The sequence below is a fragment of the Pelodiscus sinensis genome, chromosome 6 (genome assembly GCF_049634645.1).
Source record: "Pelodiscus sinensis isolate JC-2024 chromosome 6, ASM4963464v1, whole genome shotgun sequence".
In the NCBI taxonomy this organism is placed as follows: Eukaryota; Metazoa; Chordata; order Testudines; family Trionychidae; genus Pelodiscus; species Pelodiscus sinensis.
In genome coordinates, this window is record NC_134716.1 from 68,746,408 (window position 1) to 68,890,586 (window position 144,179).

At 41.0% G+C, this 144,179-nt stretch overlaps 1 long non-coding RNA gene across 1 annotated transcript; it reads right to left on the reverse strand.

Annotated features, from left to right (window-relative positions):
• Positions 1–10,709: 10,709 nt before the first annotated feature.
• Positions 10,710–89,636, reverse strand: LOC142829742 (uncharacterized). The gene is made up of 3 exons (XR_012904484.1): positions 89,326–89,636; positions 30,256–30,463; positions 10,710–10,935 (listed from the first exon to the last, which is right to left on the reverse strand). It is a non-coding gene; the product is annotated as an uncharacterized LOC142829742 (long non-coding RNA).
• Between the last annotated feature and the right edge of the window lie 54,543 nt (positions 89,637–144,179).

Sequence of the window (144,179 nt, forward strand, 5' to 3'; positions counted from 1 at the left end):
GACTTCCGATAATCCGGAACCTATGGGACCTAGGTGGTGCCGGATTATCAGATATGCTGGACTATTAGGAGGTACTGTAAGCTGATTATATATATATACTGTATACATTATATACTGTATATAAAGTGTTCTTAACCCTTTTTATTGTACATAGTGTATACAGTATACTGTAGTTTTAGGTTTAAGCCTTTTTTACCCTTTTTGCTCAGTTCAGCTGCTGCCGCTGTTACCTTGTAACTCATTTTTTGCCGAAGCTCACTCACTAGGCTCTTGCCATTTTGATGCCATACTATCAGGAGTACCGGATTATTAGATGCTGGACTATTGGAGTTTTACTGTACATAGAAATGCTACTAAGAAGCATTTTTGAAAAAAATAGAACAAAGCTATTGTATTGGCAATACTAGCTGAATAAGTGCTTCTATGAACAGTAAAAACAGCTCTTTGCTAGACACTTGGATTTTGTTTATCACTTTGCCAACAGCTGGAGAAACAGTGGTCTAATCTACAAGCAAACACAAAAAAATACACACTTTAATAATACAGAGCAGAGCGCCAATTCCAGTATAGTTAAGGACAAATTTTAGAGGAGCTTTCCATCTAAACCAGGGGTTCCCAAACTTTTTGACACGGGGACCAGTAAATCCATTCATGAACTTTTGGAGGACCGGTAATGTTCATTTGCATATTTGCATATTCATTAATCAAATGATGAATATTCAAATAAGTTGTTTCTGGTCCTCCCAAAATCCCCAGTGCCAGCTTTAGCAAAGCTTTTGATATGGTCACCCACAATATTCTTGCCAGCAAGTTAAGGAATATGGATTGGATAAATGGACTGTAAGACAAAAAGGGTTTCCCAAACTTTTTACTTTAGTTGGAACCCTTTTTTTTCCCCATACTGCTTTTTGCAGCACAAAAATATAAACACATAAAAAACAAACTGAGAAAATACCAGACATACAGGCAGTCCCCGGGTTACGTACAAGATAGGGACTGTAGGTTTGTTCTTAAGTTGAATCTGTATGTAAGTCGGAACTGGCATCCAGATTCAGCCGCTGCTGAAACTGACCGCCAGTTCTGACTTACATACAGATTCAACTTAAGAACCCCAAGTTAGCTGCTGATGAAACTGATCAGCCGCTGATTCCAGGAAGCCCAGGGCAGAGCAACTGTGCCTCAGGCTTCCTGTAGTCAGCGCTGGTCAGTTTCAGCAACGGCTGACTTGGGGACGCCTGGGGCAGAGCAGCTGGGGTGCTGCTGGGTTGCTCCAGTAGCGCCGCTCCTCGGCACTACTGGACCAACCCAGCAGCACCCCAGCTGCTCTGCCCCAGGGTCCACAACAAAAGCCTGGTCTGCTGGGGGGGGTCACACTAGCTGCGCCCCCCCCAGCAGACACGGGGAGCAAAGCCGCAGCGGCGGGGTGCCTCGCCTCTGAGGCTTTGCTTTGGCGTGGGACCCGCTTTGCTCCCGGTGCCCCTGGTCTGCTGGAGACGGTCCCCAGCAGACCAGGGGCACCGGGAGCAAATCCGCAGCCGCAGCGGGGTCCCGCGCTTCTGAGGCTTTGCCAGAGCAAAGCCTCAGAAGCACGGGACCCCGCCACGGCTGTGGGTTTGCTCGCGGTGCCCCTGGTCTGCTGGAGACCTTCTCCAGCAGACCAGGGGCACCGCGAGCAAACCCACCGGGGCTGCAGCTTTGCTCCCAATGCTCCTGGTCTGCTGGAGACGGTCCCCAGCAGACCAGGGGCACTGGGAGCAGCTTTTCTCGCCCCGGAGTTCCAGGTGGCTGACCGCTGCCTGTGAGCTCCGGGGCGAGAAAGCCCCGTTTGTAAGTGCGGATCCGACGTAAGTCAGATCCGCATAAGTCGGGGACTGCCTGTATAACTTGTCTGGTATTTTCTCATTAGGTAAGTTGTATTATTACTAGATGTATCAGTTTGTAGTTTCGAACTGCCTGGCTGGTAAATGTGCTCAGGCTGCATGAGTGTGTCTACCAGCCAGACAGTTCACAACTACTCAAGGGGTGTGTGTGTGTGTGGGAGGACAATAGAATCCCCGGGCTGGACTAACTCATGCTTTGTGCTTTGCGGGGCGGAGGGGGGAATGGGTGCAGCACCCCAAGATCTACATATGGCCAGGTCAGTCCCACTCCCCGCAAGCTGATTCATTCCTTCCTCCTGCTCCCCCCGCTGCGCCTCTGGCCAGCCCCACTTACCCCAACCCCCTCCCAGGCAGCCAGTTCTCCCCCACTTCTCCTCCCAATCTCCCTTGGCCAGCCCCGCTGCCCGCGTCTAGCCCTCCTTCTGACAGCCGCTTCTCCCCCCGCCCCATCTTCCCCGGCCAACTCCCTGCCCCCAATCTCGCACCCCCCAGCAGCCCTGCTTCCACCGGCCCCCCAAACTCCCTGCTCTGATTCCCCCCATCCAGTGCTGCTACTGGTGGCCAGCTCTCCCCTCCTCCTCACCCCAGAATCCCTTGGCACCTGCACCTTCCCTTAGCCCGGCACCCTCCTGGTACCTCCCCCTTACCTTATTGCCCCTGCCCCCTTTTTCCCTGATACCCATCCCCTCACCACTCTCTGCCCCATTCCCCTCCTGCCCCTCTGTGCCCTCACACATGACTTGCTCCATCTTGACCTTCCTCATGCCCACCCCTTCTTTCAATCCTTCTCCCAGCATCTCCTCTCCCAGCCCCCAATGCCCTTCCCCTCCTATCCTCTCCCAGCATCATCCTGCCCCCCCTCCCACTGACACTCCCCTCCTGCCCTTTCCCTCGTTGTCTGCACTTGGCCCCCTGGCATTTGTCTCTCTCTCCTGCACCCTGTCCCTTGGTGCCTTCCCCTCCCCCTCCCCAAACCCTTTCTCCTTCCCCACCTGCCGCCTCCTCACTTCAACCCAAGCCTGCCGCCGCAGCTGCCCAAGCCCGTTCCCTACCTTTTGCCTTCCATATTGCGGGGCCAGAAGCCGCGCTTAGGGCCCAGAGGCTGAACCCAGAGCCAGCGTGGCCCTGCCACGTGCCTCTGAAGAGTTTTAAAATCCCGGGCCGTGATGTCACTTCATGCCAAGGCATCCTCCATGCCCACGTGCAATGCCACGCATGGGCAGCAGCAGGCGGTGAGGAGGAGCCACGCACGGCGGGGATGTTCTGGGGCGGGGTAGGAGGACGCGCGGGGGGGAGGGGGAGAGCCGGGCTCACGCCCGCTCCCACTCCAGGCAGAGCTGGGGGAGAGACCCAGCTCCACATATTGGTGGAGCAGGGCCCCTGGCTTTGTAACCCACCTGCACTTCTGGGTTCAGGGGCACGGGGCCCGAATCGGCCTAAGGCCGGCCTTGCCGGCAGCCACCAGGCATACTGAGGCCCATAGTTTGGGAAATGCTGATCTAAACAAAGTAAGACACGAAAAGTGTGTGGTGGCTGGTGATGCACATTTGAGGCTTCTCCTTTTGCCTCATTGTGGCTTAATCCTGCATTCTGTAGGTACCCACAGCTCCACTGGTCTAATGACTGTTCAATGCCTCTGACTCTTGTCTGTTAGAAAATTTAGCACGTCAATCAGAACTCAGCTTGTCTAAATTACAAAACTGACTTCAATGGAAACGTGCTACTTTACACCAGTGGAAGATCTGACCCTCTGTCTGAAGTAGAGTATCTCAGCCACATATTAAACAAGTTGCTTAAGACCATGCTGAAATCCATACTTTACATTTTTTGTGTCATTAAAGATTTATCACTTGGACTTCTTTGCAGTCCTTTATGTTATATTGTTTCCGGTCTTTATAAAAGTTAATTAATTAGATTACAAAGTCAGATACAAGAGAAGACAAAAAATGTCTTACCCAAAGACAACCCCTAAACTAGTTTGATTATGCTACAGTACATTGTTTGATACAGACATGGAAGTATGGGAAATTTAACATTATAGAAGTAACCAATGTAAAATATTACAAAAAATGCCTCAGTGCTGATGAAAGATAAGATAATGAAAATGAAACACTCCAATTTCCATGGGAAAGGAACTTCAATCATTAGTAGCAAATTATTATTCATAAATAAAGAGATAATGACTAGTGGAATGCATAGTAATAATAACTGAAAGACACTTTAAATCTTTATGAAATTTGCAGAGTAAAATTTCATCTGTAATTAATAATCTCATTTAATTGAACTAATTACTTTGGAATGCTCATAAATTTAATCAGAAAATAGGCAACCCCTTTAAACCTCACTGGAGTAATACAAGAAAGAAAAATGTCTCATAGACAAAGAGAAATCTTCATGTTTCAGGTGACAAATATTACATTTATTATATAATGAAATGAAAAATCAAAGCAATCTCTTTCCCTTTTAAGACTGTTTTAAGACTGGATTACCTATGTCTGAAGAATATAAGCATAAGAATCTAACCTAATGACAGCATTTGTGAAAGTGAGAAGTTTACTGGATAATTAAATATAATTCATCACCAGTTGAAGGCTAATTAAATGTCATAGTGTAAAAACCCATTTCTAAATAAGTGACTGAAATGTGTAATAAAGAACATTTGCATTATTAATAATTATGTTTGATATTGATAATAAGACTGATTCATGCAAGCAATTTTAACCTAAGCAATTCAAACATCAGTTTTACCATCTCTGGCAGCTTTGTTACAGCAGTGCTCTGAGCAATGTTTTTTAAATCAAGATTTAAAACATTCAAAACACATTAAATTAAGTTCTTCAGTGTATGTGGATGTGTGTGGCGCAGATATTTAGAATAATTAAATCTGACAATTCCTTAATTTTCTTGATAATTCGTATTCTGACTTTTGAGAAAGCAATGAAAATTTAAAATATTCCTTGAAATATTTACATATATAATACATACATCTCTGAAATCTCACGAGGAAATTTAATGCTATATTTCCTCTCCATATGTGTAAAGCACCTCTACACACACACACATAATCCAATGTTTTAAAATTCTCTTGTAACTAACGTATTTTGCTGCCTAATCTACATATTTTCTAAGTGCAAAAATCATAAAGGAAAAGTTCACACAAGTCAGGAAATGCAGAATTGAGGTTGAAAGTTCCACCTCAACTCTGCCATTTCATTTCTTACATTAAAGTCCCAACTCTCCTCACTCAAATATGGACCTAATTTTAAGCACATGAACCTTTTACTTGACTTCAGTGGCACTACTCACACTGAAAGGGCTCGTCTACACTGGCCCCTTTTCCGAAAGGGGCATGTTAATTTCACAGGTCGTAATAGGGAAATCCGCGGGGGATTTAAATATCCCCCGCGGCATTTAAATAAAAATGTCCGCCGCTTTTTTCCGGCTTTTAGAAAAGCCAGAAAAGAGCGTCTACACTGGCCCCGATCCTCCGGAAAAAAAGCCCTTTTCCGGAGGATCTTATTCCTACTTCAAAGTACGTATTCACTGGCAAATGTATTCACTGGCAAAGTAGGAATAAGATCCTCCGGAAAAGGGCTTTTTTTCCGGAGGATCGGGGCCAGTGTAGACGCTCTTTTCCGGCTTTTCTAAAAGCCGGAAAAAAGCGGCGGACATTTTTATTTAAATGCCGCGGGGGTTATTTAAATCCCCCGCGGATTTCCCTATTACGACTTGTGAAATTAACATGCCCCTTTTGGAAAAGGGGCCAGTGTAGACGTATCCAAAAGGTCTGCTCATTGTGGCCTAAAATATCATTTCTATCATTATAAATTATTTGCCAGTGAATACATTCTAATGGAAAATATTCTGGAAACTTGAATAGCATGTGAATGCATTACATTAAAATAAAGAGAAGGTCATCTTCATATTTTACTTGATGTTTAAGTTTAAATGAAACCTATAATAGGAAGCAAATTGGATCAATACAATTTCAGAGAACAAAAGGAAGATGTACTTCCACTAAGGAAAAAGATCCCATCAACAAACATCAGTCTTAGAATTTAGAGGGTTGAAACCCGGTTTGTGATCTGTGTCCCCATCCTAGCAAAAAATAGGACTATGTAGCACTTTAAAGACTAACAAGATGGTTTATTAGGTCATTCATGCTTAAATTTGACACTTTTCACCTAGGTCTTAACAAGGACGCCAATTATCTTACCCATTACAAAGATAGCTTCCCCAATTATCACCTCTAATATCATTAGCTCACAGACATTTACCTCCCTCCTCCCATCCCCCTTTTGTTCTGAAATTTGATTTGTCCCTTTAATATGTGTTCAATCTTTTTATTATATCCTTTGGTAATTATGGTCATGCCAATTTTCTTCCACTATTTGATCTGAGGAAGTGGATCTGGCCCATGAAAGCTCATCACCTAATAAACCATCTTGTTAGTCTTTAAAGTGCTACACAGTCCTGTTTTTTGTTTCATCTAGGCCAGACTAACACGGCTACATTTCTATTCCCATCCTAGCAGTATGAGATTAGAAATCCATTAAGCAGAAAAAAGAGAAAGGAATTTCCTACATCTCCATTCATGGTGTTCCCAACTGACTGTTAAAAAAAAAAGAAAAAAAGAACAAAGCTATTGTCAGGAAATGCAGTAGATTGAAAAAGTGCACTCAGAAGTGGTGCTGATATTCTGAGAGTGTAAAGTGTGTTTCCACATTGCTAGTTTCAAACCATCAGCTGTGGTGGAAAAGAATATAACTACACCCATAACTTGTTTCATAGTCTTGTTAAGTTATTTAATGGTATTGGTGGCACTACATCTTCCTCACACAATAACTAGTAAGTTGGATGCTGTCTGAACCATTTCATTGTACGTTGTACACCTGCTTATAAAGAGCCAACATCTGGTCCTGAACAAAGAGTAAATTTCACATTCTATTGCATTTTTGCTATTGTTCAGCTGTGGAGGGTTTTCAGCAAAACCTACTCAATAGATACCAGAATGATGGCTTACATTGTGGACAGCAGATGCCTCTTTGTCATAGGTTAATACCGAAGTTTCCCATTGGAAAAGTGATTTCTTTCACACTGCTGATTTTCTTCTGTTACTGATAAGACAGTTCTTTGGAGGATTATACTGTGTGCATTTCAAAGAGGGATTTTCAATATCTCTCATGCAAATTAAGCCAACAGCAATCCTAGAGCCTATGGTCCATCAATCTAGGCATAAAGCAACTATAGTGAAGTCAAAAAGAGTGTAGTGACTCATTAAGTCATACTAAAAACTTGGCAGAGGTTTAGTAAAGTAGGTATGCTCAAGAGTGATTTTTCAATTACAGGTAACTTTTTTCATTTTTTTCTCTTTCTCTCTAAATTAAGCAAATCACTACTCTATAAGAAGACTCTGGGAAAAATATAGCCCTGCTGTAACTGAATGCTTTTTCCATTGAATTGTGGTTAGAAAACTGATGTGATTGGTAAAATAGTGTAACTTACATTCATTTTGCATCCAGTTCACCACTGTTACACAGACTGAATGCCAGATCAAGGCAAATCATTCTATTGTATTGCTTATTCCATCTGATCAATTAGACTGCCATTTAAGTCTCTGCAGAACTTCCTCCATGCCCAGCCAAGTTCCTACCTGGAGCAACGCCTGGAAAAATGTGGCTAGATTTATTTAAAATGATGGAAAAAGTGTAGAACATATTTTGGCAAGTAACACACAAGGAATGTCCAACCCTGAAGGATAAATGGTCTGAGAACCACAAAACTTTTAGTGCATGATATCAGGGACCACATAACTAGACAGTGCATTCCAGGTTAGCACATTGGCTATTTACAACTCCAGCTTTCTGTGCACTAACTGTCCAGACAGGCAAGCCCATATAGATAAGCCCCTCTTATTTCATGAGGGTGGGTGAAAATAGGACATTTGGATGGAAAATGTTTTAGAACCTTCACTATGAGAGGTACTAGGAGTTCCACTCATTAATATATATAATATTATACAGGCAAGTAATGCCATTGCTGAGTTGTCATCTCTAATCAAATTTCCCTAGGAATTGCCAAGGTGGATATGAGTCAGAATGAACAGAGCACAGTCACAGGAGAGAAAGTCCCTTTCACAGCCCACTTCAGAAAGAAATTACTTTAATATTATAATAGAAGATCTATCTGGCATTGCTCAGGTCCTTAAATAAGTTTTGTTTTTCTTCATTTAAATCATTGTTCTGGGTGGTGCTGGGGGTGAGGGGTTCAGTACGCAGGTTACCCTCTTTGTTGAAAAGCCGCATAAACCTCCTTTTTTGACGAAGAGAGGCTTTTTGACAAAGTGGCCGGTTCACCAAAAAAGCCGCTTTCGAAAGTGCGATCAGAAGATATGCAAATTCCCACAGAATTTGCATATCTTCTTTTGACCATTCCCTATAGTCTAGAGGAACCCTATATGAGCCCAGAGAGAGGAATACCCGAGCCCTCTCTCACTGCAGCAGCGTGGGGCCAGGTGAAAGTTGAAAGTACTTCGCCACTGCTGCTCCAGCTCTAGCAGGCACAGCCATGGAAGAGATGCATGTCCTCTGAAAGGAGAAAGTACAGATTCAACTGCCACCTCTGCTCCCAGCCAGACTGAGAAATGGAGCAGACAGTGCGCTTTCCACTCGCTCCTTAATGAAGGGGAACAGCAAGTAATGCTCCCATATGAATGGGGAGCACGGAAGCTGTGTCCCCCCCCTCCCAGCCCGCCCCAAACGGTAGAGTAGGAGGCTCAGGACTGAGGCAGTCCCGACAAGGATTCAGTCTCTTTTCTGTATGGTTTTATGCATCTCAGTATGCACTGGAGGAATGGGAGCTCCCAACAAAACCCTTACCTTGCTTTAAATTATGATAAAAAGGAGCTGCATACCAATTTGCTGGTCCTAGTTCTTACCATTTAGGAGTTCTTGAACAAACAGATGGACAGACTCGCTTGCTAGTTCAGAAGCTCACTCTCTCATTTTTATATATATTATATATTCTCTCTCTCACACACACACACACACACACACACGTCATGGTTTACTTTATCTCAATTATATAGTGATTTCTCTAACAACAGCTGCTCACGGCACTATTGTTATAATTTAAAGAGAAGGGGTGAAAACCAATTTCAGATCTTCCAAAGTGGAGATTTCGGTGCCTTTGTTCTTCAGTTTATTACTCTTTTTCTTAGGCTCATGTCTGATTTCTGCTGTCAGCCCTGCTTGCTGTTTTCTGACGTAACCTGGCTCATCATGATAGAATATAGAGTTTTAATCTGTTGCTGTTATTTCCTCCTCTCATACTGAAACAAAGTTTCAATGAAAGTTCAAGGCAAAATTGTCTAGGAGAGCACAAGCCTTAGAGACAGAAAGAATGGACAAAGTAGAAATTAAAAGAAAAAACTTCAGGTGGAAAAAATAATTCCAAAAGTGAGATGATATACCAAAATAAACTTTGACAAAATGTGGATGAAAATGGAATTTATTACATTCAACTGTCTGTGTCCCATAGGCCTTTGAATGCAATGGGCATGAATTCCATTTATGAGGATAAACTCTTTTTTCACTTATGCTGAAGTCAATAGAGTTACTCTGGACAAACTGTGATGTAATTAAGGGCAGAATTTGACCCATGATGTCAATAGGTAATGTTAGATAATACTGAATTTGTTACAGAATATGAAGGTCTTCTGAACTGTAAACTTCAAACTGACCTTAGGGCTAAGCAATTTTCTGACAATTATTTGAATTGACTAGACCTTTTTCCAAAGTAATATACACTCACAGCTGAAGCACGATGCCCTATTTTCTGTTTCCCCTATCTATACTCTCCATATCACTGTCATTTTAGTGCAAACTGCATTCTTTGGCCAGAAAACCATGTTGGGAGCAAAAGAGGAGAGGCGAAGTAGAACTCCGAGGTTCTTCTTCCAAAAAAATCTCTGAAATATTCTATTTGGCAGATGGGGTTTGGGGCATGGTTTTTCCCCAGACTTCAAGAAACCCCCCTCGTTTACCTCCCCAACAACAGAGTTGCTACCACAGCACTGTATTCACTTGCATGAGTACTCCTTGTGAGAATGGAAAGCACACAGTACCCCACCATAAGCTTGGCTACCTCTTTGCAGATGCAGATCCTGGATTCCATAAAGAAATGCCAAGAAGGGAGCTTGTGTAACCCCATGACACCGCCCCCACAGATTCCATGAGGACAGAGGGCCAACAGTTTATGAACAGGTTCCCTGTTAGTTTGATCTGGAGGTAGGGAAGTTTGAATTGTACCATTTATGACTATTTTATCTTTGATTCCAATCAGTACCTCTATATCTCTTTAGGGCTATGTCTAGACTGCAGGTTTCTTTTGGAAGAAGCTTTTCCAAAAGAGATCTTGCAGAAAAACTTCTTCTGAAAGAGTATCCACACACCAAAAGTGCATCAAAAAAGCTAACTGCCTTTTTGAAATATAGCGTCCACTTTGATTGGATGCTATTTTGCACAATTGCTGTGTGGATGTAAGTGTAGTTTTTCTGGAAAAATGACCAGTTTTCCGGAAAAACTGCAATATAGACATACTCTAGAACCTAGTACCAATAAGTTATCCAAAACTTCTGAAGTCTTCTTTTTTCTCTCATATCTGAGTCATCCTTCTGACATATTTCTAATCCCTGCCTCTGCCACTTCTGAGTTTCAGAATCCTCCCCTCCCCCACCAGCTGTCTATGGTTTCTCTGAGGGAGAGTCCCTCCCCTCTCATCAGATTTTGTTGCCTTCATCAGAAAGATATGTGCATTTCCATGGAAGACAAAAAGATTATTTTATTCATATATTAGTACAATTCATACTTTAAATGAATAAAGTGCTAAACAATTTATAGAAATGACATTTACATAAAGAACATAAAAACGGCTATACTGGGTCAGACCAAAGGTCCATCTAGCCCAGTATCTTGTCTTCTACAGTGTCCCAGAGGAAATAAAAAGAACAGGTAATCATCAAGGTGACCCATCCCCTGTCGCTTATTCCCAGCACCTGAAAAACAGAGGTTAGGGACACCATTACTACCCATTCTGGCTAACAGCCATTGATGGACCTATTCTCCATGAATTTATCTAGCTCTTTTTGAACCCTGTTATAGTCTTGGACTTCACAACATTCTCTGGCAAGGAATTCCACAAGATGACTATGTGTTCTGCAAGGGAGTACTTCCTTTTGGGTATGTCTACACTACAGCGTTATTTCAAAATATCTTATTTTGAAATAGTTAATTTGAAATAAGTTATTTTGAAATAACGCGTCTACACACAAAATGCATTTTGAAATAGCTTTTTGCTATTTTGAAATAGTGCGTCTACACTGAGTGGATGCTGAATCGCATTTAAGGCCAGCCGGAACCAGGTCCGGAAGGGCATCAGGTCAGGAGTTACTTTATGTGGAAGCTGCCTGCTGCTATCTGAGGCCTATGCTTAAAGGAACCCCCCGGACAGCCGGTTCTCAGCTTTTCCTGCTTGCTTGCGTACCTCAATGAGGGACAGCAAAGCATTTTGTCTCTGTATGCTCTGGTTGCCCTCACTCGGGACACCACAGCACTCTGCAACATGGAGCCAGAGCTGCCCCTGGGCACTCTGGTGCTTCTCGTGGACACGTTACTGTGAGCCTGGCTGCACTTTCTGCAGCCTGCCATCCAGGAGGTCCCATCAGGGAGTTGTCAGTATCCAGGAGGCCCTGCAGGAGAGCTTCCACCCAAGGAGCACTAAGAGCCTCCTTGGTCTGCCCCACTGGGGGCTTGTGCCTCATTCCTCCCTCACGTCCTTCCACTCACCCCTCCCTAACCACCCTTCCTGATTTCAAATGAAATACATGTATTTTCATGAATACAAACTCTCTTTATTTAACAAAACTGGGGGGGGGAATGAAACTTTGGTGAGACTGGGGAAAGGAGGCGGAAGAGGAGAGAAGAGAGGGTGGGAGAGGGGAGGGGGAAACCTGGAGGAGTGAGCTGGAAGGGGAAAGCAAGAGGAAGAAGGGGGAGAGGAAGATAAGGGCTCAGGGTTGGGGGTCTCGCTGGACCAACTTGATTTACATGCAAACCTGCTCCTGGGTTTGCATGTGGCCGTTGGTTGCCAGGCTTGGAGCTCTCCTGCCATAGACAGCCCCGTTCTTTCGTCTAGTGTGGAGATCATGGATGTTGGGGGCATCCTGCCCAAACCTGAATAAGGTCCATGATCTCCACCCTGGACCGGGAAGGGTGCCTGCCATCTCCGGACCCAGGCAGGCTCCTGGGAGCTGGCAGACTGCTTCTGGGGAGCAGTGGAGGGCTGGCTGCCAGTGACTTGCTGGCTCATGTTTTGGGGCCACTGGGTCAGAGGCAGTGACTGCTGACTCTGGGCTGGCAGGCTTGGAGCTGGCACCAGGGAGTGTCGCCAGAGTCAACCCCTTTAAGGGCTCCAAGGAGGGGAAAGGGAGAGGAATGTTCTTGGTTGAGGCCTGAGTGACCACCAGGGCACCCTGGGAAGGCTGGAGGCCCCATATTTCAAAATAAGTTTCTACACAACACTTATTTCAAAATAGCTATTTCAAATTTGGCATTATTCCTCATGTAAAGAGGTTTACCAAATTTGAAATAAGCGCTTCACTATTTTGAATTAATTTCAAAATAGCGGTGTGGCTATGTAGACACTAGTAAAGTTATCTTGAAATAGCGGCTGTTATTTCAAAATAACTTTGCTGTGTAGACATACCCTTTCTTTATTTTAAACCTGCTACCTATTTATTTTGATGGTTCCTAGTGATCATGTTATGGGAAGGACTAAACAACTCTTTTTCACTTTTTTCCATACCACAATTTTCTCTCTATAATATCTCCCCTTGGTTGTCTCTTTTCCAAGCTGAAAAGTCCCAGTTTTATTAATTTCTCCTTGTATGGAAGCTGTTCCATACCCCTAATTGTTTTTGTTGCCCTTTCTGAACTTTTTCCAATGCCAAGATATCTTTTTTGAGATGAGGCAACCACATCTGCATTCAGTATTCATTATGTGGACATACCATCGATTTATATAGAGCAGTGGTTTCCAACCTTTTTAACCACAAGATCACTTCTTCAATTTAAGTGCAATGTAAGAGCTACATCAAACCCAAATGCTTCCTTTCCACCCCTTCTTTGAGGTCTTTCCTCTGATCCACCCTGCTCACTCCGTTCCTCTTTCTCCCCCATCCTCACTCACTTTCACCAGGCTGGGGTAAGGGGTTGGGGCGCTGTCTCTGGTCTTGGGTGTTCAGAGGGTGGGAGGGACTCCGGGCTTAGCCCAAGGTTGGGGATTGAGATCCAGGAGGGGTGTCAGGGTGCAAGCTCTGGGAAGAGGTTTGGATGCAGGGGGACTCACATCCGGGGCAGGAGGTTGAGTGCAGGAGGAAGTTCAGGGCTGGAACAGGGGTTCAGGAAGCAAGCTTTGGATGGGCACCACTTAACTAAGATGGCTTCCATTGGTGGGGTTAAGGTAGGCTTACTCCTGCCCTGGCCCTGTACCATTCCTGAAAGCAGATGGCATGTACAGCAATGTCTCCATGGTGCCATGTGCTGCCCCTCATCCACAGGCACCCACCCCTCAGCTTCTACTGGACATGGTTCCCTATTACTGATCAATGGGAGCTGCAGGGGTGGTGTCTGCAGGCAAGGATGGCATGTGGAGACCCCCTGCTCTGCCTTCCTTAGGGTCTGCAGTGATATGCCAGTGACTTCCAGGAGCAATAATTACCATAGGAATAATTACTCCAGCCATTACAAGTTAGGCATTTTAAAACTCACTACTTAAAGAATTAAATTTAAATGTAAAAGAGAAATGAAAATTATGATGTGCACAGACCAGACAAAAACCAAAAATAACCTACTTTGCAAGCAGTAACAGAAGTAACCAGTACCCCCCACATACATGTTGAGTTGGGAGCTGAGAGGGAAGGACAGTATGTGTTTGTAAGAATGAAAGACACACACAGTGTGTGAGAGTGACAGAGATTTGCATTGCCAAGCTCCCTCCATCCCCTTCTCTCTATGTGGAGATGGGGTACGGGAGTCAGGTAAGGAGGTACACCCTGACATCAGCCCCCTTCTTCTCCCTCCCACACGTTGTGCAGCAACCAGGAGGCTCCAAAGGGAACAGCTCCAAGGCAGGGAGCAGGAGCAGCATGACAGCGGGTGGAGGGGTCAGTGCTTGATAGCCTCCTGGCTAAACCAGTCAGGGTCACCTGTCAGAGGCTCCAAAATCTACTGGTAGATCCTGATCTACTGTTTAGTGACCACTGATATAGAGGCATTAAGATAGTCTCTGTCTTATTCTCTATCCCTTTCTTAATGATTCCTAACATTCTGTTTGCTTTTTTGACTGCTGCTGCACATTGAGTCGATGTTTTCAGAAAGCTACCCACAATGATGTCAAGAGCTCTCTAATGTTGCTGATCTAGTACTCATTTTATTACATATTTAGTTGGAATTATGTTTTCCAATATACATTACTTTGCATTTATCAACATTAAAATTCATCTCCCAATTTTGTTGTCCTTTCATTTACTTTTGTGAGATCCTTTTTAAAGCTTTTCACAGTATGCTTTGGAGTAGTTTAGTATCATCTGCAAATTTTGCCACCTCACTGTTTACCCCTTTCTCCAGATCATTTATTTATATATTGAATAGGACTGGTCCCAGTATGGATTTTTGGGGGACACCACTAATTACCTTTCTCTATTCTTAAATCTGATCATTTATTCCTACCTTTTGTTTCCTATCTTTTTAACCAGTTATCAATCCATAAGAGAACCTTTCCTCTGACCCCATGACATTCTTTTTCTCAAATGAACTGCACTCATATTTTTACTCTACAATCTGCTAAAAATTCCGATGAACAGTCTTTTTGTCACAAAAATAAACAGAGTACCATTTATCCAAAGTTCTCTGTGATCCACGATAATTTTTTAAGTGATTGGTGGTAGTGATATATACACAATAAATTTATGAATCATTCCCTTCTTTTAACAAATAACAAGAAAAAAATATTGAAGTAATTTGGAAATGCTACAAAACTGTTAATTGTAAAGGTGAAAAAAAATCTGAATTTTGAACATATTCAACACAATAATAATGAACATTGATTGTTCTCAAGTCTCATCTAGAGGTGCTTTAGCCTGCTTTTTAGAGCCTGATACAAAATAATAAAAAGAAAAATGTGATTGCATCCTCTGGGATGAGAAAATTTCTTGATAACATATTCAGGAACTTCAAAATGCAAGGTAAAAAAATCTCTCCTTTTTGATATCCACTTTGTCTAGGTATGTAATGTCTAAATCAGGGGCGGGCAAGAGGCCGCTGATGGACTGGGTCTGGCCCACCACGGCACCAGATCTGTCTCGCGGCCCCCTCACCAACATCCTTACTAAATAGAAGCTGCAGCCATTTTAAACAGCAGACTGCTAATTGCTATGCACTCTGAGTAAGGAGGAGAAAGCTTCACATGCTTAGCCCGGCCCTTAACAAAATTCTCCAGTTCCCATTGGTCAGTTTCCAGCCAATGGGAAATTTTGTGGAAGGTGAGACATTTTGCTGAAGGCAGGGACAATGAATGAAGCCTCCTCACTTCCTCACCCCCTCTCCCTTCCTTTGCTGGAGCAGAGCTATGTGGAGCATCTGTCCAGCACATAGGCAAGGAGTCTGCAGAGCTGCTGGCTTGGAACCGCCTAGATAAGTGGCTCCCAGACAATGCCTGCCACTAGCACCACCCCCTCTCTCCTCCAGGTCACAACTCCCTCCCAGAACCTGAACCCTTCCACACCCCTCCTCCCTGCCAGAATCCTCTTCTGAACCCATACCCCCCCCTGACTCTGCACCCCATTCCCTGCCCCGTGTCACCACCCAAACAAAAACCCTATGTTCGCATGACCAGATGAACTGGTTATAATGCACAGCTGTGCTGGTAGAGTGAATGAACCTTTAATGATGAATCTCAGATGAAAAGCCTTGAAGATTCATAACCTACAGCTTTCTCATCTGATAGGATAGATACTGTCAGGTCTAAGTATGCCCTCAATTGCACATATGAAATCAATAGGATTTATGTGTATTTTAAACTCATTACAGTCTAGTCATTCTTCATAAATACAATAAAAAAGAAGTTACTGTGAAAGGTGTACTAGTAGCATATTTCATGTAGTGACTCTTAGAATCCACTCTAAGGACTTCATCTAGCTCCACTGATATTGTTCAAAAATTACATTTGTGCAAATACAGCCTGACTCAGTTCACACTTAAGCCTGTTCATCAAGTTCTCATTTAATTTATTATAGTTCAGCACTTTATAGCTAGGTGAAAAATGGTTTTTCATAGCCATGGACATTTTTGAATATTTTTTCATATTCTTCATTAGGAAGAAGAGCTACGGTGATGCAAATATAACAGTTACATGGTCTAACAATTCACCAGTGTTAGAATCAGTTACCTAGGTGCCTTTGTTCAGGGAGATTAGTATTTCATCTGTAATAGAATATTTTCCCAGAAGACAAAAGGTCCTTGGAAAAAGGTCTTGATGTTCAAGCTTATCTTGTATTAAAACTAGAAAACTTCAATAAGAGGTAAAGATCCCAGTCATTCCAAAATATCCTATATTGCTGCAGAATGTGAAAGTTTTAAATCCTGAAACTCAAATTTTGAAAAACTAGAAAATCTGTATCAAAGTCCTGTTACATCCCCCTTTGTAAGAATGCTATTGTTACAAGACAAAACAATACCATAAGTATTGGCAAGCTAGGAAAATGAGGAGTTCATATGGCACTTCCCACACAAGATAACCATAAGATCAGACCCTACGTCTTGTGCAGATATGATGAATGCACCTAGCTGACACACAAGTCACAATATCCCCAATCTAAGTTTCAGGGAAAGGTCAACTCTTCAATTCTCTAAAGCCACATCAAAGTGCACTACAGCTTCTTTATATCTCTCATTTCCCTTTATTGCTTTAATCTGTTTCTTTATAGAATCTTCCACCTCTCAGCACTCCAGCATCACATAGAGAAGGAGCCAACTGTCACTGAATTCAATGGGAGTTGATCTAGTAACTTTAATAGAAGTTGATTGGACCATAATGTCAAGATCTCTGATAAGAAAATATCTTGAACATAGTTGGGTGATTTTTGTTTTTCTAGCAAATTTTAAAAGTCAATGAAATTGTTTGTGGTAAGACAGAAAATGAAAAAAATCAGCAAATTGAAAAGTAAAAAAAAAATTGTCTGAGTGAAATATTTTGTTCAAGTTCAAACAAAATATATTGTTTCAATTTTAAGCATTTTAAATGTTTTATTTTGAAAACATTGAAACAAATATTATTATATTTTAAAATGTGGTATTCTAAAATGAACAATTCAGCCTCACAGACATTCATTTGTGATGTTTCAATATCCCTGAAAAACAGTTTTGGATAAAAAGTTTCACCCAGATCTAATCTTGAGCTGGTTTAACCACTGCAGATATGATCTGCATGCAGTCTGTTTAGGATGCTTCTCTAGAATTCAGAGGTGTAATCACTCCCTGCCCTCCTTAAACCCTGGAATATCCAAGACCTACCTACGGGAGCAGCTACACTGCACCCTTAGCTTGAAATAAGCTAAGTAATTTGAGCTGCACAAATTGCATAGCTTATTTCAAGTTAATTTAGAAATAAGCAACTATTCAGAAAAATCCCTTAATCCTCGTGGAAAAAGGTTTACAGGAACGTTGGAATAGCACACCTGTTATTTCAAAAGATATTTCAAAATAACAGAAGTGCTGTCAAGACACAGAAAATGCTATTTCGGGATACTTGAAGTATCCTGCTGTCTAGATGCATCCTTAGAGAAAAAAATGTAGCAGATGGATATGAATGAATTATGCTGTGTGTGTGTGTGTGTGTTAATGAAATATGTTGTAAGGCTGTGCACAGCCACAATCAGCCTTTCAAGTGCAAGAATGGAGGAGCCATGAGCATTGATGGCTCTTAAAGGAATCCATGTCCCCAAGCACTATTCCAAGAACAATATACAATGGAGAGTTTTCAGAGAAGCATACAGTCCAGTGACTCAACTTTTTTTTTTTTGAGCACCACTTAAAATTGCTGATGGTCTCGGCAGAAAAGTGGTCTTTCCAAATATTGACTGTAATATTTGCTAACTATTTTAAAGTGCTATATAAAAAACCCCTTAATACTAATTAACTTTTGTGTTGTATAAATTGAAGCATGCAACTCAGATTTTAATATCAGTAGTCTCTCTCCCCCACTGTGGCAACCACTGACCTGAGTTGTGAAGGAGCAGGAGGGGGTTCTCCTTCTCTCTCCTGCCACAGCAGCTATGGAGCTCAGGCTGGAAAAGAGGGCTGACTCTCCTTAGTAGCCATAGTCCTGGAACTGGAGAAAGTAGCCTCTTTCTCTGGCTGATGTAGCCCGTATACCCCAAATTACCCCCATTCCCTCCTTTCACCCCACTGCCCCCCAGTTATCTCCTATTTCCCCCACCTCATTATACTGCCCCCTTCAACCATTCCCCTCAGGACCGCCAATTCACCTTACACGTGCATCTTCTCCATGGTCCAGGTACCTAATTGGTGAAGCCACACCTCTTGGCTTCACTGATTAAGTGGGCTGCCCTACATTCTCTTGTGTCCTAAGACCCAGGCATGCAACTTAGAGAGAACTATCCATGGAGCACCTACATGAGCTTGGGCCATAGTTTGTGAACTTTTGATGTAGACAACAGAGACTTTTTCACTCCTATTATAGCAAAGGATCTTTCCAGGAAGCTGAAACTATAAAAAGAAGGGAAGTGACACCATAACCTGATGTCCCCCCAGCAACTCAAAGCCTTGAAACACATCTTGCAGTGGCAGTCCCAGGTTGAAGGAGAGTTCTAGCCCAAGTATTGAAGTCTATGATCTGTTTGTTTTATCTAACTGGATGAAACACTCCTTGATTCAAATCCTTTTTATATAATCTATACTGTGCACTTATTTGTATTTTCTTTGGTAACCCTCTCTATCCTTTGTGTTCACAACTTATAATAACTTAAAACTTATCTTTTGGTAATTAATAAAGTGAAGTGCTTGCAAAATATGCTCAGGAACAAAAACTGGTGCATGCCCTCTCCACTTTGAGGGAAAGGTAGATTGTATAATAAACTTATACTGGTCAAGCATCTGGCCAGGGCTAAAGGGTACAGCTCTAGGTATCTGAGAGGAGGGGAATGGCTGGACTTGATGACGTCTGGAGATCCCATCCTTTTCTACTATTCTATGATTCTACGATTGTTGGTTCATGAATGGCTAGCAAAAGCATTCACGTAACCCAGTTAGGTTCGTCCCTTACCGTAGATGTCTGTATAAATGCAGTACAGTCCAATGGTTTGAGGTTTGTCACAGAACCTTATGAAAAGGTGCCCAGGCTGTACCCACTTCCAGATTCCACCTCAGGAAATCCCATCACGTACACCTATAAAAGTCTAATTTACATTCAGTATTGTTACTGAACTTTAATAAAACCAATTGTCCTAAGAATGTGATAAGAACATAAGAAAGGCCATACTGGGTCAGACCAAAGGTCCATCTAGCCCAGTATCCTGACTGCCGACAGTGGCCAATGTCAGATGCCCCAGAAGGAGTAAACAATAGGTAATCATCCCATGATCCCTCTCCTGTCATCCATTTCCAGACGGAGGGTATGTCTACAGTGCAGAGTTTTTTCGGAAAAACGGCCATTTTTCTGAAAAAACTTCACTTATGTCCACACTGCAATCTCAGTCTTTCAGGGAAAAAAATCAAAAGAACAGAGGAATTTTTCCGACATTGGTAAAACTCTTTCAATGAGAAAGAAGCCTTTTTCCGAAAGAACTCTTCCAGAAAAAGGGGTGTGTGGACGGGGAAGAGGGAGTTGTTTTGAAAAAAGAGGGAAGAGGAAAAAGGACATGTACCTGGTGGCTACTTCGTCCATAGTAATCAGAGTTTAGATGTGAGAGAGTGTCCACACTGAATGGATGCTATCTTTCGAAAAAGCAGATCACTTTTTCAGTGTGCTTTTGCTACGTAGACACTCTTTCGGAAGAAGGTTTTTCAGAAGATCTCTTTCGGAAAAGCTTCTTCCGAAAGACGCCTGCAGTCTAGACATAGCCAAACAGAGGCTAGGGACACCATTCGTATCCATCCTGGCTAATAGCCATTGATGGACCTAACCTCAATGAATTTATCTAGCTCTTTTTTGCACTCCGTTTAAGTTCAGCACAACATCATCTGACAAGGAGCGATAATAATTAATCATTAATAGTGACTATCACAGAACATACCAATTTATTATCAACAAATAGTTATTAGTATTAACTTAGTATTTTTCTATAAGCAATGTGAACCTTAGAAAATAGCACTCTCCACAGAGCTTTGCAAAAGCATATCTATTTAATGTGTTTTCATGTGCCACATATTTCTCCTAACTTTATCTCTTTTAATCCTCCTTTCTGTGTTTTCTGAACTAGTACTGGATCAAATCATATAGACACTGAACAAAGGAAGCTTGTCATATGCTAGATGTCAAGTAAATTATTTTTGACAGAAAAATTAGGGCTTTTAGTTAGTCTCATGGATCTTGCAACACCTTTGTTTAAAGATTCCCCAGCCCTTTCTTCTTGATTGCAGAGCTTGGGGTTAGCAGTGCAAGGAAACAGCATTATACTTAGCTGTCCTGCTCATCAGACAGGTTCTTTTGAATATTCTCTGACTGTAAGTAATCTGATCCCAGACATTAAAATAAAATTTGAATTCTTCATCAAATCTAACTGAAATATTCTTTTAAAACAGTAGCTGTCCAGTCCCAAACAGGAATTATGAATGTTTAACAGGAAATATTTACAGGTTTACGCACACCCCATTACAAGCCTATATTTCTGAAATTCAATGTTTTATGAAACAAATAACTAATTTAATGAGATGTAGGCAACCTTCATATCCTCTGCCAAATTACCATATCAAGAGAAGGGCATTTCCCCCTTCCCCAAGTTTTTTGCTCTGTATATTTGCCCCACACTGTCTCTATTATCAAGGTATCATAGTTTGTGTAATGCCATCCTACCTTAATGCCTGAACTGCATCTACTATGGGGTTCTCCCGATGAAGCCATATGTCACATAGCATGAAAATGTTGCTAAATCACATTTTTTCAATTAATGTTTTCATCACTATGTTCTCTTCATTATTTCAGCCTCTCTAGCCACTGCTGGCTACAACAATTAAAGCTGCTTCTCCCATAATTAAACTTCTGTAATAGTAGTTGGTGCAACCTGGTATGTTAGACCTTTAATAGGATACTTAAACTGCTCTTCCAAAATGTCTCTAACTGTCTGGGGAACTATTACTGATAATGGCCCCTTGCTTGCTATTCAATGTATTTGCTACATCAAGAGCAAGCAAGAAATGAGTCACAGAGCTCCAGGGCAATATGCTGCATATACTGTAATGAATTTTAGTGTGTTGGTTTAGTTTGTTGAATTAAACTAGGACAAATTTGTATTCAAGAATTATATTTCATTCTCCTTTTAAATCACAGTAATCTGAAGCATGTCAGATTGCCCTAAAGTTATATTGACAAAAACATATAAATACTTTTGTTTGATTCACCAGATGTAATGAGTTGAAAAAGGCATAGAAATTGCAGGACATTTAATAATAGATTTCAAACATAGTGCAATGGGCAAACCTATCTGAAAATACACAGCTAACCTGGACCTTCATTTATTCCCTGAACTGTGACACGTATAAGGTTTGCGTGAAGTTTTGGGTACTCCTGCCTCCTACGTGACCACGACAGTGACTACTTTACTGTTACTCCTTTGATTTTCCTTCTCCAAAATCCTCATGCTTCCCCACAGCCTTTGTATGGGAAAAAGAGCATGAGGTTGTTGACAGAGGTGGCTCAAGAAATTATTGAGAGTTTGTATAAGGAGAAAAAAGACTAAAGGTCTGTTAAATGGTACAGGTAGAAAACTGTTTCCCCACTTTAAGAATGGGGAACTCAGATTCAGAAACATTAAGGGCATGTCTACCCACAGTGTTATTTCAAAATAACAAAGCGGGAGTCTACACAGCAAGCCTGTTATTTTGAAATAATTTCGAAATAACAGGCTTTTTATTTCAAATTCTGTAATCCTCATTTTACGAGGAAAACGCCTATTTCAAAATAGGGCATGTGTAGACGGGGCAGATGAAGTTATTTCGAAATAAGTGGCCTCCAGGAAAGCTCACAGCTGCCCTGGTGGCCACTCTGTCCATACTCATCAGAACTCTACAGTTCCCCTTCCCCAGCAGCCCTTAAAGCTGCAAGCAGAAGGGAAAGGGCTTATGGCACAAAGCAGGCCCTGCTAGCAATGTGCCACATAGCAGGACCCTGCACAGCCTTCCCTGCTGCCATGGCTGAGCCCACCGCTTCAGGCAGCTCCCAAGTCCCTGCTTGTGTCTGAAAGAGAAGAGCACCATACTGGTCTGGTGCAGAGAACCTGCAGGATCTCCACAACAGTCGCAGGAAAGCAGACTTTATGGCTGGATGGCTGAAAGCCTGGGCCACAAGTGCACCCAGGAGCAGGAGTGCATGAAGGTCAAAGAACTGAGGCAAGCCTATACAAAGTCTAGGGAGCACAGCTCCTGCTCAGGGGTAATACCCCAGACCTACCCCTATTATAAACATCTCCACCACATCTTGGGAGGGGGTTCAGTCCCATCCCTCCCTCCTCCCGTCGTGGACTCTGGGCTACAGAGGTCCATCATCATCATCCACCCAGAGTGTGTGGCCAGTGACGAGGAGGAGAAGGTGCAGGAGGAGAACGAGGCCAGCGTAGACACAATGCCTGCCAACCAGGAGGTCATCCTGGCCCTGCAGCCAGTACTTCCATTCTAGGATGTCACCCAGGGATTGGAGGCTCCCAGGGAAGGCCCATCAGGTGACTTCTATTATTATTTTTACACACACACACACACACACACACGGTGGGGAGGCAACGGGCGGCAAGGGGCTGTGCACTCCTCTCTCAGCCTTTTCAGCCTGGAGATTGCACAGCAACCTGGGGATTGCACAGCAGGCCGTGCACATGGAGTGACAGTCCACAGCACACGGCTTCAGGAGCCTATGACAAAGGAACCCTGTGCTCCTGTTCAGGAGTGCCCTCCTCTTGATTGGCCTGGGGGCAGGGAGAGCGCACAAAGTTTCCTCCACCCTAACCCCAGCCCTGTGAGGAGCTCACTGTGCTTAGAAGCACCGCGCTCTCCTGGCAGAGTGAAAAGATATTTTGCATGCTCCATCACTCCCTAGCCCTGATTGGCCTGGGGTGGGAGAGCATGCAAAGTCTCCTCCCACCCTACCAGGAGCATGTGACAGGGGGAGCACACAGTTTCCTCCACCCTGCACTGCCCTGTGATGAGCGCATGGCACTTCTAAGCATCATGCACTCCTGGCAGGGCAGGAGGCTTCACGCGTGCAATCCCATGCAACCCGAAGCCATGATTGGCCTGATGGCAGAAGGGGGAGCGTGCAACGTCACCTCTCACAGCCAGGGGGACTCTCTGGGGGGAGGGGGAGACAAAGGCACTCCCCCATCTCCAGACCAGTCATGGTCTGTGGGTGGTGAAACAGGGAAGTATTCTGGCCCTGCCCCTTCCACTTGAGGCTCTGCCCTTTCCAGTGTGGCCTGGGGCCACTTCAAAAATTTCTGAAGTGGCCCCCGGAAAAAAATTATTCCCCACCCCTGATCTAGACTAAACTAATTTCCATTTCTCTCTCAGGTTTACATTCGATTTTTACTTAACACTACCTATAATTCAAGTTAAAAGAATGTAGTTGTCAGGTACTTTTTTATACTTCATCATTTGTTTATTTCAAACGAATGTTTTCTGTCAAATTCTTACCCACATTGAAGAGAAAATTTATTTCCTCGTGAGGGTGCTTTACCCACTTATCAAACTTTGATTTTCAATTTTGGTGTTAAATTAATATAATTGAAATGATGGTGACTAATAGTTTGTGCAGCAACATTATCGAAGATGTCAGCACAGCTCTGGCAATAGCATTTGTTAATAATAGTAACTGCTCCTATTATACCATCACAGGGAATAGAAGACTTAAAAAACCCCTCAGATATTGCTTTTAAAGAGTAATTATATTTTTTTAATGACTAGAAGAAGATTTGCTGAAATCATTTGTGCTGGGGCCATATTTCTGTCCATTTGCTGAGAACTAAAACTCACTTCTACAGAAGTCACAGAAGATAGGTTGGTGACAACAGAAAGAAACTGAAACAGAGAGGTAGTTGGGGAAAGTGGTGACCAGGTGGCAAGTGGGAATGACCAACGAAAGTGGCAAGCAGGCAGCTGACAGCAGGTGTCAAGGAACCTATTGGTGGGTGGTGCTGGTGGGGTGGTCATCAGAGAAGAACTGAGACTGGCGAGACAGCCAGTCAGAGCAAATGCCAAGGAAGGTGCCTTCTTTCCTGGGTGGGAGGTCAATTCACACAGATGCACCTCTGAACCCTAGGTCCTCACTGACCAAAGACAATCACAGTGATTGGCGTATGGTGAAGGAGCGGGGGGGAGAGGAGGCACAAAAAAGGAACTTTTGGTTATAGAACTCAGGAACATCAGGAAGAAGTCTCTGCCCTACAAATCCAGCGCAGATGCCCTGCTCACAGTTTTATGATTATGAATCCTTCTTGTGGTATTTTTCCTAATTAACATCAGTTAACTTCTCTCATTTTATTTAAATTTTTTTCTATACTCTGACTCTGGGTACGTCTAGACTACAGGCTTCTGTCGACAGAAGTTTTGTCGACAGATACTGTCGACAAAACTTCTGTCGACAAAGAGCGTCTAGACTACATTGAGTTCTGTCGACAAAGTAAGCTGCTTTGTCGACATGGTAGTGTAGACGCAAAGGACAGTTTACATTCAATAACACCTTCTGTCGACAGAAACTCTGTCGACAGAAGGTGTTATGGCTCGTAAAATGAGGTTTACCAGCGTCGACAAAACTGCTGAGTTCTGTCGACATTATGTCGACAGAACTCAGCGGTAGTGTAGACGCAGGTATAGTTTTGTCGACAAAAGTCCACTTTTGTCGACAAAACTCTGTAGTCTAGACATACCCTCTGTTTGCAAGTGCGGAAGTATTGCCGATTAGAAGCACCTGGGATGATGTTTAGTTTTACTAGTTTTCTGGGTAGTGGCTCAAGCCCAGTTCTGTGTTGTATTGTTGAAAAGAATTCCTAGATATTTAACCTGGCCCTGGTTGTTGCCAGCTTCACATGGCAGAAGGTTACATTTAATAGAAATGAAAGCGGGCTGGGGAACATTAAGGTCAATGTGTGAACCCTTCATTCATACTGGTAAGGAGCATTTATTCACTCAAGCTGTCCTACTGAAAACTTTGGGAGTACTCAGGGGACTAAGGTGTCATCTGCACTGGAATGAGAGACCCGGAGCTGGCCCAGGTCAGCTGTCTTGGGCTTGAGGGCTCAGACTATGGGTTTAATTGCTATGTAGATGTTTGGGCTTGAGCTGGAGCCTGGACTCTGGGATCCAAAGAGAGGGGAGGGTCCCAGACCTAGCTATCTAGTTTGAGTCCAAATGTCTAAACAGCAATATTTTGCCCCAGAGCCTGAGCCTCATAAGTCTGAGTCAGAGGACCTGGATCAGCTGTGGCCATGCCACAGGAGCCTTTTGTTCAAATATACACAGATCTTAAAGTTCTGATCCATAGGCCATTTAAATCAATAAGAGTCCTTCCATTGACATCAATGGGCTTTGAATCAGGTTCCTCATCAGTGTGAGTGAGGGGGTCAAAATCTCTCTCTGAATTAATATAAAAAAAAAGTATGTATTGTACCCAAATCTAAAAGACTATTATATTAAAAGAGATCGATATAATAATCAGAAAGCAAGTGACAGGAGAAGGAGATAACGAATACATGCCCAAACGTAGAACAGAAAAACAGCAAGTACAAGATTGCACTGAAATCAATGAAGAAAAATATAGAATGTGTAGTTATGAATGAATGAAATAACCAGAATTGTACTAAATATGACTACTAACATTCTAAGAAGGCAATGTTGGATGTCTATTTTTAGCATTTTTCTGGCTTCTATAATGATGAATTTTTCAATAAGTTTAATATCAGAGGGGTAGCCGTGTTAGTCTAGATCTGCAAAAGTGACAAGGAGTCCTGTGGCACCTTATAGACTAACAGATGTATTGCAGCATAAGCTTTCGTGGGCAAAGACCCACTTTGTCAGATGCATGTAGTGGAAATTTCCAGGGGCAGGTATAAATATGCAGGCAAGAATCAGGCTGGAGATAATGAGGTAAATTCAATCAGGGAGGATGAGGCTCATTTCTAGCAGCTGATGTGGAGGTGTGAACACCAAGGGTATGTCTACATTACAAAGTTAATTCGAACTAACAGTCGTTAGTTCGAATTAACTTTCATAGCGTCTATACATACAAACCTCTAGTTCGAACTTAATTCGAACTAGCAGAGCGCTTAATTCGAACTAGGTAAACCTCATTCTATGAGGACTAACACCTCGTAATTAAGTAGTTCAAATTAAGGGCTGTGTAACCACTTAATTCGAACTAGTTGGAGGCTAGCCCTCCCCAGGTTGCCTTGGTGGCCACTCTGGGCCAAACCAGGGAAACTCTTCTGCCCCCCTCCTGGCCCCGGAGACCTTAAAGGGCCACAGTCTGACTACAGTGCTTGTGCCAGTTGCAAACCTGCCAGCACCCTGCCAGCAGACCCTGCATCTGGCATGGCATGAGCCAGCCAACTGCTGCCACCCAGCTCTCCGCCTCTTCCCAGGACCAGGCTGGCAGCTCCCAGGAGCCTGCCCAGGGCCGCAAGAGGTGGGCACCAGCCTGGTCTAGTGCGGAGATCATGGACCTCATTGAGGTTTGGGGGAAGGCCTCCAACATCCACGACCTCCGCACTAGGCACAGGAATGCAGCCGTCTAGGGCAGGATAGCTGCCAGCCTGGCCACCAAAGGCCACATGTGAACCTAGGAGCAGGTTTGCATGAAAATCAAGTTGGTCCAGTGAGACTCCTGACCCTGAGCTGAGAGCGTAAGAATGGCCGTACTGGATCAGACCAAAGGTCCATCTAGCCCAATAGCCTGTCTGCCAACAGCGGCCAACACCAGGTACGCCGGAGGGGATGGACCAAAAACAATGACCAAGCGATTTGTCTCATGCCATCCATCTCCAGCCTTCCACAAACAGAGGCCAGGAACACCATTCCTACCCCCTGGCTAATAGCACTCCAAGGACCCAACCTCCATGAATTTATCTAACTTCTCTTTAAACTCTGTTACAGTTCTAGCCTTCACAGCCTCCTGTGGCAAGGAGTTCCACAGGCTGACTATGAGCTGTGTGAAGAAGAACTTTTGCTTATTAGTTTTAAACCTGCTGTCCATTCATTTCATTTGGTGTCCTCTAGTCCTCCTGTTATGGGAACCAATGAAGAACTTTTCTTTATTCACCCTCTCCACACCACTCATGCTTTTATAGACCTCTATCATATCCCCCCTCGGTATCCTCTTTTCTAAGATGAAAAGTTCCAGTCTCTTTAGCCTCTCTTCATATGGGACCTGTTCCAAACCCCCAATAATTTTAGTTGCCCTTTTCTGAACCCTTTTCAAGGCCAAAATATCTTTTTTCAGGTGAGGAGACCACATCTGTACACAGTACTGAAGATATGGAATACCATAGTTTTATACTCCCTCTCCTCCTCTTTCCCCTGGCTTCTCCCTTCCAGCTCCCTCCTCCCAGGTTTCCCCCTCCCCTCTCCCACCCTCTCTCTTCCCCTCTCTCACCTCCTTTTCCCAGTCTCCCCAGAGGTTAATTCCCCCCCCCTCCAGTTTTGTTAAATAAAGAAAGTTTTCTATTTTTGAACACGTGTCCTTTATTTTTCCTTTATTTTTTACATCAGGAAGGGGGGCTCGGGAGGGGTAAGTGGAAGGAGGTGAGGGAGGAATGGGGCATGAACCCCTGATGGGGAGCACAGGGGTGGCTCTGCGGGCTCCTCGGGGTGGAAGCTCTCCTGCAGGGCCTCCTGGATGCTGACAGCCCCCTGATTAACCCCTCCGGATGGCAGCCTGCAGCAAGTGCAGCCGGGCTGATGGCCGAGTGCTGTGATGTGCGAAGTGAGGGCACTCGGCACTCCAAGTCAGGACTGCTTTTCTGTCCCTCATCGAGGTAGACAAACAAGCGGGGAACCCTGAGAACTGTCTGTCCAGGGTGGGGGTTGGGTCCCTTTAAGCACAGCCCTCGGCTAGCCTGAGGCAGCAGCTCCACACTCTAAGTCCTAACCGGATGCCCTGCTGGCACTGGTTCTGGCCAGCCTTAACTTTGGTTCAGGGTCCACTCAATGTGGACATGCTAGTTCGAATTAGCAAAATGCTAATTTGAACTAGTTTTTAGGTCTAGATGCACTAGTTCGAATTAGCTTAGTTCGAATTAACTAATTCAAATTAAGTTACTTCGAATTAGTGCTGTAGTGTAGAAAACCCCAAGAGAGGAGAAACTGCTTTTGTACTTGGCTAGCCATTCACAGTCTTTGTTTAATCCTGAGCTGATGGTGTCAAATTTGCAGATGAACTGCAGCTCAGCAGTTTCTCTCTGAAGTCTGGTCCTGAAGTTTTTTTGCTGCAGGATGGATACCTTTAAATCTGCTATTGTGAGTCCAGGGAGATTGAAGTTTTCTCCTACAGGTTTTGGTATATTGCCATTCCTAATATCTGATTTGTGTCCATTTATTCTTTTGCGTAGGGACTATCCAGTTTGGCCAAAGTACATAGCAGAGGGGCATTGCTGGCACATGATGGAGTATATTACATTGGTAGATGTGCAGGTGAATGAGCCAGTGATGGTGTGGCTTATCTGGTTAGGTCCTGTGATGGTGTCACTGCTGTAGATACCATCACAGGGCCTAACCCGATTAGGTATTGATGTTATTCCCACTGCTCTAATAACCAATATAATTGGCTTCATTATATTTTCTTTATAATTTAGTTTACATTTAATTTCTTAAATCAACCACAAGGAAAAAAGCTCACAACACCTTGTGCAATGGATTTGGCATGTGCCAAAATAAAACAATTATTATTTTTGTATGTAAGCTCACCCGCATCCCTACCGCCTCCTTCCCCGATTTTGGAAGCAAGACTAAAGTTCACATTCGTTGATATTGCGTCCCTTGAAGGCATAACTGTAAACTCCCTCAGATTTTATTCTAGCTGTGTTAGTGATATAAATGTCAATTTACTTCAGTTGAAGCAGATGTCTGAGATCAATAGCAAGGATTACTGTCAGAAGAAAAGGTATGTCTTGTCAGTTCTCACAAAGAAGTGGTCAGTGTCAGAAAGTATTACATGAATTTAGTACACCATTCTAGTAATGCTGTCAGTGAAATTTTATAATTTCCTATTGACCGTATTCCAGTTAGAACACCTGATATAAAATGATAAAATATTGAATCTGTTCTGCACTCTGGTTGTTATATATGATTATATATCTACAGGCACATATCTTCAATTTTCTTGGCTTTCCTTTGCTTGAATGTTTCACTCAAGTTGCAGCAGCCGCAGATATAAATAGAAAGGATTTAGGAGGCATTCCATCAAGGACTATGTACGTCTGTAGAAGAGTGTGTGAATGTGCATGTATAAAAAGGACCACTTATTTCTGAATTGTGAGAAAGACTGAGCAAACACCATAAAGATGCAACATTCATGCTAAAATGAGTAAATAATTTACATTTTAGCCCCAAAAAATGATGCGGGAAAAAATGAAAATAAAATTGACAAACAAAACCCGCAATTTTACATCAAAATTATAAACTCTTTGGGGCTGGAAGTAAGTCTTCCATTATGCTTGGACAGCACTTACCTTAATTTGTGAACTACTGCAACATAAATGATAACAATAACATCAGCCAATCATACAAAATAACTGATTCATACAAAAAGAAAGATCAAAGCTAGTGATACCACAGCAGATCTCATCAGGATAAATTTTAGAGTTATAGTTTGTACAATCAAAAACCAGGAACAGTACTGTGAATAAGTCACTGTCACAGGGTGACTGGCCCCTTTAAGAGGGAATCAATTTAGTGAGCATGGGCTGATTACCTACAGACCAGCTGGGCACATGAACCTTAAAAACGGGTAGATGGTTGTAGGTAAGTCCTGGTAGAAATACTGGGAGAACCTTTAGGGAGGAAGGGGTGTGATCAGTTTAGAATTATAGACCTACTATAAGACTTACCGAGCGTTACATGCTTCATTTAAAACACTGCTCTGGGTTGAGGGGTTCAGTATGCAGGCTGCTCAGCTCTCTCACCACAGCAGTTTGGGGCCAGGTGAGAAACACCTCTCTATGTCCACTGTAACTCCAACAAGCACAGCTGGGGAAGGGATGCTTGTCCCCAGCCTTGGGCAGGTCCAGGTTCATCTGTCCATCTGTTTATCAAGGGCTGGAAATGGATGACAGAAGAAAGATCACTTGAAGATTACCTGTTTCTTTTCACTCCCTCTGGGGCATCTGGCATTGGCCACTGTCGGAAGACAGTATACTGGGCTGGATGGATTTTTGGTCTTACTCAGTATGACCGTTCTTATGTTTATGTCCCCTACGCTCCCCAGCCAAAGTGAAGAATGCAGCAAACCATACAGCTTCCCAGATAACAAAGTTTGGCACCCACCCTAAAGAGTGCGAGAGGCTTGGCCAGTCCCAGATGGAGGTTATTGCCCCTCACTAGCCCCTTTTTGTCTCATTTCTGTATGGTATTATGAGATGCAATTCCATTCCAGGCACATCACATTTCCCTAGGAAAACCTAACCCTTACCTTGCTTTAAGTTATGATAAGATATATCTACCAAATTTGGTGGTCTTGTTTAGGATTCTTGAACAGACAATCAGACAGATGCACAGACTCACAGTTGCACAGACAAACTCTCTTAATTATACAGGAGATAAAATACTGTGTTTTATGCATAGCAAAAAATATAGAGAAACACAGTAACCAGGATTGTGTGAAATTAATGTGCCATTTTCCCACTCCATATTGGAGTTAATATCTGTCTCATAACATCAAGTGGTGCCTAAATATCTGTATAGGAGACATAGAAACTGAATACATACATACATAATTTCCCAAAGATTCCACTGAATCATTGACTTAGAGGTTTTTATGGGGGGAGGGCATAATTTTTGGATGATCTGACAGTTTTTGCCTTTTGTTTTATTGCTTTCCCTCTGTCAGCCACTTGTCATATTTCACTGTCTTGCTCTTTCTGCTCCACTGTGTTACTATCTGATGCTATTTTACCATTTTCAAAAAATGGCTATTTGTTTGATCATACAGCTCATACATCTACACATTCACCTCTCTCTTCTGCATTATTCTATCTATTTGATACATGTACATTTGCTGAGTAGATATATGGTACATTGGAGGGAGAGAGGAGATATAGATTCAAATGGTCTCTCTGCCTGGTTCAGAGGAGGAGTTTGAATCCACATCTCCCAGGCGAGTTCAGAATCACTAGACTAGTGAATCATACTCTCAGGGTATGACTACACTGAAGAGGTTTTTTTCAGAAAAACCCCAGTTTTTTGGAAAAAAAACTTCATTTACATCCACTCTGCAATCACATTCTTTCAAAAAAAAAAATCAAAAGAACAGAGGGGTTTTTCTGACATTGGTAAACCACTTTCTATGAGGAAGAAGCCTTTTTCCAAAAGAGCTCTTTTGGAAAACAGTGTATGTTGACGGGGAGGAGGGAGTTCTTTCAAAAGAAGAGGAAAGAGGAAAAAGCACAGGTGCCCTGGTGGCTACTCCAGCTATCGTAATCACAGCTTAAAAGCAAGACAGCATCCATTCAGTGTGGACACTATCTTTCGAAAAAGCAGATTGCTTTTTTTATGTGCTTTGGAAGTTTGGATGCTTTCTTTTGGAAAAAGTTTTTTCAGAAGATCTCTTCTGGAAAGGCTTCTTCTGAAAGAAACCTGCTGTATAGACATAGCCTCAGCCTCTCTCTCAGTAAATATTTAAGTATTTGAACAAAGTGGACTAGCAGAGATTGACAGTAGAATAGGACGTAGTCTGGTGGTAAAGAGCAATCACCTAGTACAGGTTGAACCTCTCTAGTCCTGCATTCTCTACTCTGGCAACATCCATGGTCTGGCATGATTTTAGTTAGATGGATGTCCACTTACCATAGGCATAGCCAAGTTTCCCACAGTACCATAAAGTTTGTTTACAGCCTCCAGTCCTGGCTCTCAGTGTTCTGTGATATTTTTTAGGTCTAATTTACCCTCAAATGTCTTCTAAGAGCCCAGTAAGCTGTGAAAGTGTTGGTAATGCTGCTAGACAATACTGACCTCCCATGGTTTGACATATTCTCTGGTTCAGTACCAATCAGGTCCCAAGGGTTCTAGACTAGAGAAGTTAAACCTTTATGGGGAGACCTCAATTCCATTACCTGCTCCAATGGGTTTTTAAGTAATTTTACCAAGTGGAATGGCTTTAGCTGGACAGATTGGGAGAAACCCATCTCAGACTAGCAAACAGCCAGGTATTTAGGATACGTGCCTAAGAGAAGAAGAGATGGTTTAAAGTCCTCGCCCCAGACTCAGCAGGGATTCAAATCTGTTGCCCACATCTCAGGCAAGTGCTTTAACCAGTGTGACAAACGGACATAGACACAGACCATTTTCTGAAGCTGACTAGACTTTTCTTGGCAAATCAGAGCAAATACTTGGTTCTAATCTGAAAATATTTAAATTTGTAAGCGAACAAATTTAAACCTTTTCAGAACAGAACTGAGTATTTTCTCTGATTTCTTGATATAGTGGGGTTCTGGCTCTTTTTTTTTTTTTTTAAAGCTTTACTTTACCCATGGGTTTTGTTTTTTTAAGGAGGACGTGACCTTATTTTCTGAAGCTGCAGTGAGCAAAACTTGCATCGGACATATGAGGAAAATTATTCTGGGAAATTCTCTATTGGAGTCAATGTAATGAAACTATATGATCCCCTCAATCTCCTTTGCTAAACCTAATATCTAATTCTTCAATTCCTCTGTTTGCTACCACTACATTTACAAATTTACTTTTTCATAGGTTATTCCAGCCACACAGAAAGTAATACCAAGTGTGAGGGATAGGATTTAATTAGGTTATAACTTTTTAAACTTAGCTCACCTGGAAACTATGCATCAACAGCTAGCACCACAGTCTCATATGAAGGGTAAATACTTAATAAAGGGAGTTCTCTCCTGGAAATACCAGAGATTTTTATATAGCTTCCCTGAGGTGCACAGTGGCCACCAGATCACCCATCAGCTCCAGGGAATCTTTTCTCTCTCTCTCTCATCCTTCTCTCCCTCACTGTCCACCTCACTCCCAGTCCAAAAATGAAGGTGGAGTCTTGAAAGACCCCTTTCCCCCCATAAGTTCAGAAATAGCCCTCCTCCCTGTCTCTTATCCCAGTTACACTACCTTTGAGATTGCAGGAGTTGCATTTTGTGCAACTGCAATGATCACCTCTTCCAATTCATATGGATTTATTGTGGTCAGCAGCACATAAAAAGCATCTGCTGATCACACAGCTAAGCCATGCTTCTTCTTGATGCTATGGTCTTGAATGAACAAATGACATTTTAACAGCGTAATCAATTTGTTTTACAAAAAGAATTGTATCTACATAATAGTACACCAAGCAAAAGTTGCTTCCTGAAAACTAACTGCAGCTAACAGTGGCCCTACTTTTCCAAAAGCAAGAAAGCAGATTTAGAATTTGTCTATTAATGCACATGAATTTGTAGTCAGAGATTGACAAATGTAAATGCCTTTCAATGGAAATTAAATTCTTCTCTAAGTGGGTGGATATGGACTTTGACATATGGTAGTTTTACTGTCTATTAAAGATGATCCAGGGATGCAAACCTCAGATCAGGATTTTAAACCCTCAAAAAGTTGAGTGTTCTGAACTGAAGGATTGGTTTGGCAGCCACAATTTTTGGATCTGGATCCAGGTTCGAGGCCCCCAAAATTAAGTGATGTTTCAGGGTCATCTCTCATTTTCTATATGTTTGTACAACACTAAGTTCAATGTTGCCCCAAAGCATGTTTCTCTTTTCTACTTCCTGCTGTGATACAAATAATTTAAAAATAAACAAATACAGGAAGGATAATCTATACAATCTACCCAGCACTGTAACTTGAAATAAGATACACAATTTGAGCTACACAAATTGTGTATCTTATTTCAATGCTATTTCAAAATAGCTTATTTCATAATTTGGTACTGTGCCAAATTTCAAAATGAGCTATTCTGAAACATCCCTTATTCCTTGTGAAATTAGGTTAACAGGGAGATTGGAATAGTGAGCCTAAAATAACAGGTTAGCTGTGAAGACGTGGGATAACTATTTGAGTATACTTCGGTATCCCGTGATAGCATCTCAGTGTAGATGTATTCTTAATATGATAAAGCACATTTGGACAGTGGGTTTCCTGGTTTTGTGGATCAATTTTGAAATTTAGTTTTCTACTGACTTTCATTAGTATTATTTAGAGTATAGACTTTCTGGTGTCCTTCTTTTTAGATTATAGGATTTCTGGTGTCATTCTTGTGCTAGGCTATGCTGTGAAATAGAATTAAAGTCCTTGGCTGCTGCTATAGTCTGGGATCTATACTGTCCATATTATTTTTCTGCAGGGCTTAAAATAATATTAAACAGTATGAATACATTTGTTCCAGACGAGTGATTCTGTTCCATGAGCTACAGCTTTACTTAAAATGGAGGTAAGGGTGATAACAGAAACCTATCTGGCTGGTTGGCTATACCTGGTTAGCTTACTTTTTTTAAAAATATATATATTTATGTAAAGATACCATTCCTATACCTTTCTCTCTGTCTCTTTCAGGTCTATAAGCCTTTTCCATCCCTGTGAGTACAGCACCATGGTAAATGAAGGAGGGAAGGCTGCTTTCAAGTTTTACCAACCTGACTGTGCATGATTGTATTTTATATTGCTAGGGGGTATAGACAGTTATTTTAGGTCATCTGATCTACTATAGTCAGAGGAAATAAAACCCAGTTGCAATATACTAGTGATAAATCAAACTTCAAAAATCTTGCTTTGAGTAACTAACTATTAAAAAAAAGTTAAAAGGGGACTTGCAAAGAAAAAAAGCAATGTAATGGAGAAAGTTTTAAAAAAATGTACTTGTTTTAGAAATTCAGGTATTTTCTACTTTGTTTCATGGAAAACTCTAGACTGCTAGAAATAAGTAGGATTAAATCATGAGATATACCTTCAAATGAAAGTCCAGTTCTGGTGTCCACAATTCAAGAAAAAAATGTTGATAAATTGGAGAGAGATAAACCAGGGGAATGATTAAAGGATTAGTAAACATGCCTGATTGTGATATACCCAAGGAGATAAATCTATTCAGTTCAACAAAGAGAAGGTTAAGGAGTGACTTGATCACAGTATATGAATACATTCATGGGGAATAAATATTTAATAATGTGCTTATCAATCAAGCAGAGAAGGATAAAAAACGATACACTGGCTAGAAGTTGAAAAGATTCCTACTGAAAATAAGTGGTTAATTTTTAACACAGAAGGTAATTAACCACTGATATAGCCCACCCAGGGCTGTGATAGAATCTCTCTCACCACCAATTTTTAAATCAGGATAGGATGTTGTTTCTAAACCTTGACAAGGAATTATTTTGGGGAAGTTCTATGGTCAGACTAGGTGATCTCAATGGTCCAGTCCGGCCTTGGAATCTGCAGATGGCTTCACAAGAAACAGGACAGCAAGACACAGGCTCCAATATACGTAACTGATGTAAAAAGACATAACACACCATTCATCTTACCCAAATTATTTGTCCCATAGCAATTCATATGGAAAAATAATAGCCTAGATAATCCCCTCCTATAGAAATAACAGAGGTGGGGTTCAGGAAGAGGAAGTATCTAAGAAATACATTTCAAAACTTCATTCTATTATTCTACCAAAGGACTACACACTACACCAGAGGATAAACCACAGAATCCAACCCCAAACCTGACAGATTCTTGATGATCCACGGGGGATCAAGTTTTCTGCAGATAGGCCATGTGACTGCACTAGTTCTGGCCTCAGCAACCCTTTAAGCCCCTATGAACATGGTTCCCAAGATTGTGGGGAAGGTCACATGAGCAGTGGGCATCATTCCAAGATACTACAGATCAAAGTGACACTATATTTTCTGTTTAACCTCTTAAGGTGCTAGTAGGGGATCTAAGTGCATCCCCCAGTCTATCCAGTCTTCCCACCAGGCCTGTATATTCTCCTCATCCTTCAACTGCATGAACACTTTATATAGTGTATGCTCTGTGGGAAACGGAGAAGGAAAGGACAGAGCTACAGACAATGCAAGTGTGGAGTCTCTCCTTATTGTGTGGTTTAGAGAATGATAATTCAGGACTAGCTGAGCATCCAAGATTGCACTGACCAATGCCTCTGAAAGGGTAATGACCTAATGAAGAAAGTGGATGAGTAAGATCTCCTTTAACCCAGAAGCCACTGAGCCATACTAGCTTAGGCTGTGGGGATAAGTAAACTGTGTTCATCTCAGTACAAGTACTGCCACGTAGGAGCAGATCCATCCAAGAAAACAGAGTGGCCCCAAGGAACAGAAACACAAGTTTAAAAGAAAGCTTACATAAACAACAGGAAATAGACTTTAATTAATCTAAGGGTTTTTTTGTTTACATTTTGAACAGAATTCAAAATTTAAAATGAGCCTGGACGCACAAGAGACTCAAATCTTCTGTTTACTTAGGGCAGCACAGTGCAGGCATGCATAATGCATGATCCTCAATGTGCTGTGCCAAGCCACCTCATTCCTGCCAGGAATCACCCATTTTTTTAGTGAGAGAATAACTGGATTTCATATCTCCATATTGAACTCTAAGGATATTGTGAAGAGAGAACTCATATTGTTAAAATCTGTGTGTTGTTTAACAATATGGTTAGCTAAAGGCAAAGCTAGCTCCCTCACAATGAAACTTCTGGAATTTCATTTCTAAAACAAAACCTTGATATATATTTATAAAGCATTTCATAATCAACATTTAGCATACAAAGTATACTCTATCTTCTGTCTTTTATTCTAAAAGAAATGTAGTGCAAATTCATATCACCATTTAACTGATGTGACTAATAATTTCTGATTACTTCCGCTGATTTTCATTCAATAACATTTCACTTTATTTTTCACATCTTTAGTTGTATTTATTTGAATTATGGTATGCATGGTTGAACTGAGCTCAGATAAATCTCTGACAAACAGCTTTTATGGTACAAGTCTCTTCTCTTCTATTCTATTCTATTTTTCATTTAAACTCTGTTTAGATTCATTTATTTACTGAAATAACACTTCATCTAAAAGACATACAAATCTATTCCTCTCCTCTAAACAGCAATAACGTGTAAAAAATCTTACTACAAAAACAACAAAACATAACAAGGTACTAACAAGATATATTTAAAACATCATTACTTTATCTTTGTTGTTGCTCCTTATTTTCCATTGTTCCTTAATTATCTTTTAAAATCCAGATTCACTGGGACAAAAAGTGTTTTTAAATTTACACACATATTTATGCTCTTTGATAAATTGGGGCCTTACATAGTATGGGCTTTGGGCAGAGGCTTCCTACCTGTTTCAGTACAAATAACAAATAGCAGTTAGTGCTGTGCACTTATGCTACAACTACACTGCCGGTTTTGCTGGCAGTGAGTATGCAAATGAGGCATGGATTAGCATATTGCCATACCTCATTTGCATAATTTATTCAATGAATTTTTGCACAAAGAGTTTTTGTGGCAAAACAAGCAGTGTGGACGTTTTCTTTTTGCGCAAAGGCCCCTTTCCTCACCAGATCAATAAACCTCCTTTTGGGGGGGCATGAGGATCTGGCAGGAAAAGGGGGTTTTGTATAATAAGAAAAGATTCACACTGCTTGTTTTTGCACAAAAACCCTAGTGAAAAAATATGCAAATGAGATCACAACTCATGCAAATAAGTCCCTCATTAGCATATTCTTGCCGCAAAAACTCGTAGGATAGACATAGCCATAGAGTGCGATCCTCACTTTAAACAGTAATAGATTGTAATGACTTTTAATCTGTTTATATTATTGACTAGCAAACTAGATTTATCTTTATAAGTAAACACTGGTGTTTAGTACCCATTAAAAATCCTGTACCTGGTCTCATCTTGAGAATTCAAAGGCTTTCATGCCTCACCTCTTTGCTGAAGATAATCCACACAGCACTTTCAATAAGAAGTTCAGTTCATTATCACAGAAGAACAGAAATGTGCACAAAGTGGTCAGGTTGAGAAGCAGTGAATAATGGAGGACTCGGAATTATCCTTAGGGTTTTTCAATATATTTGGTATTCTTGATAACCACTGCTCCCTCTGAAATGAAAATTAAGCCTTCTGGATGCATGGGTTTAAATGATAGCAGTGCATAGAGATTTCATTATCTCAGAGGGGATGTCCAACATGATAGGAAAAAATCAACAAGGAGTCCAGTATCATCTTAAAGACTAACAATTTTATTATGGCATAAGCTTTTGTGCGTTGCTTATATCACAATAAATTTGTTAGTCTCTAAGGTGCCATCGGACTCCTTGTTTTTTTTGCCAAAACACAGCTACCTAAGACAGCTAGGTCTGAAACCTGTCATTATGATAGATAAGAACATCTGGGGATGTTTTATTGTTCATTAATTTGAATTTGGTTTGTTTTCACTATGTTTGCTCAGTTATAAGAGCTAAGCCACTACCAGAATGATTACAATCATATTAGTGGTAAGTTTAGTTATGTCTAATGCTTTCTGTTATAAATATTGTATAATACATGTAATTAAGGTGCCTAACTGTATGTCAACGAAGGCCAGTCTTGCAAGATGCTCAAAGCTATTAACCCCCACTAATGCCAATGGTTATCAGTGCACACTGAATCATGCAGGAAATTCTAGGTATCTTACAGAATCAGACCCTATGTGGTAAAGAAAAATTACAATATGTTTTAAAAAATGAATGTCAAATAACAAGTGTGAGGTATGCTCATAGCAAGTGGATATTGTAAGAATTGCAATGTACTGGGCTGCATCCTAAAGATTCTGTTTCTCTGTAACAAAAATTATTCATTTGTGAATAGCAGTAACTTTGATATATAACACTACAAAGAACCCTTGGCTAGTAACTTGCAAGCTGACTAGGAAACAACTTGCAGATTAACCCCATACCCTGAAATCTGTAGTACTAGTCTAAAAAATTATTACTCACATAAAAAAATCCCCAAAATAAATAAAATGTAAGCATTGCCTATTAATTCTACTAGTATTGACTAAAAACCCAAAACAACTTGTTAAAAAAAGTTGCAGTTAGAAAGACAAAGATTTCAGAACATAGTCTCCGATCAGAAAAAAACCACCTAATATTGTGCATTTACATTCTTATTAAATTGTATTTTATCATCAATAAATTCATTTCTTGGTTCAGCAGCGAGGACATGAAGTCAACAAAATTACAGGTGTGCTCAACCTAGGATATGCTTAAGTACATCAGTCTTTGGTTTAGTTATAATTTACTCTTCTGAATGCCCATCTTGGCAGACCATAAAATGTATTAAAGACTTAATTTTATCATTTTAGTAATATGAGTACAGGAACCTGTCTGCTATAATAAATTCAATGTGACATTTTCTGGATTTGTTTTGGTAGACCAACTTAAGCATGCATTGAAATCATTAGGTTTTCTGTTGAATTAATAGAAGTCCTGCCTTGTAAGAATGCTGATTTCAGCAGATTGTCAGACTGAGCTACCACAAATTCTTATTCAAAATTCAAAATCAAATGTTAACATGATAGAAGCTGCGCAAAAGGACACCAATCTCTCTGCACAGAGGACTTGCATGGTGACTTTAACAAATGAAAATCAGGAATAAGTACTTCTTTTAGGCAAGAGGGTACCGGAAAGATATTAGGATTTTCCAAAGTTTAGACACTAATTAACTGTTATGACAGTATTAAGACAGGATAAATCAATTGCAATTAATCACAAAATGCATTACTTTATGTATGGCCATAGGAAAAATTAGAAGAAAAATATTGATACTTTGGGTTATTATTTTCCCACCCTCATATACTGTCCTGTTATAACACGTAAGGGCATAATAAAGAATGCTTCAAAAATTGCTTGTGGAGTTTGTCTGATGTGCACTATAGACTAATTTCTTTTTAGCATTTTAATTTGAAGATTGACATATACTTGTCTGCCTCGCGTGATTCTAAAAAGAAGCTGTACCATCTTGTCAAACTCAGCTCTGTCTGGTTCTTTTTGGATGATCACACTTGTTGAAAAGATACTGCCCTTTCAAAAAAAAAAAAAAGTCTGGAAGACTGTCAGTCGTGAATTCTCTCATGATTTAATGTTTGGTTAGTATGAGAGCTTGTCAGTTTTTCTGCCTGCTATGCCTAAATGTAGTGGTAGCAAATGCAGAATGTAAGTCAGTTTTTATTTTATGTAGATAAAAAGGCCATTTCCTTTCCAAATAATGTGCATTTTTCTACACCTGATGCCTTTAATTGTAATCTGTTTCAAAGTGGGGAAGAAAGCTAATAAGTATGGTAGGCTATATTTTGCTTTTGCGTAGAACTTTATGCAGTGAGGTTGCAAGTACTCTCAGATACCAATAACTTCAGTGGGAAGAGAATCATTAGAAACTGGGAAGGAAAAAAAAGTCAATGCCCTGGGTAAATTTTTCCTCGAGGTTTGCTCTGCACAAAAAGATTCTGACCTCAGTATGGCTTTATAACTTCAGAGTATAGACAGACTATCTGATTAAAATCTATATATTAACAGGAAATATATATTTAATCTCTGTAGGTTTTTGAAGCTCCGTATAGAATTGTAGAGCTGGGATATAATTTTTGTAGTAGTCAAATGATTTGCCCATTCCAGAGTAGATCATTTCTTGCCTTCCCTCAAAAGAAGGTGATCAGAGAGGGTGTGCGGCCCCTAATGGATGAAGGAGGTAACCTTACAGATGATGTGGGGAAAGCTGAAGTACTCAATGCTTTCTTTGCCTCTGTATTCACGGACAAGGTCAGCTCCTGGACTTCTGCACCAAGTGACACAAGATGGACAGCCTGTGATGGGTAAAGAACAGGTTAGGAACTATTTAGAAAAGCTAAACGTACATAAATCCATGGGTCCGGACTTAGTGCATCCGAGGGTACTGAGGGAGTTGGCAAATGTCATTGTGGAGCCTTTGGCTATTATCTTTGAAAAGTCGTGGAGATCGGGAGAAATCCCAGATGACTGGAAAAAGGCAAATGTAGAGCCCATCTTCAAAAAAGGGAAGAAGGATGATCCAGGGAACTATAGGCCGGTCAGTCTTACCTCGGTTCCTGGAAAAATCATGGAAGGGATCCTTAAGGAATCCATATTGAGGCACTTGGATGACAGGAAAGTGATTAGGAATAGTCAGCATGGATTCACAAAGGGCAAGTTGTGCCTGACCAATCTGATTAGCTTCTATGATGAGGTAACTGGCTCGGTGGACCTGGGGAAGTCAGTGGATATTATATACCTTGACTTTAGCAAGCCTTTTGATACGGTCTCCCACAATATTCTTGCCAGCAAGTTAAGGGATTGTGGATTGGATAAATGGACAGTAAGATGGATAGAAAGATGGCTAGAAGGCCGGGCCCAGCGGGTAGTGATCAATGGCTCGATGTCAGGATGGCGGTCTGTTTCTAGCAGAGTGCTCCAAGGTTCGGTTCTAGGACTGGTTTTGTTCAATATCTTTATTAATGATCTGGATGAGGGGATGGATTGCACCCTCAGTAAGTTTGCAGATGACACTAAGCTGGGGGGAGAGGTAGATACGCTTAAGGGCAGAGATAGGGTACAGAATGACTTAGACAAATTGGAGGATTGGGCCACAAGAAATCTGATGAAGTTCAGACAAGTGTAGAGTCCTGCACTTGGGACGGAAGAATCCCAAGCATAGTTACAAGCTGGGGACCAACCGGTTAAGTAGTAGTTCTGCAGAAAAGGACCTGGGGGTTACAGTGGATGAGAAGCTAGATATGAGTCAACAGTGTGCCCTTGTAGCCAAGAAGGCTAATGGCATATTAGGTTGCATTAAGAGGAGCATTGCCAGCAGATCCAGAGATGTCATCATTCCCCTTTATTCGGCTTTGGTGAGGCCGCATCTGGAGTATTGTGTCCAGTTCTGGGCCCCCCACTACAAAAAGGATGTGGACGCGTTGGAGAGGGTCCAGCGGAGGGCAACCAAAATGATTAGGGGGCTGGAGCAAATGACTTGTGAGGAGAGGCTGAGGGACTTGGGTCTCTTTAGTCTGCAGAAGCGAAGAGTGAGGGGGGATTTGATAGCATCCTTCAACTTCCTGAAGGGAGGTTCCAAAGAGGATGGAGAGAGGCTGTTCTCAGTAGTGACAGATGGCAGAACAAGGAGCAATGGTCTCAAGTTGTGGTAGGAGAGGTCCCGGTTGGATATTAGGAAAAACTATTTCACTAGGGGTACGTCTAAACTACATGCCTCCGTCGACGGAGGCATGTAGATTAGACAGATCGGCAGAGGGAAATGAAGCCGCAATTAAAATAATCGCGGCTTCATTTAAATTTAAATGGCTGCCCCGCTCTGCCAATCAGCTGTTTGTCGGCAGATCGGGGCAGTCTGGACGCGCCGCGTCGACAAAGAAGCCTTTCTTGATCGGCACAGGTATGCCTCGTGAAACCAGGTTTTCCTGTGCCGATCAAGAAAGGCTTCTTTGTCGACGCGGCGCGTCCAGACTGCCCCGATCTGCCGACAAACAGTTGATCGGCAGAGCGGGGCAGCCATTTAAATTTAAATGAAGCCACGATTATTTTAATCGCGGCTTCATTTCCCTCTGCCGATCTGTCTAATCTACATGCCTCCATCGACGGAGGCATGTAGTCTAGACACACCCTAGGAGGGTGGTGAAGCACTGGAATGGGTTACCTAGGGAAGTAGTGGAGTCTCCATCCCTAGAGGTGTTTAAGTCTCGGCTTGACAAAGCCCTGGCCGGGTTGATTTAGTTGGAATTGGTCCTGCCTAGACCAGGGGGCTGGACTTGATGAGCTTCTGAGGTCTCTTCCAGTTCTATGATTCTATGATTCTATGAACAATCAGAGGGAAAATCTGCAAGAAAAACTTCGGCAAAATTTTGTTCTCTTTTCTACACCCTCCCTCCCTCAGTCTTTTCCAAAGGAGTGGTGATCACACCTATTTCTTTAATCAATTTTTCCTCATCCAAAATTGCCCTTGACTTCATTGACTGAAGAGTGAGTGAAAACAGAGTACAGTCATCAAAGTTTGGTCCATTATGTACACCTATAGCAGTTGGAAATGGCTTGCAGAGTGGGAAATAATTTGTCTCCATCAATATTGTATTTAAATCACAGCCATTTAATTACAGATCAGTCTACGATGTACATAAAGGTCTTTCTCTAGCCTTCTTATTAGAATACATTATATCCTAAAAGATGCTTCATGAATAACAGTAGTGCTTTAATTTGGGTATATTAGAGCTTCACCTCACCCCATTTATTCCTCCCACCACTTTAGACATTTTTGTGTTATTTTTTAATCTTGCAAATTTCCCTTTTGAAAAGGTTGCCTTTGATATTATTATTCTAATGCATTTCACGTATGTAATATGCATGCCCATTCTGAACCCTTTTAAAAGAATGTTCCTACTGATGCATAATTGCAGTTCCATTTTAGAATTTCAGATATTTTCTACTATTTCATCTAATTAAATGGTATCAACTAAAGCTACAATTAGAAAGTCTATGACACAATTAAGAAGCTCTATTTTATTTTTTTTTAAGTTGCTTTCCTCCCCCCCCCCCACCTCTTCTTCTATGAGTGTGGTTGCACTAATAATATTTCTAGAAAAATTATCCTGTATCTTATTAAGAGCACTATAGCACTCAACCATTTGACTAATTACTGGATTTGAAACTGGTGATTGCCTAGAGTACATTCAATATGTTTGATCAGAGTATAGTAACAACTGGTAATACACACACACACACACACACACACACACACTTTACAAAGGTAATTTCATAAAACTGAGGACAATTATGAAAAATAGTGAAAGGAAGAATCTAATGAAAAATATGAGAATGAAAATTGGATGTTCTTGAAAAAGAGCCCAAAAGCTATCATTCCACAATTGAGAAAGACAACTTTGGCTAAAATCCCATCCTGAGTGATGGTAGCAATTTGAAATAAAAGAGCAACATATAAAAATGAGGTAAAATGGGGAAAAGATAAGATAAAAGCAATATATTTAAAAAAAACATGATGAAGAAAATTGATAAGGGAAGCTAAAGAACAACAGGGAGAAATCCAAGGCTGACAGTGCTAAGAACACTAAGGATTTTAAAAAGTACATTAGGAACAAAAGTTTCATTACTAGACTAAGAAAACAATATATATTTCAGAAAAGGGAGATTTTTTCAATAAGTACCTATTTTCTGCTTATGGAAAGAAGGAAGATATATGCACATTAAAAAAGGATGAAGAATTACTTTCCATTCCTAATAGCTAAGGATGCTGTTAAATAATATCTAAGGATAAACATTTTTAAGGTACCAGGGTTAGATAACTTACACCCACGAGCACTAAAACTATCGTTAATTTTCAGAAAATCATGGAATACCAGGAACATTCCAGAAGACATGAAGTACACTGAAGTTAGGCCAATATTCAAAAGGCACAAACAGGATTACCCAGGTAAGGACAGGCTAGTTAGCCTGACATCAATTCTGAGCAAAATAATGGAAAAGTTGATGTAGGATTAAATTAATAAAAAATTTAAAGGACAGAAATATGTCAAGACAACATGCCATATAAAAAATAGATCCTGTCAAACAATGAGATTACAAGTTTGGTTGATAAATGTTAACTGCATACATATAATACAACAATGATCAAATAGTAGCAGTAAAATATATAAATAAAGAAGCCCAATATCTGTGACTTTGTAATGCTGAAACACTGGCTGTTCCCTCTGGGCAGTGCTGTTGCCTCCTACCGTGGCACTTGGCTGACTTCTGCTCCGCTCACCCAGGCCGCTGCGCAGGAGCAAGTGGTGCAAGCGGCTGTTTGGGGTCCATGCTCCGCATACAACACGGGGTGCTGCATCGAGATCATGGGGCCCAAACGACCACTTGCGCTGCTTGCTCCCACGCAGCAGCCCAGCTGAGCGGTGCAGAAGTCAGCAGAGTGCCACGGCAAGAGGCAACAGCGTCGTCCAGAGGGAACAGCCAGGGGGCAGGGCCTGGACAAGTGTGCACCTCTGACTTCAGGAAAGGGCGCCAGATTCAAAAGGAGGAAAGCGGAGCAGAAACAGAAGAGACAGAGGAGAATGGAAGAGGCGGAGAGGAGGCGGAGGACAGCGAGAGAGAGAGAGAGAGACGCAGCAGGAGGAGGAGGAGAGAAACAGAGTGAGAGGCGGGAGGGGGAGAAGAGAAAGAGAGAGAGAAGGAGAGAGAGGCAGTAGGTGGACGAGAGTTGAGACAGAGAGGGAGCAAGGCAGTAGGAGGAGAAGAGAGAGAAGCCGTTTGCGCCACTTGCTCCTGCGTAGCAGCCTGTATGCAGCATTGATGAGTCTTATACTAGTCTACAGCATCCAGTCCTGGTGTCTAAATTTTTAAAAGGATATTGGAAAATTGGAGAAGGTGGCAGAAGGCGGCCACAAAAATGATTCCGGGGTTGAAGAAAAATGCCTTGCAATGAGACCAATTCAAGAGCACATCCTGTTTAGCTTACGAAAAAGAGGTGACTGGATTACAATGAGAAGTAATAGAGAGGTAGCCATGTTAGTCTAATTGTGGTAAAACCAAAAAAAGCAGTCATGTAGCACTTTAAAGACTAACAAGGTTTATTAGGTAATGAGCTGTTGTGGGGCAGACCCACTTCTTCAGATCATATTCTGAAAGTGACTTGGCATGATCATTGTATAACAAAAGGGATACAATGAAGGAGTAAACAAATAACTGACATGGTTAAGTCCAGTGATAGTGTCTGCAGAGTAAATAGGGTTTGTTGCAAGGTAAAGTTCCAGAGTTAGTTTTAAAGTGCTATGCCCTGTGGTTGTTAGTAAGAATCTTCCTGAGGTTAGGTGGTTGTCTATAGGAGAGTATAGGTCTGTCACCCAGAGCCTCTCGGAGTGTAGCATCCTGTTCCAGTATAAGTGGTAAGTTATTGATAATGCTCTGGAAGGGTTTTTGTTGGGGGCTATAGGTAATAAGAAGTGGTGTCCTATCGTTGATTTTCTTGGGCCTGTCTAGAAGTAGCTGGTTTCTGGGTATTTGTTTGGTCCTTTCTATTTGGTTTTTTTTACTTTCCCCAGTGGGTAACTTTGTTTTACGAATGCTTGGTAGAGATCTTGAGGTTTTGGTCTCTGTCAGTGGGATCGGAGCAGATGCGGTTGTATCTAAGGATTTGACTTCAGACGATGGATCGTATGGTGGGTCCTGGATGGAAGCTGGAGGCATGTAAGTAAGTGTAGGAGTCAGTGGGCTTCCTGTAAAGAGTGATATTGATTTTTCCATCAGTGATTTGTACTGTGGCGTCCAGGAAATGGATCTCTTGTGTCGAATGGTCTAGGCTAAGATTGATGGTGGGGTGTAGGTTGTTAAAATCTCTGTGGAATTCATCTACTGTTTTTTGCCCAGGGGTCCAAATGATAAAGATGTCATCAATGTAGCATAAGTAAAGGTGGGATGATAGGGGACGGGAGTTGAGGAAACATTGTTCTAAGTCAGCCATAAAGATGTTAGCGTACTGTGGGGCCATGCGGGTACCCATGGCTGCGCTGCAGATCTGGAGATATAACTTGTCTCCAAATTGGAAATAATTGTGGTTAAGAACAAAGTTACATCGATCTGCTACCATATTTGCCATGGTAACCTCTGGGATAGTGTTTCTAATCACCTGTAGTCCATCTTCATATGGAATATTGGTATAGAGAGTTTCTACATCCATGGTGTCAAGGATGGTGTTATCAGGAAGGTTATCAATGCTTTTTAATTTCCTCAGGAAGTCAGTGGTAACTCGGAGATAGCTAAGACGGTTGGTATCATAGGGTTTGAGAAGAGAGTCTACATAGCTGGATAATCCAGTAGTGAACGTGCCAATACCTGAAATGATGGGACATCCGGGGTTTCCAGGTTTATGTATTTTGGGAAGAAAATAGAATAATTCTGCTCAGTGTTCAGAAGGCTTGTCTGTGTGGATTTGGTCCCGAGTAGAGGCAGGGAGTTCCTTAAGAAGATGGTATAGTTTCTTTTGGTATTCTGAACTGGGATCAGAGGAGAGAAGTCTGTGGTGTTGGAGAGCTGTCTAGCTGCCTCCTGTTCGTAGTCTAACTTATTGATAATGATCACAGCACCCCCTTTTACAGCCAGCTTGATTATAATGTCAGCGTTGTTTTAGAGAATCTGGACAGCATAGCATTCAGCGAGGCTGAGGTTATATGTCACTTGTTGTTTGCGCATAATGTCAGTCTGTTCACGGTTGCAGAAGCACTGAATATAGAAATCCAGGCTGTCACTACGACCTATGAATTAACCTACCAACCAACCAACGTAGGTGTTAATGGTTCTTATGAGCCTCTTGTAACTATTTCGTTTGTAAGATGCTACTAGACTATTTGTTGTTTAAATTTTTCCTGTTACAGACTAACTCGGCTACCCCTCTGAAGCTTATCTACTCACTGTCTCCCGTCTTCCTTTCCTCCCCTTTTTTCCCTCCTTCTCTTTCTCTTTTTTTCCTTCTCTCCCCTCCCTCCTTCCCTTATTTATTCTTGAATCTGGACTTCTAAAACTTCTGTCATTTGAAGAAGTGGGCTGAGCCTATGAAAGCTTATGATACCATCTACATGTTTTGTTAGTCCTTAAGGTGCTACTAGTCTATTTGTTGTTTTTCCTGTTACAGAATAACTCGGCTACTCCTCTGAACCAAATGTTCATGAATTTCCTCAGCCATGATTTATACAAAAAACTGAAGTGAAGCATCCCTAGGAAGCAATGTGCCTCTGCTAAAGCTTCTGAGGACAGTTGTGCAAGTTTTGGGTTCTTCAATAGTTGGCATATTGTGGTGAGATTATGACGCAAAATGATGCAATACAAATAGCAGTCATTAAAAATGAAACTCTGATTTCTGTTTATCAAGTTTCTGAGACAAACCTGACTTCTGCAAAGTTTTCAGCCTGTAGATTTTTTGTGAGCTGCTCATTTTGACTGTTTTGTGTTTGCTAGTGTGTCTGCTCCCTTTGTATACACACTCAAAGCAATTAATAACAGAATTAGAGGTAAAAGTGGGCTAGTACAGGTCATTGCAACGTACTGGTAGGAAGTGGCTGCCAATATGGGCCTGTGCACAATCAATGTTAAAGTGTTGCCATTGCAGCATTTTGACATCACTGCCCCTTTTGCCCCAAGATGGTCAATGGAGGGAGAAGGGGGGAAAAGGGAACGACATAAAAGCACTTTTGTGGCAGCACTGCTCGACCCTATTGGTAAGGCTGCCAATAGAGAGGGGAAGGGCCACCAAGAAGGGGGAAGGAGGAGGGTCAGTTGCCCCAGGGGCCCTATGATCTGGCAGGCTTCCAAACGCTACCACCACTACCACAGCAGCAACTGGAGACCCATGCAGTGTACGCCAATATAGCACTGAAGGGCTGGCTGGAAGAGAGTTGGGGCCCCCACATATCAGTAAGAACCCTGAATATGATCCCCACAAATAAAAGCAAACCAATGCTGCTGTTATTTACAAAAAGATCCCAATTTCTCCTACTCACTTTACTTTATTTGACATAGTTCAATGAAACAAAGTAAGTTTAGGAGGCTATTTCTGCTAAGATGACCATAAGACATTCAGTGTTAAATGGAAGGAATCTAGCAGTCAGTTGTGCTGGGGAAAATGCAAGAGTGAAAAGTACAATGGAAGTTAATTGCATTACATTTAGAATTTCCTAGAGAAAGACATTAAATTGTTGTGATAACTCTACATCAAGAGCTAATTTATAAAGGGGAAATAAACTGTTTCTACAAGAAGAAAAGTTCTTCCCAAGTTCATTTTCTGTCTAGACATCTTGACCTGTTATGTCCTATTGGTTTTAACAAGACATATTAAACTTCTCTTTCTAAATATTTAGTATATACACCTTCTCTGCCTGGTTTGTAATAGTACTAGCATGCAAACAAGTCCCTAGACAGATCATAAAACTGGGATTAAAACAGTAGGCAGGGAGAAAAGAGTAGAGGTTTTTGAATACATTTCGAAGGTATTCAAATGATGCTGGTTTAAAATTTGAAGTCACTGACCTAAATATTGTTTTCTGCTATTCCTTAATGATAATAAAATTGCAAATGGAAACTGAGAGATTCAATATGCAAATGACACACTATTCTTTTTACTTATCTCCATACACAAACTCCATTGTCACTCAGCTTTGCCAGCTTCTGGAAAGGATGGGCTGAAAATGAGAATGTAAATATAAGACTTAAAACAAGGATGCGGAACCTTTTTAGGGTCAGGGGCCTCCGACCCACAACAAAATCAGGCAGGGGCTGCACACTAATGACAAGCAGGAGAGGGTCTGGAGTGCCAGCACGGGCTCCCCAATGGTGGGGTTGGGGCTGAGCCTTGGGGGAGGGAGGGAGCAGATGCAGGCAAGCTGGGGGCTGCATCCAGTCAATGGGCCTGAGGTTCCATACCTCTGACTTAAAAGGTGCACTGTTCTTTCGTTGGCTTTCTGAACAGGGATGAGTTTCTCCTAGAGATTTTCTAGACAGGGGATCCAAGATAAGAACAATAACACCACATTTGTAATGAACTGAGTGCTCAGAGGGTGATCTTTTTGTTTTATAGTTAATAGGGAAACAATCTGATTGATTCAACCGAGACTTAAGTTTTAGGACAGTCAGTAATGATGAGGGATCAGCAGTACCTTCTCACAGCCGAATTAGCATATTACAGTGGGCATCTTCAAAAACTTTCTAATTTTCTCATCACAATTACAGGCATCCACTATAGGTTTATTAAGCACCCATTACAGGTTTGGGCACTGTCTTTGGAATTTTCAAAGACTTGTAGCTAAATATCTATGTTGTTATAGGTCCACAGTGGTGGTTATTCATACTTTTAAAAAAAATTAATAATATGTACACTTAAAAAAAATCACAGCCAAATGTTATACTCATGGTCCAGCCATGTGAATTTTCAGAGTGCCTAAGGGTAGGATTTTCAAATGTGCAATATCCTTCTCCTCCTCCCAAATCACAAACATAAAAAGGGCAGCCTCAGAATTTAAATGAATGAAAGCGGGAAAGCAATAAGTGGGAAAAGGGGGATGAGAATAGTTGTAGGAGCAAAGCAATGTTAGCATAGAAGTGCATCTTAGTACTGCAAAATATTCCACTGGAAACCAGATATCTACTTGCATAGAACCAATTTCTTGCCTTTAACTGTGGCAAACTGCTACCTAGCTCCCAAATTCCTGATATTTTTCTATGCCTTTACATCATCTGGCCCAGATTTGTATACCTCTGAAAACAGTAGATCTGTATTCAGCACAATTCAGCCATGCTCCACTGCTACTTATACAGAAGCTAGTGTGAGTATGTATACATGAGAAGAGTAAACATACTAATAGCTTCTAAGATAAACATAGCTAAAGAAGCAGTTCATCTGAATTAGTGTTCACCACCATAAGAGCTCCACAATCTGCTACCAAAGAGTGGACAGCGAAACCCATGCTGGGAGATCCAAAGGAAAGTTCTACATTGGTTTTAGAAGTGGTTGGTAACTGCAGAGCAGACATAAAAATATAATTTTTAATAGTTAAACACTGTCGGAGAAGATTGAGAGTTTCAGAGTTTCCCTGGATGGTTATTCTATACTTACTTCACATTTTTAAGAGCAATTATCAAAATTATCTAAAAAATTGTTAACAAAGTAACAAAATTAAAACTGTTGATAAAATGACCAGCAGCACACAGAATAGGGAATAAGTTACTAGTTGCATTTAATCAGTAGACACAGGAAAGTAATTTAAAACTGTTGTCTACTCAATCAAGTCATATACTATATTTTATGCATTGTTTTTCAACTCGCAATTAACATCATTGTATTTTCCCTACATTAAAAACAGATAATCATGCTTCCCATTAGTATAAATTTCATGGTGAAACTACACCTGTGACATCTTTCATTATCATAGTATAATCAATGTCTATGATGCAATTTTATTGTTATTCATTTCTACTGCTATTATACAATGTACTATAGCATCATCGTATATTACTCTTCTGTACCTACATTCCATTAATTTCAATGGGCTATTCCTAAATAAATATACATTAAATATGTAAATACAAAGCAATATTTCATAGTGAATAAAATATACTTAATTTATATTTGTGAAATAAATATTTGCCACAAAGCATGTTCCATTGTCCAGAGTGATCTTATAATGTAAGATCAGTATGAATTCTTTGCACAGTACTAGTGCTGTGTGTGTTTCATACAGACACATAAAGGAAAGTAACAGCTGAGATTTTTAAAGTTAGTTAGGGAATTTAGCACATGGCTCATACAAATCCTCTTGTAGGCTTTTGAAAACAGGAGCCCCTACTCCAAAGAGTTTACAGTTGAGAAAAGAATGATACCATTAACGTAATTAAATCAGAGGGCTAGTGAGGCAAAAGAGAGGGGAGAAAGCAATGATCGGGCAAGATCAATTATCTTGTTCATTTTCCATCCAGTCAGTGTGTCACTGGCACACCATGAACAGAGTTGGGTGGTGAAGATCCACATGGATTTAAAAAGTTCTCTGGAAGGACTTGGTGTAGGAGTTTGCAATTTCCAAAGTCCCCAATCATGATTATTCTGTGCACTAGTTACTTACATAAAGCTTGTATTAATCAAACTGAATTATTCATTATCCAGTGGGATGCCTGTCAGATTTTACTAATAGGTGTAAATGCCTGAAAGGAGTCCATGAATGCTGAAAAAGTGGGAAACATATCAGAGAAAATCATGCTAGCCTGTGGAGATAAAAGAGAATCTTTCCCAAAATAGCTGGAAACAATTCTAGCTGTCCATAGACAACTGTAGCTTATAAAACCTGACTGCCACATACAAAGCAGATGATAATAATCCATGCAGGCACTGACTTTGACAACATTATGGATATAATATTTCCACATGGATGACTATTCTTGCTCTTGAAAAGTTTCTTCTGTGTTTTATGCAAATAAGCATTTTGTTGGAACATCAGACATAAATGTTATCTTGCTCCGTATTTTGTGACCATCACAACGGCATACTGAATTCCTAGTGTAGCATCACATAGTATTGAGGGAATCTTGGATATTTCATACTTTTCACTTTTGGACTCTGTACATTACAAACCATCTGTCTATGTTCAGCGATGTTCTAAATAATTAGGCTTATTTCTTGATAATTGCTCTGCAAGGGCAGACACTAGTACCCATGCAGGTTCGCACTGAAATAAATAGGTGACCGTATGGGTAAGGCTACATAGCGGGGCTAAAGCCAAAATAAGCTATGCAACTTGAGCTATGTCAGTTGCATAGCTTAAGTAGAAATAGCTCAATTAGGCTTTTGGCACTGTCTACACAACAGGAAGTCCAAGGAAGAGCACTCTTCCTCTGACTTCCCTTACTCCTCGTACAATGAGGATTATAGGAGTCAGAGAAAGAAGTCCTTCAGCTTGACATAATAATGACATTATGTTGAAATAACTGCGTGTACTGTAGATACGGACTGTGTTATTTCAAAATAATGTCAGCTATTGTGAAATAACACTGATGTATAGATGGACCCTATGTGAATAGCAGCTTGCAAGATAACAGCTTTTATTTCCTTTTGTAGAGTTAAAAATAATTTGTTTCTTCAGTACCTTCTCTGCCAAAATAAAGCTCCCAAGAGTAAAGTCCTAGCTGTAGCGGGCCCTAGTAGTTTTAAATAGACATTTCGTACAATGTATTTTTTAATACTAATATACAAATTAAATCTAATTAATATAAATCCTTTCTCTAAAATATACTATTATAAGTGTTTAAGTGATTTTATACTGTGAATGTGAGAATTATGTTACAGCAACCATTAGCATATATCTAGACTACAGGCTTTTGTCGACAGATGTTTTGTCGACAAAGCTTCTGTCGACAAAGAGCATCTAGACTACATCCAGTTCTGTCGACAAAGCAAGCTGCTTTGTATACATGACCGTGTAGATGCAAAGGACAGTGTAGATGCAATAATACCTTCTGTTAACAGAACTCTGTCAACAAAAGACGTTATTCCTCGTAGAATGAGGTTTACAGCCATCAACAAAACTGCTGAGTTCTGTCAACGTTATGTTGACAGGGCTCAGCGGCAGTGTAGACGCAGGTATAGTTTTGTTGACAAAAGTCCGCTTTTGTTGACAAAACCCTGTAGTCTAGACACACCCTTAGTAATAATGAGGATTCAAAAATCATAAATGCAAAATTACATACCATTACTTATGGTACAGCCATTGAAGTTTATGGAATTATGCTAGATTTATGGCAGAATAACTGAAAATACATCGACCATTTATTCACTCTATACACTCAGTTTGAACCTCTCTAAGCTGGGACTCTCTGGTTCTGCAATATCCGGAATCCAGCAGGACCATAGATGTTCTTCAACCAGAGAGCCTCAGTGGCCAGGAGTCAGGCAGCTGGAAGGCCTGTGACTAGGGGCCCTGCCAGGATTGTTGGCAGTGTGGCTGACAGCCAGGAGAATTGCATAAAATAGAACCTAGTTTAAAGCTGAAACGAAAAACAGGACTATGTAGCACTTTAAAAACTAACAAGATGGTTTAATAGATGATGAGCTTTCGTGGGCCAGACCCACTTCCTCAGATCAAATAGTGGAAGAAAATTGTCACAACCACATATACCAAAGGATACAATTTAAAAAATGAACACATATGAAAGGGACAAATCCGTCCGCTATGTACATTGGACAAATGTCTCAGACACTTTGCCAAAGGATCTATGCCCACAAAACAGATATCAGGCAGGATCACAAAGAAAAAACAGTTTCTTGCCATTTCAACCAGAAAGGACATTGTCTCAATGACTTGATTACCTGCATCCTGTTTCAAAGACCTTTTAAGGCTTCACTTCAAAGAGACTCCTCTGAACTGTCATTCATGCTTCAATTCGACACTTGACACTCAAATTTGAATCAAGACGCTAATTATCTTACCCATTACAAAGATAGCTTCCCCAATTATCACCTCTAATATCATTAGCTCACAGACATTTACCTCCCCCCCTTTCCCTCCCTCCATCCCCCTTCTGTTCTGAAATTTGATTTGTCCTTTTCATATGTGTTCATTTTTTTAATTGTATCCTTTGGTATATGTGGTTGTGACAATTTTCTTCCACTATTGGATCTGAGGAAGTGGGTCTGGCCTACGAAAGCTCATCACCTATTAAACCATCTTGTTAGTCTTTAAAGTGCTACACAGTCCTGTTTTTTGTTTCAGCTGCACCAGACTAACACGGCTACATTTCTACCACTAGTTTAAAGCAGGAGAGTGCCCCTTCTGTTGAGCGTAGGAATAGGTAGTTTAAATAGTTTGTGAGCCCTCCAGTGGCACTCACTGGATTTTTATGGTTTAAAAGCTACCAGAAACAAGTCAGTCCATGCATTGTTCTGTGTATTTAGTAATTATGGTACTTTGAGGACCCAACTGTGCCTGTGTGACTTCTTTGTAAAGAGAAAAAGATGTCACACCTTTCCCAAAGGGGCAATTTGACATATAGATGCTCAAATAGAATTGGGACCCACACTCCCCTTTCAAATGATTCTGACATTTGACATGTGGGGCATGTGATGGGGGAGAGAAAGGAGGCAAGCGCCAAGAAGCCTCTGGGTACATTCTGCATGCCAAGGCAAGGGGCAGGGAGAATTTAGTTCTCTGAAAAGAAAGACATACTTTGGACAGATCTAAAACATTTTATCCCTTGTATGTATTATTAAGACATATAATACTGACAACTGAAAACAGGCACACACAAAAATTCGGATCAGACTTTAAAGCAGTCCATTTTCCTTGTCTCTCAAGGCTGTCAAGGTCAAAGTGAAAGAATCCATAGTGCTCTTTAAAAACATTTTGAGATAACCCCAGTTTCTTGACATTTCCCCTTCTCAGGAAAATAGGTTCTATTTTCCAAGGCTGTATGTGAGCTGCCACTTTTCTCAATAGTCACTGTTAGTTGGTAACTTATTCCTTTGTAAAGCACAGTGGGAAAAGAAGAAAGGCACTGATACACAAATAGAAAGTGGCAAGGATTACTTCAGAAGACATCAGCATTGTATTGGAGTTAGTTACTGAAGAATTTCAAGGGAGTTGAGAGTAAATTTTGCTTTTAACTGTGCATGCATAGTACTTTCCCACTGTGTTTTCAGCTAATGGCTGCTCCTTATTATAAATACAAAATAAACTTTTGGGCTACCCTACTGAAATATTTCAGAATTTTTTTTTTGTTCATTTAACAATATATATGATATTGACATTTACTACAAAGGTTTACTTCCTTTTAATTATAAAAGATAAACAGGCCATAATTGGAACCATTTATCTATACATCCCTTGTCCTTCAGCCGGTGACTTTTACTTAGAACCGAGTTTTGTGCCACCTCAGGCTTAAGTTTGCAAAATGAAATTGTCCTTGTTTTGTTCAAGCTCTATAGAAGGGAGAAATGAGGAAACTTCTAAAGCTCTCTCAAGATATAAGGAAGAGAAGGAATGAGAAATAGAAGCTTCTGAAGTGGAGGGATGGAAAATCTAGAGGAATCCCCTACAATAATTTGAAAAAATACTAAAGTTCCACTCAATATTTTTCCACTACAAGGCCAATCAGATATAGAGATTTCACCTAGGAGTAATCCTTTCACTTATGTTTGTAAGTACTCACATCTCCTGGTAGTGGAATTAATGTCCCATTTCTCAACATGATCTAGGACTCAGGTGAAATGAATAAATATGTACTCTGTGGAGTTGAGTGATGGGGGTTTGTTGGGCAATTGCAGAGAGGTGAGGCTCATGAAAGCTGTTAGAGGCAATTAGGGTGTCTTCCTCAGATCCACTTTGCTACTATTCAGGCCTCAGGAGGAGAATTCCTCATTGTTTTCTCCCATGGATTTCCTTGGGACCCAGCTAAAATACTTGAACTGGGTTCTACAATTTGGATTTCTCATATTGGTTCCTTGAAATCAATGACATTTGTCATTGACTTCAACAGGACTAGGCTATGACCTAAATATATATTTTGGTCTATGAGAATGGATTGACCTGGGTAATACAGATAGGTACATTTTCAGACCCCAAGTTCTGTGTGTGCAAATACAAATATAGGAGCACACACATAAGCTTGCAAACACCTATGCATTCACTTCCTATTCTATATATTACAGTAATGCTCTGAGATCTCAGATGAGATTTGGGCCCCATAAAGTAATCAACAGTTCTAGCACCAAAAGCTTACAATTAAATAGATAAAACCATCAGAGGAAAAGAGAACAGTAGAATTATCCCCCTTTCATGGATGGGGAAAAGAGGCACAAATATCAAGGGTAAAATGTTCTAAAGCATTTAATTTGTTTAGAAACCTTAATCCCATCAGCCTTTAATGGGATTTAAGATCCTAAGTAATTTAGATGTTTTTAAAATGTTTATCATAAATGAGTAGCACAGGAAAACATAGGAAGTCTGTGGCAGAGCTAGAAACCAAATTCCTTAATTTTCAAGATAAACATGTGCATTAGTATTAGGTCCCATAAAAACCACTGGTTGCAGGGAGTGTAAATGCTGTTCTTTGGACACAGTTAACTGTTAGATGATTTAAAGCATGCACTGATGGTTGCATTATTAAAAATTACATATGCTGTAATTTACCTGTGTGCGCACACAAGGAAAAACAAATATTTATCCCACTGTTTTTTTCAAAATCAGATTTTAATAAACCCAATGTAATACTGAAATCTTGTCAAATTTTGCTAAAGTTCTCCACTGGTTTCCATTTTTTCTGATTAAGCAAATCAAAACCCATGAGAATTAGATGAGCAAATCTTGCTTCCCAAACACATGGAGTGGGATTTAAATTATTTAGAGGTTTTCTCCAGATACATCTCATGTAGGGAAGAATGCTATAAATTATAATGTGTAAGAGATACTCTAGCCTTAGAGGACTGCATACCCTGGCACTGTAAATTGGCCCACTTATACATGCAGAGATTAATCACTGGCTTTAGGTTTTTAAAAATATATTTTTATTAAGGCAAAGTTACAATGAATGTCTAACCTACTGCATCTAACATTACTTATTCAGGATCAGGTTTATATTAAAAGAACTTGGCTAAGGATTGCTGATTGATAATTGGGGAGCCATCCTCCTGAGTATGCTAGAGTGACCAAATTTCTGAATTCTTACAATTTTTTGGCACTTCTCGTATGTAAATATTCAGTGTGAATGTTTTCCCATTACAAGGACAGCACATGTTTTCCTCTACCACAATTCCATAGGAGTAATCAAATTTTTCCAATAATGTGCAATAGTAAGTCTTGGTGTTAAAATTTAAAAGTAAATAATTTGTCATTCTGTAGATCCTTTACTGGAGTATTAAATAAGTGGGCCAGTGGCTCTCTGGGAAGCTGGCATAAAATTAATTTCTTTAATAATTTTCTCCCAAAATTATCTGCAACTACCACAAGTACAAGTATATTCCCCTTTCCCTAAAACCCATCAAAGGGTATGTGTACACTGTGGCACTATTTCAGGACACTTCTGGTATACCAAAATAGCTAGGTTGTGTCTTTTGAACAAGCCTGATATACGGAAATAACAGGCATGTTATTCTGATGTCCCTGTAAACCTCATTCCTGCAGGATTAAAGGACCTTTTGGAATAGTGTCAAATTACAAAATAAGCAATTTTGAAATACTCTAAAAATAAGCTATGCAATTTGTGTACCTCAAATTGCATAGTTTATTTCGAGTTGAGATTGCAGTATTGACACACCCAAATAGAGCAGCTCCATGATGGATCTGAAATAGACTTAAATATCATCTCTCCAGTAATTTATTAACATTATTTATTATCTTAATAATTTGAAGCTGTATATCCCCTTCTCTCTAATTCAGCACAATTTCCTTATTTAAATCTATTTTTTTCTTATAAATTATTTTTTTCCAAGCAATAGTGTGTGTGTGTGTGTGTGTGTGTGTGTGTGTGTGTGTGTGTACACATGTATGTGTGTGGGGTGTGTGTGTATACATCTTAAAAATTAAATATTTGGTTCTAGCATGCTCCTGGATCAACTTTTCATACATGGTGAAAGGTCTAGTTACAGTTGTTATATATCCTGATTTTACAATAAAATATTTGACTTGTCAATATTGGAAAATACAGGATCTTTATATTATTGACATTATTATATTTCTCTTGGTATGATCTCATTTTAGGATTCAGGAGCAGATGTCTGAATAAAGTAATCTCAGCTCTTACAATGAATAGCCTCTTTGATATTTCCTAGGGATAAATTCCTGATTATTAATGAAGGATACTAAATGAGAGGGCCACAGTAGCAGATTTTTTGTTAAAGTCCAAACCTGCTAAGGTAGATTGGATGAAAGATGGATTTTTTGTGTGTGTGATATAAAATACTTTTTAACCCAACAATTAATATAGATAGCTTTATTTGTGCTCTGGTCTTTTTCAAGTTTTACCCAGAGTTTGGATGTTAACCCAACTGATTAAGAGCAGTAACAAACCCAAACAGGGAAAGTGAGTCCACCCTACTTTAAGCAGAACTGAAGAACTTGTCCCGAGTGTTTTATGTTTCTATAGGACTGCGTTTCTCAAACTGTGGGTCCTGACCCCCCGGAAGGTCGTGAGCAACTTAGAGGGGGGTCACGGTATCACAAAGTTTGAGAACCCCAGCTATAGGAATTTTAAATGGTACCTCCTGCTGTGTTTTTAATGTCATGTCAGGGGTACCAACCTGGATGCACTGAAATAATAAAACAACCACTTGTCCTGGGGGAATTCTACAATTTTACTATAGCTCCAAATGCAACAATTGCAGAATTCCCCTAAGACTAAACAACATCAGGAAGATGTTCGTCTTTATTGAGGTTACCCTATCTACCCAAGAAATTTTGTATTTGTTCCATTCCTCCAAGTATTTTATTATTTCATTCCACACTGGAAGATAAAAGATGTTCATGTTTCTCCACAATATTTATTCAAAAATAATTGAAAGATTCCTTTAGCAGTTACAATTATGTACCCAGCAATAATTTGTTTTGACCCTCTTGGGGAACATAATATTAATAATTTTCAGATTTATTTCAGTTTATTTTAAAGCCTAATACTTAGCCAAATTCAAAAAGTCCATATTTCTACATATTTAATGAACTTCTGGATTCAGACAGATTTTGGTAATTTTTTAAATGGTGTTCTATAGATGTATTGGCCTTAAAAACCCAAACTTCTGCTTTGGTTAATGGTTTTTAATCCTCTCCTTTTCAATGTATCTAGGTCTCAGACTATTTTGCCCTGAACTTTCCTTCTCCCCACAACCACCACCCTTGTTTACTTAGGCAAAGGAGCCATTTACAGTAAATGTGAAAAAAATCATCTTGGTATTGAATCAAGTTGTCTTCTGGATTAAAACCTATGATTTGATGACTCTGAGAGTTGGGCAACTCTGAAGAGCAGTGACACCAAAAAAGGTGTTCATTTAGGCAAATTCACAGGTCCACATGGAACTCAGGTCCTGCTGTTCTTGGTATAGGAACCACACCAACAAAATGATGGTTCCTGTCCCAAAGAACTCAGAGATTTGCACTTTCCTGACCCTTGGTCCTTAAGTCTCTACAAGTCAGCTCTCCGCAGCTTCTTAGGTTCCATGCACTGTTTTCTACTCTCCACTCCCAGCTTTGCTTCCCTTTAGATCTCACAACTTCAACAACACTTGCAATGGTCCAAAGGGATTTGAAGCACCTAAACTACAATTCCCATGAATCAAGAGTTTTCAGCTCTTTTTTGGGGGGAAAAAAGTAAAATTTTCCATAGAAAATTCAACAAACATTTTCCCCATGATCCTGGAAACATTCTGCTAGTTTGAATCAATACTTACTCTACTGTGTATTTGGTGACAAACGTCACACAGACATTCATCTGGAATTGTAATGAAGAGTGAAGGATGGCAGCATTCAGTATGTGATTGTTTATAAATCAAGAATTCATAGATCACCTGTTTTCATGTGGATTGTTTATATTCATTAAAATCATTTAAGGTTTTTGGGTAGAGCGGATGATGATATGGGACCTTAAAAGAAGTACATTGTGGTAGCTAATCCACTGTGCAACATACCACAGGATGATATGAGAAAGTTTTGCAATGCCTCATGGAGAATTCATTTTCAAATGATGTAAGTTTCTCAGTGTCGTTGCTCCATGGTCTTCCTGCTACACTGACAATTACTTTTCAACAGAAGTCTGGGGGTAGACGAGACAGTGTGACAGGGAGTGTATGTGTATGTGGCACAAGAGGGTGACCATGCGGGGTAAAGTGGAGACCATGTGATTTTGGGGATGTCAGCATGTTGTCTTAAAAGTTCAGACAGCAACAGGAAACAACCCCTTCTGAATCAGGGAGAAACCCTGACATCTCAGCTCCTCCCCCCCATCTCTCTCCCCAAAAGAAAATTCAACCTGCCCAAGGATGAAAAATCTTAGAGACTTAAAAGCCTACTTAAAAGCCAGTTTTCCACAAGCACTGGCTCCCGCCTATTCCCCCCGGACTTACATGTAACCGTGAAGATTAACCAATTAATCTAGGCTCATTGGTTAACCTTTTAAATGTGTACACTATTACAACCCTAGTCACAATCTCTCCACACCGAAGAGAAAGCTTGAAAAAATTTCAAAACATTAACAGCTATTGCCAAATTTATTCAAATTACGTGCTATTTAGGGAAAACAATACAAAAGACACAGTTTACTGGTATCACATTTAAAATCTGCTGTGGAAAGGGGGTGGTGGTTTTGTAGTTGGTTGGTTGGTTGGTTGTTGGTTTTTTTTGAGGTTTTTAGAGCATTCAAAATTGAGCTTAAAAGTAATTTTCATCTTTACCTATCAAGAAGTTACCACATCAGTGATTGCAGAGATGGTTGAAGGTATTTCTCCCTTACATACTGGGGAATTCCATAATGCTTTGAGCATTTCTGGAGGAGTTGAGGATGTTATCAGTAAACTTCAGGGCTCCTGGGCAATAGGGTCTGAATCAGGGTAATAGAGACATTAACCTATGAGCGAGTGCCCTAACCCAGTTAGTCTCAGCCTTTTTAATTCACAACCCCCCAGGGCCAGGAAAATTTTGGTTGAGAAAAAAAAGCCACCCAGAACATTTTGTTGTAGCGCCTTTAATTTCAAGTGCCGATCCGCTCCTCTGCCACTCCCCCTGCCCAAACTGCGCACACGTCGAACACCAAGCCGGGAAAACAAAATGATGGCCGGTCCTGCGCTGCGACTCCCCCCCCCCCCAAGAAAACAACTGCAACCCCCTTGCCCACGGGCTGCACACCCCTGCCCTAACCAACTAGTTATTCTCAGCACAGTTGACGAGTTGGTCTCTCATTTTGTTCCAGAGTTCTACCCTGAACCCAAGAAACCTTCAACAAGAATTTTTTATTTCAACGTCAGCATTTTCTTTCAAAAACCAAAAAAGCAGGAATTCCTGACCAGCCTTCTTGAGCTCTGTTCCAGTCTAATCTAATAACTAAGGCAACATTTACACTGCAGCTCTATTTCAAGATACGGAGGTATCCTAAAATAGCCATCCTCATCTTTTGAGCATACTGGTTACTTTGAAATATAATGGGCTCGCTATTCCGACATCCCTTTAAATCTCATTTCACGAGGCGTAAGAGATATTTTGGAATAGTGATTTATTTTAAAATAAGTGCTATATAGACAGTGCCAAATATCGAAATTAAGCTATTTCGAAATAAGATTGAAATAAAATATGCAATTTGCATAACTCAAATTGCCTACCTTATTTTGACCTATGGTGCAGTGTTGATGCACCCTAAGAAACTAGGAAGGTTTGTTACCTGCATATTCTAGAACACTAATTGTGAAGTTTTGAAGATATTATAAGTGGTATTTGTGAGGACTATTTAAACAAAAAAGTGAGTCAGAGTTTAAGAGAGTTCATTCCAATATATAAATAAGGCAAATGCTAAGTAGTTAAGTTTTAAGAGTAAGATTTCAGAAAAGGTAATTATAATAATTACTCATTGTGCCTCATGTGCATGGCATGACACTATTGGAAGGTCAGGGTGTTACAGTATAGCAAGTGTTAGAGTAAAATGAAATGATTATTACTACGTGGGAGTTTTATATAAGTGAGTAGGAGTTTATAATCACTTCAGAATGAAGAGAGACTATTAGCCTTTTTTTAGAAGTGGCCTGATAGTATAATAATGGCGAAGGAGGGATTTTTGTTTGTTTGTTCTAGGTAGCCCTTAAAAATAGTAATTTTTTTCCTGTGCTTTAGAGCAAGATAGATTAATTAGTAATGTGCAGCTGTCCAGAAATCTGCTACCTCCTGTTCTTTTGGTGGGATGAACTAACATTCTTTGGTTCTTAGTCAAGAGGTGACTTCAAGCTGAATCACATTTCCAAGATGTAATATTACCAAGATTGACATTTCCCTAAAATCCAATCAATATTTCCAACCCTGCAATATGATTCGTCATATATACAGGTAGTATTTCTTAACTGTATGAAAACAGGGTAGCATTAACTGTATTGGAATAAAGGAATTGGTGCTAAAACTGTGCAAATGGTCAATCTGTCTTCTCACTAGCCAAAATGTTTCATTTGGGAGCATTTTAGAAATGCCACTAACAAAACCAGAGGTGAAGTATTACCTGACTCTATAAGTCAGTGGTAGCACACTCCTTTTGGACAGGGGAAACTCAACTTCAAGTCTCCTTTCTGACTGATTCAGAGCAGGACTTTCAATTTGGGTATCCCAAATTACATGTGAGTGGCCTATTCTTGAGTCTATAGGTTATTTTGGGATGGGGGTTCTTCCAGTCTCTCCCTTGAAACTGTTCCACCCCTAAGTGGTACAATTTGCACATCATCACTTGCTCAGGCTTATGTCTAAATTCGCAATCTAGCTGTTTTCTGGCTTGTGTGGAAGGACACAAGTATGCATATAAAACAATCTCTCTTTCTATTTCATTCTGGCTATTTGATTTGGTTTTGTTTAGTCTTCTTTCATTGTTTGTGTTTCCTTTGTGTATGAGAGAGAGGGAACAACTGAAAAAAATGGAATAAAAATAATTAAAACCCCAAGAAAGTTCACCAATAAGGCAGATATCCAATATTTATGATTATACATTAAGGGCTAAATCCACTTATCGGATCTGCAGGGCAGATCTCCGATAAGTAGCACAAATGACTTATGATCTTGGCTGCAATGTAGAAATATTGCTCCTTTGAACATTAACATACTCCAAATGGTATTTTATGACAGATCTCCATTGCCGCTTATGTATCATAGAAAATAATTTTTCTATATTAATTTATTTAAATCATTTCTGTCAGCATTCATTACAAAAATTACATAGCCATTTCATGCCATCTCATTATAGGCAAGAAGATTTTCATCTCAGTCTCAACTACAGAAGACTTAATACAGTGGCAAAACAATGAAAACAACACACTCTGGGGTTAGGGGAGAGAATCTCTGTGAGACTTGTACATTTTTATATTCAGATTTTCCTAGATTTATAGATTCTAAGGCCAGCAGGGACAACCAGGATCATCTAATCTGACCTCCTGTGTAACACAGGCCATAAAAATTACCCAATATAATTCCTAGAGCAGAACTGTTAGAACATCATCAATTTAAAAATTGTCATTGATGGAGACCTCACTATGACCTATTGTAAGTTGTTCTCATTGTTAATTACTCTCGCAGTTAAAAAGCTACACCTTATTTAATTTATCTAGCTTAGTCTCTGCCTATGTCATGTACATACAACCTTGAGTAGCAGCTCTTTTGGTGCCAGAAATGGGTGGTACTTGGGAACACAGCGCAACTCATGTTTTCTCCACTCAATTATTTGCTCTGTTTGCTATATTTGAAAATGAATTTATTTCACATTTGGCATCTCACAGTGAGTCTCATTGTACCCTCAGTTCCTTTTCTTATCTTTGGAAACTGAAAAGAACTTGGGTCCTTAAAAGGTTAGGTCCCTTGTGATTTTTTATGCAAGTCTCAAGGCACAAGTCCGGCATGGTATTGTTCACCCTCAACTCACATCATTTTCAGACAGAATTGGGGCCAATGTTCTTTGCAAAAGGCACAGAGCTCCCCACAAGACTAAACCCAAAGTAACTAAGTAAGGATTAGAGGAATTCAATCTGACTGCCCTTGAGACACACTACATCAGCATAAGAGAGGTTAGGTTCATGTTTTGAACACCTGCACAATCTAGTTAAGTGGTTTCTTATTTTGGCATTACATGGGCAGAGCTTTTCTGTGGGCAGACTTTGTTGGGGGCAGATCTTTGAAGAGTATATCAGACTTTCCCTGCCACTCCTGCATCCCTGGGTAATCTCTGGGCAAACTGAAAGCCTGGAGTTCTTACTGCTTACGATGATTGCATTGTGAGTAGAGCTGGGTGAAATAAGTGATTTTTCAGTTTGCTGTCAGTTCCAAGAATTTGAAAAAAAAAATCAATTCAGGTCAGACAAATTATATTTTTTCAGAATTTTTGGCAAAACTAAAAAGGAAAATGTTTTTAATAAAATGATTTCTGGCGTTTTTGACAAAAGCAAAAGGTCTAGGTGCACAAAAACCAAGACAGAGGGAACAGTGGTACAATCCTGGCACTGAATAGTCCAGTGATTAAAGCACTCACTGAGATGTGGGAGATGCAAGTCTGATCTCCCTCTAGGGACCTGAGACCAGATCTCCCATATTCAAGGACAGTTTCTTAGGTACTGAGCTCCAGGGTAGTCTGGTGGGTCTCTCAAACTCTGCCATTAAAGCAGTCCCACTTGGTATAAAATAGTTAAGTAGTCACCTTAGAATACCTGGATACAGTTTAATAATACTATTTGAGTACATATTTATAAGATTCTCAGTATAGAGGCTTACAGTGAAAGGAACTGAATAGGACTGTCACAAATGTTCCACTATAATAATACTGTAAATACCCCTAAGTGAATGCCAGTTAGAGATAAATCTAATCTTATTTGGATAAGGAACACATTTTCAGGGTACAAAGCCAATATCTCTTATGATTACACATTTTGCAACTCAATCAAACAGCAAATCTGTTCAAGGATGCATAGCAAAAAATATGGAATCTATTGATCAGCTTGCCCTCCTTTCATACATTTCTTCAGTCCTTTTCTTTTATGTTCTCATACTCATAGGAATTTAAACTTCACCTTCATTTAAAATTCAAATGTTGTCAAGCCAAAGAAAGAGAAAAATTACAGCAGCGTCTTTTTGTTTACTCTTTAAACAATGTTTTAAAGACCAGCAAATGCTTTGTTGCCAACATATTGTAATAGACAGGTTATTCTCAGAGGTTGATTACTTTTATTGATTAACACTACAGTTGATTTACTGGCCAGAGCCTGCCTCAGAGAGTGCTTGTTGAAAAACACTGTGTCCATTAGTGCAGATAGGGCAGATAGGACAGAAAGTAGCTTTACTTATGGTTAAGCAGAGGTGAATACCAAACAAAAAGAGACAAAAAAGGATGGTAGAAATGAATTGTTTTCAGGGCTGGGGGAGGATGACCCCAATTAGAGTTCAAATATAACAAACAAATTGCTAAGTAGAAATTATTTGGTTTCTGCTGAAGTAATACCCTTTCAAGGACTTCAGCATTTATCTGCAGTTGTCACAAAGATAAATATTGCAGCATAGTAAGTCTTTGGATACTTAAAGATGACTGAAATACCTAGGGTTTTCATAGTTTTAAAGTTTGAAAATATGAACAGTTTGATATTTATTTAAAGAAATTATAAAGCAGCTGAGTGGCACTCAGGTGAGACAATTAGTATAATTCCTGTCACTTCCAAAAATTGTGGCTTCTTCCCACACAAGGTGCTCATGAAAAGTTGTTTAGTTTTTGTCACTTCTATTTCCAACCATTTCAACTTATAAAATAAATCCAGTATACTAAATCTAATTAATCTATTAATCTTTGCATATGCAGGATTCACTTTGAGAAGCAGAGTATGCTATGTATGTGGTGCTTATCTTGTGTATAACTATTTTTGAAAAGCTTACTAATCTTTTATAATTCATTAAGGATGTTAATAAGAATACTCCTGTCTGTATGGTATATTTGGTCTTTCAGAAAGCTTTGGTCAAATTGCCTCACCAAAGGCTCTTATGAAAACTAAGCTATATTGAATAAAAAAGAAAGATCCTCTCATCAATCAGTAACTGGACAAAAGATAGGAAACAAAGGAAAGGAATAAATGGTTAGTGTGGATATGGAGACAGAAATATAGTAGAGTATCCTAAGGGTGAGACCCATGCTGCTCAACATATACATAAGTGATCTGCAAAGGGGGCCAAATAATGAAGTGGCAAAACTTGTAAGCAATACTAAATTACTGAAGATAATTAATCCAAAAATGACTAAGGAGTAGCAAGGTTTAACAAAATTGGATGACAAATTGATAGATGAAATTCAATGCTGATAATCTCTAAACAGATCAGCTGACTGGAAGAGTGGAGGAGGAGCAAAGGGGGCAGTTGTCTCAGGCCCAAGCAATTTAAATGCCCAAGAAAGCACTAACAGGCTGGCTGAGGGATGCTAGTCCCCAGCCTCACCCCCTGTGCCTGAGGCCACTCCCCTTTTGGGGACCCGGAGCCATCCCCCACTCACCTTATCCAGGATCCATTAAAGTCTTTCAACTGCTTTGTCTCAAAATAAAGCACACTGGAGAAACTAATCCCTTCTATATAGAGAAAATGATGTGGTTTCAATCAGCTGTTACCACTCAAAAAAAATCTTGAAGTAATTGTGGATAGGTCTCTGAAAACAGCTGCTCAATATAACAATATTAGGAACCATTAGGCAAGGAATAGATTATAACATACTCATAATGCCAATATAGAAATCCATGATATGCCCACATCTTGACTATTGTGTTGTGGTTGCCTGATCTCAGAAAGATTTATTGGAACTGGAAAATATACAGAAAAGGGTAACAAAAATGATTAGGGTATGGAATACCTTCCATTTGAGGATTGATTTAAAAAATTGGATCTATTCAGGAATAGGGGCTAGGATATTGGTCTATAATTCATGAATGTGTTGAAAAAGTGTTATTAGACATTCACATAACACATGATCTAGCAAATTACCTGATTAAATTAATAAGCAGGAGTTTTAAAAAAGAAAGGAAATCATTTTTTACAGAACACACAATAACCACCATACTTCTGTGCTTCAGAATGACTCAACTAAATAAATAGTTTTATAGGCCAGTTATTTTCTCTGTTTAAAACAATATACATAACAGTAAATTTACTTTCCATTATTAACACACACACACACACACACACACACACACACACACACACACACACAAACAATTTCTACTGAATGCATAGGGACTGCAGTGGACCTCTATTTTATATTAGTATAATTATAGACCACACACTGGAACTATGCATGAAGCTGTCTGGCCAGATGCACTGAATGGCATGGGGTAGATAGGAGACTACAGGGGCGCTCATTGTAAATAAATACCTCTGAAAAGATTACAGTGCCTAAACAACAAGGTTCTTTCTCTCTTCAGCATGTCATAACTTATTGAACTATACAATGGAGCCCTCTTAAGGAAATACCTGCTAAAGAAATAAATCTTAAAAGAGAAAAATACTTTCCGTGTGCCAAGGTAAAGGAGCTTACCAGATATCCTGTACTTTTATTTTACCAAAAGGACCCAATCCTCTATCAATTGGATAAATTAATCAGCGTCATTAATACACATACTTATTCAAGTATAGGATGTACCTGATTTCATTACTCAGATTTTGTAGTACTTTATCTTGTGTGATTTTTTAAATGGGATAAGTATAAGAACGTTAAATTTAGATTAATCAGCTAATCGAATTTGAATCGACTATTTGATTAGGCAATAAGGGCAAAAGCTCTACAGGGAGCGCAGGGCCAAGCAAGGACTCAAGCAGTCCCCTGATGGCCCTGTGTTCCCCACAGCATTTCAAAGCGACAGTGCCACATGGAGCCCAGGGTCAGCAAGGGAGTCCCCAGCTGATCCTGGGCTCCATGTGGTGCTACCTCTTTGAAGCACCCACTCCTTTTCCCCCCACTTGCTGCCACTTTCTAATAAAGGCAGCAAGGGGGTTGGGGAAGTGACTAGTATGTTGACTATCTGATAAGCATTTGCTTATTGACTAGTCAACTACTTACTTACATCCCTAAAATGTAATATATCTTAAATTACTTTAATTTTCACTTACAGTTTTTCCTTTTTTGAAGGACCAGAGAACAGTAGTTGTTTTCATTTTTTCCTTGCTCTTACCTTAGATTAGCTCTTATTTTCTTTATTCATTTCATTTCAGGTGTTTATTAGAGCATTATAAGCCTTCTGATAGATAAATTATGACTGTTGCCTAAGACTTCTCTTAATTGCATTGTACTAAAGATATTATTTTATACCAATTTAGTCAAATTGATACACACTCCTGCATGGACACTCTTATTTCAGTTTAAACCAAACTTGTTTTGGTTTTTCTCAAGTCAATTAGGTTTTTCTCAATTGAGGTTTAATAAAGAGAAATGCAAAGTGCTCCACTTAGGAAGGAACAATCAGTTCCATACATACAAGATGGGAAGCGACTGTCTAGGAAGGAGCATGGCAGAAAGGGATCTAGGGGTCATAGTGGACCACAAGTTGAATATGAGTCAACAGTGTGATGCTGTTGCCAAAAAAGCAAATATGATTCTAGGTTGTATCAACAGGTGTGTTGTAAGCAAAACTCATGAAGTCATTCTGCCGCTCTTCTCTGCACTAGTTAGGCCTCAGCTGGAGTACTGTGTCCAGTTCTGGGCGCCACATTTCAAGAAAGATGTGGAGAAATTGGAAAGGGTACAGAGAAGAGCGACAAGAATGATTAAAGGTCTAGAGAACATGACCTATGAAGCCAGGCTTCATGAACTGGGCTTGTTTAGTTTGGAAAAAAGAAGATTAAGGGGGGACATGATAGCGGTTTTCAAATATCTAAAAGGGTGTCACAAGGAGGAAGGAGAAAATTTGTTCTTCTTGGTTTCTGAGGACAGGACAAGGAGTAATGGGCTTAAAGTGCAGCAGGGGAGGTTTAGATTGGACATTAGGAAAAAATTCCTAACTGTCAGGGTGGTCAAATATTGGAATAAATTGCCAAGGGAGGTGGTGGAATCTCCCTCTCTGGAGATATTTAAGAACAGGTTAGATAGACATCTGTCAGGGATGGTGTAGACAGAGCTTGGTCCTGCCTTGAGGGCGGGGGGCTGGACTCGATGACCTCTTGAGGTCCCTTCCAGTCCTATTATTCTATGATTCTATGATAATTAGGAATCAAGTTAAACTGAATTTACACCAATTTTTTCATCAAAATTGTACCCTCATAGACATTTGCCTGGATGTAACTAAATCAATCAAAAACTATTTAACTTCCGCCCATAGAAAAAGCCTAATATCACTTGCTTCTAGGAGTATCACTAACTTCCATCTTGAGCTTCCTAATTATTTGTGGGATTATGAAAGCCGTACAAAATACTTAGCAGCTGCTTCACAGTTTCTTCCATATTGGGTTTGATGCTTCCCCAAAAATCCAGAGTGTGTCAATAATACAGGAGAAAGCTCAAGTTTCAGAGTAACAGGGAGGGTGAGTGCAATGTTTTGGTCCTATCTTTGAAAATAATTATTTGTACTGCAGTAGTGGCTAGCGTAGGAGAGGGGAACCTAAAAACTGGGGGCTGGATCCAGTCCTAGAGGCTCAGGGCTCTTCACCACCATTGGGGAACCTGTGCTCGTGCTCTATGCCTTCCACTGACCCCCGCATGGCCGGTGCACACAAAATCTATTAGTCTGTGCCCTTGTAGATAAATGTCTTTCTGCTTCTCAGTCAGTGGCCACATAAGTGAGAGGTGGATTTTTTTGTTTGTATATTTGTTTTTTGCTTCTCACTTGTACAAAGACCAACTGATTTTTCTACGGATCAGTGGTCCCAGACCCAAAAAAGGTTTCCCACCCCTAGCAGTGGCTTAGGGGTCTGTAATACTAAGATCCATACAAACACTCAGCAAAAAGACAGCTCCTGTCTAGAGGAGTTTAAAATCTAAGTATCGAATAAGAGACAATACATAGAGCAGAAAGAGACAACTGTTTTGGTTTTTTTTACTTCACATTACTCTTTCCCCAGTGTATTATTTTTATAGTTACTGACCCTTCTCACTTATACCATGACTGCCTACTTTGTTTAAAAGCCATTGGTGAGGGACCTTGTTAAAGACTTTCTGAAAGTCCAAGTACACAATCTCCACTGGAACTCTTTGTCCGCATGTTTTTGACCACCTCAAAGAATTCTAATAGATCAATAAGGCTCGATTTCCCGCTACAAAAGCCATTTTGATTCCCCCCAATAAATTATGTTCATCTCTATGTCTGGTAAGTTTGTTCTTTAATATAGTTTCAACCAATTTGTCTGGTACAGTTTAAACCTCTACAATCCAGGATTCTCTGGTCCAGCAACATCCACAGTCCATCTAGACCACAGTTATTTCTGGATCAGAGAGCCCTAGCTGGCCAGGCTGGACTGGCGGTGGGGAGTGCAGCCCCAGCAGCAGTCGGCCGGTGCAGTGAAGAGCACAGCTCCAGTGGGAGCAGAGCCCCGATAGGGAGTGCAACCCCGGCTGGGGCTGGAGGCAGCAAGGCTGGTGGTGACGAGGAGTGTCGCCTCAGCCAGAGCCAGCACAGCAATGAGTGCAGCCCCGGCCAGACCAAAGGCAGTGGGGCCTGATGCCCCTAGCACAGTGGAGAGTACAGCCCCATCTCCAGGCAGGAGCGCAGCCACGGCAGGGCTGGTGGCAATAGGGCTGGCGTGGGAGCCGAATTGACAGCTGGGAGGGGAGCCATGACCAAGCCTGGTCCGGCAAACTCCGTAGTTTGGGACTGTTCAGGTCCTGAGGACAGCAGAGCAGGGAAGTCCTACATATGCACAAGTTACTTATTGACCTGTAATTGCGAGGATCCTTTTTAAAAATTGGCATTATATAAACTATCTGCCAGTCATTTGGTAGTGAAGCTGATTTAACTGATAGTTAAATATCACAGATAACAGTGCTTCAAATTTATATTTGAGTTCCTTCAGAACTAATAGGTGAATACCATCTGCTCCTAGTGACTTATTACTGTTTAGTTTATCAATTTGTTCTAAAATGTCCTCTATGGACACTTCAATCTGGCATAGTTCCTAAGATTTGGCACCTGAAAAGAATGAATCTGATGTGGGAATTTCCTTCACTTATTCTTCAATGAAGACCAATGCAAAGGATTCATTTAGCTTCTCCACATCAACCTTATGCTCCTTGAATGCATCTTTATAACCCTGAAAGTCCAGCAGTCCCTATGATTGTTTGGCAGGTTTCCTGCATCTGATGTAGTTTAAAAATGCTGCTAGATTGTGTGTGGGGTTGTTGGGTTTTTTAAGTTACTCTTCAAATTCTTTTTTGGCCTGCCTAATTATACTTTTACATTTTATTTGACAGAGTTTATGCAACTTTAATTTTTTTTTTTAAATAAATCTTTTTTGTCTCTAACTGCCTTTTATTTTGTTGTTGTGCAGCCAAAGTGGCATTTTGGTTCTCTTACTATTTATTATTAATTATTATTAATAATATTAGGGTTATACATATAGTTAGAGTTTCTGTTATGGTGTTTTAAAAAACCTCTCTGTATAGATTGTAGGCATTTCATTCTGGAGTCTGTTCTTTTTAGTTTCCACTACTAGGCTCCTCATTTTGGGGTAGTTCCTCTTTTTGACCTTAAATGTTACTTTAAGGGTTTCTTTGGTATTTTTCTCCCTACAGGAGATATTCAAATTTAAATTTAATATACTACGGCCACTATTACGAAGTAGTTCAGTTATATTTACCTCTTGGCCAGTTCCTGTGTGCCATCTAGAATGAAATTAAGAATTGCCTCTTTCTTTGTGGATTCCAGGACTAGGTGCTTCAAAAAGCAATGATTAATGGGGTTTAGAAATTTTCTGTATTCCATCCTGAAGAGGCATGCACCAGTTAATAAGGGGATAGTCAAAATCCCCCATTATTATTGGGTTTTCTGTTTTGTGTAGCCTCTTATAATTTCCCTGAACATTTCACAACCACATTTCACAGTCAGAGGGTGCTGACTGCTATATTCTTCATTATTTCAGCATGGAATTTCTATGCATAGGGATTGTATGGTTATTGTTTGATTCTTTTAAGATTTTTACTATATTTGTGTCTGCTTTTTTTCACATGCAGTGCCATTCCCATACCACTGCAAACTGCTCTGTAATTCCTGTATATTTTGTACCTTTGTCCCCTTGACGATCACTGTTCCATCAAGTTTCTGTGATGTCTATTGTATCAATATCCTCATTTAATTCTGGAATACACATTTAAGCCATTTAATATTTAGATTTCTAACATTTGTATATAAATATTTGTAAATGTTAAAATTTAATTGTCTGCCTTCATGTGATGTAATTGAACGGGATTCTTTTTTGTTTGGCTGTTTCTCTTCAGTTCCTGCCTGTACTGTTTCAACTATTTATTATCTCCTCTTTAATAGGACATAGATTATTCTGATTTAAAAAATCCTCTACTAAGGCATATCTCTGTCTGACTGTGTGTTCTCCCTATATCAGTCAGCTTTCCCCAAGCACTTATCTTATGGGTGGTCAGCGAAGATAGGACTGGAGGAGGCAAGCTCCCAACTTCACCCCCAACCCTGCCCTTTCTGCTAAGACCCCGCCCCCTATCACGGGGGAAAGAGAGCACATGGCTCCAGCCTCTGAGCACAGGGAGACTAGGTACTGGAGGCAGCAACACTCTGTCCCTAGAATGCCTGCAGTAGGTGTTCTGGGGGCAGAGTGTGGGCGGGGCCAGGCTGGCAGTTTGGGAAGGCAAAGTCTTCCCCCACCTAGGATACAGACTGCCCATGACTTAGTTTAAGGTCTCTCTATGACCTCTGTAATTTTACATGCGAGGGTACATGGTCTCTATTTTGGTTTAGGAATCACCCGTCTTTCCTGTATAGGCTCCTTTTCCCCAAAAGGTTCCCCAATTCCTTATAAACCTAAAACCCTCTTCTGAACACCATTGTCTCATCCATCCACATGTTGAGATTCCACAATTTTTGCCTGTCTAACTGTTCCTGCGTGTGGAACTGGAAGTATGCTGAAGAATTCTACTACAGAAGTCTCTTACCTAGCAGCCTATATTGAGCCTCCAGGACCTCTGTCCTATCTTTCCCTATGTCACTGGTATCTGCATTTATTATCACTATTGGCTCTTCTCCAGAACAGCGCATCATTCTGACTAGATGTCCTGAGAGGTCCACATCCTTCACACCCAGCAGCTGATTCCCATAAGGTTGTCTCCGTTATTACAAATCCAACTGTCTACATTTTTCTAATAATCAAATACTCTATTACTATTACCTGTCTCTTCCTAATAAAGGAGGGTGGGGAGAGGCATCCTCAATGTGAAAGGATAGCATGACATCAACTGGAAGGAGGGTCCCAACCATGACACCATCTCCCTCTGCTCAGCTTGCTGTTCTTCCCCAAGATGTTCAGCCTCTTCAGCAGCACATTGGTTGTCACACCGGAGGTCGCGCTGCTGTTATGCCCTTGAAAGTCTTTTCTATGTCTCTCTCCATCATCCTTCACTCTTCCCATTCAGCCATGTTGGTCTCAAGAACTTATTCTTGATTTTTGAAGTCAATGAGTTGCTTGTACTGAATGCACATATATGTTACCTATCCATTTTCAGTGCCGAAAACTGGACTGCTCGGACAATGGACTTCTGCCTATATCGGTTTTACTTCTTCAGGGATTTTTGTTTGTTTGATTGATTGATCTTTCTTTTTTTTCTTGTGAGGTGAAAAGGGGATGGTATTGGCTTAAATTTAGAGAATGTTTATTAGATGGGGTCTGATTCTCATGCTCCCTCTAACTTCCCTTGCAAAACTCCATTTGCTACTCTTCTAGTTGATTAGGAGCTGGCTTTTTAAATCATTGTTGCCCCAAATTAGCTCTTCCTTCTTGACAAGGAATTCTGATGGGATTAGGGCTGAAAGGATAGAAGGCCTGAGTCTCATTAGAAAGATCTCAGCCTTGCCTAGCAGGCCACTAGGCTCAGCACAGCCTCTCAAACGTAACACCCTATTCACATCAAACAGACACATGGCAAGTAGGCACGCAACAAATTAACAAACAAACTCACACCAAGAGTCATGCCATTGCTCCTACTTCACCTGAAGAACTCCTCCTAAAACTCCTGTTTCCTTCTAGCAGATTTGTCACAATGCTACAGGCTAGTCACTATCACAAAATCCTCATAATAGCTGGCTCCCTTTTTTACAGCCGAGACATCCTTATTTAGTTTAATCATCAGGACTCACATAATCTACTGCTAAATTCACTGTGGGCTGGAAGACCTTATTGAAAATGCTTTTGCTAGTTATAGCAACATAAATGATCCACTAAACTTTAGAGCTGACTTCACAAAATGACACCTGAAAGAATAATCTGAAAGACCGGTTTAATCTTTCTCCTTGGGAAGCAGCTGTGGATTTAAAATGCTGAAGTGTTGTATCTGTAACCTAGGTCAGCCAACTGAGATAAAACAATTTTCCCTCAGCAAGCATTAACTTCAAAAACCATTATGGCTCCATTTTAATTCATCTAAGACTATTCTCTGAAAGCCTAGTACATTAGAGAAACATCTTAGCTTAATTCTAGGCAATAGAATTTGTGATGTGATAGCTTTGTATAAAAGCTGCAAACAATCAGGTACAATAAGTTTGTCACACATGGACTAAAAAAAAAAAAAAAAAAAAAAGAAGGATAATACAAAAAAGCCTTTTTCCCACCTGGACAAATTATTTTTCTTCAAATATATTTGGTTCCTGCTAATGGCAAAATAACTTCAAGTTCCACTAAGTGTTTTGCAGCCTTTATGATTATTTTAAAAAACTGAAACATTCCCAGTTGAGCATATAACTTCTTATGCAGTAGTTTTCCACAGAGCCAAAGGCTGGCTAAGTATAGAGTTATCTGCAGAATGGGATCATACCAATAAACACCCACAGGTCTTAAAAATTCGAGCACCAACTTATATAGCTAAACCCATTAATGTCATATCACCACAGCTCAATGCATTATTTCAACACACCTGTTCTCTTCCGCTTGCTCTGAAGGCCCACTTTCCACAGTCCTTTTCCAGCATCTAATTCTGAGTATTTTAATGAGGAGTTCCCTCAGTCTCTCCTGTTGAATCTGTTCCACAGTTCTAAATAATTAGAGGGTAATTAGAGTAGAGTTTCTATATCTGAGATGTGTGCTCTAATTACTAGACTACTGTCTCTCTCAATGACTATTCAAGTATTTGAAGAACAACGTAGGTGAAGAAATATCTTTTATTGGTCAACTTCTAATGATGAATGAGACAAGCTTTTGTACTTACATAGAGCTCTTAAAGGGCAGGGGGACTGGTCATGGGGTCCTCTCCTCTATGATGGCTCCTTCACCACTGGGTTACAGAGTTTATAGAGTTTACAGAGTTTCTCTATTCACTGGACCAAGATAGAGAAATATTTGAACACATGGTGTTATTGTAACATGTTGATCCCAGGATACTAGAAAGGCAGGGTGGTTGAGGTGATCTCTTCTATGGACTAATATCTATTGATCAGAGAAACAAGCTTTGAAGAGTCTCTGATATTCCCAGGACCAGTCCCCTCTGCTCTAATTCCACTTTCATTATTTATTCAAAATAGAACAGTTTCAACAGGAGAGATGAAGGGAGAACCACATCAGAATATCCCATAAAGCAGTGCTTAGAGCACTCACCCAAGCCATGGAAGACCCTCATTGAAGTCCTTTCTCCTTTTTTGGCAACTCTGCCATTTCTTCCTCCAGATATTATTGATGGCAGAAGCAGGAACGTAATTCACTCCTGCACTAACTACTAAGGTGGCAATGGGGGGTGGTTCTCCTTCATAAATCACTACACAGCAATAGGCACTAATTGCTGCAGGAGGGACGCTCCTCTCTTCAGTCAGTGTCTTCCACTGGCTAGTATGCTGGATTTGTAGATTGCATTCTCAGGCACCATTCTCACTGTTTATTCAGTATTGAAAGCCTGAGCACCTAACTTAGGCTTTGTGGGTACCAGTGTTGTTCTTGTGATTTTCTAGGCATCTAAAAGCTGGGATCTGTGATGTTTAGTAATGCAATGTTTAAATCCCTTCATGGATCCTACCCCATATTTCTGTATTATAGACAATGACTATTCTGACAGTCACTGAGATTCTGAGCCTGCCTATTATAAACAAGGTATTTCCAGAAGACTGAATATGCTTGATCTAATTGGACTATGCATGCAGTTAATACAAGAGCTGTGCCTTTAGATGCATCTGATGAAGTGGGCTTCAAAACCACAAAAGCTTATGCCTAAATAAATGTGTTAGTTTTTAAGGTGCTACAGGACTCCAGATTGATTTTTCTTTAGGATAGATAACACAGCTGTAGCTGCTAGATATAGTCAAACCAACTAGAAATAATTCAGACTCAACCTGCCCTGCCCCTCTCACTGCAATTTTTTTTGGATGCTTGCTTATCTTTCTCACATTTGCTGCATGCTAACTTTAGATTTATTAGTTAACACATGCCATACATCATTAGTACTCTTGCCCTTTTCAGGTCCGTTAGAGAGTATGTTTTGTTTAAAAAGCTTTTCTGTGAATAGACAATCTTATAAAGTTTCTGGGAACCAAATACTAAACAAAAATGCCTTCAGGCTAATCACTTGAGATGTAGGTGCATGCAGGCACGTATTTAGGGGCTTGATATTCCAATATTCATTCATTCATTTAGAATTAACATAAAATATGACACCAATATGGAATGATAATGTTGCTGTAGAATAATAGGACAGGTAGGGACCTTAAGAGGTCATCAAGTACAATCCTATGTGCACATGGCAAGATCAAGTACCATCTAGACCATTCCTGACAGATGTTTGTCTAATATGCTCTTAAAAATATCTAATTATGGAGACAATTGTCCCTGGACAATTTATTCCATTGCTTAAACCACTCTGACAGCTAATTTTTTCCCTAATATTCAAAATAAACCTTCCTTGCTGAAATTGAAGCCCATTGCTTCTTATCCTATCATCTGAGGTGAAGGAGAATAATTTCTCTCTCTTCCCTTTGTAGCAATCTTTTAGGTAGTTGTAAGAGTTATGTCCTTTCTCAGTCATTTCTTTTCTAGGATAAAACAGTTCTTTCAGACTTCCTTCATAAGTTATATTTTCTAGAACTTTAATATTTTTTTACTGCTGTTATTTGAACTTCTAACAATTTGTCCACATCTTACCTGAAATGTGGTGCTCAAAAATGGACCCAATACTCCAGTGGAGGCCTAATCAGCACCAAGTGGAAGAATTACTTCTCATTTCTTACTTACAACACTATGCTGTGAAAAACTGGTCACTAGCTTCATCAAAGAAAACTTCATTTTAACCACACATTTGATGACAGATGATGAACATACGTTAACACAGCAATAATTTAAACCATTTGGATTTTTAAGTCAAGATTATACACTATGGTTAGATCTAGACTGGCATGTTTTTCCGCAAATACTTTTAACGGAAAAGTTTTTCCATTAAAAGTGTTTACAGAAAAGCGCATCTAGACTGGCACAGAGTTATCGTTATAACGATGAGCTTTTGCGCAAAAGCGCGTCTACATTGGCAGGACGTTTTTGCGCAAAAGCGGAAGCCCAGAACCATTTTGCAGAGGGCAAAAGGGCACCAGCCCTTTCCGGTGGTGATGGCTGGAGCTCCTTTTTGACATGTGCTTAAAGGGATCTCCCTGGACAGCCGTTTCTCTTCTGCTCCGTGCTTTAGGACCTCTTGTAGGGACTGACAGCCGGAGCAGTTTTGGTGGTTGCCCTCTGCCTTTTAGTCACCACTGCCTTTTGTCACCTAATGCTTTTGCCTGTTTTTTTTCTTTTGCCTTGTTTTGTCTGCCATGGAGCCAGGGGTGGCCATGTGACTGCTCTGGCCCCTGCCAGCCATTTTGGAGTGCCTGCAACTGCTGCTCCAGGCTGGTGCCCTGCTGTTCCGGGACCAGGAGGCGCAGACCACTTTGGACTCCCTCACCAGGGTGGAGAGGCCACTGTGGAGACTGGACATCAGCACCAACTGGTGGGACTGGCTGGTCCTGGGGCAATGGGGCGACCAGCAATGGCTCCGGAACTTCCACATACAAAAGCGGACGTTCCTGGAGCTGTGTGCCTGGCTTGCCCCTGCGCTCCAGAGAATCACCACCCGGCTGCGGACACCCATCCCCGTCGACAAGAAGGTCGTCATCACACTTTGGAAGCTGGCCACCCCGGACAGCTACCGATCAGTGGCACACCAGTTCGGGGTGGGCAGATCCACCGTCAGTGTCATCGTTATGGAGGTAAATCCCAGGGGGAGTGGGGAGGGTGCTGCACTCCATGCCCAGGGGCAGCCAAGACTCCAGGCTAGGTCACCCAGGGGTTTGGGCCATCCCTCCCTTGCCACTAGGGGTGGCCTGAGCACTTCCCCCCCTTCTCCCTCCCACTATCCCTCACACATGTAGCCCAGGGATATGTGTGGCCGCAGTGGGGACTTCCTTCGGGGAGCCAGCCAAGGCACCAGGAGCAGTTGAGGGACTCAGTGGGGGCCACTTTCATAGGGCTGTCACGCTGTGTTTTTTCCAGGAGCAGCTGGCTGTGCCTCACAGCCAGGCATGGGACAGTGTGCCGTTCTGCGTGCTGCACCCTTGCAGAGGCGCGGGCTCTGGGCTGAGACCCTGGGGCCCTGGCTGGTTCCAGCCGGCATCCACCCTTCCCCCTGGTCCCACCGGATGTGTGTGAGCAGCATGGTCCCAGGCATGCCCTGGAGCTGCCTGCCACAGCCACATGCCGCTCAGTCACCAGGCTGCACGTGGTTGCACGTGCTGCTTACTGCCTAATGCTACACAGCGTGCAGCTCACATGGCCTGAGTGACGTGCTCTCCCCATTTCTCCTCCGGGCACCTGGCTCCCCCCGCCCTTGTGAGTGCAAAGTGCAACACTCACCGGTGGATCCTTCCCCGGCCTCCGAGGATGCGCGGGAGACGTCGGGGCTGCTGGAGGGGGCTTGCTGGGTGGCAGTGCTAGCCTCATCCTCTGACATACTGCTGTCTCCTTCCCCCGCCTCAGTGGTCCTGGTGACGGGATGGGGGCGCATGCTGCTGTTGACGGGGACCTCCGGGGCTTGCGGGGCTGGCTGGCCCAGGATGGTGTGGAGCTGGTCGTCGTGGAGGCAGATGTCTGCTCCTACCCTCTGTCCCTCGCTGGCCCGCACGTAGCCCAGGCGCAGCACCTTGACTTTAGCCTGGACTTGCTCGAGGGTCTGGGCTGGATGGCCCTGCTGGGTGAGTGCCTGGGCCATGCGGGCGAAGATGTCCACATTCCGGCACTGGGAGCGGGTCTTGTGGAGGGCCTCCTCCTCCTGCTGGAGGTCCAGCAGGCTGTCTAGCTCCCCCAATGACCAGGATGGGGCCCTTCATTTGCGGCCCCTGGAGACCTCCTGCGCTGGGGTGTGGGTGGCTGATCCCTCCCTGGAGCTGCTATCCTACTGAGGGGTGGCTGCTGAGGATGGCAGGGGCCACATGGAAGACCTCAGCCCAGAGGTCCGAGGAAGGGTCCTGCCTGGTGACCTCAGCAGCCTGTGTCTGTTTTAAGGAGGCTTGGGTTAACAGGAAGTCCGAGAGCTGATCCTGGCTATGGAGTCTCAGAGCACCCATAGGGCTTTTTTCTGTTTAGCCTGCTTTTGCGCAAAACATCTTAGCTGCCTGTCTACACTGGCCCTTTTGCGCAAAAACATTTCCGGAAAAGAGCTTTTGCCCTAACGGGAACGTCAAAGCATTTGCACAAGCAGCACTGATTTCGGACAGTAGAACGTCAGTGCTTTTGCGCAAAATCAAGCGGCCAGTGTAGACAGCTGTCAAGTTTTTGCGCAAAAGCAGTTGCTTTTGCGGAAAAACTTGCCAGTCTAGATGCAGCCTATAGGTCATAATAGGTCATTACTTCTGCTGCACAAATAATGGATTCAAAAATAAATCTTTTTACATGTCAACAAGGTTTCAAGGATAAGGTCCACCCAAAGTGGATACAATGCAGGAACTGTGGTGAGGGGGTGAAAAAGTGACTTTATGTCTTTTGTCTTCTACTTTTTCAAGCCAGTAGCTAGCCCTTTAAGGATTGTTATACCAACCAGAAATTGCCCAAGTATACCTTTTACAGAAGGCACATACCCAAAGCAAAGGTGAGTGGCTTGGCACCACAAAGGGACAAGGAAATGACCAAAGTCCATATGTGTTTTCATTATAAGGGTAGAGGTTTAATTTAATATGATAATCCTGGCCTAGATCTTTTGTTCCTGCACATTCACTGTTTGTGGTAGGGCTGGGGTTTTAAGAGAGCAGAATACTACTGCTATTATGGTAGACTTTTTAAATAAAATTGATCAAGCATGCTTTGTTCAGTTATAATTGTTAACTCCTATAGGAAATTGAGAAACAGGCTGGCTAGTATACCTATAAGAGCTTGCTGATTACTTATACAACAACATCAAATATTCTAAAGGTTAAAGTATAAATATTGAATCAATGTTCTTATCCAATTGGCACTAATTCTCAAGTATTACAAACGTCATTAAAATTATTTCTTTTAGCAAACCTTATGTTTTTCCCTTTTACTGAAGTTATTGTGGTGCCATCCTAAATGCTAAGTGCATAATTTTAAAGGCTTAGAACCTCAAATGCTTTATGGCAGAGCCTTTGTTAAATCAAACCAAAATAAAACCATCGTTGGCAATTTCTGAAAATTATTAATTTTAGTTTTTCTGGCCATAAAGCAATGATTTCCTTAACTGAGGTAACTGGTATACTTTGTAACTTGGGCCTTCATAACTGGATCAACATTTAAGTTATCATGTGTCTTAGAGAGCATTGTACAAATTTACTTTCTCTGGAAGAAATAGGTTTTCTTGCTGTGCGTGGACTGCAGTTCAGCAGCACATAATAAGGAAAAAGCTCCTGTTCTTCCTGCTGGAGTTTTTATCTTCATAAATTGTTATTCTACTAGTAGTAGTAGTTGTATTCCCACAATGCCTGTACATAGGTTTAAAATGCCATCAAACTTTATTTGGTTCTCCATTCTTTGTTGTATTCTGATTCTTTTTCTAATGTAATTATAGCATGGGGGTCAAGCAGGTAGAAACAAAACTACAACCATTTCATGCTGAAGTATTTATTTCATGCAAAAATACCTTGTCACCAATCATAAAAAGTGCTTCTGGAAGACACCTCTTTTAACCAAAGCCCCCTAAATGGTCTCTGATTACTCAAAGAGAAGGTTTTTATAAGAGGTCAAACAGCACACAGGTGAGCTATGCCATCCTATTACTCCACTCAAATTAGGTCCAACAACATGCCTTATAAATTTTGCCCAACAGCTTTGTCAGTTCCCTTGAGTCACAGGTCATTATTGTACTGCAGCAATGAAAGATTGTAGGAATCATGTTGAGGGCAGATCTGGGAAGAATTCTGTAGTAAGCAACTTGACTAAGTTATTCAGAAACTGTCTCATATTTCATGAAGTCAGGCATTTCTCTATCTGTTTTTATTCTAAGAAGCCATTTACTCAGAGCCCTGCAAATATGCAGATACCCGCTTTATATCTTTGGGTATCTACACCCGTGGATGTGGATGCAGATATTCATAGCTCATTTTTGTAGATACAAATGTGGATGTGGTTACAAATTTTGTATCTATAAACCTGAAAAATTACAGATATCTGCTTTATATCAGCAGGTATCTGTGGCTCATTTTTGCAGATGCAGACGTGGATACCAATTTTGTATTTGAACAGGACTCATGCCCTCTGCTTTGGATCTTCAGGAATTTTTCCCACCCCCATCTCACGTAATATATTAGATTTTGTGACAGAATCCTCAGCATAGTATCTGTTCCAAAGAAAACAAACAACATTCAAAGACTGAAAAGAGAAAACAATCGAACATTTAGTCTTATACATGCTTGCAATTTTTCTTTTTGTAATTACATCAGTAAATATGTATTGACCTACTCTAACCTAGTTTGCCCAACTGCCTCCTTCAATTTCTTATTAGACTGTTAGCAGATTACTTTTATGCATCATGGCAGATCAACATTTTGAGAAAGATTTGAAGGAGGAAAGAGTAGTGTCCATAGTAGATGCCTAATTTATTAATTTGATTTTAACTTCAATCAAATGATCCCAATGTTTTGTGTGAAAGCTATCAAATTCATCCATGCAAATTTCCTAATTTGCCTAGCGTCACATTCCCATATTTATGAATCAGTTCATGTTTGACTGAAAGGGTCAAGGTTCACAGACGCTAAGGCAAAAGGAACCATTGTAATTATGTAATCTGACCTCCAGTACAGAAGAAGCCTCATGAGAAAGCTTAAAGGGATTAGAAAGCCTGCCTTATAGTGATAGTCTCACAAAGTTCAATTTACTTGGCCTCACATAGAGAAGGTTAAGGGGTGACTTACTTCTAGTCTATAAGTATCTATATGGAGAATAAAAATTTGATAATGAGCTTTTCAGTGTAGTAGAGAAACATATAACACAAACCAACAGTTGGAAGCTGAAAACCATTGAACAATTTATCCAGTATTGTGGTGAATTCTCCATTACTGTCAGCATTAAAAAATATAATTTTTCCCAAAAAAGTTTTGCTCTAGGAATTATTTTTGAGAAGCTTTATGGTCTGTTTTACACAGAAGGCCAAACTAAATGTTCATGATGGTCCTTCCTGACCTTGGAAATTCTGAACCTAAAGCAAACACATTGATAATTTTCTGCTATTATATCTTGAATTCCATTGTGGGAGGTACAATAAAAGCATCTACACAAAATAAGGATAAAGAACCAGCAAGGGGAAATGTTAGCATCTGAGAAATTGGTATAAAAGCTGTTTACTTGAAGAAGATTGAATGTGTTGCCTTGTTAAGCATCCCCACACAAAGATAAATTCACTTTGTTCATTTAGTGGCTGAGATCTTATGTATCTGTTTAATGTTGCTTACTATTTGGGGTTTCTTATTAAAGAATTTTTACATATAAACACAAACATACACACCAGATTCCGCTGGTCTGATCTAGTTTGTCAAATCCTGTGTTACTATGTACTTCAAAATCAGATTCAAATAGAATTGGTAAAAGAGAGGTATATGAGAGCAGACTCTATATATCTGTTTTGCATTTGAATGGATTTGATTTGAAGTAGGAAGAGAAACGCAGCTATTCAAAATTTCCAATTTAATAGAAGAATCATATAAAGGGACACTCACAGAGTTTTGTAATTCTGGGTTTGGCCTGTCTTCTTTTCCTTGTATATATTTGTAGTGTTTGTACATATAAAGAATTGCAGTTTTTTTCCACACCAAATAATTAAGATAATTAAAAAAAAAAGAAAAGAAATGCATGCCAAAACCAATGAAGAGCACTGCATAAAAACAGAGCAACATTTTAAGGAAAAAGGTTTAGTTTCTATCTTCCTATAGGTTATTATGAAAAGGGAAAACATTTCTAAATTATTACTAATACTCTTATACTGACCTTTTAGATAAATAAATAGCCAAACCAAAACATTGAGGCTATGTCTACACTACGGTTTTCTGCTGGAAGAGGCAATACAAATGAAACGCTGCTTAGCATTTTGTCACACTTCATTTGCATAATCTCCAATGTCTTTTGCGCAAGAGGTTTTTGTGCAAAAACAGGCAGTGTGGACATGTCCATTTTGCTCAACCCCCCCTTTTTGTGCAAGATCCTTATCCCTCTCCTGCCAGTCTGGCCATGTGCTTCATGAATACCTGAGCCAAGGAGAGGCGGCATGATTCTTCTTAGCTACCTGTTATTCTAACAAGCAGATCCCATTGGCTGGTTTCTGCCAGAAACAGGCCAATGGGAATGTGCTGGGGGAGGGGCAGCTCCTAAAACTTCCCCGTTCCCGTCCAGTTTTAAAACAAAAACAGAGCGCTGAAGCTGCATTTCTGCATGGTGCTTGGGGCTGCAGGCTGGTTCTGGTGGCTTGGTGGGCCGGATGTGGCCCGTGGGCTGTATTTTGCCCAGGCCTGCCCTGTATTCATCAATATATTTTCAATCCTTCTGCTCTAGTAATACCCAGGTATCAGACAAAACTGTTCTTTTTATCTAGAGCACACAAAAAAGTGTCAGTAATTTATAGAAAATGCTAAACTGCAAGCTGATAAATATTAAATATACACAGGAACATAGAGAAGTCAGAAATATGTCGGGGGGGAGGGGGCGAAGGAGAGATACAAACTGATAATTCTGGGGAAAATACTCCAAAACACAAATGGTGAAGCCCAGGCCCCATTGGACTCAGAGTGTTTTGTCATTGGCTTTAATGGAATCAGGGTTCACACAAATGCATTAATGGGAGGAAAATGGAAATGGTGCACCAGAAGTTGCAGTGACAAGTGAACAACATGGAACATAACTTTCTAATGTGATATGTCTGTCAAAAGAATATATTTCTAGGCTGCACATGTGGAAATATAATAGACCATATGATAATCTTCCTCTATACACTGGTGAGCTCAAGAATTAAATCCTGTACCTTATGAAATCAATGATTAATTTCTCATTGACATTAGTTGTGCCAGGATTTTAATAAACAGATCGTGATAAACACAAGGTAGTGAGGGAGGGAAGAGAATCAGAACAACAATAAGAATACAGGATTACACAGCCTGTAATTCTGAGAACAACCGGAAAAAAGTTTGTCAGTCTTTTTCAAAGTGATGCTCAAAATATTTCACTTTTGACAGCTGAATCCAAATTTTTCACATTTTTCCAGTTATGTCTGTCACCTTTCATCCTCCCATTTATCATTCAGGGTGAGGGAGAAAGGGCAGCAGATTGTAGAGAAAAGAGGGCAACCCAAAACACTGATTTTTTTTAGTTCTGGTGTTCAAAAATTAAAAAAGGGGTGGGTTTTAGTTTTTCAATAAGCCACCAAAATATTCCAAGTGAAATAAAATATTTTTTTCTTAAATCGTCTCTTGTTGAACACAATTTTTTATGGAAAAGAGTTTGTTTGACCAGATCTATTTCCAAATAAATATTTTATAAATACTGTTATGTATTCTCTTTATCTTTTTATACTAGTGAGAGAGTACTTTTGCTACATTTACGTATGCAACTGTATGACAACAGCCCTTAGCATAACACATGCTGTTTCACCATAAATTCCCCTCAGCAGACATTTTCTTTTTCCATTTATTTCTTGGCAAAAAGGGTGAGGAGAATGGTCTAGAAGGCATTCCGTGTATACTTAATCTTGTATGTTTCCTTACATTCTCAGCAATCACTGGGTATTTATCATCCACATGTTCTTGGATGGTACGTTACAGAAATAGGAATGGAAACAGTAGTGGCAGAATGATCCAATAACTCGGATTTAGATTATAACTAAACTCCTCGAGGAAGTAGAAGACCTAAGTTGGCAGCAGTTTATAAACTGGTGCTTCATTTTCTGCAGTTTGATGGTATGAAATTTTATTTTTACATTTGGTTTTGCACTTTTGAGCCTAAGCAATACAGACATAGCCTGGAGCTGTAAGCTGGTCACTGACTGAGCTGAGACCCAACGGATATACAGAAAGAGAGAATGCATGTGAAACTTAACTGGCTGGGGTATTAACAGCCTCTCACTTTTCAACTTAGCCTGCGGGAAAGTTGTGCTGATGTTGGACATGTACAGGAAGGAAGGAAATTTTTTTAGGGGAATATATAATTTCCCTGCAAGTGCAGGCATGTCTGTATAAAATTACTGTAGGCTAGTCAGTTTTATATATAATGTGAACTACAAAACTGTTGGAAAGATTTAGACAAGGTCCCATATTTGATCAAATATTTTAATTCTTCCAAAACAAAGGTCTGTTGCAGTGAGTGACAAAATAGAGGCCACTGCCCAACACATCTTGGACTCAGAACCTTGCTAGTGACACCTCTCCCTTTCTGTTCATGGGCAATAAGACCAATCTTCTCCCATGTGGTTTTAGGAATCACATGGGAAGGAACCAGACAGAGTCCATAACTGTAAGAGCAGCTTCAGAGCAGCTAAAAGTAGGGACTCTTGGAGGAGTCTCAACAACCACACGAGGCCCTTGTGCAAGGTGGAGAGGTGAGGTTCACACTCCCACAAGGGGTGGGGGCACTGTCTCCCCAGGCACCCCTAAGAGCCTCTTGGAATGCCATGATAGTGCACAAGTGGTAATTTAAAGGGCTTGGGGCCCCTTTGAATCACTGGGCCCTGGACAGTTCTCCCTTTTGTCTCCCTCCCCCATTGGTAAGCCTGACTCTTGCCAAATTTTCAGAGCGGTCAATTACTCTCATCAGTAAAAGTCATATTTCCGGTCTGAGCTTGTCTAGTTTCAAGTTCCAGCCACTGTACTGTGTGATCTCCTTTTTTATATCTGTCAAGAGTCCATTACCAAATATTTGTTCCAGGTGTTGGTACTTATAGGCTGTCATCATGTCATCATTTAACTTACTCTGTAAAGCTTTGCAAGGCAGAGACTGTCTACCATTGAGTTTGTACAATGTCTAGTGCAATGGACTCTTATTTTGGTGGGTCCTTAAGCACTGTCATTATTAATCATGTTTATTAATATCCATATATATTATGCAAATGATGTAAGCCTTCCAAGATTTACTTTATTCTACTGGTTAACTTTGTGAAATTGCTTTTGTTTATGTTACGTAACATACATAGAGCATGGGATAGATGGAGTGAATAAATAAAAATACATTTCTATCCTTTCCATATTAACAACACAGCAATAGTCTAAGTCACCTGAAAACTGGCTGATTCAGCATTGCCTGTGAATAATTTCACATGAACTGTCCCTTTCTTTCCACCAGATTGTTAGTCCATCAGATTTCATAACCAATACGTCAACCTCATTTTCCTAGACTTGTCAGCTGCTTTGGACACTGTAAATCATGCTCTTCGTGAAATCTTGTCCTTTTTAGAGGACTTCTTCTTTCCTTCTGGTTCTTTCATCCCTCTCTAATTGTTCCTTTCTATACCTCATTTCTAGGTAATCTCATCTTCAAACATAAATTTAATGATTATCTCTATGCTGACAACACAGAAATCTACCTCTCCAACCTAGGCCTAAGTAAAATCTCAGCCTCTTTCTTTGACAAAGCCTCATGTATTTTTAATCATCAAGTCAAGCTTGGTATGATTGAAACAAAGCTCTTAATATTTCCCTTCTTCTCTCAAGACATTCCTGCCATCTCCTGTGGATCACATCACCCTCCTGTCTGTCACTCATGCCAATAACCTGGGTGTTGTCCTTGACTCAGATCCTTCTCGTGGTCCTCACATCCAGACTATGTCCATATACTGCCAATTCTTTTTGCATAACTTTTCAAATGTGTTTTTTCTATCCCTCCATGCAGCTCAGACTAAGTTGTTTAATGGAGGGGAAATGTAAAGTTTTATTATTGCAGTTTTACAAGAGAGTGAGGGGAAATAAGAGAAACTGAGTGTGTCAAGTCAAAGTTTGTGGAGGCTCCACATCTGTGACAATCAGGCCACTGCATTCAGATGCCTAATATGGATGTAGATATTTAATCTGAGGTACATCAAAACTTGAAAACAACTTAAATGATTTGCTTACATCCGTCTCGTAAGTGGCAGAGCTGGTACTGAAATTTAGAAATTCCAGGTTCCCATTCCCAGACAACATAAACACATCAAGCAAACTATTCTATTTTTAAGCAATTGAGAAGCATGAGTATATAATATAACAAAGAACTGTGAGCTAAGCTGTTTGCTTTTATAACTTTTTTCAATGTCCAAGTAAGTAATAAAGTCTGCTTCATGCAATGAGATTAGATTCCTTACTGAGTTCCACATAAGATTAGACTCCTCCTTTCATAGTTCCCTTTTGTAAAAGAATATGGGATAGTATTTTCTTTCTGGAATCCCTGCAGCAAACTTATAATAATGCATTAAATAAAAAATTCCCTGCCCCATGTCATTCCCCTCCATCCCCAATATAGACACAGCTAATCACTGTTGAGTTATCTGTTGTAGTACTCAGTGCTGAGACAGACAGAAAAAGCTAGTCAGGAAACGTAGTGAACAATTACAACCTTTTCGTTTATATTTTTTCAGCCATGCTATGCCCCTAACAGATTAACCAGAGCTGAGGTCAAACTGGGGATCAAGTGAACGTCAAGCTTTCCAGAGTCAAGGGAGAGAGAGCTTCCTTTCCAGCAATTTGCTCCATAAAAATAAGCTTCTATAAATTACAATGTTAAATGCGTTGTTGTTGTCTTGCAATGCTATGCATGGGCATGTACCAGTCGGCATACCTTTACTCTAAGAATTAAGTGATCTTCCATGCATTATTTAAGTTGCTATCTAAATTCTGCTCTTTACTTCTGACTAACCTTATGGAAGTTGAAACCTCACCCATTTGAATGATTGGCCTTTTTATTGTCACGTGTACATTTGCAGCTACCTGTATGAGGAAATACCCAGCATCTTTATGGCCTCACTTGTGCCTTAAAGATGTTGACCTGCGTTGGCGAAGGGGCAGAGCTGCATTCTCAGACTGCATTCCAGAACTCCTACATCCAGAGACACCTACCTGCTGTTTCAAAGGGGTAGCTGTGTTTGTCGATTTCAGCAAAAACAACAAGGTGTCCTGTGACATCATTTGAGGGGGTGCAGTTTATCTTCTTTCTACTGATTGTTTCACAGGTGAGTTGAGGAGTTACTATTGCTAGAAGCACAGGTGAGGACTCTGAGTCAGGGGACTGAAGTCGTGGCTGGGATCCTGCACAGGAGATTGCCATGGAGATGGAGGAAGCACAGCACAGGGGAAGGACACATTTTGTGCTAATATTTCCTGTAAGACTTGACACAACACACCTGTAATATTGATAAATGAGAACCAATATTGAATGTACATTTGGGTGGTTAGTTTGAGAGCATCTCTAGTTTGCACAGTAAGTACACAGCTGAGAAACAGGCTGCACTCCAGGGTTAGCATCTGACAGGAGAGCAATATAGGCCAATGTATCAAGAATGTGTTTAATCATTTTTTTCCATTAGAATAATACACCTTTAAAACACCAGGTGTGTTGATGACTGTAATTTACAGTCGGCAAGCAAACATTTCTGCAAGTGTTTGTCTGAATCAGGAACATATATTAACAATTGAGTCCACATTATCCCTTCCAGACCTGTGCATGCGGTAACAGCTTATATGGGAACTGCTTGGGTGATCTTTCTGTGGTAAGAGGTAGACAATGGCCAAACAGGCAGAGACACCTTCTGATTATTTCCCGTGATATAGAATACAGCACCAAGCCCTAGCACCAGAAAACCCCTTGGGAAAGGGCAAGCCCTGTCCTTCTGATGGGATCTCTGTTGAGGATTCCTTCCTCAGGGCTTTGTTGGATTCCTTCCTTTCCTATGGAGTAGTCAATGGGAGGGGATGAAGAAGGATGCCAGGATTTGATTTAGCCCACTATATTGAAATGCAATCTTTCCTAATCTGATATTTATGCATTTTCCCGCAGTCAGATGTTATGGATAAGACAGAGCCTGGGTCACAGAGATAAACTGAAATGCTGGGAAATTATGGAAACAAAAAGGATTGCATGACAGATTAAAGTAGCTTTTAATACTTTACAATACGAAACCTTACAAGCTCCTTGTAGGATATCACCTCTCTGCCAGTTCAGGCAGCTCCCAGGCTACCCAATCTGTCAACAGTAGATGAGTTGGATGGAATTGCCTGCGCTGTTGGGAGATACAGAGGTCACTTGTACGTATCAAGCAGACCCAGAAAAGACTGGGAACTTCAAGACATCTTTGCTTTTATTAGCTTTATAGTAGCTCATGTAACTGTGAGGGCAGCATAACAAGTGTGAATTTGCCAAACTCCACAATGATTCCACCCTGCTTTATTTTTTTAAGACACAAATATCACTAATTTACATACCTTATGCAAGGTCTGCCATACACACCCAAAAATGAAACCACTTTTCAATTTGTTTGTCATGCAAATAGAATTTACAAGTTCACTAGGCATCACTTTGGAGTGGGAGTGAGAGCAAGAAATGTGGGTTACCAGATTAATCTAGTTTGTGTTCACTGAATCCAGCATGGAAACTGACAGAAATAAGGCAGGAAATTATAAAAAAGAAAATTATTCACTACAGGACTATAAACCATAACTGCTATATGGTTTCAAAGCTAAAAAATAATTTTCTTGGTTTTTTTTTCCCCAATCACCCCTAATTTTATTTTCACTTGTTTTGGCAAGCAATAGGCAGTAACTAAATACAGAAGGACTTGCAATAAAGTAAGTGCTAGAGAACACTATTTGTGAAAGAAATATTTGAAAGGTTTGATGGGGAATACGTTTGGCCTGCTTCTGAGTTAAAAGAAAGCTTTCCCCTCTTTTTATGAATCAACTTGGCAATAATGATTGTCCCAACAGCAAACTGAAAATGTTACCAATTCTTTCCTAGTGCTTCCAAGTCCCTACCTAGCAAACCTTCTCTGAAGTGTTTCAGGATAGCACTAGGGAGGAGTAGAATATGTGGCCTAGATCTCAGGCATGGATCTATAAAGCAATTAATTCAATATGATTTAAAACCTGGCATTTTGTATCATTTTCGAAATATACACTTGTGGGTTTTAGATTTTCATACACTTTTAAAAATCCATAAACTTGTGATAACATATGATATTTCCTGTTCTTTTGAAATACAGTATTCTCCCTTTAAAAAAAAAAATCATTAAAAAAGAATAAGGGCTTCTCTACTTCTCCTTTGAAATGTATCAAATAAAACATTACCATCAGCTCTAAGTAAGCCCCACCTACTTCAGAACAACTTTATCACAATGTTTCAGTAATATGGGCTACCATAAATACATCAAACTTATCATTTCCCCCATACACTGGCTTCTCATAAGCATCAAGTTAAGGATCTTAGTCTTCATCTTCAAGTTGGTTGATGGACAGCAGTGACCAGCAGGGCTGCTCACTGGGAGGGTGGGGGTGGGGAAAAAGGAAGCATCTGCCCTGTGGCCTGGCAATTTAATAGGTCCCAGAGCTCTGAGTCACCACTGACAGAGCCCCAGGCAATGTGGTCTGGTCAGCATTGAGTGCTGGCTAGGGGAGGCACAGTACAGTCTAGGTAGTGCTGAAAGCTGGCTGCCTCTAGCCCCACCCCTCTGGGGGCCCCAGAGCTAAGCCTCCCCCTGCCCCCATACATTTCTCAAGACATGGCGAAGTCTGTCTCCAGCCCTGGCAGCCAGAATATCTAAAAGACAGTCTAAAGCTCCAGAATAAGGACTCCGTCCAGGAACTCTACTTCACAGGCACCTTGGAACTTTCTAACCCAGTGTTAAAGCTCATCTGTGTGTTTTCTTGAGGCTGGACCAAGATTGTGGAACAAACTCCCAGGGGAAGTAAGAACAATCACTCTAAGTGCAAGGTACATTTCATTGCCCTTCCCTTTTCCAACATAAGCCCACAGCAGCATGCACAGAGAAGGTGTGTCTGCCTCTGTTTTCTTTTTAATAAAAAGCACTGAAACACAACACTGGCTTGAACTCACAGTTCTCCCCCAGGGAAAGGAAGAGAGAGAGCAAATCACACAGAAAATATTAACCATATTGCTGAAGGAACCACTGGAAGGTATTTAACAACTACAGCCATGAGGGGAGCATAAAAATCTGTACAGAACTGGCTGTTCTTTTGGGGGAAAAGGGGAGGAACAGGCTAGCTAACGTTTCAATCCTGCTTTGGGACCAGCTAGTGTAGATTTGTTGTTTCATGTAGAACCTCACTGAATTTACTGGGACTCTCCCCAGGGCCCAGAGGATCCTGATGAAGGGTCAGGACTGAATTATCCATTGAGGGAAAACTGTAATGCTGCCCATTCTGAAAGTGCTGTCAAATTTTCCAAGTACACAAACAGAAAAAAAATCCAGACCTTATTTCTCTAACTTTCCATTGATAGATAACAAACATTTGTTTGATATAGTTTAATTGTAACTATAACAAATAAAAACATGTTCAGACAGAAATGTGATATTCAACGGGTCCCTCTAGTTCTAAACGTAATATTCATAAGTGCGGATTTTAGACACATTTTTCAGTCTGTCACCTTATTATATTATCAATATGTAAGCCAACAGATTTATGACCCTGAGATTTCATTGCGAAAGTATGTCTATGGTCTCCCACAGGAGAGAACAATAAATAACACCTACACTGTGATTTCCATTGTCCAATAGACAGTGGAGTTATATGCACCTTCTCAATATAATTCATGCACGGTGGTAGCCACAAGTCAATATGAGAATGCCAGCATATTTCAATACATATGTAATAGCAAAGAAAAAAATAAAAGTAAAATGCTGCTGTAGAGCTAATGAGAAATGCATGTGTATGTCATTACTGCTCACTCCTCTGACAACATGTCCCTATAATGTACTAGGTTGACATGAGAAAATAGAGAAAAAATATCAGTTAAACATTCTTACAGGTCTAATGAAGTGAGACACAAAGACAAGGACACAGACATGGATCTTGTGGCTAATTTTCTAGCCTGCAGCTACTGCAGAACTGCTGCTAGGGCAGAATCAAAAAGACAGAAATAGATATGATAAATACAGACTGACTTTGGTAGCCAGAAGACATTAGCATTGCAGTTGGTAGTTTGGGCACAAGAGCCGCAACTTTTAATATGAACACTAATATTCTTAATCGCCCCAGAAATGTTGTAAAAATGTCTGTTTACTTCTACCACTAGCAGATCATTCATTTTAAATTAAATATAGGAACCAAATAAGCATTCAGTAGGCACTATGCTGCCTGTCCAGTTGCTCAAGTAAACACATTAAAATGCTTACTGATGAACTCTATCCACAGTCATTAGCAGGTTACAGCCTTACATAAGCTTTTATGAATGTTCTATCAGCTTTGTTCACATTCTCGCAAATCAATCCATTTTAATTCACCTATAAATCATGGGACAAATTCTAGTGCTAGTTTCCACCAGTCAAGGATTTGGCCCTATGGATTTAACACCAAATAAATTAATCAAATGAGATCTACCCTATTCATAGACAAGAAAAAACAGATGTTCTAGAAGAGCCATATCTCATTGTGCTGTGATATCATCACATCAGAGTGCATAGTGTAAGCTGAGCTAGACAAGACAAATCTCTCTCTCATTTCTACCAGCAAACCCCAACTGAAGCAAAAGTTATTGCACTGGTGTAACAAAGAAGTTGACACTTACAGCTTAAGCTTAGTTAAATGTGTACACTTCTCACTCATTATAGTTAGAGGGCAAAAATGAGCTCTTATATGGGAGAGATCTAAGGATTACTTGGGGACACTAGAGCTTGTTGGGAATTTTCTGTAAAAAATATTTTTGATGGATAATGTAATTTCTGCAACATTAAAGCTTCCCAGGGAAAATGTTGATGTTAACTAAGGCTTCCAATTGTGAAAAAAGAAAAAAAAAATATTTTGTTTTGGATTGGTTTGACCTGAATTTGTCAAACTATTTCATTTTGTGTCAGGTTCACATTAAACTGCATCTGCCTATGGTGCCTTGTGTTTCATGGCACTTGTAGGTCAGGTGGACTCATATCCCTAATCTTCAGCATCTAGACCATAACCACACATGCCATGATACTCCAGAATTCCCCCTCTTACCAATCTATGTGATGTATCATAGAAAATATAATCCAGATGCATAACCGTGCCCACAAGGGAGAATGAGGTAAAAGGCATATGAATTACAAACTCCATAAGGTCCCAGTCATACAGAGGCTCATTGATGCCAACTGGTAAAGGGCTCACTATTTTGTACAGCCACTCCTCCTAGGCCTGACAAACTCATACACTTTCTATACAGATTTCATTATATTAATCTTTAAATTATGTCATGTGTGTTCTCTAATGAAAGCTTATGTTATACTGATCCTCACAGTTGTTGTGCGATGTCAGTATGGATGATATTGAATCAGTTGTGTATTTACACTGAAAAATGTTTTTAAGTCTGTGTGCTAGGTAAAGCTAACAAAAATGTTTCTGCCAGACAAAGGATGTGTATTCACCCATCCTTCTCAGTTCACATGTAAATTAAGCATTGAAAACCAACACAATTACATATTTACATACAAAATTAACAGGGAGGCAAGACACCAAAAACTGAATCACAAAGGGTTGCAATGAGATGATGTGAAGAAGTGGGTTTTGCCCACAGAAGCTCATGTTACTATATATATTTGTTAGTCTCTAAGGAGCCATAGGACCACTTGTGGTTTTTGAAGTTACAGATCAACACAGCTACCCCTTTGGAAATATAAGTAGAAAACAAGGAGACACCTCTATCTTCTACCAAGTTAACAGCACATTTACATTCATGAATACAGAATATCAATCAATATACAGCTTTGTCTACACTTAAAAGTTTAAAATGAAGCTGCCATCGCATTAAACTGAAAGTGCTGCCATGGCATGAACACTGTGTGAGGGATTTATATAAAACACCTCCATGAGCGGAGTAGTTAACAGCACTGGGACTGCATCTCCCAGCACTGTAACCTGGTTCACACTGGCTTTTTAAAGCACTGTAACTTGCTGCACTCGGGGAACGGGGGGTGTTTTTTCACACCCTGAGACAGACAGTTACAACACTGTCAAGACCCAGTTTAGACTTCGTTTTAGATGGAAATGCTGCACAGCACATTTGGGATGACATAACAGGTTAACCTGTCGAAGCTTAGTCTTTAGGAAGCAAGTTATGGACTTGGGGATGGGAGTGCACCTATTGTTAATCTGCAAGGAAAAATAATGGCTGGCATAGCCCAGAGAGGACTGTTTAGGTAGCCAACAGACTGGAAGCATGAGGAGCTGGCACTTAAGCCCCAGCAAGACTCTCTTTGTCTCACTGGAGGCAAAGGGGTAATGGCTAATTGTAAGAACGGTCATAGGCTCACAACACTATAGACAGACACAACTGAAGGTTGAACTGACACTGAGCTTTGGTCCAACAAACTGAAATGAAACATCTTGATTTGGCAATATTGAAAAAAACTATTTTGATCGGTAATATCAACATTAAATGTTTTTATATTTTTAACTGAAATATTTTGAAATATTTCATCCCAAGGAAAATGTTGATATTTTGAATTACACTAAAAGTACAAGTGTTGCAAAATCAGAATGCCTAATGAGATAAGACATCATCACTTTATGACTTTTAATCCAGTTAACATATTCAGATGTGGGACCCCCAGGTTCAATTCCTCCCTGAACTTGATGGTAGCTGTGGGGCCATGGGGAAGGATTTGAACAGAGATGTCCCACATCTCCTACATATGTGTTCTAACCACTGAGCTATAGGCTGTCCTTATGTGGCAGAGTCCTAATTGTCTCCTGTGCAAGCTGTTACATTTTAGATAAATATATGTATAGTCACTGGGAGAGAGAGGAAAAAGAGCTTGAGTGGTTCCGGCACCTAGGTGGGAGACCCAGGTCAAGTCCCCCTGCTCTGATTCTTTAAATATTAACACAAACTGAAACAGTAACAGGAAAGATTGAGGGAGCTCCACACATGAATATTCCATACCGTAATGGGACACTCTGAGAGGTGTGGGTTTTATTCTATTCCTTTTGAATTCTTAAAATGCCCAACTGCTAAAGATATTGACTTTTTAAAATAGCATCTTCATGTACTTTGTTTCTACATCAGAAGGAATTACAGGAAGTCCCCGGGTTACGTACAAGATAGGGACAGTAGGTTTGTTCTTAAGTTGAATCTGTATGTAAGTCGGAACTGGTGTCAGCCACTGCTGAAACTGATCAGTTTCAACCGCGACTGAATCTGGATGCCACTTCTGACTTACATACAGATTCAACTTAAGAAACCCAGGCGTCCCCAAGTAAGCTGCTGCTCCAGCTGATCAGCGGCTGATTCCAGGAAGCCTGGGGCAGAGCAACTCTGTCTCAGGCTTCCTGTAGTCAGCCGCTGGTCAGTTTCAGCAGCGGCTGACTTGGGGACGCCTGGGGCAGAGCACCTGGGGTGCTGCTGGGTTGTTCCAGTAGCGCAGCTCCTCGGCGCTACTGGAGCAACCCAGCAGCACCCCAGCTGCTCTGCCCCAGGCGTCCTGATTCAGCCGCTGCTGAAACTGACCAGCAGCGGCTGATTCAGGACGCCTGGGGCAGAGCAGCTGGGGTGCTGCCGGGTTGGTCCGGAGCGGCGCTGCGGGACCAACCCGGCAGTCCCCAGCTGCTCTACCCTAGGGGTAGGCAAGAAAAGCATGGTCTGCTGGGGGGGGCACTAGCTGCATCCCCCCAGCAGACCAGGGAGACGGGGGTGGCTGGACCGCCCAAGTCCTCCACGGCTTTGCTCCGTCTCCCTGGTCTGCTGACCTGGGAGACGTGGCACAAAGCCGTAGAGCATGTGGGCAGCGGGACAGTCCAGGCGCGCCGCGGCTGTCCCACTGCTGGCATGCTCCGAGGCTTTGCTCCCCATCTCCCTGGTCAGACCAGGGAGACGGAGAGCAAAGCTGCGGAGCACACCCACAGCGGGCGTGCTCCAAGTCTTTGCTCCCCGTCTCCCTGCAGACCAGGGAGACGGAGAGCAAAGCCTTGGAGCACACCCACAGCGGGACAGCCTGGGTGCACTTGGCCGGGAGCAAAGTCGCCCAGGCGGCGGCTTTGCTCGGGTGTTCCTGGTCTGCTAGGGTGGTCCAGCGGCTTTGCTGGACCCCCCCAGCAGACCAGGGAGACCGGAGAAGCTTTTCTCTCCCCAGAGGACACGGGTGGCGACCCGCCGCCCGTGAGCTCCGGGGCGAGAAAAGCCCCGTTCGTAAGTGCGGATCTGACATAAGTCGGATCCGCGTAAGTCGGGGACTGCCTGTACTGAATGCTTCAGTTAGATGAAGCATATTATTGAATGACAAACAGAAATAACGGAAGAAAATTGTCTACTTTTAAACAGAAAAAAAAACCCAGGTATCTATTTTTAATTTTTTCCGAACATTCAAGAAAACACATAATAGGAGTGGAGATTTCTGCCCACTACCACTAGCAACCCCTTATGAAAATTACTAATTCTAAATCCGTTTTTACTTTTGGTAGTTATGAATCACTTTATGGAAATAATAGCTCCCAAGAAGTGAATCTACAGTTGATGTTTTTTGTTAAATATTTGTATATCTCAGAAACAACAATTGTTCATGGCAGAAATGCAGATGCCAGTGTAAACTTGTTTTGGCTCCCATTTGTGTATGCATGATAAAATCCTTATTTACATAGTCAGATACTATATTTTCCTAGGTCCCTTGTCCCACACCCTCATTCAAGAGGTAACTATGATATGCTCTGTTTTCTGCATCTTCTGAGCATAATCAACATTAGCTCTGTCTTACCCCACTTAGGGTACATCTAAATAGCATCCTTCTGTTTGAATAACCTACACAATTTGCGCTATGCAAATTGCGTGGCTTATTCAGAGTCTAAATCAATAGACCTTATGAATTTCAAAATAAGGCACTATTCCAACAAATCCCTTAACCCTCATTCAACGAGGGTTACAGGGATGCCAGAATAGTGCACCCACTATTTCCTGAGTTTCGGGAAATAGTGGCTGCTTTTAAAGACGTGGCATTGCTATTTCAGGATACTTCTGGTATCCCGAAAGAGCAACGCAGTCTAGATATACATTTCCATTATATACATAAAATGGTCTCCTTCTATTGGTCAGTTTGAAAACTAGAAAGAAAATTAACTTTTTAACAGCTGCATGTTATGGTTGTTGAATGTTTATGTCATACTGGTCTATATATGCAAACAACATTTTGTGCAATTTGGAAAAACTGTCGACAAACAGAAGACTAATTCATGGATTTTATATGATACAAGAATAATTTGCTCTCTAAACACAAAATGAATAATATTCTAATATTTAGTCTCATGACAATTCATTTGAATCTGTCAAATTTGGTCATAGGTAGAAATAATGGTAATGTTATTCTATTATCACTCAACTAATGTCAATACATGAATGAATTTATAAACTGCTTAAAATTAAAACAGAAGTAATATTTAAAATGTAGATTAATTTTCCAATAGACACTGAAGCTCTTATGTTATGTTAAGTAAATCTATCTAACATGACATTTTTAAAAATGGATATACAAGTTACACATTCATGTTGGTATCTACCACAACTATTTAGTACATAGATTTTTTTATATGAAACACTGAAGTTTGAACTAGTTCTGGAAAATCCTACAGCCTACACTACAGCCTCTGTTATATGAGGGACAATATGATCTCTATTCTGGCCTTAACATTTATGAATCAGGTACTCTTTCAAAGTTAATGCACTGCTGTGTACACAGCAATAAAACCTTTATAATATGTTCATAAAAAACAAATAGACATTTAAAAATAATAAGGTAAAAAGTGTGAGAGGATATTCAATAACTACCACTAGCTAACAGTTTTATGTCTCATCTGAAAGATGATATTGAAGACAGCATTCTGGCACTGTTTCCAAACACATACACAATACAGATCCAAATTTTCAGTTGCCTAGAATTTTCTCTCTTTAAGTAACAACAAAAATTTCAATTTAGTCTCTTATTAGTCACTATCCTGCCCGTAATTGTTCTGTGCCTCAGAAAATGTAGGCCCTGGGCTAGAAATAATAGGACTTCCTCGTCTCTCTGCCAAGATGGCCAGGAGAGCAGCTCTTCATTTTTGGGCAGGTTCCTTAGAATCTATCATGCTGCTACATCTCAGTGACAATTAATATTACTCTGATGTATTGATTCAATTTCTGGTGAGGAGAAGAGAATGTTAGCTATTGAAACATCACTTTCAGTTCCAGTAGCACCATGGTATTCCTTAGAAATTTTCAAGTAATTCTTGTCAGATCTTACTCACTAAGGCCATAGATCAGGGATATATAGTGTAGATAACATGGCTTTCATTAGTAGCGAGACATCAGGCATTTTAATTGATCAAGCTATCAAATGGGATTTGAATGCTTACAGTTGTGGAGGCAGGAGAGCAGTAGTACAGGGAGGCATGAGTGTTTACAACACAGGTCAGTGCTTTGTTATTTATAACCCAAAAGAGCTCCAGAAGAGTTCATGCTACTGTTGGGTGAATTGATACCTACAGTCTCTTTAAATGTTTTCCAATACAGGCCTCTCCTTCAGCTGTGCTTTTGCTCAATCATTTGGCTATTGTGAGATCAGGTCCAGGGACTTTAGAAGATTTCCATTTTCTAGCTTGCTCTGCCTTGCTAAAATTTGCTTTGTAATACTGATGTTAATTTAGAACAGATTTCACAATATAGAGGAAGAAAATCACAAGTATTATAATTAATTGACAAAATATGTTAACTTTAAAGGCACATTTATGTCAGAATTATTTATTGTACCGGGGGTAAATGGGTAAAATCTCTATTCTTTCAGTTAATTTATTTTGTGAATTTAATAGACGTTAAAATATGGATTGTTTTACTTTTTCCCCCTATAAAAATAGCTCAGTGTCCTCTGTGTAGATTTATTTTTGACTATAAAGGAAACAAAAGACATGTTTGACTACATCACCACCAATGAACTAAAACTGGTTGAGCTGAAGACTGGGTTTTTTTTTGTTGTTTTTTGCTTTGTGAGTAGCTATTCACTCCCCAAAATATCTCCCTTCATCTCCTTCTGCATTCAGACAAACCAAAAAAGGGCTTTGCAATTTAACTGACAAAAATATCAAGTGCTAATGGATGAAAGTTGAAGCTGATCAGGTTAAAACTAGAAATAATGTGTCATTTTTTAAGAGAAGGTAATTAATCACTGAACAACTCACCCAAGACTGTAGTGGGTTCTCCATCGGTGAAAAAGAAAAACATCTAATCTGTATGTTAGACAAAAAGATATGCAGTAGTTTTAACAGGAATTAATTCAGGGAAGTCTAAAGTCGTGAGTTATATAGTAGGTCAGAGTAAATGATTGCAGTAGTCCCATCTGGCCTTGTGCTCTTAGAAAACTACACTGCTCAGACTGCCTTGTTCCTCTGCTGGGGATGCCTTTGCCCCAGCTCCAGAGCATTCCTGGCTGCTGCGCCCCTTGTAAGTTTCCCCACGTTGTTCAGTCGCGGACTGGAAGCCTAACCCCAGCCTGGCAATTATAGTGAAAGGATGGGAGGAGGGGATCCTCTTCCACTGAATAAAAAAAAACGCTATATGCCCCACACATGAGTATAGCCCACAGGGGAAGGGCAGGGGGCGGGTTTTGTGAAAACGAATATAACCCACGGGTTATATTCGCTACAAGAGGGTACTGTTTATTATTTATAGTGACCAAGGTTTTTAGGTTGTTGGAGTTGCAAAGAATCCAAACTTTTATAAGGCTCTCAAAAGCCAATGCCTGGGCCAGCCCTGCATCAAGTCTCCTTAATGAGATAACTCAATAGTAGTTTCTCAGTATTACACTGACACTCCTATAGCATATTAATGGTCCAAAAAGCAACATCAGGTGGTCCCTCTGATAAGAATGCATTTTTGGTCTATGTGGATTCAATAGCTGACAGAATGTGAGCTTTTAAGGCTCCTCAAACCTCTGAAGGCCAGGACCATCACACGTTATCTCCAGTATGTAGGTAGCACACCTATTCTGAGAAAGTCTAGTTCAGTCCTTTGGAAGACTGGGAGTTCCCATTTAGCACTCCATTGACTTAAGTAAATCTCTCAACAGCCCTCCAGCAATTAGTCATTTTAGAAGCCCTGTGTTTGCCTAACCACAATCCAGACATATTTATAATAGTCCTAAGAAGTCCCCTCCGTTCCATCTGCAGCATTTAACTGTGCAGTAGCAAGAATGTTTCATTGTTAGAAAGGATTCTCTCTGTGCAAGCAAAGGTGAGAATTGGCCCCTAAGATAGAAGGCTGAATGAGGAAGGAGTGTTTACAGATTTTTCACTATTATCATTCTCTGAAGAACCAAGGACAAAGAGAATGGATGGCTCAGGAAGATCAGAAGGTTGCGAATCATTTATTTTCTCTCTTTTTTTCAAAACACACTACTGACGACAATTGAATTTAGCAGAAAATATCTACACAGCAATATGCATTTATATCCTGGAAATAATATTTCTGAACAATTCTAGTGATGGAAAATTGAAAAAAATAAAAAACAAAAAACTTCTGAAAAGACAAAGACAAATGTCCATGCTAAAAATGAGAAGAACAACTGTTCCTCTATGTGCTGCCGGAATAACAAAACCCAGTTGTTTGTCTTCCATGCAGTGTGAATGTTGATGATTAGCAGTTAGCAGCTGGGTTATGCTTTAAAGCCAGTAACCAGTAATATGTGCTTTTTGTAGCACATCCCATGATTCTTTGTGCTACAATCAGCTGTGCCACTCTGCTTCCTTCACAGTGATCTGTAAGAAAATTCAGCTGTCCTCCTGGGCACACAGAGGTAACAGTGCAAAGGCACTGGAAGCCTATCAGCACTAAAATAGTTTAGCCAGCATCTTCACTGCAAGCAGAGCAGACAACAGGCCCAAGACTAAGCATAATTTGTGTTTTAACCTAGATCCCAGGATATGCCAATCAGCTCAGGTTAAAGCTACAGGTACCACACTCAGGCCAGTTGTATGTGTGAACAGGAGCTGGGTTAGCAGCAATACCTAAATGTGCAAGTTAACTCTGCAGTGAAGACAAGACTGAACAGTGTAATTTTGCCATAATATGAAATACACAAATTACTTTCCTTAGTTATTTAGGTAATAATGAAGGGACAAAAATTGGTCCAAGAACACCTAATCTGAAGGATGAAAAATTTGGAAGCCGATATAAGTAACAGTGAATGGAACTCTTCCATCTCCAGTTACAACATGAAACACTCCATAGCAATTCTGATTCCTCGCTGCTCCAATGAACCCTGTAGCTGCTGCACACCACATGGCAGTGAAGCGTGAACTGGTCAAACTGATGGGTCTGGTGAATCTCAAGGGCCCTTGCTCTTCCTACATTTATTCCCCAAAGCACATTTCTTAATGGAGGCTCAGGGAAGCCCACACAATTGGTTCCACAGCAAACACAGGGATTCATTGCTCCTCAAGAGATTTGCACCATTGAATTGCATTGCACTGTGCTGATTTCTCTGCATTCACTTAGGGTTCTGTTTGTTCTCTCAAGTGGAAATACCAATGAGATGAAATATATTACATGCCAAAGATAAAAAGATAATAGGACTGTCACACATACATTCTTTTTGTAGTTCTGCAAAGTTTTTCACTTGGTATTGTACAATATTTGAATTAAAAAAATTGAAGGATAAAATTGACATGACACACATTAAAGAGATTAAAATGAAATAACCAAGAGGTCTCAAGAAGCAATTATAAATGGGGAATCATCATCAAGTCTATGTATTTCTAATGGGATCATGGAGGGATCAGTTCATGGTCCTATGCTATTTCATATTTTTACCAATGAAGTGGAAGAAAACATAAAATCATCACTGATAAGAGGATGGCTAACTGATTCAAGGAGAACTAGATCACTTGGATATAAGTAAACAATGTTTTAATATAGCTCAATGTAAATGTATGCATATAGGATGGAAAACTAACTCATGCTTCTAGACTTGTAGTAGGTTGTGCCCACGAAAGCTCGTGATACAATCTACATGTTTTGTTAATCTCTAAGGTGCTACATGACTATTTGTTGTTTAAGTTTTTCCAGTTACAGACTAACTTGACTGCCTCCCTGAAGCTTTCATACCTATAGGACGGGTTTCTATCATGGGAAGAAGTGACTCTGAAAAAGATTTGGGAGTCATGGTGCATAGTGAACATGAGATCCCAATATGATGCAATGGCTACAAGAGCTAATGAGGTCCTGGATAAATAGGAGAATCACGAGTAGGAGGTATTTTACCTTTGTATCAAGTACTGATGTGACCTATAGTTAAACAGTTCTGGTGCCCACAATTCAAGGAGGTTAATGAACTGGAGAAGATTCAGAGAAGAGCCACAAGAGTGAGTAAAAGAAAAGAAAACATGCCTTATAAACTCAGGGAACTCAATCTATGTAAGTTAACAAAGAAGATTAAGGGTTAATTTGATTATAGTTTATAAAGTATTTATTTAATGTTGTGCATTTCAGTCTAGCAAAGAAAGTTTTACATCATCTCAGGAAGCATGTTCATACAACTAGTCCATTCATTCAAATGTTTTTCTGAGTCACTTCATTTATCTAGATATTTCCCTTCAGCCAGTTTATTAGCATTTTGTTTCCCATCACTATTAGTAATCAGAAGAGCACAGAGATCTCATTGTCCTGGTTTCATAAAAATGAGGTTTAGATCCAAATGCCACCCTTATGCCAATGTTATTGAGTCAAATCTACCCCTACCCTAAATCCACAGAAGTTAGCAGGAGGGGCTTGACCCACTAACTAGGACTATCTGAAAATTCAGTCAGCACAGAGCAAATTCTCTTTGAATGGAATTCTTCAAAGCCATAAGCCAAAAGTATAAGTTTAATGAAAGAATAAATTCTGGAAAAATTGTCATGGTCTCTAGATAAACTGCACCACCATCATGTGCAATGCTATTCTAGTCTGACTCCTATTCCTGTTCCTACTAGTCTTTATAATTAGTGATGCTATGTGATGCTATATTTGTGTTTATTTTATTTCAGATATTAAGTCATCCCCAGTGTAACTCCATTGACTGTAATTGAGGTACTGCAAATGATGACCAACGTGTTGCATTTTATAGTTATCTAATTTTGAAACATTCATATGTTAAAACAAACACTTCAAATTAGTTAACAGATAATTTTAAGCTGCAAAATATAGCTTGTATTACGCGCTCATGAAATCTAAATGTGACTTTCTTTGACTAATTCTATCACAATGTTGACAACAGAAATAAATGTGACAGATTTGAAATTTCTGATAGACACAAGCCTTCTATAGTGTACCTAAATGGGATTATAAACCATTCCTCATTACAAGTATTTCTATTTATTAAAATTAATAGTACAAGCAAGCACATAATTTGATATCTCTCTCTGATTTTAATTGAAGTACAAGCAAATATTTTTACATATGTAAGATACAATAGTACATGAAATCCCACTGTAGATTCTTAATATTGAACAGGAAATAACTGTATTCTCTAGAGATATTGTGACTTTGTAACAGTAGTGCATGTAATGGTATTTTGTTACGTATCGTAAATGGGATTTCCCTCCCTTAAACCATCAAAATTCCTGGTTAGATTCCCAAATGACTCTTTGGATACTAAATTGGATAATCTGTTCTTTATTATGTTGCAGGAACATAGAATCACACAGCATGATTGAGTTGATCCAAACATATTGTGATAGAACAGATACTAAATGGTGAGGGTTTTCCAGTGATAGGTGTATTCAGGGTATTCAGAGGGCTGAATAAAGGAAACAGAAATCCCTATTTCAAGGGATTGCTTTCTATGGACTTTGTACAGTCTTTTAATCTCTTTCCTCAATATTTGGAATTTCTCACACTTCAACCAAATGATTCAACACATCTCCAAGTACAATGCTTATTAAAAAATAAAATAGAAGTTGCTCTAGACTAAAATATTATTAGCTAATAATATTCTACATATGCACTAGTAATATACAACCATTTAATCAGTCTTGATATTTGAAAGATTCATTGCCACCCATTTATCACCTCAGACTTTAAGAAATATAACTCCTTGTTCCTTCTGCCTTGTACACGTGTAAGAAAGCCTCCAGGATCATCATAGCATCAAGAAAAGAAGCTAATTAGTCTCATTACCCAAGAATTTGTGATTGCACTGTCAAATTGGCATTATTTGGTCTGGCTTTCATTACATTATGCTTCTGCTTTGGCAGTCAGCCAAGAGACCAATCTTGTACATGGTTCCTCCTGAGATTACAATAGACTTCGAATATAATTCAATCTGCAGATCCTGCAGAACAGTTAATTGAAGCATGGCTGATAAGATCTTTAAAAAATGCTTTTAATATAGTTCTGAAATCTTCAGAAAGATGGTACATTTTGCAGTATCTATCCCTCGGGTTTTTTATTAAATTTTGCAAAGCAAACAATTTCAAAACAAGTTTATTTTGTTTTACTGTTAGTATAAAAAGTTACATTCCGAAATCAGCAATAGAAAAATGAATGTTTAAGCACAATGATATACTACTGTACTTCAACAATCATGGGAGTAAAAATCTGTAACAAGATCTCTCACACAAACAAAATGTTCTTAACACTTAAAAAATAAGAATTAAGTATAACAATATAAAGGACTGCATACATAGAATTGTGTTTGCTTTCTCATAAAATAAGAAAAAAACCCTCATCTCTTATAGTATGCAAAGAGTTTTCAGAGCAAGCCTTAACTTCCAATCAAATGATTAAAACACCGTTCCTAAACTAAATGAAAGTAAAGAAATAATCATTCTACATTAGGAAAAGAGAAATTCTGTTGTCATTCTTCCTGTGCTTGGGCCAATCCACTATGGTCAAATTTCTTCAGACACACAAAAGGCTTCCACTTAGGCTGACAAATTTTGGAGTATTTCAGGTTAATAATAAGGGCTGATTAGGCATGGTGGTAAACAAGAAGTTACCAACAGAAAAACAAGACCATTGAAAGCATTGAAATAGTCTATTTTATGCATTTTTACTTGACTATTTTACTATGAGAGACAGATATTTTGATAGCTAACTTCTTATGAGATACCGCATGCCCTCAACACCCTATCATCTCATTAAAATTATGCAGTTCTATGGAAGACCGGATCCATATCATATTATTTATAGTGGGATCATACATATGCATATCAGTTTAATGTTCCCAATATAATTGTTTCAAGTGTGGCTCTTTCATTTTTCATATAAATGAAAGGAATTCTAAGACTACAGTGATTTGTGAGTAAATTTTTCATGACTGTTCATGATGTGATATTTCCTGAGCACCAGGCATTCAAAAATACCAAGCAAATTTAGTCATCTTGTATTTTGCACAATGACAGAGCTCCAAGTTTTGTGTCAGCATACTCTTGCTGGAGAAGCTAAGGGCAGGAGAAGAGTTGTTAATAAGGAGGAAAAAAAGAGAACTAATCTTAGGTACAGTAATATTTAATGTAGACCGAAATACTAAGGAAAAGGAAAAAATGGGAGATGAAAATAAAGATGCTAAGCTGTATAATTTGCTAGTAGAGACAATATTAATATTTATGATTGTATATTATCTGATCAAAACTGTCATTTGGCATCAAGGAGAAACTGCTCTAATTTCATTTGTTAATCAGCATCTTCTAGCAATGGGATAAAATGAAGTTTTCCTTGCTAATTCCTTTCAGTCTTTCAGCTCCCTTTGGGTACGTCTAGACTACAGGCTTCTGTCGACAGAAGTTTTGTCGACAGATACTGTCGACAAAACTTCTGTCGACAAAGAGCGTCTAGACTACATTGAGTTCTGTCGACAAAGCAAGCTGCTTTGTCGACATGGTAGTGTAGATGCAAAGGACAGTTTACATGCAATAACACCTTCTGTAGACAGAAACTCTGTCGACAGAAGGTGTTATGGCTCGTAAAATGAGGTTTACCAGCGTCGACAAAACTGCTGAGTTCTGTCGACGTTATGTCGACAGAACTCAGCGGTAGTGTAGACGCAGGTATAGTTTTGTCGACAAAAGTCCACTTTTGTCGACAAAACTCTGTAGTCTAGATACACCCTTTGATACTGTCAGCAATGAGCTTTTGTTAATTCACCTACATATACTGGCAAGGTTAGGCGTGATTCTTTAACAGTCTAAGTCTTTCCTCTGAGAGAGAGATAAAGTGTGATGTTAGGAAATTGTGCATTCAGACAGCAACACAAGGGTTTTGAAGGGCTCTGTGATGGGGCTGGCCTGCCCCGCACTGAACAGGGGGGCTGAGAGCCCATCTATTGGGTAGAATATGCCCCTCCCCCACAGCCCTGCTGGGCATGCTCGCAGTGCAGCTCCAGTATAAAAGTCTGCCAGGCTGCTCAGTTGGAGCTGACCTCCCGGGAGGAAGGAGCTCCGGCCCAACCCCAGAGCCACAGCCGGACCTACAGCTGGAACCAGAGCCGTTGGGACTGCTGCCGTTGCTGCTTCTGTCCCTGGGTCGAGCACACCCACAATGCCAACTCGAGGGCCGCCTGCCCCGCCGTGGTGGACAACCCCTTTGCTGCTACCCCAGACATGGGACCTGCCAACATTGCAGCTGCCGCCAGCCCAGCTTCACCAGGTGGGGTCTCCATCAGCCACAGGGCTGGGGTAGGAAGCAACCCAGGGCAAGAGGCAGGGAACCCCCCAGTGGGCTTGGCATGTGTCGGGGAGAACTCCCCGCCGAGCCAGTGGTGGGAACTACCCACCTCTAATAGGGCCCTGGGTTGGGGTACGGTGGAGAGGGAGGGTCCGGACCCCCCTATCCCATTCCCTCAGGGTGTGGACTAGGCCTCAGGGCCTGTGATTGTGCTGGACTAGGCCTCAGGGCCTGCTTTAATCTTGGGGAGAAGACGGTGGGGCTGGGGACCCCTCCACAGGCTCCATCCTGAGTCTTTTCTGCCCAATATGTAAATCTATTGTGGCAATAATTAGATTGTTAGGACAATTGGGATATCAGTATGTCTGATGTATCTTTTTCCTTATATACAAATGATGCAGTATCTTGACATTTCCAAGGCCCGGCCAAGATAAGGACCTGAATGAGTGAAGGCTGGATGAGGTTTAATCTGTGTAAAATAGAAGTGACTATCTACAAAAGTCATCTTGATACTATAACAAGGATATCACATATTTACATTATTCAGGGTGTTTGTCCACACTTCAGAAAATCTGAAGTTTTGGACTATTTTGCCTTCTGAATTGCTTGTGGATTCCTCCCCACCCGCATGTAATTTTGATGTTAACAGGATCTTTTCCTATCCACATTTAGGAAATTTCTCATTTTGATCCAATAACTTTACGGAAGATGTCAAAACTCCGGTGGAAGGTTTTAAAGACTGAAAACCTACTAGTGTTTTTATGTGAAAGAAGTGTGACACTAGATAACTTAGGATGCATATAGATGGTTTACTGTTGTATGTGGGGGGGGGGGGGGTAAATGATTTTATTCAGATGTGCTGTGCTCTATGAATGCTGGCTGGTCTTTGGTATTCCTGTCTTTGCCCCTGAGGGAGTGCAGAGAGAGCAGCACCGTCGTGCTATTGAATTGTAAAGGGCCTACAAGTCTTATTTCCTAGTCCAGAGGGAGAGGGATGGCATTTGGTCACTCAGCACTCTTAATAAAGATTGCTTTCCTACCACATCAGTTATTGCTAATGAAACAGGTACGTGTGGCCAAAAGTATTTAATGTCTTTTGGTGCTGAAGTCACTGATTTAGCTTTGCATTAACACCTATGTATAAGGGTGATTACATTTTTTCCACATATAAACACATGTGTTCCAATGGGGTTTGTACAGGAAAATGCTAACACTAACATGCACAACTTTCAACTGAGCATGTAGGTATGTCAGTGTATCTACAGCAGTGGATGCTGGTCTGAGGCCCCATAAGGGAGAAGGGGACCAGGTCTAAAAAGAGGGGTGGTTTGAGCACAGGAAATCAGGAGTCCCAACTTAGTTTTAATTATCTCATTCTTTCCCTAGATAGATCACTTAACCTGCCTGCTTCATTTCTCTCTGTAAGAGTGAGATGAAAAGAAATTCTAGCCTCCCAATGATCATGAACAGATTAATTAAAGTTTGTGAAGTTCTTCAAAGATGGAAAGCTAAATATTGTTATTTATTAAAAATAAGCATATTAGTAAGGATTAGCTCAGGATCAGATCAGGCTTTATTTATCCTATTGATAATTTCCTAGTAGAGCTAGCTGAAAGATAAAATTCATTTTGGCAGCAATGTCTAAGGCACATGCATGCCCCACTCTCATCCTGGCATATGGATTGCTGGTCTGGGCTATGGAAGATCCAGGCTCAAATCTCTCCTCTGTCAAGCTTTCAAAAACAAGCAAACTAGAGACTTGAACTTGCACCTTCAACATCCCATTCTGCTTCCTTAATCAGTCACCTACACAATCAGTCTCCCTTTAGTCAACCCACAAGAAAGCCATTCAAAGGCAAGTTTCTTGCCCACATGCCCATGACACATTCCAGCTTTAATTAAATAGTCTATTTCATCAACATTTCTTTCCAGAGAAGATGTTCTGAACAGCTCTATTTCCCAGTTGTCTGTTTCTTAGGTATGGGCTCTTTGGCCAATTAGCAGACAGGAAGAATCTATTCAGAGAAAATAATATCAGCATTACAATGTGTTCTGCTCATATTGTACATTTCCTCATTTTTATTGGGTTAGAATTCCATACATTTCTATTGAGATTTCAGTAGACTTTTACTGAAGGAGTGCATAAGAATGAGCTTTTGAAAAACTGTGAAAGACTTGGATGCACACATAATAAAGTCATACATCTTATTGAACATTTCCATTGAACCAAGCCAGGATGCCATTGTCTGAGGCACTGTACAAACATGCAGTAATTGATTTAACTTGTATATACAGCAAAAAAAATATTTTTCACAGATTATACAGAGATGATTCTGTGCTCCATGTTTATGGGGACCCTCACTCCCCTGCTCGTCTCTCTATAGATGTGAGCTTGAGCTTGCACAAGGCTAAAGTCTACCTTATAGCATAGCCCTCTATAACTATATAGTAACCTATGATGGAAGGATAGCATTCAACAGTGATTTCCCCACTCTTTTGACTGTTTTCAATAGCTTCTCATGGATGAGCTTGCCAAAATTTCAAAACTCTAACTTAACTAGCACCTGAAATTTTTAGTAGAATTTTTAATTTTCAAAACTACATTCATGGTGTGTCTAAAAATAATGGTTTGAAATGTATGGTTGGTAAGCATCAAAATATAATAACTTTATGAGTTCCAATAGTCTAATCCAGAGGTGACAAAATAATGGATAGGTTGCATGGGAAATGATTCTCTCATTCTGCAAAAATATTGAAATTTCAAATATCCTTTTTGGGGGAGAGGGAGGGAAAACCAAGGATTTGACCCTGCATCTCCTGAACTTAGACACTGTCTTAACCACTGGGTTATGATCTGTCACTTGCTCACTCTGGCCCAGTGAACTGTTATACAAAATGGAACAGCTCCAAGAGCAGAGAGTGAGAGAACCCCAACAACCTGGTGGTTAGTACCTTTGCCCAGGATAGTGTGCCCCAAGTTCAAATTGAGCACTATAGTCCCCCAGTCTCCAGGCTATTCTGGAGAAGGTGGTTCACGGTCTCAATTACAAATTTTCATCAGTCAGCTTTATCGGATTTAGGATTGAAGTCTGTCAAACGCTCTACAAAAAATCAAGTTTCAATCAGTATTTTTAAAAAGAAAAAACTATTGTTTATTCAGAAAGCTTCTATTTGCTATAATCATGGATCAAAGAGGAAAGCTGGAGATGGTACAAGGTTGACCTCACTATTGTTGCAATCTTTGTCGCCAAGATTAATGAAGAGTCCAGTGTGAGCCTGAGGCAATATGCTACCAAAGCATAAGGGAAGAAGCTTAGTTTGGAAGCTTTAGAGGGAAAATATATGACTGGAGTCCTACTCTATTCCTAGCTTGCACTTTTCCTTTATGATCTTGGAGAATTCATTTAAACTCTGATGCATCCGTTCTTCACCTGTAAAATGAGAGTTTTTACAACTCATTTAAGTAACTAAAATGCCTGGAGAAGTTTGCATGGAGGGTATAATGTAAGCTTAAAGTATCACTGAAATTGATGTTTTAAATGACACAGAATAGCTGTCTTTGTTTATTCGGGACTCAAGTGTTTGATTTGAACAAAATAAAATAAGTGTTAATTATTTATTTTCATTCCTTTCACCAGTTCATTTTAGACACAGTAATGAACACTGATGATTAAGGCATATCAAATCACAAGTGTTCATGACCAGAATTTCCTGGTAGAGTTTTTCTACCATTTTGTATATTCCTCTTAGATGGACCAGAGCCTTTTAATTTTAGTCAGAATAAATTAATGAGTAAAACTGTTCATATACAATTATTTCAGTAGAATTACTAAAACCTGGAAGCATAGGTCCATTTCTAATTCTGTTAGAGGATTGGAACATAAGAAGCAATATTGATTCCTTTTCTTTGTGGCAAGAGAAAGTATAATTTTCTATTCTCTTGATAAGTTCTCTATTATCCACCTGGGAGGAGTTATCTGAATAATGTACTGGGGCATCTGCAATTAGGCTTACTGTTCACATTAGTCTCCCTTGGTTCAAAGTCACTTTCATTTAAAATCGATACAATTAAATTACCAGTCTTTCCTAGGCCACTGTGAATTCCCTCCTGGTAATATTTAGCAGCCTGTTTTTGATGTATTCTACCCTTACACACTATACTTTTGCATATAGTTTGGTAGAAACTGATATGGCACAGGGGATATGGGTGGGCTGGCATTGCTCTGAGAAAATATGCAGCCTTGTGATCTGTATTTCCTTTAATTCAATTCATTCATTCTAGCTACTGTATAGAATACATTTAATTACTGGATATTTTCCCACAGAGCTATCCTGTCCATTTCCCCTGGGTTTCAAGAACTACAGTATAGGTTGTATTGAAATATTGATAAAATAAAGAACCAATACTAGCACTTGGTGCTAATAATATTGTTAGATTTATGGGCCTAAGAGTCAGCATTGCATATTTCAGACAGGAGAAGTCAGCCACTCCTGACAAATTTTCAACAATATAAAGGTTGCATCCTTTCCATCACATCTATCTTTAGATAAAATGTAATTAGGCCACTTCTGCAGCTACCCCAGAAGTGCTAGTATTATAAAGAGGAAACAATCAAAACAAATTAAAAGGGAATTGACAGCAGCTGGGGCAGTCCCTGAAATATTAAGACTGTCCCATTAAAAATTATGGGTACCTGAGAATGCCAGTTAAAATAATTACCAGGACAGTTTGTTTATTTAGATTGTGCTTACCTTTCATTGGCAAGACCATGAGCAAGCCAATGTGTCATATATGCAATAGTCCAGGTTGGAGAGCTTTCTAGGTCCTCCAGTAGGTAGTCTCCTGAAACTGTATCCCCCAAGATGGTAAACGTGTTTGCTAATATGCACACATCTATAAGATAAAAGGAAAAAAGCTAAAGCTCATTTACAGAAGGGGAATTTGGGAGAAGTTTGTATCCATGGTAAATTCATACCAGTTGAACCTATGCAAAACGTTAAATACATGGATGCTGTACCCATCTTAAATATGCAGCAAAGGCAGCATATAAAAGAAATCATTGTTATAGAGGCTGGATGATAAAACCTCTTGAATTACATAACTCAGAGAAACAGCAACAGACTGAAATAGCTATGGATAGGTTAACAACTAAGGAGGTGGGAAACCAGTCACAGAGTTGAGGTATGACTGGCTTTTTCCTCATAGGAAAAAAAGCAAATCAAAGAGTTACGAGTTTTGACTTCGTAAACATGACGACAACAAAGGTTATACAGTAGTAAGAAATGAATACAGAAGAAAATACATTTATTCCATAGAAGCCTGTTACTGTAACAAAAATAGGTAAATCTCCTGCAAGCCATTTTTTATTTTCAGATCCATGGATTATATAAATAAGCATTTTGAACTATAGGATTATTATAATTTAGAATTTTGATATGAGGTTTTGCATGTGAGTTTTTATCACTATTCCCCCACTACAGAGAAGTAACCTTGGAAGTAACAATTTGTTTAGAACACTGATTGGATGGAAGAGCCAAGAACATGTCATCCATGAGAACAGAAACAGGTAACTCGTGCATCATGAATGATTTTACCAGCATGACTCTTTTCCTCTTCATTCCCCTTAATGAAATGGGGGGGATCGGAGGGGGAGAGAATACTCTAGAAGTAAAACTGATCCCATTGAAGGAGGAGACAAGAATCACTCCTGAAAAAATTTCACAACATTTGGTAGGAAAAGTGCCAAAGAGTTTATTTTGAGTTTTAATCTTATCTTCCAAAGCATTTACAACTTCTTCCAGATTGACATTGTTTGCAAACTTTATAACTGTATACTTTGTGTCATCTAAATAACGTACGAACATATTGAACAGATCTGGACCCAGGACTATCCCTGTGGGACTCCACTCAGTATGCCCTTCCATCTGAACTGTGAAACACTGATAATTACTCTCTGGGAATGGAAAAACTTAAAAGCCAATGAATAGTCTACCAGAACCTGAAAGACTAACCAAATATGTAGATAGTATCATGAGCTTTTGTGGGTACAACCGACTTCTTTAGATGAATGGCAGGTTGTACTCACAAACTCATGATACTATCCACATATTTTGTTAGTCTTTAAGATACTGCTAGACTATTAGTTGGTTTTTAATTTTTTCCAGTTACAGACTAACTTGGCTACCCCTCTGAAGTCTCTGGGAATGATTTTCCAAACAACTATGCTCCCATCTTATAGTAATCTCCATCTAGGTCCATTTCCCTAGTTTATTTATGAGAAGGTCACAGGAAACAATATCAAAAGCCTTACTAAAGTCAAAATATACAACATCTATAAGTTCTTTCCATCTGCATGGCTTGTTACCCTGTCAAATAAAGCTATTAGATTTGTTTGCCACAATTAGTTCTTGACAAATCCAAGTTGACTGTTTATCACCTTATTATCTTGGAGGTGTTTGCAAATTGATTGCTTAATTATTTGCTCCATTACCTTTCTGGCATTGAAGTTAGGCTGACTGATCTTTAATTCCCTGAGTTATCCTTATTTTCCTTTTTATGGATTGGCATTATATTTGCCTTCTTCCAGTCATCTGGAATCTCCCCATCTTCTGTGACTTTTCTAAAATAATTGCTAAAGGCTCATATCTCCTCAATCAGTAAGTAGAGTACTCTAGGATTTTTTTGGGGGGGGGGCCTTGGTGATTTGAAGATGTCTAACTTGTCTAATTTTTAACTTTGTTATTTCTCTATTGTAGCTGGTAGGGCAAGGCTATGGACCCACAATCAGGGTATCCCATGTCTTTAAATTCCGCCAATGGACCCACAGGAACAAAATATAAGCATATTTGTAACACTCCATCTCCCCCACAGAGTAAACCCTGAGGCTTCTTTGCATTTACCCTTTATCGTAAGCATCAGCCCTCCCCCTCACTTGAGAAGCTCTGGTCTTGGCCTAATAATTCTCCTTGAATTTCCATGCTAAATTCCCCACCACTGTTTGTATTTACCTCTTGATTTTGCCCATTGATGCCTATAAAGGACTGCTAGGGTATGTCTAGACTGTGGTGCTATTTTGGGACAAGAACAAACTGCATCACTATGTTGCTTGAAATATGTCTCTCTCTTGTACCAGCAGCGGCAGCCCAGACAAAAGTGAGTCAGGACACCGCAACAAACTCCTCCTACCTCACCACACAGATGCCAGCATCCACTCACCCCATTCCCTACCCCCAACTACCTACCCAATGCAGTCTGCTTCCACTTTTCTCCCCTCCCAGCCCAGCACGCTAGAAAGTGCTGGGTTTCTTACATGAAACTACAGTAGCTGGGTCTGGCTGCAATCACACCAATCCTATCCTCTTGCAGCTCAGCCAGGAAACGCCTCTCTCCTCCCCTTCTCCAACCTCAACAGCCACTTATTGCCCCCCTCCTCCTTACATCCACTCCCCATCAGCTGAAAGAGGCAAACTCCATTTCCAGCCTGGAACTGCTGCTCATGCAGAGGGAGAACTACCCCTTCCCAAGTAAGGCAACTTCCTGTGAAGCAGGACCTGAGCTCTTGGGTAGGGCTCATTAAACAGCTGCAAGGCCACAGTGCTGCTCAGCTTACAGGGAGCCTTGGTAATTAAGTAATAAAAGTTTGTTTATTTAGACCTGATAATAAAGTGATTAAATAATACTTGAAAAGGACTGTTTTTGAAGAGATACAAATATTAAAAACAGGTAAGATATCATTTTAAATTTTTGCTATACAATAGAGTTAAGAATGTGTTTAATATCATCAAGTTTCTTCTTTTTTTAATTTTCAGGGTATCTTTGAATTTGATTGAATATGTCAGCTACAAGAGAAAGCATGGTTCTGGATATGTAAAGTGAAAGAAAAAGAAAAAAATTAACAAGCTTTAAAAAAGATGAGGGGTTCTCTGCTGAATTTCATGAGAAAAGACATGGGGAGTGACAGTGCAAGCTCTCCCATTGATCCATCAATATCAGACTTGGAAAACAAAGCTTCAGAACATGTTGAAGCAGATGTAACTGAAAGTGGTGTTGAACATTCAAGTTCAAGTAAAGAACAAACAACGGTCACTCAGTCAGCTTCAAAAATGGCCATGACAGTACTGGCAGGAGATGTGATGAAAACGGAAACAGAGACACCAAAGAAAACATCAGATTTTGTGACATCATTAAATATAGTTCTGATCCAGCTGAATGGAAAAATCACTCCATGTTTCATAAAATATTTTGCAGAAAGTACACCTTATCAGAATTTGGATTCCAATTTCTCATTGCGAAATAGACAATTTGGTGAAAAGAAAAGATATTAATGCTAAGAATATTTTTCAGTCGACTGGCAAATGGGAAAATTGTCCAAAGAGAATGGCTTATTTATTCTCCCACAACTGGTAAAGTGTATTGCTACATATGCAAACTACACTGTGTCAGTGAGTACTCTAAACAATTTATAACAGGTTTTGATGACAGGAAAAATGTGGTCACTAGAATAACTACTCATGATCAGTGGAAGGGTCGTCTTGCCTCACTATCAATGATGCTCCAGCATCAGAAGTCCCTCCAGAATTGACGCAAAACTGGAGAAGGTGATGGAAAGATCATGTAAATACTGGATTGAAGCCCTGAAGAGAATAGTTGCTGTAATAAGATTCCTTGCTCAACGCAGACTAGCCCTTCGTGGGGACATGAAGTGTCTAACCATGGAAACTACCTTGGTTCAACTGAACTTCTAGCTGAATGTGATCAATTTCTCTCAGAACACATGCAATGACATGGCAATCCAGGAAGAGGGAATGTATCTTATCTTTAGCAGTTTTCTTCTCTTGTTTTTGAATCAATTATGAATTTTTTTAGGGCCTACATTTTTCATAGACCATAAATTTTTTGTAAGCCCTAGGCACTGTGCCTAATGGATAATCTGGCCCTGGCTCTGCTGGCATAGTTTGTTCTGCACTGTATACTTAATATACAATATTGTTCTTAGGAATAATTTACTGTATAAATTATCAAGCCAGAGTCTCTATAGGAGTACTAATGTATTAAGATAGCATTATTTGTCTGCTTTCATTTCTGTACATGTTAAAAGTATATATAATGAATGATAAAGAGAAGATAGGATTTATCATTTCTACTCCTAATTTTATCATATATAGAAGCCTGATCGCAAAGAGCGCTATAAAATGCATGTGTCAGGGCCCGTTATTCACTTAATGAACTATAGCTGATGAATTTTTCCTAATCAGAGTAGTTGCAATTTTTTGCTGTATATGAATCAGATTGACACAAGCTGCAGACCACAGTCTCTCTAAGAGACTGGCATACTGACAGGTCTTCAGGAGGCAATTTTCATAAGAAACTAAAAATCCATTCAGTAGTTAATCTATTTACCCATGGTTGCCAGTTGTAATCTACTTTACCTTAAGATACAGACATCTTATTGGAGATTATTCATACCCCAGGAAAAAAACTTGTATACTTTATTGGAAAAGTATTCTGCTAAGCTTGCAAGGGACTACTAAACAGAGCGCTTTTTTGCCAAATTTTTTTAAGTTCATTTGTTGTTAGAATTTCCCATCACATATGGCGGTATTGTATAGTATTTACTTGACCTAATTTATTGTGGTATTTGATACATTCTGAATCCTAAGGAAACAAATATTTAATGTGGTACAAAATAATGCTTTGGGCAGAAAAAATAATTTCAGTATGTACTGTAAACTTCCGATAATTCGGCACCTTTGGGACCCACAGGGTGCCGGATTATTAGATATGCCGGACTATCGGAAGGGGGAGCTATGAGGGGGTCTGGGTTGGGGGGGGATGCCAGCCTAGACCCCTCATAGCCCCCCCTTCCGATAGTCCGGCTCTGCCCCAGGCGTCCCTGATTCAGCCGCTGCTGAAATTGACCAGCAGCAGCTGAATCAGAGACTCCTGGGGCAGAACAGCTGGAGTGCTGCCCGGTTGGTCTGGTAGCGCCGACCCTTGGCACGGCAGGACCAACCCGGCAGCACCCCAGCTGCTCTTGGGGACGCCTGGGGCAGAGCAGCTGGGGTGCTGCTGGGTTGGTCCCGCAGTGCCGCTCCTCGGCGCTACTAGACCAACCCGGCAGCACCCCAGCTGCTCTGCCCCAGGTTTCCCCAAGTCAGCCACTGCTGAAACTGATCAGCGGCTGACTCCAGGAAGCCCGAGGCAGAGCTGCTCTTGATGCTGTTGCAAAAAAAGCAAATATGATTCTAGATTGTATCAACAGGTGTGTTGTAAGCAAAACTCGTGAAGTCATTCTGCCGCTCTACTCTGCACTAGTTAGGCCTCAGCTGGAGTACTGTGTCCAGTTCTGGGCGCCACATTTCAAGAAAGATGTGGAAAAATTGGAAAGAGTACAGAGAAGAGCGACAAGAATGATTAAAGGTCTAGAGAACATGACCTATGAAGCCAGGCTTCATGAACTGGGCTTGTTTAGTTTGGATAAAAGAAGATTAAGGGGGGACATGATAGCAGTTTTCAAATATCTAAAAGGGTGTCACAAGGAGGAAGGAGAAAATTTGTTCCTCTTGGTTTCTGAGGACAGGACAAGGAGTAATGGGCTTAAAGTGCAGCAGGGGAGGTTTAGATTGGACATTAGGAAAAAATTCCTAACTGTCAGGGTGGTCAAATATTGGAATAAATTGCCAAGGGAGGTGGTGGAATCTCCCTCTCTGGAGATATTTAAGAACAGGTTAGATAGACATCTGTCAGGGATGGTGTAGGTGGAGCTTGGTCCTGCCTTGAGGGCGGGGGGCTGGACTCGATGACCTCTTGAGGTCCCTTCCAGTCCTATGATTCTATGACTGGTCAGTTTCAGCAGCGGCTGAATCAGGATGCCTGGGACAGAGCAGCTGGGGCGCTGCCAGGTTGGTCCCCGCAGCGTCGCACCTCAGCACTGCGGGGACCAACCTGGCAGCACCCCAGCTGCTCTACGCCAGGTGTCCCCAAGTCAGCTGCTGCTGAAACTGATCAGCGGCTGATTCCAGGAAGCCCGGGGCAGAGCAGCTCTACCTTGGGCTTCCTGTAGTCAGCCGCTGGTCAGTTTCAGCAGCGGCTGAATCGGGGACACCTGTGGTGGTGCCCGGTTGGTCCTGCAGCCCCAAGGGGCAGTGCTAGGGGACCTACCCGGCAGCGCCCCAGCTGCTCTGCCTCCCACTTCCCCGATTCAGCCGCTGGTCAGTTTTAGCAGCGGCTGAATAGGGGAAGCTGGGGGCAGAGCAGCTCCAATGGTCCGGCTGCCCGGAGCACTTCCGGATTCCTGATGGTGCCGGACCATCAGGAGTGCCAGACCATCAGATGCCGGCCCATCAGAGTTTTAATGTAGTTTGAAGAGTCCCATTCTTCCAGGATAATTGATCATACAAACTACTTCAGCAGCTTCTGCAGCTTTTGAAACTGTAGATGGAAATAGGATTCTGTGCTCTGAAACCTACATTGCACCTTACACAATCTACTGCAGTGAAAAGATCAACCGTGTCTTAGTATCTTGTCAGTTCTTAACACAGTAATTATTCAGATTTCCAAAATGCTAGTCCAGCTATTTAAAATTAGTGATTCTACGTAGCCATTGGTTAAAGTGACTTTCCCCCCTCCAAATTTAGCATGTTTGAACTTTGCTTATGTCAGTATATGCCAATTTGTTTTACGGCCATGGAAAATTATTTAAAGTACATTTTTTAAATGAAGCTGTGTCATGGAATTACCAACAAAAAGTGTAACCTACCGCTGATGTGTTTTTAATTCAGCCTTGCAATTTACTGTCTCTTCTTCTGCAATTAAGAGTTATATTAACTATAATAACTACTATTTAAGCTGCATATATATCCATTAGGCCACAAATTAAACAATTGCCCACTCTTCATTTACAATACAATAAAACTAGAGGGACTTCATTTCTAGATAATTACTGCATGCTTTCACAAGTATGAGGTTGAAGGCTAAGATATTGAAAATCATGTTAATAACTCAAATTCTTCTTACTCTTAAGATCATTGCTGTAACCTAGAGTTCCTCTGTCTTGCCTGATTTAAACTTCAGCAAACTTGCCCTTCAAAAAGTCTTAGTAACATGAACACTACACCATCTGATGCAAATTAGCTAGCAGCATACAGACCTTGAATCTTCTCTCATTTCCATATATACACATGCTGAACAAGGAAACAAAGTCCTATGTTTTTGAACCTTAATCAATTTCCCCAAACTGTGACTTTTAGAGTGGGGTGGGGAACTTTTTTGGGGCGAAGAGCTGCTGACACACAGAAAAATCAGTCAAGGGTCAGGTCTGTGGGGAGGCAGCGGGTGGTGGGGGGGAGAGGAGCTGGAGTGCCAGTGTAGGCTCCCCAATGCTATGGGAAGCCCTAAGCTTTCAAGCCAAATTCAGGCAACTCAGGGGCTGCATCTGCCCCCCCGAGTCTTAGGTTCCCTTCCCCTGTTTTAGAGAGAATACATTTTTAAGATAGTACTGTATACTGCAATTTGACCCTACAAACAAGGCAACAAAACTTCATGGCCAGTGGTATACAAGACTTAAGTTGTGACAAATCCAAAAATCAACACTGATACCCCCACATCTGGCCCACCTGGTTAAGTATTTGGTCATAAACTGGAGCCCTCTTCAGGCTCCACAACCCAAACAAACAGTCTCTTGTTTCATCAAGAAACCTAAAGAAAAAAAACCCCACCTTGGTTCTTTAAGTATTGTTATTCAGTTTAGCTACAAAACTAAAAATCAATTATGTGCTCACTTCTAATTGTGATATAGTTTTTAATTAAAAGATCACAGTGTTTTTTCCACATGACTAAATGAGGAAAAAACAAAATAATGATTAGCTGATTATTTAGGATACGTTTCTAGAGAGCGGCGCTACTTCAGGATACGTCTGATATCCCAAAACAGCGTTTTCTGCATCTTAACAATACACCGATTATTTCAAATGCAATTGAAAAAATGGGCCTGCTATTCCAATGTCTCAGTAAACCTCATTCCGCAAGGATTAAGAGACTTGTTGGAATAGCAGTCTATTTTGAAATTTAGTGCTGTGTAGATAGCGACAAATTTCAAAATAGATTATCTTGAAATAAACTCAAAATAAGCTAAACAATTTGCATAGCTCAAATTGCATAGCTTATTTTGAGCTAGTGCCACTCTCCACTCTGGAAAAGATGAATGAGACCTTGTAACCAGATATAGAGTTGTAATGAATATGCACAAAGGGAACAAATTAAGAGAGAATAGGCAACCTCAATTATGACATCTCCTAACTTTGGAATATTTGACTTTGCAATTCTAATAATGTTCTTTAATATAGGTTTCTCTTTACATTATGTATTACAAAGTGATCTGAAAGAGATTAACCTGGAAAATAATTTGAATATTACTAAAATTCCTAAAGTATTGAGTAGGCACCTAAAATACTCTGAAAAATAATGAGAGATAGTCTACGTCTACATTGCAGAGCTTTTCTGGGATACCAGAGGTATCCCAGAAAAGCTGTGTCGCGTCCAAGGAACGCATCCACTTTTTCGGAACAGTTTCCAAAAAAAGCAGACATGTTTTTTTGACATTGCTGTATTCCTCATTGTATGCATTCGTCATAGCGGCGGATATAGGGCAGGGTGAGTAGGGAGACTGCCCCGGGCCCCGCGCTCGGGACAGACTGGTCCGGTGGGATACTGCACTTTAAATTTCCCGGCACCGCGCGCCGCACGGTGGAGGAGTGCATGCGTGGCATGCTGAAATACCACGCAACACAGGTGAGAGAGGAGATGCCCAGTGAGAGGGGCCCCGTGAAATTGTGCTGCCCTGGCCCCGCAAAACTTTCATCTGCCCCTGATTCCTCATCCCTGTATTCCAGGTGTAGCTGGGCCAAATTTCAGAAAAGCCTCTTCCGAAAAAAAGCAGAAAAAGATATAACTCTGCAGTCTAGACATAGCCATAGAGAACTGGCGAGACAAAAAACTTGTAAACTATTACTGAGATCATGCTTATGGGATCAAGCACACAGATTGCCTAAGCATATAGATAAATGTTAAGATATAAAACAAACCAAGGAGGAGTTGAAAGAAGCAGCAGTAATATGAAGGGAAGGGAAATTTGCTGCTCTCATCACTTTAGGTCATATGGACAGAGCTATTGCTTAATAAAAGAAGCTATTACATTGTTCACCTCAGATGGAGATGGTACTTCCCAGTGAAATTTTATAGACCTATATTGCTTTAAACATTCTGTCACTACTTTGCTGAATATGGCATTAACTATCAAACTAGAAAAAATCCTCTGCACATGATCAATTTATATAGGGTCAATCATGGCACACAGGTGGTATATGGCTATAAGGTGCCTCCCTGTGGGGGAGCCTACACTACCCTGCCTTGGCAATAAATGGTGATGTCTGCCTTGTCCAAAGTGTGAATTTCTGGCCTGTCTCAAGTCTGGTGTAACAGCACGCAGGCTAGGCTGGGTTAATAAAGAAAGCTGTACGACTCAGGAAGTGTTTGGACGTGATTATGCAAATGAAGCACAAGATTTGTAAATCTGTGCATCATTTGCCTTTTCTATTTCCTTCATTTACATTCCTCTTTCGAAAGAGGAACGTAGTCTAGACGCACTCTTCGAAAAATTATATTAGGAAAGTATTTTTAGTGGTATTATACACCAGTGCTTTTTTTGTGATAGTATGCATGCCAGCACCTATTTTCCCATCATATCTTAATTGAATGGGATTCCCCTTTGGCATACAGGCATCTAGACACAGCCCCGTTGGCTTTTTTTTCCCCTCAACAAGTCTCCCCTCTTTCCCCCCCCCCCCCCACTCAAAAACTTTGAGCCTGGAGTACCAGCACCTTTTTTCTTTCAAAAAAAGCACTCTAACACTATGTTATTTGAAAAAAGTAATTTGTGGGTGAAATTCATCCCTTTGAACATAGCACAAGTCTTATCACTTAAGGTACATTTCATTGCTATCCCTATGAATGTGGCAGAGAAGAAAGAGTAAATTTCACTAGTCACTTTACTTTTGGCTGAATTCTCCTCTTCCCCCTGTGCTGTTTCTTTGTTCTGGAAAGAAAAAAAAGTATCATGTGACCAGCCAGCTCTCCAGACATGAACATCAAAAGTTCCCACTGCAAACTACTCTTTGTTAGCTATTGTGCAACACAATGGAGATGAAAGTCCATTAATCAAATGGGGATCATTACTAAACATGGGAAACACAGAAACTGTGTCAAAAATTCCAAAAGAGAATAAAACATAGTGATTACATTTAATACATATTGGAACTACTAATGTTCTTGTGACAGTAATCGTTTCTATTCACTGATTTTAAAAGCCAGTCTCTGCATATACTTACCCTGTAATTCATATTTGAGAGTGTTCATTTGTAAGGTCTTTTGATTGCTTGTTGGGGAGCCTTGGAATCTGTGGAACGTATATGGGTAACTTTAAGCACATAGATGTCAAGAGACCAGATTGGAGCCAGTCTGGTGTAACAGTCAGAGTCCAAATGCCAGAGATAAGGTCTAAGACAATCAGACCAGAGAATTAGAGCCAAGGATCAGAGCTGGAATACCTGCAGTCAGGAAAAGCTGAAGCAGGGCTAGGACAGGACTGGAAGGAGGCCAGACATATGTAAGAACAAGAACTGGAGTGTGGCAAGCACAGAGAAACAGAAAAATCCACCAGATGTAGATGTTGAACAGCCCCAGATCATTTGCAGCTGCTTAGCTTTAGGGCAAGCCATTTGATTGCCTTCACCAAAGAGATGGTTCTGCTGAGGCCCAGCTGCACTCATTGGCTGCATAGTGACTGCACATTCCTGATAATATGCTTAATTACCTTGCTGAATTGAGGCCATAACTTGTCTGCCACGAAAGTCTGATTTACTGCTGCTTGTAGCACAATATAAAGTTAAAAAGCAAGCACACCAGCTACCTGATTTGAAATTCTGGGTTGCAAAATGTCATCTCACCTACAGTAGGTATAGAAATTACATTTAAAAAAAAGCCTTTTTTCATAAAGAGTATGGAATATTTATCCTTTGGTGTTACCCAGTCTGGCCTGGACTATCTATGTAAATGATCATCAAATGGAATAGTGGTTATCAAGGGAAAGCACAAAATGAATTGGAACTACTGAAGGAGAAAGTATAATATATGATTGCACATTTCCATCATAATTAAAGTTTCAGAAGATATTGGTCTTACATGATTATATTTTATTTAAAATATAGCACAAAAATAGCTTACTTCTCCAATCTCATGGTTTTCCTTTCAGTCTTAATATGTTTCAAACTAAAAATAGATGTACTCTGAGAATCAAACATCCACAAATTTAATTATCTGCTTTAAAAGACTTGATTTATATGATTTATTACAAGAAGTTCTATAAAATGATATTGTGGAAATTACAAGTAGAATAATGGTATTTTATGTATCTAGTTTACTTAATCCTGTGAGAGTAACCTATGGGTGACTCTTATAGGAGTGAGTCAGATAGTATTTTTAAATGGAACAACTTCTGTGGATGAAAGAAACAAGCTTTTGAGTTACACAAAATGTATTATCTTCAGGTTTGGAAAAGGTGATTAAGGTTTCACAGCTAAAGTAAATATTGAACAAACTGTTTATCGTAAGTAGTTAACATGCTTCAAAAAAATAAAAATCAGACTAAGCATGCAATTATCACCTCTGCAGTCATAGGACAAATGAGAGCCAAGTGAGTTACAAATTGTTCAGTGTTGCAAGAAATCAGCTTTTATTGGGTTATTGAATTTATCTTAAATGTTACTCAGTAGTATAGTATTCTGAGTTACACATCCCATTTTCATGAATGTTCTAAAGGAACATAAGTCATGAAGTGTTATTGAAACCAACTTCAGCAAAACAAAACAGGACATTCAAACTAAAACAGCAAAGAATGACAATGTACAGTCCCGATTTCTCCCAAACCAAGTAACGCTGAGTTTCAGATATACTATATAGCATTATAATTAATCTTCTGAAAAAGTGGATTGTGCCCATGAAAGCTCATGATACCATCTACATTTTTATAAGTCTCTTAGGTACTGCAGAACTAGGACTATTGTTGTTGTTGAAGTTTTTCTTCTCAGCAAAGATTACTCTGTTGTACACAAAGGGCATTCTGATGTGGGAGAAAGAATTATGGGGAGAATAAAAGATATATTTCCAGTAAAGCATTAGATGTCAATTAAACATGTGAATATCTTGAAACTGTTAAGTGTTCCAGATAAATACTCTTGACTAGTCAGCTTTGAATTCCAACATGGCCATTTGCAAGTCAGACAACTAACGTATTACTAAGGATAATACTTTTACAAGGATGATCAGTATGGAGCAATTTCTTTCATACTGTACATGAGTAACTAATAACAATCCAAGAAACAATATATACATTTCTCTCCCTCCCGTATTTTCTCAAAGCAAACCTATTTATTATGTCCCATCTGAGGAACATAGATCTCAGTTTACATTAATATTCTCCCATCCCTACATGTTGTATCCTAGCATATTAACAGCTCTAAAAACTGTCTATTCTTACAGGATTTCACTCCCAGAATGCAACAGAAAAAGTCTGCCAACTCCTACCTTTCTTGTTTGATAATTTGACAGGTGGAAATTGAGTCCTCTCTTTTAGTAATAGCATATAGAGTCATTAAGTCTCCTCCCTCATTGTCTGCCCCCCACCCCCGTACAATAAAAGGAAACATTCACACAAACTCTTAAAGTGAAATTTTTTCCGTATACCCATTTTGTGAATTTAAAGCCCATAATTATACATTTATTCACCCATTTTCTTTCAATTTCACTCGAATGGGTATTATTTAATATTTGCAGGTGCAACTTCAGAAAACTATTTGACATTAAATGTAAGGATTGGGGAAGTTATTTATGTTTTCTTTTGTTTTTAGTTATAAACTGTGTGCAGACACCAGATAACACATAATAGAAAAGCTTATTATGAACAGGGTCTCTCAAATAGCATGTTGTGTTTTGAGATGATTACATATCAGAAAAAAACCCTAGATTTCAAGTTGTATAGTAAAATGGATTTGAGATATAATAAAGGACAAAATAGTTTTAAGTTTAGTTGGTAAAATTGTTTTAATCAGTGTTCTTTACTGATTTAGTAGTACTGGAGAATGCTTTGTTCTGCCCTCTTAAAAGTTGGCTTTTGAAATCATTGTACTTCTCTATGTATCTAAATGAGGTATGTATTGAATGTAAATAAATATAGCAACTACCAGCAAAATTATAAAGAGAAAGTAAAGCAACAAGCTGTCAGCAACATCATGCTAAGACCCTACTGTCCAGAGAGAAAGTGCAAATTAACAACCCTAAAGCTCAAAAGGCATCCTCCCTAAATCAAAACTAAAATGCAAAATAAAAAAAAATTACGTTAAAACAAAAAACCTCTATTTTTTAAAAAGGCAAAAAATGAGTTGGTAATTAACAATGCAAGTATAACACAGCATATTCCATAGGATTACATAAGGATTTGTTGTTACAAAAAAATGGACAAGAGCCAAGGGACTTTGGATGCGTTCTGAAACAGAGTTTTGGACATGTCTGGCTGAGGCCCAGTTCCCCTACTTGTGCTCAATCTAGCAGGCCACTAGGCCGACCTGAGCAACAATAAGCACTGGTAACTATAATACCACCAGCAGAGTGCGTGTGCACTGCTGTCTAATATTTATTTTGTAATATAAACAAACACAGCATATTGCCTTGTTCCTTGAAATAAATTCTGTGTGCTTTTAAGCACAACAAAATCACCTGCTGGGATGTTAAAAGGTATGAAATAAACTTTATCACTTCGCTAATGCAAGAAGTAAAACATCCATTGCCCAACAGGACAAAGTTATTCCTGCAGTGCAAGATTTGAAAGTGCCAATATTTCAAGCACCAGGCATGGTCTGGTGTAGCTAAGGCACTGTCTATAGAACAAGCATTGGCTGAATGCTATTAGTGGTAACAAATGCATGATGAATTTATATTTTAATGTGTAAATCATTCATGAGTTATTTCTGCTTTCTGCAAATAGTTTAGAGCAATGGTTCCCAACCTTTTTTTTAGGGGTGGCGGGAGAGGGGAATATATCTTGATCCTTTCATTATTTTGATGAATACCACCATATTGTCGCCAAATGAACTCATGAATATTCATGAGCCAATCCAGAACAAGAATATCAGAATACCAGAACAAGGGTTAAAATCAAAACAACCATGGTGGCTAATGTTGGATCACGATTTGTGTTTTGTATCAGAATTACATTTTTCAACAATGAAAACCAACAAACAATAAAGCTAAATATAAAAATGTTGGACAAAAGCACTCAGTGGAGAAAGTGACACCCAGCTCCTCCCCATCACACCAGTTCTTCCCTGAGCTCCACACAATCCCCATCTCTTACCAGTTCTGTTTTCCGATCCACATCAATTCTGGCCTCCCCATTTTCAGTGTTCCCTTTAAGATGAGCACTTGGGCAGCCACAAAGGAGAGATTTAGGTGCTATCTAGCAGATTAGCAGAGCATCCAGGGCCACTCACAGTCAGCAGCATGTGTTTCTACTAGTGGTGCACATCCATACATGCTTTGGTGTGCATAACAAAATTTACTCTGCACATCTCCCACCCTTACAGTTCAGAGGCCCCACCTTAACTCTGCTTTTCCTGAGGGAGGGCTGTAGCAGGGTCTTCACTTCCTTTACAGGCTAGTGCAGTGGCTTCTGTCCCCTTCCCTCCCATCCTTCTGGCCAGAAGCTGCAGGAGGGAGAGAGCAGATATAAGGAGAGAGAGAGATTGAGATCTTATTTGGTCATCTCTTCCTGAAGAAGAGAAACTATCAGAAAGTGGCTTTCCCCTCTTACTTCTCTTTCCCTCCTTTTCTCTGCAGGACTCAGATTTGCTATCTTAGCCTTACTTTGAGAATAGACTGTGATACATGCTTAATATTTGAAAGTTTCATCCTACAGAGCCAAAGTACAGAATGTGATTTTGCTCTGACACAAATTAACACACAAGGGAAGGGGTGTTTTGTTTCTGTATGTAGTTTAAAAAAAAAATCGCAGCAAACCTGTTGGAGATTGACTGTGCTAGTACATTTCCACACTGCATGGGAAACACTGGTATAAATCTGGCCTAATATACTCACATGTGGCAATGAGGATAACACACAGGGTATTTGGTTTGAAATAATAAGAAACAGCCAGTCTAACTGTTGGATTTATATCCATTGAGCAACAGAAAGCTTTTAATCATTACTGGGATTTTAATAGTCATAATGATAACTGAATTCCAGTTTTTGATTTAAGATAGCATTGTTATAGGTAAGGTTAAACTCATTGAAGCTAGCGAGTGTAATTGTTGCCCTTCAATTAAAATAGTAGAAACAGACCAGATCCTTTATGAATACTTGCATTATGAACAAAACAAAGGCACATCCACGGCCACTCAGAATTTAAAACGTGGCTGGAGACACTTTGCCTGGTATTGTATGAATAGAGCTGAATGGGAGAGTAGCAGAGACGCCTAGAAACAGTGAATGCAGCTTCAAACACAACCTTGATAAGGATGGAGGACAGCCCTGGGAACGCCTAAAAAGAGCTTTTGGGCCAAAGTACTTTCTGACAGAGCTTTGGTACTGAACAAAGAAACACAATTACATTGAAGAAACATCTGACTTTAACACCAATTTCTCTTTCCAGTGGGAATAATCTACAAGACTATACTTTTGACTAGCTACTCAGGCCAAAAGGGGTAATAGTATGTAATAATTTCAAAAACACACTTACATCCCCTAACAATCAGTAGTAAGCCACTGTTAGACCTCAAATCTCACATTTTGACTATGTTTATACACACACACCCTTTAATTATCAGAATAGCAAATTTGTCTGTCTTTGGATACACAAACTAGCATGATCCCTTCTCCTTAAACCCAAATATGATCTCTGGGTTTATCTGTTCAAAACAAATTAAAAACAATCACCACTAGTTATGTAACTAAGCACAATTTAGGTAAGCTATGAAATAGAGAACTCTCCAACCCAATACACCTTTATATTACAACAGAAAACAGTGGTAAAAGTAATAAAAGAACCCCACTACCTGCTTAACTACCAGTTATCAGTAATTTAATTCTGATACTAATTTTTGCACCTGAAGGTATCTAATGGCACAGTGTGTGTCACTTGGACATTTAAGTACTTTAAAATCAGGCACTTAAGCATCTAAAACAACCTAAATTACAGACATTAATATATATACAGCCATATAGACATTAAAAGGACTCTGCATTTGCACCTAAGTCCTTAGGCTCCACTAGCCCCCTAGACTAGAAAAATCTGTCATCCTCTTCCATCAAATAGATTATGTTGAAATACACTACAAGGTTAATTTGTTAACCCAGTCAAGTGCAATTTAATGCAGGTGCCTAATAACAAGGATGATCGCAGTAGAAAAGGTTGCCTAGTAAAGGCCAGCATGCCTATGGAAAAACAATAACTTATAGCTGGCATTGTTTCCAGAGATCTGCACTTTTTGTTGTGTCTCATGCTGAAAAATGCTCTTATTTCTGCTGCCTCTCACTCTCTTTTCATATGTCTATATTTCTTTCTTCTTTCTCCTCATTTGGAAATAGCAAAAAGAGAATAGCCTAGCAATTGTACACAGAATTCTCTCCTGTCAATCCTATTGAAATGAATGGGAGTTTTGATGCTGTTGAGACTGTATAAATTCAGGATTTGATTCACTTTCTGTAACGTTAGTGGTAATATTATAAGATGGATTCTTAACTGTTTTAGAGTGTGGAGCTTTTCTGCATAGTGAAGGCTGGTTTCTGGACATCTTCCCCTCTACTACTAATTTTGTATCATCCACATGGTAACTGTAGCCACTTACTATTAATGAATCTCCAATAACTCCAATTATTCCAATTTTATTCTGCACAGGTAATGGTACGGTCTTCAGAGCTTGGCAGCTGAGCGGCATCTGTTGACCAGGAGTCCAGCTCTGAAGACACAGCCACTGTCAGCAGCAGCCTAGAAATAAGGATGGAACAGTATTGTATTGCCACCTTTACCTGTATGCTGCTCCTTGCCAACAGCTGCTAAACCTCTCTGAAGACATGAAATCAGTTTAGTATAGGGTAAAAGCATATTTCATGGAGAGAGATCAGATTCTATTCAAGTATCTAAAAGGGTGTCATAAGGAAGAGGGAGAAAAACATTGTTCTTCTTGGCCTTTGAAGATAGGACAAGAAGCAATGGTCTTAAACTGCAGCAAGGGAGGTTTAGGTTGGACATTAGGAAAAAGTTCCTAACTGTCAGGATGGTTAAACACTGGAATAAGTTACCTAGGGGGGTTGTGGAATCTCTATCTCTGGAGATATTTAAGACCAGGTTAGAAAGACAAATATCAGAGATGGTGTAGATGGTGCTTGGTCCTGCTGTGAGGGCAGGGGCCTAGGCTTGACGATCTCTCGAGATCCCTTCCAGTTCTAGTATTCTATGATTCTCCATGATGTTTTTTTCATGGCTATGAATTTATTAGAGTCTTTCTTATAGTACAGTAATTCCTCATTTAACACTATGGAGCAGTGGTGTCTGTTGGGACCGGGACATAAGGTTAGGGGAGAAAGGGGACTGGGTTACAGCAGGGAGGGGAGGTGTTTGGCTCTGGGGAAGGAAAGGGGAGGGGAGGAGAGGGAAAGGGGGTTGGGTTGAGAGTATGCTCCTGTGAAAGGTCTGTGTGACTTGCACTGCATCCGGTGAGGGGGAGTCAGCGGGGAACCACATGATGAGCAGCAAACCCTCTGCCACTTTGCAGGGAGGCAGGGGAAGCCGCCAGTAATGGGCTGGCTGGGGAAATCGTGTTATTCCGGGGACAGTCGTGTAATTCAAAAAACGTTCCCTAAAAAAATTCGTGCTATCGCGAAAACGTGTTAAGCGGGCACGTGTTAAATGAAGAATTACTGTACTACGTAAAACAATGTAATGAACATCCATCACATGTTTGTTGTCTCAGGGGTTCTTTACACTACTGCTTACGTTGAAGCAACTTGCATCAGTCAGAAATGTGAAAAAACACTCCCCCCTCTCCGAGTGCCATACATTACATTGACTTAAATGTTCTGTCTACACCATGCTATGCCAGCTGGAGACACTCTCCTGCCAACATAGCTTCTTCCCTTCTGCCCCCCCCCCCCGCCCCGCGAGGTTGTGCACCTACATTGATGGAAGATCACTTTCATGTCAATATAGCTTATCTTCAGGAGTACTACATCGGCACAGCTAGTTGCACGATTATAGTGTGGTAGTGAAGACAAAGAAGAATGCTGTGAAGAGGAGTATTTAGTTTTGATTTTTAACACACTATATAATAGAGCTGTTCAGAACACTTTTGATGAAATATGATTTACCTGAAATCTAAACATGTGACAGAGATGTTGGAGTTTGTCTGGAAGGCATGTGTGTGTCCAGGGTAGACAGAGAGGGAAATAAAAACAGCATTTCAAAAATTGTGAAATGGAATTGTCATCCTCTGGGCAGCTCTAGTAGACGCAGAGAGAGCTCTGTATTAAAGAAGATAAGTTCACCTTTGAATTAGAATAGAAATGACTGAAGCTCACAGTGGCTCTTTGGTCCAGTGAGAATTCATTTCACAGTGTCAGACTATTGCTCCACCCCACAAGAACTTTCTATCTCCTGCACAGATGATTTTTACCCCAATGATAGAAAGTTCCATTGTGCCAGAGGAATGAACTCCTCAGCCCAAGTCTACACCTATTTATGGACTTCACAGTGATGGAGTTCCCATATCATAATGGGGCTGAAACATGAAGCAGCCCTGTGGCATTGCCTAGACAACAAGCTCCCACCTAAGAAAAGAAAAAGAAGAGCTATAGAGTAGCCTGTGGGTCTGACCTAAAGCCCAGTGTTTAAGAGACTTTTTTTTCCATTACATTTCTGTGGCTTTTGAATCAAGCCCTTTTAGCAAATTTTTCAGAAGCCCTCAGCTCCCACTTAGGTACCAAAAGAAGAGAGTGAATGTTGGGTGTTTTTGCTTCATTGATATGACAATGCAAGATGAACTCTGAAATTCTAGGCACTTAGCTTCCATTTGGACACCTTAATCTATCCTTTAGTGTGGTGATGCTTCAGAGATAACCACTTGGAGAGTACCTAAATGGAGGAAAAGGCACACAAAAGTACAGCAGTGATCAAACACTAATCAACTAATAAGTAATAACAAAGACTTCTAGAATTTAAAAAAAAAAAGTACAGGTGAAATTCTGTTTGAAGCACAACAATCTAAAATTAGGCATGTTCAGCTAAAATAGGTCCAAAAAGACTGACCAAAGATGGTTCTGGATTGCTTCCAAGTCTGCTGTCTTTACCTCCAAAGTCAGTGTAAAAATGTTGTGGAGATCGATCCATGAACATCTGTTCAAACTAGATAGAATTAAGTCATGTAATTCTTAGGTCGCCATAGTGGGACAGACAGAACCAGCTGTAGCTGAAAAATTAGAGCTGAGGTTCAGAGCCCTGCTGATAGGTGCTAGAAGAGACTTTAATAGCAGCGATCATAACCTTGAGATCAATGAAATTTTACTGCCTTGCTGAAGAGGCTACAATCATTTAATTCCATGCTGCTACTTCATACTTCAGTACAGAATCTCGTGAATTTTCCTAAAATCCTGAAGTTACCTTTTCAAGCCATTGCATTCCCATTGGTATGGAAACAGGAGCAGAAGCACAACTTTGCATGGTGTCAGAAGTCAACACTGCAAAATAAGGACAAGTGAGAAGGTGTATGTTTGTGAGAAAAAACAGAGGCTGCAAAAGGGTATCATCATTGAATTCACACAAGCCTTTACATTTTAACTTTCTGGGGGCACTGATGTGTGTGGAACCCATGCTGTTCCCATTACAGGATTGAGCAGAAGCTGAATGAAGACAGTGGAGCTGTACAAGTACGCTCTTTTAGGAAAGCCCTAAGAAGGGAGGCTGAACATACTTAAATTCTTATTTGAGAATATGACAGCATGGTGATGATTAATATTCTATTCCCAAATGGAATCTAAAACTGAAGAAAATATGTCTACTACATGAATTAAATGTGTAGGAAAACAGGAGCATTTAGAAGGGGTTAATTTATGTGGAGTAGCATACAGTTACTAAAAAAAGGACTCTAAAAGGGCAAACTTCATGTTTAAATCTTAGATAAATTTCCCAGAAATTGCATTTATTACTGACTTGGTTTTGTAGACGTCTGTATCAGCCATTCAGAGAAAGAAAAAAAGACCTACTAGAGGATATCCTTTAATATTGAGAGTTGTTCAACTATTTCCCCTTTAAGTTCTCAAATCGTTTTTGGCAAATAGAGTGCTAAGTTACTCTTACTATACCATTTCAATGATATCTCTTCATATTTACTCTTTATTAGTGCAAAGATCTTCTGGAGAAAATCAAGCAGACCTATTCGAGTACATGAAGGGAGTCAGTGCTAATATGGAGGAATGTCCCCAGATATGGTTGACCTGAAAGGAGTATGATTTTAAATCAAGCCTGAAAACAAGTAAATCTATTGGTCTGCAAGTTCAACAAACAGAAGTGCTTGTTGTACCTGAAATAACTAGATTTCTTCAGACATTGTATAAATGAGGTGGGCTCAAGTTGAAATCGGTGAAAATAAAAGCAGCCATGAAAATTAAGTCTTCTGAATCAATTCCAGACCTGAAAAGAATTCTGATTCTATTACCTAGATATATACTAAACCTGTCAAATATAAACTGCATATATTTAATCAAACTGCAGGGAGCCCTTTTGAATTGCCAGGCTGAAAGGTAACTGCTCCTTTCACCATACATCCCTGTCAGCAGGCATGGGGACCTACAGGCCTGGCCTAAGGGCTTGCAGGGCCCAAAGCAGGATGCGGGGAGCAGGGCCGGGGGCCTGGCTGGTGGATGGTGAATACTCAGCAGCATGGGGCCCCAAAAGCGTGGGGCCCAAGGTATTTGCCTTGCACTCCTGCACTAAGGCTGAGTCTGGGGACCCGGCCTTCACAGAAGAAACATTTTTTGGAACTGTGTTGATCAGCTGCTGAGTCCATAGGGCTGCCTTTAACTCCTGCATTTATTACCTTCCCTCTATCCCTCTTTGCTCTATTCAGCTCTCAGAGAGTGGCTAACCACTATGCTTCCAAAATAGCCTCAAAACAGTTACTGAACATTATTAAGGGTATGTCTACACTAGCTCGTTAGTTCGAGTTAGGTAGGCAAATGAGGGCAACCAGAGTTGCAACTGAAGCCCGGGATTTAAATATCCCGGGCTTCATTTGCATGTTCCCGGGCACTGCCATTTTTAAATCCCTCTTAGTCCGAACTAACTGCCCGTGGCTAGATGCGGCAGTTAAACATTAATTCGAACTAACTCCTTAGTTCGAATTAACTGTTACTCCTCGTTGAAGAAGGGGGATTTAAAAATGGCGACACCTGGGAACATGCAAATGAAGCCCGGGATATTTAAATCTCGGGCTTCATTTGCAACTCCAGGTACCCTCATTTGCCTATCTAGCTTGAACTAATGAGCTAGTGTAGACATACCCTAATAAATACCATACTCTGTTCTGAAAGGTTCTAATCCAATTTGTACTGCCATACTCTCTGCAAATGTGTGGAGACAGTGCATCCACATCAGATCCATGTCACCTCGCACCATTTCTTTCCCATAGACATAGAGGGAAAAAGTCAGGGGCAGCAATATAAAGCATGTGGGTGACAAAAGCACCCGATATTGAAGTTCAATATGAGTATGAGCATTTGAAATAACACCCATGAGATACACCAGTGTTTGCTTCAGTGATTCTACTAAGCCAGGTGTAATGCATATGTTGTCCAGTATAATGGATAGTCTAGGTTATATCACTAATTAGTTTAACAGATGCATATTGCTCCAAGACACTAGAGCAGAAACCTCCACCAGCTTCTGCCTCTAAGGGTAAAGTCCCTGTAAACAAAAAGAAGTCTTCTTGGACATCAGCTGCATTGAGATATGCAGTCCCCTAAACAACTATTACTAGCCCAATAGCATGACTCTGGGCAAACAGGAGGAATGCTCTGAGGCTATGTTTAGACAATGGGATTTGTGTGGGATACCAGAGGTATCCTGCAAAAACCCTGCTGCATCCAAGGAATGTGTTTGCTCTTCCACTTTTTTTCGTGGAAGAGCAAACGGGCTCTTTCGGGGAGCCCCGTATACCTCGTTTCATGAGGCATAAGGGTGCCACAGAAAGGAGGAAGGTTTTCTGCCATTTGGCCCCACCTAGACTAGGCCAAATGGTAGAAAAGCCTTTTCCACAAAAAAGATCAGAAAAAGCTACGTAAATTGCAGAGTGCAATTTGCATAGCTTTTTCCGATAGAAGACAGTAGTATAGCCCTAGCCTGAGAGACCATACATCTATTCAGTGTCCCCTTGCCAAGATACCTTGTAGAGTCCAAATAACATCTTAAAATGGTCCTTCTCTAATTGAACTCCTGTTGAAAACAATATTGCCTGCATTTTTTCCCCCACAATATACTAGCCAAAGGCACATTAGCCTAGAGAGATGAAACACACCAGAACCAATGATGCAGACAGCCTTGCCAAATTTCCTAGGTCATTAAGAGCTAGCAATGACCAATCCTTCTTCAAGATCCATGCACTAAATCTTCAGATAGTAATAGCTAATGATCTCATGGATTTATTCTACATTGACAGTCACATTTGTCTTTTGATGGTTTTTATCCCAATGATTTAGGTCACTGAAAACCCTGGTTATGTTGTATAGTATACAATATTTTTTACCATAAAGGGTTCACACAGTTCAGATCATCCTATAGTTGTCTCCTACTTTACTCCTTCCACTTTCAAAATCCTGTTTGATAGCAAAACTTAAAAAAAAAAAAAAAAAACAGTTCTGCAGCATTTTACAGACTAACAAAAATGTAGATGGCATCATGAGCTTTCATGGGGTCCAGGGTACAAATAAATAGCAGAGAAAGAGAGGGGATAGTGAGGGAAAGAGAAGGGAAAAATAGGAAAAAATATTGTCAAAGTATGCTAAATGAGGCTAATAGAGTGGGCTAGACGTACACGGTGCTTAGTTTTTTATGTCATTAGAGTATGGAATGTAATGGCCCATCCTGGTCAGGTCTTTGTTCACACCTTGATTACTGGTGTCAAACTTGTATATGAAGCCAAGTTCTGAAGCTTCTCTCTCCAGCTGGTTTTTGAAATTGCTTTGTAACAGTATAGTCACTTTTAGATCCATTAGATCATTAGGTGCCCGAGAAAGTTAAAATGTGTTACCTTTTTGAATATCTGATTTGTGTCCGTTAATCCTTTGTCATAACGACTGTCCAGTTTGCCCAATATACATGGCAGAGGGGCATTGCTGGCACTTACAGACTAATGCGGTACCCCTCTCAGACTTTTAAACATGTTTGATGGCAATTATCTGTATACCTGAAAGGGAAAGTTTTGGAGCAAGCTATATTTTTTTCCAGCTGTTTATGATTCAGCTAGAGAAGTCTACAGAAGGCCCATCTCTTACGTGTCTGAGTGTAATTAGAGCTAGATGGATAAAATTTGTTGAATAATGTAGTTCATGAAATGTGTGAAATTCTTGGAATATGTTATGCTATTTTTTGTTATCTGCCTAATGAAAGGTCACAAATTCAGATTCTTAGGGTATTATTCTTGACAGACTCACTGCATTGTGTCAGGTACTTTATTTAAAAAAATACCTCCTCTTTCATCAATGTTTAAAACACTGACCAAATGTATATTCAAAAGTCCTCTCTCATTGGCAAAGAATCTATGAGTTTTAAATTATTGAATTTATTCTGTCTTCTTTTTAATTTTGGATAACTCAATGGAACTATTCTGATTTACATCACTACAAGTGAAATAGAAATCTGATCCTCTTTTGATCAATCTGGAACAAGAAGTGAATGTAGAAACCAGACATAACTTGACTAATTGCCTTGAAGGAACATAACTAAAGATGAGACACTCTTAGTATCTTTGGAGAAAAATGCTGTTTAGCTCAAACGTCTGTCTCTCAACTACAGAAGTTGGTCTAATAAAATATATTACCTCACTCAACTTATCTTTCTCAAGACCAGAAGTTATTTCTGAAGGAAGAAGAGTGGATACATTTCTAACAAAATTGTTGTTGTGGTCATTCTATTTAGTATCATACTGCGATATAAAAGAGAGAAGACAGTGGAAACTTTTTGAGTGATGTTTTCCTGTTTTTGAGAAGATAATGCTGAAGTTCTTTAGAGTTGCATTTCCAGGAATTTTTCAAATGAATCAGATCACAAGCACTTTGCAACTCAGATAACAACTGCTTCAATATTATATCTACAAGGTTGTTTTTCCTGAACCACAATCTTAGGTAAAATCAAATGCCAAGCTTTCTGACAGCGTAAATTAGCACTCCTTTGCTGACTTCAGTGGAATTGTGGTAAATTATAGTGGCAAAGACTTTGGCTCTATAAGCTCCCTCTGTTTACCAGAATAACTTCTTAATGCTAATATTAAATCATCAGCTAGTTCTTCCTTATCCATTTACTGATCTTGGGAAAGATTGTTGTGTGACAAAGATACCATATTACCACAATTACCTGTGGTAGAGTTGTGCCTACTCTCCATACTTTTGGCATTGAAAGAATAATGTATAGATATATTATTGTGACACTGAGGTTATAAATCAAAGTCAAATTGACCAAATTATGACACATACAAGCACTCACCACTGAAGTCTTGCGGAAATAATGAAGTCAGTGGGATTGAATGCAGGTAAACCAAGAGCCGAATCTGACAACTAACTGAAAATCAAGGGGAAATTATCTTTCAACTGGCATCAACCTGAACACACGATAGTCTAGTATAATGGACATACTCTTCATTCCTAAATGCTACAGTACTTAAAGCAAATTCTTGTCAAAATAATGGACATGTTTAATAAGCATTCTTTGATGAAGAAAAAATCATGCATTTAGTAGGTTTATTTACTGTATTACCTCATTTTATCATGACTACATTTTTCTCCACACTAGGGCCAATGTTAGATCTACTATGTATGTAAGCTTTATTGGCCACATTTTCATAAAAATACCACGACTTAAGAGTCCTTCACCCTGTCCAAAATGAAAATTGTGCTATACCTTACTTATTAATGGAAATACATTTTGATCTTTTAAGTATTATTTTTAAATGGTAGGAAAAACACAAGCATGATATTACAGTGCATTTCTCTGCTCTGATGATATCTGACATTTCTTTCATTAGTGAGAACCTGAATACTGAACATATTTTCCCTTTTTGCTGGAAGAAATATAGTTTAAACCACTCAGACACTGTTGACAAATAATCAAAAATCTCTCTACATCTATTGAGTAACACATTGTTTAAATTTTGGTAGCTGTCAAATGTATGAAAACATGTTTCCCTTTTGGGATTTCATGCTGTATCTTGGCATTGCCCATGGGTTACAGCACAGAAGTATTTGGAGTAGGGAGTAATTTATTTGAATAGGTTTTGTAAATGTAGAACATTTCTCTTTAACCAGAAAAAACAATATCATTGTGAATATTATATTTTGCAATAAACCAAAACAAAAACTCAAAAGCAAATAAATAGCTTGTCTCCTCAAATATAATAAAAAAATTAGTTATGTAATATTTATATGATGGTAGGTTTGAGGACACAATGTGCTACATGCTGCTCAAACAAACTAGAACAGGAAGTAATCAGCTTAACCTTCAGAGAGATTTAGGTAGTAATTAGGAAAAGCCTTCTATTTCTAAGGATAGTTCAGCATTTGAACAGATTACCTAGGAAAACATAAGAATGACAATACCAGGTGAAACCAGAGGTCCACCTAACCTAATATCCTGACTTCTGACAGTGATCAGTGCCAGGTGCTCCAGAGAGAACAGAACAGGCAATCTCCAAGGCTACGTCTACACTGGCATGATTTTCCGGAAATGCTTAAAACAGAATACTAATCTGTTTTCAGTTTTTCCGGAAAAGCGCGTCTACATTGGCCCCGGAGTTATCGTCATAACAAAGCGCTTTTCCGGAAAAGGCGCATCTACATTGGCGGCGCGCTTTTCCGGAAAAGCAGAAGCCCGGAGCCATTTTGAAGAGGGCAAAGGCCACCAGCCCTTTCCGGGGGCGGGGCCAGAGCGCCGTTCAGACACGTGCTTAAAGGGGTCTCGCCAGGCAGCCGTTGGTCTCCTGCTCCCGTGCCTTGGGGCCTCTTCCAGGGACTGACACCCTTCGCAGGTCTGTGGGTGCCCTTTGACTTTTGGGGACACCACCCTTTGGCCCCCAACTGCTTTTCCCTGCGGTTTTTTTTTTTGCCCAGCTCTGTCTACTATGGAGCCACGGGTGGCCATGTGCCTGGTCGGGCCCCTCTTGGGGCTGTTCCGCTGGCTGCAGCTCGTGCTGCAGGCCGGTGCCCTGCTGTTCATGGACCAGGAGGCAGAGATCGCCTTGGACGCCCTCACCAGGGGGGCCCTGGCAACCCTGTCTCATCAGCACCCCACCGTATACCGGCCACTCTGGAGTTTGGACATCAGCACCGTGTGGTCCTCGGACTATGGGACGACCACCAGTGGGTCCGGAATTTTCGGATGCGAAAGCGGACCTTCTTGACCCTGTGCACCTGGCTCACCCCCGCGCTGCAGAGAACCGCCACCCGGCTGCGGGCACCCATCCCCGTCAACAAGAGGGTTGCCATCGCGCTGTGGAAGCTGGCCACACCGGACAGCTACCGCTCGGTGGCACACCAGTTCGGGGTGGGAAGATCCACCGTTGGAGTGATCGTCATCCAGGTAAGTCCCAGGGGGAGTGGGATGGGGGGAGGGTGCTCCACTCCAGGCCCAGGGACATCCAAGACTCCAGGCTGGGTCGCCCAGGGGTTTCGGCCATCCCTCCCTTGCACAGGCCCACTGGTGGGGGGGAGACATGGGGGACCCTGGTGTGTGTGTGTGTGTGTGTGTGTGTGTGTACAGAGGGAATCAAGGGGGGGGACCCAAGGGAGCGCACACTCACCCCTGGCTGTATGTAATGTGTTCCCTTGTGTTTCTCTGCACCCTTCTGCAGGTTGTCCACGCCATCAATGACGTCCTGCTGCCGAGAATTATCCGCCTGCGCGACGTCGATGAGACCATGGCCGGTTTCGCTGCCCTCGGGTTCCCCAACTGCGGGGGAGCCCTGGACGCCACCCACATCGCCATCCGGGCCCTGGAGCATCGAGCAGCCCACTTTATGAACAGAAAGGGGTACTGCTCCATCGTCCTGCAGGCCCTCGTGGATCACCGGGGCCGCTTCCTGGACATCTACGGCGGCTGGTCCGGCCGGGCACACGACGCCCGCATCCTCCGGAACTCTGGACTGTTTCAGAGGTTGGAGGCAGGCACCTACTTCCCCCAGCGGGACTTGACTGTTGGGGATGTACCGATGCCCATCTGCATCATCGGGGACGCGGCCTACCCCCTGATGCCCTGGCTCATGCGGCCCTACACGGGGCAGCCGGACCAGAACGGGGCCGGTTCAACGACCGCCTCAACCGGGCCCAAAACCCAGTGGAGCTGGCATTTGGACGCTTAAAAGGCCGCTTCCGTTGTTTGCTCACCCGTCTTGACATGGGTGAGCAGAATGCAACGGAGGTGCTGGCCGCGTGCTGCGTGCTCCACAATATTGTGGAGCGCAGTGGGGAGGCCTTCCTCCCTGCATGGGTGGCAGCTGAGGCACAGACCTTGGACCAGCCCGCCACAGCTGCCATCCGCCAGGCGCGCCAGGAGGCGGTGCGCATTAGAGAGGCCCTGGTGGACATGTTTTCCCAAGCCCCCTAGCAGGGTCGCTTGGGTCACCCCAGAGTACTCCGTCCCAGCTCCTACCCTTCCCCACCTCCTCCCCTTACCTCCCCCCCCCCCAATAGTATAGTAAAGCGTCGGGTCACAGCACATCGCGGCCATCATCGAGTCTGTTCGTCGGGTGCGTCGGGCGTAGTTAGGGTTTTTCTTTTAAGTTAGGCTATGGTTTAGGCCACCATCGCCATCCTGAAGAACAGCCAACAGGATTTGGGACTTGTGCAGAAGGCTCACATCAGTGACATCTTCGATGGATCTCCTGGCTGTTCCTCTCCTGAGGCCCGGAAGGACCAAAGGATCGAGGTGGCCAGCAACACCGTCATCGTCCGTCGAGGGATCTCCTGGCTGTTCCTCTCCTGAGGCCCGGAAGGACCAAAGGATCGAGGTGGCCAGCAACACCGTCATCGTCCGTCGAGGGATCTCTTGGCTGTTCCTCTCCTGAGGCCCGGAAGGACCAAAGGATCGAGGTGGCCAGCAACACCACAATCGTCCTCCCTGTGCCTAGAGTTTAATTATCTCTGTTGTGTGCATCTTGTAACCGTTCTTGCTAGTTTGTTATCTATGTTAATAATATTTTGTGGTTTACATGTTACTGAAAAGTGTCATCATTTATTTCTGCGCCACAAACTACTGACCACTTACGAAGGCCCCCCCCCCCAGTGAATAGAGTACAGATTTCGTTCTCCACAGTTTGCCACCATGTTACATTTAAGTGGCTACTTGGCATCTCACATCATTTCGTACACTACCTAGAGTTACACAATACCCAACACAGGAATGAACAGCAAAGTAGAGATCTGTTTATTTACAAGGGGGGGGGGAGACCTTCAACTGGGACAGGAGAGGGGGGGAGACCTTCAACTGGGACAGGAGGGGGGGAGACCTTCAACTGGGACGGGGGGAGGCAGTTACTGGGATGGGCGGCCCCTGCGAACGCTCCTCTGGGGGCCAGCCTGCCCACGCTGGGCAGACCGCGTCGGGGCAGGCTGCACGTGGAGGTGGCCAGGAGCATGGGCACGGCCAGGAGCATGGGCACGGCCAGGAACAGGGTCAGGAACAGGGTCAGGAGCAGGAACAGGGTCAGGAACAGGGTCAGGAGCAGGAACAGGGTCAGGAGCTGGGATAGGAGGAGGGGCAGGAACAGGGTCAGGAGCTGGGATAGGAGGAGGGGCAGGAACAGGGCCAGGAGCTGGGATGGGAGGGGGCATGACCTGTGCTACGGGAGGGATGGCGGGGGCCTGGGCTCCGCCCATGCCATAGTGAATGGCATGCACAATATGTGCCATGAGAGTGTCCATTGTGGTGCGCATCCCTCTGCATTCGGCCAGGAAGGCAGCCCAGGCATCCTGCCGCCACTGCAGGTCCCCCTGCACCCGCTCCTCGATGGAGGCCTGGATTGCCTCCACAGCATGGACGTGGCGCCGAAGCAGCTGGTCCCTCTGGCGGAGCCTGTGCCTCCGGGGTTGGCCTGCTGGGGGTGGCGCTGCTGCCGCAATGAAGGGTCTGGTGCTGGGTCCCGCTGCAAGGAAGAGAAGAAAGGATGGGTCAGTCAGGCAGGCCGTCCACTGTCCCCACACCGCATGCCCTCCACCCCTGAGCCCAGGTGACCCCACAGTTGTGTGGCTTGGGCCCACTCGGTTCCCCTCCTGCCTGCCCCTGGAGTAGGGTCCTCCCTCCAGGGTATTGTAAGCACCGCTCTGTATCCTGGCCCCATGCAGGGCGGGAGGGTGCTAGTGCAGCTGTGGAACTCCCTGCCGGTGGAGACTGTGAAAAGCTTTTGGGTTAATCATTGACAGGGAGCAAGATGCATCCCCATGCAGTGCCTGGGAGCACATCTGGCAGAGGCGGTCTGGGCTCTCAGATCCCCTCGTGTGGGATATCTCCTGGATGGAACCAGAAGGGTGACTGGGGGGTGGGGGGATGTCCCATCCTTGCAGGACAAGTCAGGGGCCCTTCTCCCTCCCACGATCCCTCCCGCAAGCCCGGTAGCCCAGGAACATGTGTGGCCCCAGTGGGGACTTCCCTTGGGGAACCAGCCAAGGCACCGGGAGCAAGCGAGGGGCTCGGTGGGGGCCACGGTCACAGGACCGTGACGCTGCGGTCTACCCAATTAGAAGCTGGCTGTGCCTCACAGCCAGGCATGGGACAGTGTGCCGTTCTCTGTTCTGCACCCTTGCCGGAGCTGCGGGCTCTGGGCTGAGTCCCTGGGGCCCTGGCCAGTTCGGGCCGGCATCCACCCTTCCCCCTGGTCCCGCCGAATGTGTGTGAGCAGCAGGGTCCCAGGCGTGGCCTGCAGCTGCCTGCTGTGGTCACGTGCCGCTCAGTCACCAGGCTGCACGTGGTTGCACCTGCTGCTTGCTGTCCTCATGCTATGCAGCGTGCAGCTCACGTGGCCTGAGTGACATGCTCTCCCCCTCCCCCCTCCGGGCACCTGGCTCCCCACCTCCCAGCCTCCGCCCCCCACCCTTGGAAGTGCAAACTGCACAGACTGACCAGTGGGTTCCTCCCCGTCCTCGGAGGAGTTGCTGGAGGGGGCCTGCTGGGTGGCAATGCTGGCCTCCTCACCAGATGCACTGCCGCTGTCGTCTGCCTCCTCCGGCTCGGTGGAACGGTTAATGGGTGGCCGCTGGCAGGTGTCCACGGGGACCGGTGGGGCTTGAGGGGCGGGCTCTCCCAGAAAGGAGTGGAGCTCCTCAAAATATGGGCAGGCGTCGGGTCCTGCCCCCCTGCCCTCAGTGGCCCTGACATACCCCAGCCGCAGCTCCTTGACTTTTGAGCGGACCTGCTCACAGTTGCGGCTGGGGTGTCCCTGCTGGGCCAGGTTCTGCGCAAGCCGGGTGTACAGATCGGCGTTCCGGTGCCGGGAATAGAGGTCGTGGAGACCCTCCTCCTCCTTCCATAACTCGATGAGGGCCTCCAGCTCCCTGGGGCTCCAGGATGGGGCCCGCCTTTTGCGGCCCCTGGGGGCCTCCTCCGCTGGGGGTCCAGGGGGCTCTCCAGCAGGAGCTGCCATGGTGCGGTGAGCCTGAAGGAAAAGTGTTGGGCAGCACAGCAGCGGCAGAGCTGACCCAGGCAGGCTCCTGGCACGTGCGCCCAGCAGCCTGAGAGCCCTTTAACAGCTCGGGCTTACCAGG